The 104136-nt window shown below is 40.5% G+C and overlaps 6 protein-coding genes across 8 annotated transcripts; 3 read left to right on the forward strand and 3 right to left on the reverse strand.

Annotated features, from left to right (window-relative positions):
* The first annotated feature begins 1022 nt into the window (after positions 1-1022).
* Positions 1023-19910, forward strand: glra2 (glycine receptor alpha 2). Of its 3 annotated transcripts, XM_020713044.2 has the most exons (10): positions 1027-2550; positions 3096-3214; positions 6738-6805; positions 6884-6951; positions 8081-8304; positions 10285-10367; positions 10451-10588; positions 10662-10876; positions 15400-15549; positions 17949-19910. In XM_020713044.2, exons 3-10 carry the CDS (start codon positions 6757-6759, stop codon positions 18225-18227), a joined length of 1206 nt encoding a protein of 401 aa, XP_020568703.1. In that variant the 5' UTR covers positions 1027-2550; positions 3096-3214; positions 6738-6756; the 3' UTR covers positions 18228-19910. The 3 variants fall into 3 exon arrangements, with proteins under 3 accessions (XP_004081837.1, XP_020568703.1, XP_023806495.1); XM_004081789.4 differs by lacking the exon at positions 6738-6805 and having other exon boundaries at positions 1023-2550; XM_023950727.1 differs by having other exon boundaries at positions 1028-2550; positions 3096-6805.
* Positions 19911-23008: 3098 nt separating this feature from the next.
* Positions 23009-36282, reverse strand: fancb (Fanconi anemia complementation group B). The gene is made up of 8 exons (XM_011489858.3): positions 35188-36282; positions 34952-35107; positions 34772-34861; positions 33945-34073; positions 32240-32412; positions 28929-29344; positions 28612-28852; positions 23009-25775 (listed from the first exon to the last, which is right to left on the reverse strand). Exons 1-8 carry the CDS (start codon positions 36142-36144, stop codon positions 25385-25387), a joined length of 2553 nt encoding a protein of 850 aa, XP_011488160.1. The 5' UTR covers positions 36145-36282; the 3' UTR covers positions 23009-25384.
* A 69-nt stretch (positions 36283-36351) lies between these two features.
* On the forward strand, positions 36352-55491 carry mospd2 (motile sperm domain containing 2). The gene is made up of 15 exons (XM_011489859.3): positions 36352-36645; positions 36726-36783; positions 37137-37292; positions 37883-37969; positions 38071-38225; positions 38807-38867; positions 38951-38989; positions 39096-39220; positions 41111-41284; positions 45776-45894; positions 50158-50251; positions 50337-50433; positions 50926-51046; positions 51170-51272; positions 54176-55491. The coding sequence occupies exons 1-15, from the start codon at positions 36616-36618 to the stop codon at positions 54326-54328; spliced, it is 1572 nt and encodes a 523-aa protein (XP_011488161.1). The 5' UTR covers positions 36352-36615; the 3' UTR covers positions 54329-55491.
* A 4718-nt stretch (positions 55492-60209) lies between these two features.
* LOC101170477 (ankyrin repeat and SOCS box protein 9) lies at positions 60210-66094 on the reverse strand. Its single transcript, XM_004081956.4, has 7 exons — positions 65932-66094; positions 65776-65855; positions 65465-65572; positions 65127-65277; positions 64765-64899; positions 60691-60882; positions 60210-60584 (listed from the first exon to the last, which is right to left on the reverse strand). Exons 1-7 carry the CDS (start codon positions 65996-65998, stop codon positions 60415-60417), a joined length of 903 nt encoding a protein of 300 aa, XP_004082004.1. The 5' UTR covers positions 65999-66094; the 3' UTR covers positions 60210-60414.
* Positions 66095-69713: 3619 nt separating this feature from the next.
* On the forward strand, positions 69714-75818 carry gpr143 (G protein-coupled receptor 143). Its single transcript, XM_023950508.1, has 9 exons — positions 69714-70426; positions 71003-71112; positions 71276-71370; positions 71535-71627; positions 71722-71831; positions 71918-72026; positions 73010-73127; positions 73204-73459; positions 74839-75818. The coding sequence occupies exons 1-9, from the start codon at positions 70171-70173 to the stop codon at positions 74940-74942; spliced, it is 1251 nt and encodes a 416-aa protein (XP_023806276.1). The 5' UTR covers positions 69714-70170; the 3' UTR covers positions 74943-75818.
* Positions 75819-75870: 52 nt separating this feature from the next.
* Positions 75871-103663, reverse strand: LOC101170720 (F-box-like/WD repeat-containing protein TBL1X). The gene is made up of 15 exons (XM_023950507.1): positions 102892-103663; positions 83705-83809; positions 83206-83351; positions 82825-83044; positions 82003-82135; positions 81659-81800; positions 81508-81571; positions 81280-81377; positions 80991-81051; positions 80124-80245; positions 79917-79991; positions 79715-79842; positions 78165-78330; positions 77984-78085; positions 75871-77877 (listed from the first exon to the last, which is right to left on the reverse strand). The coding sequence occupies exons 2-15, from the start codon at positions 83760-83762 to the stop codon at positions 77851-77853; spliced, it is 1542 nt and encodes a 513-aa protein (XP_023806275.1). The 5' UTR covers positions 83763-83809; positions 102892-103663; the 3' UTR covers positions 75871-77850.
* Positions 103664-104136: the final 473 nt, after the last annotated feature.

The raw sequence follows: 104136 nt of genomic DNA on the forward strand, positions 1-104136 counted from the left end.
CGCCCATGTCTATATCTGGCCTTGCCTCCACATGTCCCTGGCAGGCCTGAATCCAGCTCCACAAGTTGAATTATGGAGTAAAAAAGTCATTAGGCAGGATAAAGACTGGGAATCGATGGAGCAACGGCTACATCGCTGCTCTCGATTGTCTCCAGCCCAGCGCACACGAGCTCCAGCGCGGTGAAGCTGATTTGTTGCTGCTTCCAGGTGAGCTGTCCAGTCATCAAATCCTGATGGGGATCAGTAACAACCACCTGTGCGCTGGTGGCAGACCAACCGCTTTAACCTGCTTCCCACAGCCAAAACAAGAGTCTTTGGTTTCATTTCTTAGCTACAAATCGAGCAGCAAATCCTTTCAGATGACTTAATAAACCAGATCATATAAATCCCATAATTCCCAGCTCACAATCAGGCAGCACAGATCTCTGTTGTGTGTGGGCAGCTGTGAAATGGCCCGCTGACCCGCCTTCAGACTGTCATTTTAATAGCTTTGTGTAAAGGGACAGGCACTTGTTGTCAAAAGGATTGTTATGTTTTTATCTCTCTGCTCAAAGTGAAGGGGGGCTGGGCACACCTCCATCTCTCCCCTCATTACTGTGAAGGTTTGACCTTTTCTACTATAATTACATGACACCCCCCCCCCCCCCCCCCGATTTAAAGTTCTTCCTCGTGGAAACCAAGGGCCAAATGAAGCTCCTGCAAATTGTCATTATAGAGAAAGGCCAACTGCAGCTGTCTTAGAGATGAGAAATAATGGATTTGAGCTACTTTGAGGTCTTAGCAGCTGTATTCATTAAAGAAGAGAGCTGCTCTTATTATTCTGTTATTTTTACCCAGAGCCTTAACTTTCTGCATATGCACATGCTCCCTTGTAGCCACGAAAAGAAAAAAGTTTACTTTTAGTTTTATTTTTAAAGCAAATGATCTAATGAATAATAAACAAAGACATGAACAATTTATGCTTAAGAACATGTAGAAAATAAAAAACATGCATTCAACTTGTGTTTGTGATGTTAAATCCCCTTAGGAGCAGGTCTTAGGTGGCATTCCTGAGCAGCAGATACAATGTGACACCTTTCATTGGACAAAAAGTAATGAGGAGGAGGAGGAGGAGGACGATGACTCTTCCTGAGGCTGAGCTGAGATGTAGAATCCGACTGAAATGTTAGCTGTGGGTAACGGTGAAGCATGTGATCCGGTTGGACTCGAATGAATGAAACTGTAAGTTTAGCTGCTTCCTCCTCTGCACGTACAAGCTTGTTCATGTGAGATGAGTCACTCAGGCTTGCGTTCCATGAACCCACCCACACTGTTAAACTATCAGCTCCCCATCCAACCTCTGCACCAAGACTGAGGGATTCTTCAAACGGAATAAATGAATTAGTGTGCATGGTGGCCCAGTAAACCTCAGAGACTTCACCCTGAAGCTTCTGCCAGACCTGTAGTTTATTTTCCCTTCCTTCTGCGTCTTCCAGTCGGCTCTCCCTGGTCTCGCTTTAGGAGGCCAACCTTTCAGCATCTCCGTTGAATTGCCTCGGAAATCTGTTTCCACGGCAACCAGGGTACCAAATACTCTCCCAGCGGCGACTTGCCGGTGCGTCCTTTGTTTACACTTTTCATATCCATGATGACTTACAGTTGCAATGAGCTGATATTTCAGGGGCTCAAGGACAGAGCCAGTCAATCGTGCGCTTTGACACCTACAGCATCTAGATGTATATTTCAGATGACATGCGTCTTTGGAAAAAAATGTCCTGATTGTAAATGTAATTTTTATCTAAGCTCATGTTGAATTCCTTCAACCCGAAACACCTGAAAAAACTGTGAATCCCAATGCGCATCTGCGCGCGCTGGGAGTTTCCCTGTTGCGCGCTCTCGTAAGACAACATTCAAATGTGACCACGGCTGATGTAACAGTAACCAGAGGCAACGTTTGGATACCCTTCTAGTGATTACATTTTTCATTTATCAGACGTATTCAAACCCAACACACGCCCTCCACCTTTTTTTCCAAAAAAAAAAAAAAATCTTGCGCTTGCGCGTAACGGAACCGGGAGCTGTCCTGGTGCTGAACTGAGAAAAAGGCGTTCCTCTTCCATTCCTTGACGGTCCCCCACCTGAGCAGAGATTTCTCTCTCCCAAGCCAAGGATGGGGTTCTAACAGAACAAGTCCTTAGCTCTCCAACGACGCCAGATGAGAGCAACCAGCCGACGCGTCAGAGAGTTGCGTCTCCTCCACGCGTGAACGGTGGACTCTTGTTCCTTCATCCCTCTGCCATGCGCTTCGGGGAGTCAGAGTTTCATGGAAGTAAACTATGATCTGTGGCTGCATCGAGGAATGTCTCCTGTATTTTTGTGTGACACAAGGCAGCCGAAACAACGTGGTCCGGAGAAAAGCGGCGCCCCTGTTTGGATTATGTGCTTGACTAATGTAAACATATGGGAGAAATAAAAAAGTGAACAGATGGGGAAACCATCGGGAATGAATCACTCCTTCGTTAAGGTCTTGGCAGCTTTATTTACATACTTGATGGAGACAAGAAATTGCGGGTAAGCTCATGTATTCACTAATCATTTCTTTCATTCAAATCCTTTCCATAAATAACACAACATTTTTTTCAAAAACCTTTAATTTTTCTCAAGCTGTTTTATGGAAAAATAAAAGAAGTTCCGACAAACGTTAAAAGTTAGCCCCAGCTTTCATTATTTTTAATTTAAATTAGTCATTTTTTATGTTATTTCATACGTAAGAATGTTTGTCCTGATGAATATCGCATTGTCCATCCCGGTGGCATTTGACGTGTTTTTGATATAACGAACCTGTAGCTGCATGCGCACTTAATGCTAATCATCTTTTTATCTTTGGCCTGAACTATGTTGCTGCGATTCCACCTTCACAATTAACAAAAACCCTTTGCTTTTTGTGTAAGAGATAAATTATAGGCAAAATGATCCAGTTCTGCTTTGACGCGTTTCTTGGCTCTCCAGTGCGCACCCATCCCTCCCAGGCAGCTGTTAGGCAAGAGATATGGTTTATCTTCTAGCTTCTGAGCTGTTTCTCTCCTCCTCCTCCTGTCGTTCATGCATTTTTCCAGACTTGTGAATGCAAAGGAGCACGATTCCAGATCATCCAACATGTCGCCATCAGACTTTCTGGACTCGCTCATGGGTCGTACGTCCGGGTACGATGCACGCATAAGACCCAATTTTAAAGGTTTGTCTGTTACCTTATTGTTGTCTCAGGAAAAATGCACACACTTCACTTCCCACGTGTTAGCATAAACGTATATAGGCACAAAGCTGGCACTGAAAGTGTGGACACAAATGTACTTTTAAGACTGTGAGAGAACACTAAGAATTATTAGTCCTCTCACTTTAAATATGTTTTTAAATCATAAACCATCTCCAAATCTGTTTTCAGATTGTTTGAGATGGATGGGTTACACTTTAAAAATAGAAAAGAAGACAGAGCTTGTAGATAAAACTGCCACACTCCCAAAGGCTGGTTCTGACATCAGGGAGAACCCCCATGACATCCCACATTATGGATGGAGGCCTGGTGGGAAGGCTGCAGGCGACTCTGTCCCTCTGTTGTTGTTGCTGACATGCAGAGGACACACGCAGCTTCTTTTGAGTGTGAAGAGCCTAGAGCTTTTTCTCACTCCAGATTGGGTCAGGTGGGGTGGGACTTGGGGACTCCAGCTGGCAAAACAACCTGAGTGTGGGATTCAAAAAACACAAGATCCTTTCCTTCCATTTAGCATGACAAGTAAAGGCTGAGGTGGACCTCAGATGAAAGGAGATGTTATTAAGAGACACACACACATACACACACACACACACACTCCTAGATGTTTGTGCTTCGATCTGTGCCATATTCTTGGACTCCAGAAGTCTTGAACACACAGAAAACAAACAGATCCTGATGGAGCGGCTGCGGTGTAAACAGATGGTTTTGGGTTGGGAACCTGCGAGTCAATCTTTGAAGAGTTTTGAACGCTGCTTTTGAAGTCTGACCCAGATTTTCTTGCTGAGTTTGTTGTGAGAAGGAGCTGCCTTCCTTCTTTCCTTCTGCTGTTAAAATGTTGCAACCTGACAACAAACTCAAGCAAATATTAATACTGAGAGTCATGCAATATTGATGAGAAAAACACAGGGGGAAGGGCACCGGGAAGGACTTACAACTCCACATCTGTGCTGGAGGGGAGAACATTTTTTTTACTGTGACTGTACGAGGAAAGCGAGCCACGGAGATGAAACTCCAGACCGTTCTGTGGTGGAAAATTATTTATAACAGCTTGTTAAGCCCATTCAACGGTGCTGAAAAAAGAAATGACCTGACTTTATTGGTATTTCAAAAACAAACATGTAAAAATTGATAATTTTTTAAGTATAAATTGAAGAAAATTATGAAAGGCAGTGTTTTATTTTTGAACTAATTCAAAATGAAACATATTTAGAGTTTCTTGTGGCTAAACGAGTGCTGTATTTTCCAGAGTATGAGTCACAGGAGCCAAAAAGTGCACTATAAAAAAGAAAAAAATCATGTACATGGCACTCTGGAGCATCGGTCGCACTTTCGGGAGAAAAGTGCAACACTTTTGAACTAATCTGCCAAGCTCAGTGTGATGCTGCGTTCATTCTGAACGTGATTCACACGTCAAATTCGCGTCTGATGCCTCTCTATCAATTTGCATCAAATCTGATGCTAAACGCTTGTCTAAAAATGTGTTTATAAACTTAACACTCCCGTCGAGGGTGGGAGAAGCTACTGTCAAGTTTATAGCCTCATCGCTACATGGAAGCATTGACTGTATCATTTACAATGAACAGAAGACACGGATGATGTTGAGAGAGCAGGTTTATTTATCTTTAAAAGTTCTACAGAATTATCTGTGAACACGTCTCCATGTTGGGTTTGGTCTTTTAATGGTGATCTACCTGCTACTGCAGGAGCTGCATCTAAAGGACGGCGCTTCCAGCGGTACTTTCATCTCTCTGTTACCCAGCTTGATGACTTGCTGTCCCGCGGTAGTACGAGGATGGAAACAATAAAATTGAGACGAATAATAATGTCTCAACGTAAATACGAAAAATATCATAAAGTTCAGGAGGAGAATGATCAGATTCTCTTCCATGTTTGATTTAGACGACGTTTCTTCTTTTGCGTTTCTGTCAGTAGCAAATACTGACTCACTTACCCACAAATCCCTCTGGCGGTTGCTACACTCAAAAAAATAACTAATTGGATGAACTCAATTTAATTGTGGGCAGGATTTCCATCCAATAAATATGAGAAACCCCAACTCAAAGAAAATTCTTCCATGTAATGAAATATGATTGAGTTACTTGAGCTCAATTTTATCACAAAAGCCAAACAGAAAGAAATCCATTAACTTAATGAAACATACTTACTGCAAAAGAAGGCAAAGCAAAAAAACATTGTGTGACATCAGTCTCGCACCTAGAACCTCAGCATGTAGATGCAACTGACTGATCCACTGATCTAACTCTTCTGTGGCTACTTAAACTCGCCAGTATAATGACATATAATCATTTTTCTATAAATGAGGTTCATCGCGTATAACCTTATTGTGAGAAACCGAGTTGAAATGATTCCAAGCCACAGTACGTTTTTTTACGTGGAAAAACACAAACGACAGTTTTCTCTCTTCAAAAAGTCGAAGGATTCGAAGGACTAATAGTCATAGCAGGCAATAGACGAAAGAGCTGAACATTTTAATAGTTGAATGGTTAAAAAAGGGGAAAAATTGTGCCCGCAAAATGGCGGAAGATACTATAAAAAGAATAAACAAAGAGAAACAGGAAAACGGCATTCAACCAATAAAAGAATAATCATCGGAGAATGATTTTGCACGTGTAAAAGGGAGTGCCTCAATTCCGTTGCAGCCACAGCACATGTGCACAGCATGCCCCCTTGATTGAACCCATTTATTTTGGATAACTGGAGTTTATAGGTGAAATTATTAATACATTTTATGTTAGGCCTATTAAATGTAGATACATATTTTAAAAATAAATATATTTAAATAAAACAAACAGCATTTACTTGTGTTACATGAAAGAGGGGCTTGAATCATTTTTTTGAGTGTAGCAGGAAACAACTGCTAAAGCGCTACCAGTTGTTAGCGGGAAAACAAAAAATCTATGAGGCAATATTGATTTTTCAAACATCAAATATAAGTCCTGCACCCAATCTATGCAACAAAAAAAACCCTCTTGACTTATACTCTGAAAAATACAATACTTGTCAACAATAGTTGTCCGACTTGCTGACGTGATTTTTTTCTGATCAAGTGAATAAATTATCTGTTACCTTGCCTTTTCTTTGGTTGCATGGCTTTGTGTGTGTGTGCATGTGTTTTCAACCTACCTGTTAAACAACAAGACAACTGGGAAGGACGACAGCAGACGTCATTACAAAATCTCCCCCCTGACAATCATGAAATCACCTTCACTTCATCAGGAATGTAGGAAAACCTGGCAAACATTGTCACCATTTAACCAACACCTGCTGCTCGTTGTATTGATGCATGTTTGAATACATGTTGAAGCAGCTTTTTTCTTTTTTTTTTTTTACCCAGCAGTCCCAATTTTCCTTATAACCCCCCTCCCCTCCCCTCCCTTTCCCCCTTCCATGTCTATTCCAGCTATCCTTGCTGATACATCTGGCTTAAGGCTTTCTCCTGTCATGTCACTTTCATTCCATTTCACAGGTCCCCCTGTAAACGTTACATGCAATATTTTTATCAACAGTTTCGGCTCTGTCACAGAGACCACCATGGTGAGTTGTTTTGGCATTTTGCTTGATTTCCTCACTGTACGATGTGTCAATGTATTATTTATATCCCTCAACCTGCAGGTCCACCAGTTAATGTTACCTGCAACATATTTATCAACAGCTTTGGTTCAATAGCAGAAACTACAATGGTGAGTGGAGTGTCGTGAAGTCCTGAGCCTTTTCTCTGCAGGTGTTTTTAATCAACCTGCTGTCCCTTCGCTCTTTTTTTAAATTTCATCCACCTTTTACTTTTTAACTCATTTTTTCTTTTCACGATCAATTTAGAGACCAACTTTCCAAACTACCGGTAGTCCTCTGTGTGCTCTGGTGGAATAATTTATCCAACAAATCCAAACAAGATATTCAGAGTTTAGTGGAGCTAATAAGTGGTGTTGGGGGGAGTTTTTAAACAAGTACAATGTGTGAATTATGGAGGCATCCAGCCCCCAAAACATAAAACCTAGGAGGCTGAATTAAAACTAATCAGGATAAATAAGGAGCCATAATAACTAAATGGTTGATAGATGTGAGATATTTTATGTTTAAAGAGCTGTTAGACTGCCAGGGAATTAAACAGTTTCAGTACAAATAGTCGGAGCCGCCAATATGCCGATTAAACGTCAAACAACACACAGGCTTCTCACCATCATCATGACACATCAATTACGCCTCACAATTGAGCGTTTTGACACACAGTTTAAGCGGCTAACAGTGGATTAAAACATTCTCTCATCAGGCACGTCTAATTAATCCGTCACTTTTTTTTAAACTTCATTAAACAGCTCTTGTGAAATTCAGGACAGAATAAAAGACGTAAAATTTAAAGTTTTTTAAAATGCAAATTCCAAAATCATGCAGGTGATAGCATGGCAGGAAGCATTTCCACTCATCATTCATTTCCTTATGACAGCAATGAATGCAACACAGTTTTATGTCAAAAATAGATGCAAAAATAATTTTAATTTAAATACCAAGTACGTTTTGTTGATCAAACATTTGAATATTGTTAGATAAAGTATTCCTTTTTGCTTCTATTTGTATTATTTATCAAATTAACCAGCTACTTCAGTAAATATATATTTTATTAGACTAATCTACTGTGATTATGTTATTTTTAGTCATTTCTAACCTCTTTTCCTAATTTTTTTACTTAGAGGAAGAAGTCATATGATATAAAACTGGATGCATGTGGCTGACTCCATGTCTTCAGCACACGTTCTCACACAGCTGAAGCCTCTGCAAAAACAAAATATGCAAAGCCGCTTTGGTTCTCCGCAGGATTACAGAGTGAACATCTTCCTGCGGCAGAAGTGGAATGACCCTCGGCTGGCGTACAGTAAATACCCAGATTCTTCCCTCGACCTGGACCCGTCCATGTTGGACTCCATATGGAAGCCCGACCTCTTCTTTGCCAATGAGAAGGGAGCCAATTTCCATGATGTCACCACAGACAACAAGCTGCTGCGCATCTTCAAGGATGGAACTGTGCTCTACAGTATCAGGTGAAGCACCGGGTTGTAAGGGTTAATCTGTCATATTAAGCAACCAAAGCATTCATAAATTGAGGTTCTGCCCATTGACATGTTGGTGGTACAGTGGACAATAAATATGAGGCAACACAAAATGCAAGATACAGAATATTAAAAAGTAGCTTCACTTTTAACAGGGATCATTAAGAGGTGTTGGACGAAACATATTTGGAATTTACTTACCATGTTTTCCACACTGTACAGAGGCTGGATGGCTCAGTTGTAGGACTAGCACAAGGGAAATCAGGATTCCCAGGGGGCATGATAAGCTTCACCTAGTGGGGGTCCTTGGGCAAGACCTTTTGTGCTACTGCCCAACTATGTAGCCACAAGGGGGGCTGGTCCCTAGCCCGGATAAAATACAGGGTTGTGTAAAAAAAAAAGCATCTGTGCAAATCAGTAAAACGTATGAACTTATATCATATATAAGATACATCAAACTATAACGGGTATTTAGGGAGACAAAAAAGTCAGATAGATATGTCAGTCAGATTTTATTAACAGTAACTCTAGAACATGTTTGTTACATGCTACACGGTAGCTGTGTTAGAGTATTTACCTGTTACTCTCTACCTTGTTGACAACAAGTAAATTGATTGATTGATTGATTGATTGATTGATTGATTGATTGATTGATTGATTGATTGATTGATTGATTGATTGATTGATTGATTGATTGATTGATTGATTGATTGATTGATTGGCGAGCGATATTGAAGCTATTATGACGTACAGTTATAAGCCACCCGGACAAAGAAAAAGACATACAGTGCAGGGATCCATTTGTCTTCAAGTGTATGCATCAGAATGGAACAGAGCAGGCTGCATGTGGCCCGTCTAGTATATTGTCGGGGGTCACAAATAAGCTCTTTTTCAAACAGCTTTTTTCCCCTCTGCTCCTTATTCACAATCTATAAATAAAGAAATACTCAGAAAAGCAATTTTAAGCTTAAATTTCTTTATGTCCTTCATCATCCATAAAACGCTACAAGAACATTTTCAAAACATCTTTTTCATTGAAGTGCTAAACTTTGAAAACTGACAGAAAGTCAGTTCTTAGTTAAAATAATTTTTGAGTGTATCTGCAGTGCGGAATATTAAGTATTGCGTTTTAACCGGGGGAGTACAGAGAAGAAACGTTAAGCTTTGATGCAAAGGTTTCTCAAGGTGGCCTTCACTCAATTCTTTCCTTGCATTCATACATCAAAGAGTCCAAAGCATGCAGTTTTAAATTGATTTTATCTGTTACAATCACTCTTTCGAAAAAGCATAATATGCTGAACATCAGTGGACTCTAAAGTGCGATCGTTTTTTTTTCAATGGTAAAGGAACAGGTTTAAAAGGAGAAACTAATCTCACAGGCTTTGGTTGAAAATCCAAAGCAAAGAGAGAAGTGAGTATTTTCCTTCATAGCCTCTCTAAACATGGAATCGAGTGAATACTGAAGAGTCAGGGTTGAGTAAAACCACCACACACTTGCATTCAGAACAAGGTGGTGTTTCAATCCCCTGCCAGACCTTCATTAAAGCAAGATTCAGCTTGGAAAATGCCTTGTCTTTCAGTTCCATGCATCTCGTATAGCATGGAGCCTTCAATTTTCTCTGCAATGATGGGATGCGACAAAGATCAATTTTAGGTCCGTGTGGGGAGCAGCTGATGGTGCACAGGTGTGCAGGTAGAGCTGGCGGACAGGAGAAATGAAAAGTGGTTAACCGTGCTCTCCCTGCATTGGAGAAACAACTGAGTGGGCAGACTGTCCCCCTCAAATTGCATCACTGAGACTATAAGTTTTGGTGATGAAGGTGTGATTGAATCCTGTATGAGATGCTGGAAGAGACAGAAAAGAAATTACATATGTAATTAAATTCTTTTTTTTTCAATCTGTAACTCAAAATCTATGCATAATAAATCCATTTCTTACAAACCCCCCCCTGATATTGTCTCACATCACAGGTTGACTCTCATTCTGTCATGCCCGATGGATCTGAAGAACTTTCCGATGGATGTTCAGACTTGCACGATGCAGCTGGAAAGTTGTAAGCAAGGATTCACTTAAATATGTCGTCCCTGAAGGCCAAGTCAGCCCCATTTCTGACGGATGTGCTTTTGTCATCATTAGTCGGCTACACCATGAATGACTTGGTCTTTGAGTGGTTGGAGTACGGCGCGGTGCAGGTCTCAGAAGGTCTCACTCTGCCTCAGTTCATCATGAAGGAGGAGAAGGAGCTGGGCTACTGCACCAAACACTACAACACCGGTGAGATGGATGCTCATTTTCAGCTTTCTTCCATCTGAACTTAACGCCTCACTTGCATCCTGTGGTTCAACAGGTAAATTCACCTGCATTGAAGTTAAATTCCACCTGGAGCGCCAGATGGGCTACTACCTGATCCAGATGTACATTCCGTCTCTTCTCATTGTCATCCTCTCGTGGGTTTCATTCTGGATCAACATGGATGCTGCTCCTGCCAGAGTGGCGCTGGGCATCACCACCGTGCTCACCATGACCACTCAGAGCTCTGGATCCAGAGCTTCTCTTCCAAAGGTGAATTCTCCTCTCTTTTTGGCTTCATCATCATGGCGTACGTAAGCGTACGTAAGGGATAATGCCGCCAAGGTGTCCATTATCAAAAATTAACCTGTCATGAAGCAGAGAAACAGTTGCTTTCATGAAGTCTGTTAGTTTCCCTGATAATGGATACTTAGAAAGGCATCCTCCCACTTATACCATGATCACTTAGAAGAGAAATAAGTATTCAATGTTTTGTACTTTGTTTTTAGTACTCTATTCTTGTTACTTTTTTTATGTTTAAATCACTTTTAAGCGATATATACTCTGATCTGATTGTCACGATGGGTTTAATAAAGCATCAATTCAGGGAGAAAGTTCACCTCCTACTGTGTGTTTTAGTCCAGATGAGGAGGCAAAAGTTTATTTCAAAGATGGCAGCAAAAAATGTAGAAAATGTAATCTATGTTACCGGAACTCCATTTTTAGGTGTACGTTATTACTGTTCATTATCGCTTTCTCAATCCACACGTAGCAGCCAATCAGAATCAAGCATTCACCCTGACTATGGTATAAAGTACTGATAATGTATGGGACATTTATTCAGTACACCACATAAGAGGAGGGATGTCACAGGTGGTTCTGAAGCGAAAATGGCAGAAAAACCCAAACCCTGACAAATTTTAGGTTTATTGTTTTTTTTTTCATTTAAATTTTCAGTATTTCTTTCAATTTCTTCAAATTTTCCATATTTCTGTCAAGCTTAAAACTGTTTGTCTGGTTAATATAACTAATACTTCCTCAACAAAGGAAGAACCAAACAGGAGGTTGGCAACATCATGACAAACACATAAAGAAAGAGACACAGGTCATGCCTATGAAATGGACACAGTGGGACTTTTCTACGTTTGTTTAAAGCTCCTCTAATTGTTTTAATTAGCAGATGAGGTTGGTGCCCATCATGTTTTTTAGTTTGTAATTTTCTTTTTTTGATTTTGTTTTAGTGATATATGCAATATGCCTCCTTAGCTTTGGGATCAAATTTGGCAAATAATAAAAAAAAATTCATGTTGTCATTTGGGAGTTGAAGTTCAACAATCAAATAAGGTTAGTGGTGGAAACCAGTTTTATTACCCTCAAACGCTGTCATTGGTGAAAGCTAAACCACCAAGAGATGACTAGGATTTATCACAGCACATTGAGACGCCTTCATCTCCGTCTATGTTGCTGTCTGTCATCTTTAAGATGCCCTCAAACTGTCCAAAGTACAACTGCTGCCTTAAAACAAACCCAGTGTTGTTCCTTTCATTCTCACCCTGCCTTTTTTTCGAATGCAGTTAAAAATAAAACATAAAAATGCTTCAAATGTTTCAAAGGTTTAGTAGCTTCCTGTTTATCTGAGCTTTCACGGACTCATTCGACAGCTGGAACATTCAGGGTTTCAAATCGGTTCCTTCTGGCTGTTCTTGGGTCTCAGATCAAAACTCAAGGGGATAAATCTTCTTCAATGGCGGCCCCAAAACTGTGAAACAGCATACCTGATGAAAGCAAAAGCACTTTAAAACCTTGAAGTTACAGCTTAGTTCCGTAATGTGAATATATTTAGCTGTTATATTCCCTTATTTTAAACTTTTATATATAAATGGATATTTCAACTTGTGTTTTCTGAAATTTATGTTTTATATTTTGTATTTTTTGGAGGTTTTCTGTACTTGATTACCACACATGAAGTATGATTTTGATTTTTATTCATAGTAAAGAAGAAAACCTATTTCTTATCATATACGGTTATAGTGTACATGGCTTTTGATCATTCTAAAACAAAAAGAGAAGCAGCAATTATATGGATTTGTGTTCAGTTTTTCTCAAAATAAAACCCTTTAAAGCATTGGTTTCCAGAACGATCAGCATAAACACCAACATTGAAGTATCATCTGTTAGATCTATCACTCAAGGCTCCCAAGAAAAATATGTATGTGCCTAATCGTCAGGACCATACTAAATAGTTTTCCCATGGTTGAATGGTGTTGGAGCTAATTTTGTTGTATTGTTGCAGTCTTGAATTATTTAACACCAGTGCCTTGATATTTATTATGTAGCTTGATACATAATTGTGGAGAGATTTTCATTCTGCCCTGTTTACTTGAAAAAAATAGTGGCATCATCATTTAATGATGTGTAATTCAAACAAATTTGATGCTTTTAACCTGAAGTTATGGCAAAAATCTGCTCTCATCCATAACTAGGGACGTGTTGTCCTCATGAACTGTTAATAATAAAGAGAGCAGCTCTCTTTCCTTCACTTTAGCTTTTCGTTGTGCTCCACACCTCCTCCAAAGAACATTGTTTTGGGTCTGGGCCGAAAGCATCCTCACCACTTCTTGCACATGCAGTGATGCCCTCTGCTAGACGAGGTATTTCAGACTCTATTAGTCAGATTAGCCATCCTAACTCCTTGTGCAGGGGTTCATCATCTCCCAGCTTGATTTTGTTATGCTCTTCAACAAAGGCTCCCACTCTATCGCGCCTAGGTGATCTAAAATGTTGCTGCACCTTTTAAGCAGCCCAAAAAAGACACTTCAGACCACAGTTCAGATCTCTGCTTTGGCTTCTGTGGATCCCCAGGCCAGATTCAATTGACACTCAGCATCTTCATACTTGAACACCACCCTCACCAGGTCCATGACCCCACCTGCTCGCTGTGCTCTACCAATTCCCAGCAGATGATGAAATCTCGCCACAGCACAGTAAAAGATCATAAATCTGTGATGATGCTAGAACCATCTATCGGACTCCGCACACGCAGCAGCATCAACCCCCAATATAGAAAAATATTGAGCACTTGCCTTTTAAAAAAGAGAATGATTTTCCTTTAAGGGTTTTTTTGCAATGTATTTTTCTGTTTATTTATGAGTAAAATCAATTTCAATAAAAACAAGTCTAAGAAAAACTTCACTTCAAACGGATCTTTTTCACATAGCTTTTGATGACCAACTCCAACGAAAATGGTGGTTTTGGTCTTTTTGACATGTCATTTTTGGCATTTTTCTGATGAAAGCGGATATATATTAAGGAAATGAAGTTTAAAATTGCCTTTCTGACTAGTTTTTTGGTCAGATTATTGTGAATGAGAAAAAAATGTGGTTGCAAAAAGCCTGTAGCTGTGATGCAGGTGTTACGGTAGGTGGGCCACAAGATTCCAGCTCCACTCGATTCTGATGCATCCACTTGTAGAAAAATATATTAATGTGCATCTCTGTTTTCCTACTCTCAGCTGGCATCTGGCTCTAAACTGTACAGCTGGATAACTCCAATGTGGCTCACCATTTTTGTTGCACCGGTAATGTTAGCTTGGGGTTGTGAGGGGCTGTGAGCTATGAGGAGAGAGTGTAAACAAAAGGATGATGGGAAATCGGGACGGGGCTGGACAACTCAGAGGCGAACTTCTGATCAACTCCTGCCTCTCTGCAGAAACTAGGTTATTTTTGATTTTTGATTTTTGATTTTGGCAACATCAACAAAACAAACTACATAACCGTAGTTAAACAACCACGGGAAACGATTATAAAATAGATCAAGATATCAGAACTGAAGTTTTCTGAGAAAACTTGAGAATTTGAACCCAGAAAAAGCCCTCGCTTATTTCACAAAGACATTAAACACATGCATTTAAAAAGTATTTGAAGTTTTGACGTTAACTTCTAAGTAGGGCAACTGAAAGTTCACTAAAAACCCTTGACTTTTTGGTCTTTGACTAATCCTTCCATGAAATGTCTGCCCTTAGTTTTTTAACTCAAACTAATCATATTTGACTTTAGCAGCGTCAGACTCAAATGTCAGTCAATCATCCTTTTTTTTTCCAACTAACCAAATGCAGAGCCAAGCAGCTCCTTCAATATCATGTCCACATCCCATGATCTTTAGCAGTTGTGTCAGAGCAAACGAGATGCTTTCATTCAAATGATGTTTAACATGAAAGCACTACCTCCAGTCTGCAGAAGGTTATTATTGTCAGTCATGAAGCATATTGACAGCAAAGCCAATCTGAAGAAGCACTGCCGTCACTGTCTTAAGCAGCATCAGCTGCATCATGAAAAACATAAAAGACGTGTACACTGATAAATATTTCAAAAGAAGCCTTTGAGACCTGCAAATCATGAAAATGATTACTTGACGTGTTCTCAAAGAGCTGAGATGTTTTTCTGAAAGAAGCAAATCCAGTCCAGCACTGTCGTAATAATTCATTTTTCCGTCTAGTAGATGCTGAAAGATTTCCCACCGGTTTATTCTCTGCTGTACCTGACACTGCAGGCAACACAGATACGTTTTATCCAAGCACAGATATTGCTGCACAAATGCAATCATTTAAATGTCACAGTTCATTGGAGGAGTGAACAGAATATGAGGAAAATGAATTTAAATCAGGGACGCTGCACAAGAAGACTTATTTTAAATGCAAAAAAAGAAAGTTTGATGGAAATAAAGACTTTTTTAAGTCAAATTTTTATCTGTTCTTTATGTTATGTGGTCAATCATAATATCTCTGTTTTCTCCCTCAGGTTTCGTACGTAAAAGCCATTGATATCTGGATGGCCGTGTGTCTGCTCTTTGTGTTTGCCGCATTACTGGAGTACGCCGGGGTTAATTTTGTCTCCAGGCAACAGAAAGAGTTTCTCCGACTGAGGCGAAGACAAAGACGGAATCAGAAGGTTGGTTTCCAAAAACTGTTTGCAAGTATCCTGTCTGCAGACTAGACTTTGTTTGGCACAGCAGCATATTGAAATGCCTAAGCCACGATCAACAGTCCGTCACACATTCTCTGCATTAGTTCTAAGATGAATCATCATGGAGCTTATGGCATTCTCATCCGGCTCAAACGTCAACCTCAAACTCCATTCTGATATTTTTGACCTAACATTTTGATGACATTTTTGAGTTTTCATATACATTTTTCAACAATCAGACAGAAACCAGACAAATTATGATGATTAAATGCAGAAATCTGATGTGGAAATTAGCAAAAACAATACAGCAGCTTAAGCACAAAATGTGTTGTGGATAAATAATCGCACAAAAGCAATTTTTCAATAAAAGACACTTAAGTTTGGTGAACAATATAATCCAGTGCCTGAAACACCACAAAGAAACAAAATGATGAGATTGAACAGTTTGAATGTTTTAAGTTCATGTCTAAACAGTATTAAATCACAAAATGTCACCAAATGCAGTTTCTGCCCTGGACGTCACCTCTTTAACCTGTTGCCCTCTGGGTGACACCACGAACAAGAACAAACAGATAAGATAGTTTTTACCCCAGAGCTGTCTCAGCCCTAGATGTGGACAGAAATTATCACTTTCATTTTACTTTTTTACAAGTCTTGTTCTTGCAGTCTTTTTGCACAAGGGAGATGCTGCTGCATTTAATTTTCTCTTTCATTATTAAATTATATTATTATTATTATATATCATATTATATTCTAACAGCTCCAAGATCAAAGAGTCTAGCATGGTTGTGGCAGCATCATGATGTAGGTTTGTTGCAGGGAAGGTGAGATTTTTACAATTCAGAAGAGAGTGATTAATTTATTTTTCCAAAAGGAGTTTAGTTCAAATTTATGCAACAAACTTGATTTAAGACAATTTTCATTTTCTTGTTGAGTCATTTGACCTTGAATGAATATAATCCTAAGCGAATGTTTAATCAAGCTTTTATTTTTTTTTAAAACAACGACAACAATGTTTTAAAACAGAAGTTGGATTTGGAAAGGATCAGCAGTTAAGGACAATAAGAAGTTTTATGTGACTCCTAACACTGTACAAATGTATTTAACAACACCAGGATAGAAGTTTAATTTTTGACCATGGGCGAGACATAGGGAATGTGGGACTTATGCAGTGATTGAAATTTTAGAGTATATTTAGGGACAAAAGTGTTTAAGAGACCTACTTTATAGATAAAAAAAAAATCTCTTTTTTGAGCAATACACATTTTAGACATAATATTTCCAATTATCTGAGCAATAAACCTAAATATGAGTGTTTTATGGCTAATTTCCAAATGTATTTGTATTAAAACAGCAGGACATCACTGCTTATTTAAGGAATCTCCCTAGGACAAATTATTTTAGTTTTTTGGCAGATTCTTTCACTTATAACAAGGAAAAAACATCTAGTATTCTATATTTTTAGCCTTTTTGAGAAAGGCTTAACTTTCCAGTGTGGTTTGGAGAATATTACAAAGTTGTTGCTTTTTTTCATTGGAGCCACATATTCAAAGAAAAACTTCACAAACAGATCAAAAGTCTTGTAAAATACACATAACTGAATGGACTGTATTACCAGGCATACAGTTAATTTTTAGTAACTATTCTTCTCAAATATAGAACACATGACATACAAGCAAAGATAAAAGGAAAACATTTTAGATCAACTTTCTTCTTTACTTTCTAGTTCCCAAAAAGGAAGCTACACTTTTAAGTTGTATAGTATTGGAATCTCAAAGTATACGAAGATGTTTAGGAATTTCTTGAATCTTGCAGACCATTCGTTGCTAAATCAAATGAAGAACCTGCATGAATCTAAATCATTTTGATTTATATCATCAGTCATGAAATGATAGTGAAGCTAAATTTCAAAAATGCTTCATCTAAGTCAAACTCTGGCCTGTCAGACTCATAACCGTGCGCTTAAAATTTTCAGTTCTTCCTTCTGTTATTTTCTTTGCTGAATAATTCAGGTGCAGCCGTGTAGGGATCAATCTTCAGAAGTGTTAACCATGAAGTGAACGTTGTGTGAATAACTGAAACTATTTACCGGTCCCTGAGTCTCCTTTCTGCTTTGTTACTTTGCTGACAGCTGCAGGTGTTTTCATGACTGAAGTGTAGTCTTATTTTTGTTTGGCTGGAATTGGGATTTGTCCCCCGAAGCAGTCGTTCTAGAGCCGTTTCATTAAATTGCATCCAGTTATCCCCTGACTTTTAATTAACTCAGAGGTGTTTGGAGTATCTCACGGTTAATTGTCATGTAAAAAATAAATAAAATAAAATAACTGTTCTGGACGCCTCTGGTCATTCGGAGGAAAACTGTATAATTTTTCTGTGTTTCTCAGGAGGAGGACATGCGTGACGGCCGCTTTAACTACGCGAGCTACAACATAAGTCAGTGTCTGAGCACCAAGAACAGCTCAGCTGTCAAGAACACGACTCCCGCTCCAAACCCTCAACCACCAACTCCCAAGGACATTGACGCCATGAGGAAAAAATTTGTGGACAGAGCCAAGAGGATAGACACGATCTCAAGGGCGGCTTTCCCTCTGGCTTTCCTCATCTTCAACGTCTTCTACTGGATCACCTACAAGATCATCCGCAATGAAGACATCAACAAGTAGTGAAGGGTTTTCTCCCAGTCAATGCGACTCCTCCCTTCTCCGACTGAGAAACGATGGAGTGAGAGGAACCGTGGTGAAGGTGTTCCTTCAGGGATATTGTACAGTGCATCACACAGCAAAGCTCTTGTTCAGATAATGTGAAGATTCCTGAGATCCAGATGCTTTATTCCCTCTGCTGCAGAAAAGTTTTATAGTCGGTTTTATCAAGTAGAGAAGACGGAGCAGAATGTTTCTAAATCACACTGCTTTGGCGTCCGAGGTCCAAGGACAGCTTAGGATTTTGGGGTTTTTTTCTTGTGAGAAGAGGACTTCTTACCCAGGTTGTTAATCTGTTTTATAACATTGGACAGTCAGGAAATATCCTCTCCTTTTGTGAAAACTTCACACGCAGAGCACAGGCATCAATCTGTCAGCCAGAAGCAAAGCAGATAAAAAACAATACAAGAATCGGGAGCTGGAGGATGCATTTTTATGAAATACCCGAGGCCTTAGATATCAGAGACTTGGTGAGACAAAGTGTTGTGCTCTTCTATTTTTTCAAGCATCTTCTCTCGTGGTCTCATCCAACCCTTTGAAATTCTCTGTGGCCAAAGTCCTCCTTTTCTCTAGTATTCATGGATATCTGATGTCACATATAAAGTCAGTGTTTCCTTTATTACTGCTTTTATTCAATTACTTCTGTCATGAGCAAGTGTACAGGTGAGCCCACAATATCTGAACCACATTGTTGAGTGTCGTTACCTGTATTTATTTACTCCATATTTATCCAGTTATCTTAAGAGGGGTTTAGCATCCAAGAAGTGTTTTTTTTTTTTTGTAGCTTTAGTCAAAGAAATATTTATTGTGTTTGAGTGGGAGGTTCCATTTATGAAACTATATATTTCTGTTAAGTTCTTCAGACTGTTCTCCTTCACTTGTGTGTTTGGGCATGGACTCCGTAAAGAAGAAGTCTACAAAACATTTGTGGCACAGAGCAGCTAAATGCAATTGCACTCCTAAAAAAACTGTGGTGAAGAACTCTTTTTTTTTTTTTTTTTTTTTCTGGAATGAAAATAGATCATTTACATGTACATCAATAAAACTGAGTGTGCACCATGTTTACTTCACCTCGTGTCATTTAGAATAAAGTAATTTTCTTGTATTGTTCTGCATTTCGTGTTCAACAAATGGTTTCAATTTTTTGTTTGTTTTGTTTTTCATTTACTCGACTGCGATCAGGATCAAGGAAAGTGACAAAGACTCCGTGGTTGGAGGTGACACCAACTGAGGGTGTCTGGGTGGCCTGGGGTGACACAGATTCAATCTGACAGAGGGGCTTCTATGAATGGAGGATAATGGACTTTGAATTGCAGTTCAGAGATCCTGTCACTTGGTGTTTGCCCACTAGTTGTCTGAAAAACACATTGCGTCAGTTGTTCATCAGCTGTGCCCCGTTTGATTGCATTTGACGCTTGTTTGCAAGACCTCAAGATGTTGCACCTTGCAGGTAACATGATAAACACACCTCGTCTGCCTCTCTTGATTGATTCAGATGAGATACTGATGATCTGATCATTTTGTTTAACAGCCACAGAAAAGTACTGGTAAATACATTTTATTTAACAACAGAAATACGTTAAAAAAAAGAGTTTCAAGCCAGAAGCTGTATTACAAAGGTGCAAATAAATCCAAAAAAAGAAAGAACAGTGATATATCAGCACGCTTGTCCCACAGTGAGAAATTCCTGGTTTGAATCCCTGTTGGAACCTTTGTGTGTTTGCATGTTCTCCTCGTGCATCAGTGGGTTTTCTCCAGGCACTATGGATTCCAGTCCAAAAAAATGTATAGGTTATAGGTTAATCGATGGCTTTGGCTTGTTGTTAGCTTGTTGTCCCTAGGTGTACATGTGAATGTGTGGCCCTGAAACAGACCTCTCCAGGCTATCTTGCCTTCATCCAAGAGTAGCTAGGATAGGCCCCAGCAACCTCAAGGCCTCACAAAGGGTTCAATGGGTTTGAAAGAGATGGATTGTTAAACCTTTGCTTGTAAATAATTAGCTAGTCTGGTTCATTTATTCTTTACTGGTTCCACTCAGAGGTTTTAGGGTGTCTTAGAAAAAGATTTACATAGCAAATGTATAAAAATACTTAATCTTCAAGAGAAAAATTATTTCAAGTTTGGAGAGACTGATGCATTACTTTGTTTCTGTAGGCCAAGTCACACTTTTTACACCTTCATTCTCTTTTTCATAATTTAAAAAGAGAAATGGAACCACTTCTTTAGGAGTCATAATCATATCTGGAAGGTAAAAATCTACATCAAGTTAATTTTACTGTATTGTAAGTCTGGGGTTCAGCATGTAAAACTGAAACACAACTTATTTTTATTGTATAGTATAGAGCTTTGTTCATTATCAGCATTTGTTTTATATAGAAAAACTCAACCAACCTTTAATTAAGCTATTCTAAATAACAACATTCCCAAATAAATAGAAAAATAATGAAAACAATTGTTTACCAAAACAGTATTTTTTATATAACGGTTCAGGATTCAAAATTCATTTTATTTGTCATTGTCATTAAAACAACGAAATTGCATCTGGAGCATCAACAATCACCCTTATTATTTCAAAGCTGGAAAAAAAAAGATTCACCAAATAAATTACCAAAGTGCAACATCAGTACACAAAGAAACACAGCAACGACTAAACAAAAATAAGATATTCAGTACATACAATTGTTGAGTCAATAGCAGCTTGATGTTAATATAGCCCCAAATTGCAGATATCTAAACGGGTTTCACTAATTGTGCAAAAATTTAAATAAGTTTTAAAATACAATCGCTGATTGCTAAATTGAACTAAACTGCATTGGCATCTCTGCGCTTCGACCCTCCTTCTCAGTAAGGAAAAACTCCTAAAAAAAAAGATGAAACCTCAGGGATGTCCACATGAAGGAGGGATCCTCTCCCAGGACGGACAGGCGATGTACCAGAACTGTTAAAAAGGAATTGGCTTATCTAACTCTACAACTACCGGTATATTTGAATAGTGTAGCAGCTTCATTCAGATGGAACTGGGGTGATGGGGCAGTTATACAAGTTTTCTTCCTTCTGCTCCTTTTCATTTATGAACTATTTTGTAATGTATCGATGTTTGTATTGCTATTGAATGAAATACATGTTTAAAAAAATACATGAACTCTGCTAATCTTTCGTTTTGTAAACACACCACAGAGCAGGACTGCATATTAAATGTTTAATGTCTCATGCTGAACGCCGCTTTCCAAGCGTCTAGAAGCCATAAACGCGTTTGCTTTATTTCTGAGGGCAACAAGAACAACAAGCTGAACTCATTTATTCTCAAAAGTCCTGCAAAAGCTAAAGAAATATTTACAAAATGTAATTTCATGATCAGTTTACCTTTTGAAATCTCTAAAAGAAATGATATATAGAACAAAAATTTGGGACAATTTAGTTCTCCTTTTCTCGGGTAATAATAAATCATGCAGATCTTCTTTTACAAATGTTTGATTATAAAACACTACGCAGCAAAAGTGACATATTTATAATTTATTTGTTGAATAAAGGATATTTTTTGTGTCACAAATATGTACCAATTTTCAAAAGTATCTGTATTTATATTTGAAGGAAACTCCTGACTCTCAACAGTTGGATTCTTCTGATCACAGGCATGCTGTACCCAAAAAGACAATACTGTATATTCTTTACATGATGATGCTTCCTTCTCTCCATCACTCGCTCTTTTCTGGACCTTCACACCAATCACTTAAAGCTCTGACGCAATCGTGCCTTTTTTTTTTAACAGTACAAAGGGAAGCTTATGCCCAGCTGTTTAAGGGGGGGAAACTACTTCTCATTGTTCATAAGCTTTATTGAGCAGCTTTGTAAGGTCTGGGAGTAAAATGAGGGTTGCCATAGCAACTGCACAGTTGCCTATAGGGCCCGTGTGAGAGAAAAGCAGGGATTTAATGAAGTTAAGACCATTCATTCTTGGTTTTTGCAACACTAACACGTGTGTTTCACCCCAAATATAGCGATCGTGGTTTCTATGCTACAATAATGAATTTCTGCAAGAAATTGTGTGTTAATAGCATTTGTAGTTTATTTCAGTGTTATATATATTATGTACTCCAAGATATATGTGAAGAACGTGTGCTTTTAGAGGATTTTTCTATTTTATTTTGATTGAAAATGTTTTTTCTCAACACACAAATACACTCACCATAGATAAGAGTTCTTATTCTACATTTTTTTTAAATGAAACGTATATTACAGCTACGTTGATAAATAAATGATGTGTCCATTGCACATGCATGCATTAGGTTGTAGATATAATCAATAGGCCTGACCCCTTCTGACCTCAGCCAGTGACAGTCGATTTCAGGCTAAGATCAGAGGTAATGTGCTGCTCAGGAACCTTAAAGTAAAAACATTGACTCCTCTGCTTTTCCCTCATAGTGTAAAAATAAATGCTTATTATTCAAAGCTTAATTCCTTTGAACTTCACCTTTACTTGGTTTAATTCTTACAGTTAGGCTCAAATCCCATAAACTCCAGGATGCTGTAAAACCAGCCGGGCCAGTAAAATCCATATTTCATTATTGCTAGTTGGACATTTATTTTTAATGCCCACTAAAAAAAATAAAACCTCTTTGTGGAAATTAGGCCTAGTTAGGGTGCATTACACTACAAATAAAACAATTGGCTTCAACATCATGTATCTCTTAGAAGACAGTTTAACAGTTTTAGAGAATGATTTTAAAAAAATTGGAAAAGCTTCACCATGTAGCTCTGCTTTATTCATTTTATTTTTTACAAATGTTACCTTTATGAGACAAAATACTGACTCTCTCAAATTTCAGGCTGAAATTTGTATCTGAATTGAATGACAAAGTAATCCACATGCATGGGTTTTTATTGAGCTCAAATGCAAATGCAGGCAATCATGGAGATTTGCTGTTGATGGTTAAAGCATAAAGCTGTTATTCACCACAGTGTGTTTTAGAAATGGTGGATGGTCTGCTTTGTCCAGTGGAAGACTCTGCTATTGGTTGAGTCTTATTTATTATGTTATTTCTGTCCTCTTCCCAATATATCTACATCAGCCCCGGGAGCCATTGGCTTTGTTCTCAGGATTTATTCTTGCTCTGGGGCCAAATACACATTCAGATAGGAAGACATTTTAACGTCTGATTGCATATCATCAGGTTTGAAAAGAAAAGTAAATCACTGAATGCATTTGTAACAACTTTACATAATCAAACCTTTTTAAGATGCACAGGTGTGAAAGATTCATTATGTAATATACAGATTTTTAAATTGAGGTAAGAATAAATATAGAGGCTAAACTTGGTTATAAGTATCATTTTATGAATTCTCTTGTCTCTATTACAAGTAATGTCATATTTGATACACGCATTTCTGAGACCCCTATCTGATTAACTTCCAAACTGTCCTTACAAACCCGTTGTAAACAACTTTGTCCGTTTTCTGCCCTGCAGTTCATCATCCTTCCACTAGAGGCAGTAGAAGAGCTTTTCCTGCTCATTTCAAAACGGCTGCTTCCACGACATCTCGAACACTTTTTGCTCATTTACAAAACTTTACGGTGAAGATAACTCACTTAGTAGTTTACAATTTTTTTAAATGACTTCTTACTGCATTGAAAGAATGCAATTTTTTAAAAATTAATTATTTATAATACAGTTGCACCACGGTAACAATGTGTTTCAAAGTGAGACAGTAAATTTTGTTTTATAAGTTGTTTTTTCCTGAAGACTCAAGTCAATATTTTTGCATCTTAGACTAATATTAGCAAAAACATAGCATATTTTATGCTATGTTTTTGCTTCTCAACAAGTTGGACAGATGATGAATACGCAACAACAGAAATGTACATACAAATAAAAAATAATTCAAATCTATGAAGAAAAGATTAAATTAATATCAATTAATATTCAATATGACTGCAATCTAAAAACAAGTATGAATGCTACCAAACAAAAAGACCAGTTTTTGATCTCTTATCAACCTCCCCTCTCAGTGGGAACACTAAAAATGTCTGGGTTTCTAAAATTACTTACAACGCAAAATAACCAGTGGACTTATTTTAAATTAAAAGCACAACATAGACCCTCTGATTGCCTCAAAGTTTGATAAATGCATTTAAATTTCTGGTTTTACCTCATAGTGGAGGCCCCTAACAAGCACTGAAAAGAAGTTAACAGATAAGTAATCGGATTACAAACAACACATTTATTTAGGAAATGTCAAAAACAATGTTGAACATTTTTCCACGGCCATTTGCTCACTTCATCCGTTAAATAAAGAAAATGTTCATGTCGCAGGCGTTCAAGAACCAAGAAAACCACCTTTGCAGAACTCGTTAGTTCAACAGTGTGACTACTGTTAATTAGCACTTGTCAGCATCATCCATTGTTTTGTGTATTTTTTTGGATACTTGATCATTTTTTGGGCAATAAGACCAGCAGGTACTGGCACAGATGAGAATGAAACAGATGGAGTTGTTACTAAAACAAAAGAAACTTGGTTCCTCTCTGTGAAAATAGAAATGAAAACGATAGTCTTATCTTTTGGATGGAAAATTGGTCATTACAAACTTAGGTGGGTCCAACAAAAACGGCCATTTTCTATTAATAAACATTAATAAAATGTGACGTTGTGTTAAACTAACACTGCGCTGCAGATTGAGGCTGTTTTTTGAACCCTTCCACATAAGAAAGGGTGAATTCTGTAGAAGTAGCATTTAAGTTTTCCTTTGGTAGTGAATCCTTTTAGGTTTAAGCTTCCATCACCTTTAACTTTCTGGAGAACAGCCTGGAAGAGGAAACAGACAGATATTAAAGAGGTTTCTTATAACTGAAAGGGGCCGCTGGGAATAAGCCGAGAGGTATCACAAGGATTAAAGCGGTGAAACTAAGGAAGGATGAGGCTTTCTCCAAAACATTTGACAACTTAAACCCCACGACACTTCTAGGAGTGGACACACACACTGAAATGCAGGCAGAACCCATATGAGCTGGAAATTCTCAGGGGAAAAAATGGGCTGGAACACGTTGAAGATTTTTCCTGTCTCAATAGAGGAGTTGATGCATTGCTGTTTGTTGTCTTTGCGGTCTTATCGACGGGATTTCTTATTAGCTGAGGAGATTTTTCTGAGTGTAGAGAACAGCTGCCAAATCTGAACCCATCTGGACCTGAGAGAGACTTCGCATCACGTTACGATACCGCCCCACGTCCACCAGGGGGCTCAACCTCCTCCTGCTCCTCTCCCTGTCCAGCTGCCACTGCTCTCTGCGCCCCTGCAGCGCCTCCGCAGGACCCGAGCTCACCAAATGTCCAGCCTGCTCATCTTCTTCACACAGCAGCTCTGACAGGCCCTCTTTCAGAGCCAGCACCTCCTTTTCCAAAGCCATGGCAAACATTTGAGCCGTCCTCTGACCTCTTGTGCATTTGGCAGGCCGGATGAGGCAGGACGCAGGCAGGAACGCCAACAGCAAATCCAAAAACTGCAGCATTTGTAGGTGGCTGCAAAGGAACAGATTTAGCAGGTGATTAAAACAAAATGCTGGCTTAAAGAAAGCTCATTTTCAGGATGTTTAACATTTCTTTTTAAAAGTCAGCCAATTCCACAACCACATGTGAAGATGTGCACGGTGTATTTGCAGAACTTGTAATTTTAAGTGCTGTGCTCGGCAGAGCAGCATTACCTCTTTGATATTCAGGTGAATTTCGGGACACATCTCTCAGTCAGCTTCAAAGCCTCGTCAACGCTGCTAATGTAAATTCAGCGGCACCTACTCCTGTGTGAAGAGCTACCTTTTTGCCCTATTTAATTAAAACTGTACAATGCACTGCGCGGAGGGGAGATGTAAAAGTAGATAATTTAACAGCAAATCCCTTTTTTGGGGGGGTTATGGAGCTTTGCACGACTCAAAATGAACACGGACTACGCGGAAAAAGGAAGTTCTTGAACAAAAAGGAGAAAACTTTAAAAAGGAAGCTTAAGCCAAATGTGAAGGCTTATTAAATTAAAGTGCACACTTGGGAGGGTCACGGTTTTGTAGGTTAATTTGAACAGTGAGAGATAGAAAATCACAAAGAAAATCAGGATGTTAAAGATGTTATATACAATTATTTGCATTTCACTGAGGGAAATAAGTATCTGAACCCTCTTGTTGGGAAAAACTTACTACTTTGTGGTCAAATCCTTATTAGCACAGAGATCAGACATTTCTTGTAGTTGATGAGCAGGTTTCTGCACATATCTGGAGTAATTCTGGTCCCCTCTTCTTCACAAATAACTACTGAATCTTAAAGATTTGGTGGCTGTTGCTTAGCAACTCTGAGCTTCAGCTCTCTCCATAGGTTTTTCTATAGGACTGAGGTACAGAAACTTGCTTCTTCCTCTGCCATTCCTTGGTTGACTGGCTGTTAGATTTGGGTCATTATCCTGTTGGAAGAACCCTCCATGACAAATTTTTTGGAGGGAAGGAAGTTCTCATTCAGGATTTGATGGTACATTGTCCCGTTCATCCTCCCATCCACACGGTGAAGTTGCCCTGTGCAGAAAAACACCCCCTAGAGCATAATGCTTCCTCCTCCATGCTTGACAGTGGGGATGGTTTTCTTGGGGATCATAGGGAGCATTTCTCTGCCTCCAAACAAGACGTGTTGACTTCATGCCAAAGAGGTCAATTTTGGTCAACTCTGACCGTGGCATCTTCTCCCAACCACCCTCCAAATCAGGCATGTCCAAGTCCCTGCCTGTGGGCCGAATTCCCACCAGCCTGTAGGCTCCTGTCATAAAATCTGTCATTTATGGCCCTCAGCATTTTCTAAAAACTGTGTGTACAATATCTTGATGTTGTGATTAAAAAAAAATTGTTACAAGCCATTTTAAACCTGTGGCAACACCATTGCGCGACCCTTCAGTTCTGAAATATCGACTGTAAACTTAAAAATAGTAAAGTTCACAGCAAGAGCCGCCGCTTTCAGGGCAAGTGAAAATTGGAGACTTTGAAGTAAAAATACAAAACATATGTGCCCGCCTAAAATACAAAGAGATCAGGTGTTTCTTTAAGGAGTCCAGTATAAAGAGGCACTTCGAGACGAGACATGCTAACTACGCCAAGCTAACTGGGAAAGAACCATGAACGGTCTTTAAATATAAGATTCAGAGTCATTTTGATAAAAAAATATATTTTGCTGTTTTTCTGTTGTACGTGAAGGAATAAGTATACCATTGTATTCATATGTCCATTGAATAGTTCATTTGCATTTAATGTTGAAGATTCAAATAATGCAGGCTGAATGCCTCACAGATATTTACCTCATCAAATCTGGCCCTTTTTGCAGAAAGGTTTGGACACCCCCGCTCTAAATCATGACAGTGTTCATTGGCAAACTTCAGGCAGGCCTGCACGTGTGTCTTCTTAGGGAGGGGAGACTTTGCCAGCACTGCAAGATGTTAAACCCTTCCAGTTTAAAGTACTACCAATGATTTTTTTGGGGAGGGTGGTCCCAGCTGCTTTGAGATCATCAACTAACTCCTGCATGTTGATTTTATTTCTCACTGTTCTCATGATTATGGAAACCCAACCAGGTAAGATATGGTTTGGAGTCCCAGACCTACAGGTGGAATGATGGTCATATTCTTGTATTTTGGCTCCAACAGTTGTCACGGTAACCCCCAGCTTCTTTCTGGTGTTTTTTTTTACTCTATTCTGGTCTTGTGCAGGTCTACAATCTTCTCCTTACAGAGATGTCCAAATCCAGGCCTCGAAGGCCAGCGTCCTACATGTATTCCAACCAACCAACCATTGAAGCTCCCCATTGGCTAAACACACCTGATCCAGGTAATCAGCAGCGAATAAGGTAAAATTTCTGCAGGTTTGCTCTTTCCCATGATGGAGAGCTTGGAGTCTGACTGAGTCTGTGGACAGGTTTATTTTCTACAAGTGATCAGTTCAAACAGGTGTCTTCAATTCAGGTGGCGGGTTGATTAGGAGAGAAACTGGACCCAGAATTCTTAATGGTTACTTGGGGATCAAATACTTACTTCCTTTATTAAAATGCAAATAAGTCTATATAAATAATTTAAAGTAGATGTATTGATTTTCTTTGTGATTTTTTATTTCTCACTGTTCCAATAAACCCACCATTAAGATGACAGATAATCAATTTCTTTTTAAGTGGGCTAACAAAGAAAGTCATCAAATACTTATTTCCTTCATTTTATATTCCCCAAAAAACCTTCAACTACATTTGTTGTTATTACTCTTCTGTCTTTTTTTGTTGTATTTAAAACTGACCAAAAAAGATGGTTTGAAATTAGTGGCTTCAACCAAATAGAAGGATTTACCAGGAATGGATGATGAGTTGACCCTGGAAAGGAGTGATCTGATTCCAGCAAAGCAGCATGGGGGTGGCTGGTTGTTGACCCTCTAACAGAAAGTACTGGGAGAACGCTTCTATCTTCTTGCAACTCAACTTCTTCTGAAGCCAGCCGTCTAAATCTCCCAAGCTGTAGTCTGGAGAGTCGATGTGCAAGACCCAGCGATCCAGCACCACCATCAGACTCAGCAAATCCTCCTTAACCTCATCTAGAAACGGCAAAAAAAGCACAGATTGAACTTCAGATTTCTGTAGCGTGAAGGTGTGAGTTTGTGTGCCGTTTACCTGTTTGCTGCTGGGGGATTTTCAGCAGCTGGCTTGGAAAAACATCCCGAATGTCTACAATAACTTGACCACAGTGCAGGAACACTGATGTTGAGTTGCTCACAAGGCAGGAAGCATCTGTTTTCTGCGAGTAATGGAGCGTGACGCCGCACTTGACACAGCCAGAGTTCAGCAGATTCGCCAGCCTGGTCACTGCGGTCACAGCCAGTCTGCATGTGTTGAGATCATTGCTGGCAACGTGCTGCTTACATCTTTTGGCTGGAGGCTCCGAAAACGTGGAGGCAGATGAGGAGGTGGATGGTGTCGGGGGGCAGGGCGCGGTGAGCCAGAACGCTTGGCTCCGAGTCTGGATTACTGCAGGCGTTGAGCTCTGGCCCGTCTCTGACAGAAGGGATAAGCTCACGGTGCTCAGTGGTCTGAAACACACACGCACAAAAACACACACACACACATCCATATCAATTAGTTTTCACACGTGTAGCAGAAAAATTGGCCTCGACGTGGAATAGCAAACTGAAGTGAGCCCTGAATATAATTCTGCACAGCTTGTGTGTTAATGAACAGGTGTATCCAGGTGGCTAAGTTACATCAGCTGAGCAGGAGCAACAATCCAAACAGCAGCGACTCCTGAGGCTGTCATGTCAGGAGTACTTCTCCTCCACATGTTCTCAGATGCAAAAAAATAAAAGGCACGAACAATTGGTTGGGAAAAAAAACAGACAGCCTCTTTTTCCCCACATAAGGGGTTTGGAGAGTTTCTAAAAACCTGTTACTATGGTGACCATTCTGGATCTGCCTTGAATATGAAGGGTGGTATTTCTTTTCATAACTAAACCATTCGCAAACTTCACGTTTCACCTTGGTTAAATCAAACCAGACTGAAATTTTAATCCATGGATAATTTCATTTTCCTTGTGACTCATTTTGATTGTAAAGATTATGAGCTCTTCACCCAAACATGTACCCGCCCCCTTTTGACCCGCCCTCACTGACCAAGCGGCTGCTACATACCCCTCACTCTCCCCGCCATCCTTGTCAGAGCTGCACAGGACAAATTCATAACAGAATTACATTAAATAAAAACTTTTGAAATGTACATTTTTTCCCAAAATGTTGGTTTTATCAATCTCCATAGAAACCATTTTATATTTTAGTCGCCTGGGGGGTAACAAACAGGTCTATGTCACTTTAAGAAGAATTGACAGAAGTAGGTTTAGGATTTTGTTGATAACAGAGGTTTTGCTCGTAACCACGCCCACGTTCCTAAAATCTTCAAATCTTATGTCATATTGTTTCGTTCAGCTTGAGCCAACCATTCATATGTTACATTTTCACAATATATAGATAAAGCGTATGTGGGCAAAATAGAAACGCCACGTCTGCAAGCTTACCATGCCAACACCGTTCAAAATCTACAAACTTTAAAATCAGCATTTTTTTCCCAAGTAGCTTCCCAATAATGGAGTTAGGACGCGATAGATTGAACTAAACTAGGAGGGGTTTAAAGTTGTAACTGGCACTAAATGTAATCTTTGGTTGTGTCCGAATTCCCACCCTCACCCCTAACTACTAAAAAACGATATAGAGCGCCACTATAAAGTGCCCGGAATTTTAAAAGCAATTCGGACATTATGGTCACTACTTTTTTTTTTTTTTAACGGCGGACGTCATCGATTTGATGAAGTGAAAATCTAATTAATATGGGCCATTATTTATGAGTCCACTGTCTTCTGAAGATAAAAACGTTGATGATTTATTTAAAAAAAACAGATTTAACTACATTTTTTGGGCAAAAACTGTTCCGACGCAATGCATTGTGGTCTATATTCATCAATCTAGTCAGCATTGATGCACACTGGTTTTCCGCAGAGACTTCTGGGAAATTTCTAGGGCAATTGGAATTGTAGATTCGGACAGCACTACAAAATGGCAAACACACTATATAGTGCATTAGATATATTTTTATGTATATATATATATATATTTCAAGATGGCAGCCTATCACTGAGGTCAAAGGTCAATGAAACGGTTGTAGACCTAACCTGGCAGTATGTGGGTGGAATTATTTAAAGATCGCTCATACAAAAGAGTTCTTCTCCCATTTTGTGGGAAAATTGCTAAATTTCACACTTTATGGTGTGAAATAGCCACACTACAAAATAGCCACCAAGCCGTAGGTCCTGTGGCCATCCCATAATAATTTCAAAACCTCTTTCCGATATTACTGACACGTGTGTTGTGATTTTTTTAGTCAGTTTGTAAAATATTACGTATTTTTGATTCTTATATGAGATTTTGACCCCATTGTTTTTTTTCTTGTTTTTTTTTTTGCTGTTTTCCCGCGCTGTGATGTCATGATTTTTTGGGGCGGGGTTGTTCACTATGCTCAAAATTCATTTTCACCAGGTCCAGTGATCCCTTGCTATAACGCGGTTTGCTTTTCACGGTTTCGCTACTTCACGGATTTGCATCGTGCATTGTGTTCTGCATTCTGATTGGCTAAAAAGTCATTCCGCTTCTTCTCTACCTGTGCGTCAATAACGTTGCAGTTTAATATGTACAAGTACGTACAACAGCTTGCCAAATTTTCATTACTACGTGCAAATTCTCTTGATGGTGGCATGTCGGAGTATAAGGATCTTTTTGCAAAGCAGAAAAAAGAGCGACAACAACTGCCTATCACTATGTTCTTCTCCCGAACAAACACAGCTGCACCGCGGGCTTCAAAAGAAGAAAACACTGCAGAGGAGTCAGGATGCAGCGGCTCAGTCTGTAGAGCAGTGAAATACACCTGAGTCACTATTTGTCCCACTGTACTTTGTATTTTTTTCATAATCATTTTAAATTTTCTCCCGTTTAATCCAATACTCGGGACGCGGTGGGCGGGGCTAATCTCCGCGATTTGAAGCCTTCTGTTCACATTCATTAAAATTATTATTTGACAGTACAGTACAGAGTTATTTGTTGAAAAAAAGGTTTCTAAAGTACTTTTATTTGTGAAACAAATGCTTGAGCCTGTAAATTGGTTTGTTCTTTCTTTTCAATGTATAATAGAGTATTTAATTGTATAATAATAGTTTAAAAAAATAAAGGTTTCTACTTCACGGATTTTGCCTATCACGGGGTCTTTTTGGAACGCAACCCCCGCGAAAAACAAGGGTTTACTGTACTAGATGCTTGGTGAGTTTGTGAGTACCTGGCGGGGGCCAACAATTCTGCTTAAAGGCGCAGCAAGAAGTAAGAGTTGCAAAAACCATCTGGTCCTTGCAGTCCAGGACCACTGCAGGGCATAATGAAAAAGCCATATTTACACAGTGTAGTCAGCGGTCAGCGTCACTCCCACAACCATCTGCTCTCCGGTGATCCGATGCCAGAGCTTCTCAATCCGGGGTTTTGCAGACACTGCTGGCCTTTCCGTCCGATCATCAGTGGAGGTCTGCTCCTTTGACTCCTCGTCACAGTCCCACAGAGGAATAAGACCTTCCTAAAAAGAGGAGGTGAAAACCAAAATCAGCGAGTTTACCGTCCATCTCAGCTCATAAAATCAGTTCCCGTTACGTGAAACAGGAGTTTTTGCTGCTGCTTGTGAACGAAACGTTCAAAGTCAGTCAGTGCTGCAGATTCAGCCGACGAAGACAGCAGACTGAGAGAAGGGGGAGCACACATTACAAACTAACATTACAATCATGAAATGATTCAAATAACACACAGTTTTGAGCTTCAATGTCCATTTCAGGTTAAGTATTCAAAGTGAAATTACACTGAAGGGTGCTCAAAGGTCCTCACAGTCAGAATTATGGTCTACAGTTCAAGAGCATTTTAATTTGGGCTAAATTTTTGAAGTTTAAAGTTGTACAAAAGTAATATTAAATAATGTTTTTTGATCTCACGTGTGCTGTATGCGATTGAGATGTCAATTTCCATGCGGGAACCTCCCAAAGGGATAAAATAAAGTTGTCTATCCTATCCTATCCTCAGTATAGTGCAATAACATACCCCGAGAGGGTATTTTCATAAGAAACAACTTGAATTTCTCTCTTCAAAATGTAAACTATACCTAAAACAATAACAGAAATATATTTTCAGGATGTGCTTTTACAAGATTCAATGAAGAACAAAATACCACATATTTTATTGTTTGTTTGTTTTTTTAAAACAGGATTTGAATCTTTAGTTTTCCAACATCCTAAAGACCCACTCTGATCATCTTTTGATGCACTGCCAATGGTCATTTAATTATGATTATGTCATTTCTTGGCGAGTTCAAAAAACCTGTGTCGTTTTCTAGGACATAGTTTCTGCAGAGCGGCAGGAGTTTATTCGAAATCAACCTCTGAGTTGTCAGCAGGACTGTTAGCGCAGCGTGAACTCACCCCTGCTTCCCGACATCCATCTGTTCAAATGCTCTACCGCTAGCTTACAGCCCCTCACACCTCCATCCTAACATTAACGGCGCAACAAAAATGTTGCTATCCAGATGTACAGTTTTGATCCAGAGGAGGAAAACAGAAACAGACATGGATCTATTTGTCTGCAAGTGGATGCATCAGAATGGAGCGGAGCAGGGAGCTTTTGGGCCGCCCAGTATATTTTCTACGTCACAAATAAGCTCTTTTTCAAACTTCTTTATTTTATTTTTTTTTTTTTTGCTCCTGATTCACAACATTCTGATTACATAAATTAAATAAATACTCAGAAATATAATTTTAGGACAATTATCTTTATATGCGTCCTCCATCATGAGAAAAATGCCCAAAAACACAATTTTTATCTGAATGGGTTTTCAAAATCTGTGAACTGTAAATTAAAAAATTTAAATTAAATTAAATTAAATCAAATAAAAAATATTTTGAATCAAACTAACAGTTTTGAATCTGCATTGTTGTTTTTTTCTGATAAGTATCGTCAATTGGCATAGAATAAAAACACAACAAATAGAAAGAACTGATCTTATGGAAACTAAGACCAAATAAGGTATTTTTAAAATGACTGTTTATCCAGTTAGATGAAGAATACCTGCTCATGCTGGGTGATAAGGGTCTTCCTTTCTGAGGCCAAATCAGTGAGGACTTGGAGTGCTTGATGAATGACTCTGTTCTTGACTCTCTCTTCTTTCTGGAGATCTTGAAGAACAATCAGTCCGCTCTAAATGTAAAAGCAAACATTGTGTTTGACACATATGTGAGCGGTCGGCCTCTGATCGGAAGATTGCAGGTCTGATTCCCACCTTGCCCACCCAAGTGACACTGAACCCCACCTTGCCCCCGGCGGTGGGTTGGCACCAGTGTTCGCCATCAGTGTGTGAATGTGTGTGTGAATGAGTTTGTGACTGTGAAGCGCTTTGGGCCTTCAAGGAAGTTAGAAAAGCGCTATCTAAGTATACGCCATTTACCATATCATATCTGTTATTTTAAAAACAAACATTGTGTTTAATACACAGAACATATCATATCACTTAACACGTGTAAACTTGAACATCTTCAGTGTGGAAAGAAAAAGTGGCGCAGAAAACTTATATATTCTTGTTTACTTTGAAAGTCTACAAATATTATTTATTCAATCAAATTCGTTTTTAGGAAATGTTCATAAAAAACGTAGTATTTACTGCTACTGTTGCTAATCTATAAATGGGAGCCACTTCTCTACGTTTCTAATGAGCGTGTTTTTTTGAGGAACCCGAGTCCCCGGAGAAAAGCCATGCAAGCACGGGGAGAACATGCAAACTCCACACAGAAAGAACCCAACCAGGATTTAAACCAGGCGTGAACACAACTGCTGTGAAGCGAGCTAACCACCGCACCACTGTGAAGCCAATGTCACCACACAGGAGCCAGTAATCCCACCTGTAATCTGGATTCTAAAGCTTGAAGAGTAAGACGGGAGTTCTCTGGAGATGGTAACGTTTTCTTTGGCACGTCAGGGTCCTGACCACCCTGAAACATGGACACATCTTTAATTAATAGCACTGCTTGAAAAAAAACTATTAAAAGATATATACATTGTGTTAAGAAAAAGGGCCTTACAGCGTAGAAAATGCCACAAATGTCAGTGATTAGAAAATGTTTCTTTAGCTCCTCTGATACTCCTTGATCATCAAAAACTAGCAGCAATTGATCGGTTCCACATTGAAGAAAGTCACCGATGTGGACGGAGCTGACACATGACCACTGGGAGGCTACCTGGAGAGGGAAAAAAAACAGTTTTTAGAAAACACAGACACTACAGACTACCCTCAAATATTTAAACCAGTCTTACATGCCTGAAAGGTGTCCTTCCAAACGGCGCAAACGTTCCCCCGGCGGAAGGATAACACAAAAAGGGTGCCGTTTCTTCCCAAGTCAGCCACTTGAATGTCTTCTGCTTGCTCAAAGGGCAGTGGGCAGGCATCCTTTGCAATTCCATTCTCAAAATAAACAAGTTGTTTACTTGAAGTTGCTGCAACCAGATTGCATTTTAACACAGCATCTGCTCGGTCAGCTTGGAGCACCAGGATGCTCTCTGTGATACCCACATAGGGATGTGGTAAAATCATGGTGCCATCAAACACTTGTCCATCACCAACCAAATAGGCCAGGGTTGAGCTCGTGGGCTGGTTGTTTGCACCCCCCTCCGGCTGTCCAATAATAAAGGCCTGGGGTTTACAGAGGGGAAGCTCTCCAAAAACGCAGGAAGACATGGAAATGGGAATCTGTCTAACCCCTTCTGCCTGCAGTGATGTATAAAAGATACAGCTGTCGTGGATCCACATCACCGTGGGGCCCTGAAGGATGCTCACCCTGTCAGTCATCTGGTAGGAGAGTTTAAACTCAACGCGTGGCTCCAGCTGATCAGAGGAGCTCACTGTGAGAAGACTGTACTTAAAGGCGTCTGCTTTCCCGGTCCTCCTTGTTACCAGAACACAGGCAGTTCTGACTCTCCTCTGAACGTCCACGGCACATGTGCACTTCACGATGTTGACGCACGCGGAGGCTTTCCTGCCGATGACAGCTGATCCCTGTGCTGCGTTCACGAACCTGTTGCGATCCGGCTCAAAAACTAGTTTTCGGAGAAGCAGCTCGGTTCTTTCGCCCCAGGTTTCAGATCTACTTCGCTTACAGATGAAACCCATTAAATGACCACCGTGTGAAACGCGACAGGCGATCGAATCGTCAAATATATCCATAATAAAACAGACAGAACGTAATAACTTAGTTTCTGCGTGATTCACCCTATGCATATGACAGTCATTAATGTCATATTTGCAACATTCACTACAAACGACTTGCACTTAAATTAATAGATAGTCGTAAAATTTCATTTAGTACAAAAAAGAACAGCTAACCTATAATAGTTTTAATGCCGGTTTGTCGTAAAGTCAAAATAGCGCGCGCCAACTAAAATCTTTACTTCCTGTTAGCCCAGATGCATTGTGGGTTATGATTTGTAAACAAAACCCTCAAGTGTGATTTGCTATATCGTTTCAGACGTAAATGCTAGATAAATTCTCCGATCAAGTATTTTAGTCACACATAAATAATAACATGCCACCCCGTCCACGTGTTAAATAATATTCAATAAAAAATGAGGAGAGGTGTGGCCACCGTTAGAGCCAAAATGCCAATACCGGGACAACAGTTTCACATTTAGCACTTCCTCGGACCGACAAGTTAGCTAACAGTAACGTGGAACCGCCAGAGACAGCCTCAACATGGCACAGAGTGAGCCAAACGAAGAACAGGTAACCTGACGGAGGTTAAAAGACCTTCCTCAAGTCATATGGCGGTACTTATTTAACCTTTTAGCACTTTGTTCTGACAGGACCTAGCAAAGAAAATCGAAGAAACCAGGCAGAGATTCAAGAATGAGTTGCTTCAAGGTAACTTTACTAACTTATTTATGGAACGCCATTATATAACTTTGTGTTGGGTTTTATTTGCTCGGAGGTAGATATTTTACTGATGTTTTGATTCTGTAACTTTCGGTAGCTGTTAACTTACTTTAAGACGCATTTGTAGCACGTAAGTGCTTAAGAGCTAAATCGAGCTTTGTTAGCTTTGCTACAGGAAGCTGTTTACATAATAACATGTTAAGACTGACATCAGTTTATCTCCAATTGAACTTTAAAAAAAAAATTATGAATTTCTGGATATCTATTACAATAAAAAAAAGCATAAAAATGAGTGGATTCTCGTAGCCAAACTAAAAGTCACGTGATTTTCTGTGTTGCAGAATCAACAGAAAAGTATGATCAGAGGGATGTGGAGAGGCTTCTAAATGATGATGCTCTGGTGGAGGGCTACCTGGAATGGAGGCAACAAGTTGTTGATGATGCCCTGAAAATGATAGATGACAGCCTCCAGTGGAGGAAAGAGTTCGGTGTGAACGGTAAGTGTAGAAGTTAGTCAAACGGAGTCCAAATTTTAAAAATCTGAAAACATTTAACTCCAATTTGCACTGAATTTAGTAGCTGTCTTTAGTTTAATGACATTTTAAAACTTTGATGCTCAATTCGTCAGGCTGCTAACATTCCTTTTCCTTTTTTCAGTTTTATTTTTTCAAGTTCTGATCTATCCACGTTTGACTTGCAGCCCTTATCAGTGGCTGCCTTGTCTGTAGAGAACAGACAGAGCATCATTGTGTTTTCCTAATCATTCATGTCTCTGTAATCTGTTAGAACAGTCCATTGTGTGTTATCTGAAATCTGTGTTTCTTTTCTTTCTATCTGACTTATTCTTTATGTTGGTCACTTTAGCTTTTTCTTGTTTTTTATTGAAAAGTATTATGTTGTTTGTGATCTCGGGAAGTTGATTTACTGAGTTTTCCTTCTGTTCGTTGTGTATGTCTTGATTTGTGCCTAAGTTTGTTTCTGATGATCATTTGTAAACTGAATTGTGTACTTTTACCAGCTTGTTATGGTATCTATACTTATGCTCTGGAGGAGAGCCTTATAACATGAACTTTTGTCTTTCTCTCAGATCTTAGTGAGAGCACTATTCCCAGGTGGATGTTTGAGACCGGTGCCGTCTTCCTCCATGGCTACGACAAAGAGGGCAACAAGCTCTGTATGCTCATCATGCATGTTACCCATCCCGATTCAACTTTTGAGTTCTACATGTGCCTCTGAGCTGGCCCTGTTTTTGCTGAATTCTGTTTTGTTTTTAAGTCTGGTTTAAGGTGAAGCTGCACATTAAGGATGCAAAAACGGCCATGGACAAGAAGAAGTACGTGGCTTTCTGGCTCGAGCGATACGCCAAGAAGGAGCCTGGAATGCCGCTCACTGTTGTGTTTGACATGGCGGAATCTGGAATCAGCAATATAGTAAACAACCTTCCTCGTATATTAACTTTAACATATGCAGCATTTACGTATGTATTTATTCATTTATATTTAAAGTAACATCTGATAGATACAGTGTGGGTGCCCCGAATTAACTATGTGAAGCTTAACGTTAAGACATCTTAATTATAATGACACTTGAGGCCAATTATGAAGCCAGATTTAATGGCTCAGGCTTTCTAATTGTTTGTTTTAAATCAGCGTTTAATACAACAGTAAAATATTTAAAACAATAGGCCAAAAGAACATTTCCAATAGTGACAAGGCTTTACTTGTTTGAACCTTTACATGTCCTTACATTTTGAAAAGCAAACAATGGAATAAGAATAATGTATGTTAAAGTGAAGACGAACATTATTATATAATGTAATATTTCACCAAAATCCAAAATTAAGTCTAAAATCAATTCAGTTTGCGTCACGGGAAAAAGGAAAAGAATTATTTTGTTCATTTGGAGATTAAATACAGTTTACATCAATTCAGTTTTCCTGAAGGAACAGAAATTTTCTGCCTTTTTTTTTAATTGTTCCAAATTAAAAACAGTTTTTGTTTTTGTGTTTCAGGACATGGACTTTGTAAAGTATGTTGTGAATTGCTTCAAAGTGTATTATCCCAAGTTTTTATGTAAGTAATATGTTATTTTATAGCCCTTTCTATATGTTACAATTACTCTCGTGATAAAAATTGTATGCTTTTGTTCCTTTTAGCCAAAATGGTGATAGTGGATATGCCTTGGATTATGAATGGTGAGTTTGATTTTGTTCATATCAGCATTTCTATTTCAGTCTTTGTCCGTGAATTATCTTGTAATAGCTAGGATTCTTTTCAGCATGAAATGTCTGTTCCTTGCAGCTGCATGGAAGATTGTTAAGAGCTGGTTGGGGCCAGAAGCAATCAGTAAGCTGAAGTTTGCCTCCAAAGCTGAAGTCCTGAACTACATTGATCCCGAGTACCTCCCGCCTCACATGGGCGGAACGGTAAAAGCTCCTGCCTTTAAGTACTTCCTTTCATTCACACAATACTCAGTTACATTTCTTTTTCCAGAGATATCTCATTGGAATTTACTCTTTTTGATAACTATTTCTTAATTTATCCTCAAGGATGTGTGAGCAGGAATTCCCAAGAGAGTTTCCTTTATTTCATCTATCCACTTCAGTGAATTATTTCACAAAAGATGTTTATTTCGTGTTTGAAAGTCTTTTCAATTTAATAAGCTTTATTAGTCCCCAAAACACAGCAAGACATAGTTCAACTTTCTTTCATTTCATTCATTCGGTCATTTTACTCCTTCCACCAATATTCAAGTTGGCCCAAAATGCTGTACAGAATCAATAAATAATACATTGATTGAACATAAAAAATGGATAAAAACAGTTAAAAAGGAGTTAAAATCATAATTAAAGGTCAGCGGGGCAGATACTAAGAAATCCTAATAGAAAATAGAATTTTTCTAGTCTTTTCATCCACATGTTGGATCTGAAATGGCTGTTCTTTACTTTATAGTTCCTTTTTTTTAACATAAGCAGCATAAATCCAAATGAAACTTGTTTATAATTCTACTTTTAAAATAGATTTAAAGATGTTAAATATTAAAAAAAAAACATTCTTTTATCAAATCAACATAAACAAATGAGTAAATAAAACTGTCTTGATCCAATTATAATCCACTAAGTTTTGAATCTACCTGATGGATGTTTTACCTTTAAAACCGTGTCGTGTTATTATACAAAGCAGCAAATGTTAAACTCTGAATTAGTAGCCAGTTAATTTCCTTCCCTGCTTTTATAATCAATATTGGTGTCATGAAAACCCAGCTGAGAAAGGTGGCAGTTGTTGGCAGTTTCGCTCAGGCGGTAGAGCAGGTCGTCGAATAACCGAAAGGTTGGAGGATCGATCCCCGCTCTCCCCGGGGGCCAGTTGTCGGCCCCCGAGCGCGGCGAGTCTGCAGCTCACCGCTCCCCCTAGGGCAGAGGTGGGCACTGAGGGCCGCATTCCTGCATGTTTTCCAGCATACCCTGCTCTGGCATGTTCTGATTGGCTGGACACACCTGAACCAGGTAATCAGCCATCAGTAGGGCAAGATTATTGGCTGGACACACCTGAACCAGGTAATCAGCCATCAGTAGGGCAAGACTATCTGGAAATCATGCAGACACACCGGCCCTCGAGGCCTGGAATTGCCCACCCCTGCCCTAGGGGATGGGTTAAAGTGCGGTGACCTATTTCCCCATTGTGGGATAAATAAAAGTAAATTAAATTAAAAAAAAAAAGTCTTCTTTTCTATTTGAGTCGCTGCTCTCAGCAACAACAGATGCTAATGAATTTAGGAAGGCAGAGCAACTTGACTTATAATTGCACCGTATGGACACACGGGCAATTTAAATTCACTTACATTTAAAGAGCTACAGCAAGGTTGAAGAAAAGATAAATAAAATCCAATTCAAAATAAGAAAAGTACAATCAATGAAGCTGTAGCTGTGCAGCATCTTAAACAAAGGCTGCGGAAAAGAGCAACAGCTGTGTCCCTCAGTGTGAATCGTAGAAGCTGAAAGCAGCCTCACCCCGTTTGGTTCTTCAGGTTCTACCAGCTAATTGCGTTCTGCAGATCTCAGAGCCCTGCTGGGTTTGTTTACCACCAATCGATGTGATGGCTTTTATAAACCAGCAGCAAAATGAATCTACATGTGACAGGTAGATACTGCAAGGACTTGAGAACCAGAGGGATGTGGTCAATTGTGGTTCTGTTTGACTGATTTAGTTGCGGCCGTAGTGGGAGACTAAAACTCGGCTGACAGTCACAGTAACTTAACCAGATCTGACTAAAAGACTGAATACCTGGTTTTAATGAAACTTTATCTATATTCTAGGATCCTTTCAAGTACAATTACCCGCCCCTTCCCGATGATGACTTCCAAACGCCCATCTACGACAACGGACCCTCCATCACCGAGGACGAGACGGAGAGCAAAGAGGCAGAACAGGAAAGCAAAGACACTCTGGAGTCGAGCTTCAGCTCGGACGTTGTCCCAAAGTCCAAGAAGGTACGGCTTTCTGTTCAGCAAACGGTCTCTCTAATGGCAGTACTGAGGTCAATTTAGTCCAGTCCTTTAGTTTCAAACAAAGCCAAAAAAAATAAAACAGTTTACCATTGTAAAAAGCTTCATTCCAACTTGATTCACATTTTTAAGCCTTTTCTGTTAAATTAATTTTTGGGTATATAGGTGACAGACAGAATAATTAATGAGGGTGCAGTTTGATGACTAGAGAAGAAAACTCTCACTAAATGAAAGAAAACCTCCAACAGAACCAGACTCTGTACTGACTTGTGACTGTTTGGGCTCGGAGAACAGAAAGGGGACAAAAACTCTGGAACATCTGTTGTAGGATAAAAATCACCAAACATCTGCTCACATTTGATCAAGATCAAATCCTTCATTGCAATAAAAAAAACCTGACGGCTAATGTTGGCACTAGTACAGTCAGAGGGAACTTTTCTTTTGAGCACGTCTGCATGTTTCCAAACGGAGGACTTCCTTCTTTTTCTTCCATATTTAACCTCAAATCAGTTTTTAATGGAGCTCTTTTCGCAGTGGATCCTCACTGACATGATTGTGAGGCCTTCACTCGTTGAAGGCGACTCCTGATCCTCGTGGCTTTTCTCTGATCCTCGCACTTGTTGCATGTCACGCACAGCTTCTCTCTGGGTTCCTCCTGTCCGCAGAGAAACCCACGTTTTTTTTTTCAGGTCTGTTTCTGGATTCCTGTTTCCCAGCAGCGTACCGCTCCATCACAGCCAGCCGCCGCGGGGGTGGGGGTCATTTTTCACGCCGCCGTCGCCACCCTCTCACTCTGCTGTCACTGTACTGGCCGCCTGCAGCTCATGTCACCGAATCGACTCGTTTTCTCTCCGCTTCCTCCTGCTTTCCTTTTAGAGCAAACTTTATGAGAAATCAAGTTGTGATTCGTCACTAGGAATAAAGTTTTGCCTGCCCTTTAATTTACAGCTGAGCGAAACAAGGTCCGCCTTCATGTTCCTGCTGTCTTTAAGGAAGAAATCAGATTACAAAGGAGACCAAAGCTACTCCCATGAACCTCCTAAGCTCCTCTGAGCAAAGAATACTCCCATTGTTAGTAAAGCCACAAGTTATGCACAAATGCTTATAGATTATCAAAGCAGATGCAGATCAGGTTTTAATAAGCCTCACCGTAATCTGCATACATTGAAAACAAACACACACGTTCTGCTTGAAATGACTCACTTTTAGAGAGATTTAACGGGCTGCACATCAAAAAGGAAAGTTATTTTTATATCTTTTATATATTTATCTTGGCAAAACGGATTACACAATCCCTTTTGGGTGACACTTCACACACAGATGAGGTTTGCTGTAATGGAGCGAAGTCGATGTCTGCCAGATCAGCAGCTTCTGCAGAGACTCACAGCTTTGCTGTTGGTTGTACACTGCAGAAACAGACCCCTTAGAAATGAGTCAAAAACTCTTAACTCATTGGCAGATTTCCTTTAAAAAGCAACAAAAAAAAATCTGCCAGTGGGAATTTGTATTTTAAGAATGAAACTCTAATAATCACTAAGACGTGTTTCTCACACAATATAATTTTGCAATTGGAAAAACTTTCTTGATTCAATTATTTTCTTAGAAGACAGAAAATAAGAACTTTTTTTCACCTAAAACATCTTTGGACATTTGGTTTTATCTCTTAGATAAGGCCGCCTACCCAAGAACGTCCCGTTTTAAGTTTATGGACTTTTTTTCTTCTTCAATTTTATTAGAAAACTTTGACGAAACATTAGAATAAACTGATTTATATCAGCTTCATTCTTATAGCTGTAGAGCACATGTGTCAAACTCAAGGCCCGCGGGTCAAATGTGGCCCTCCATGTCATTTTATGTGGCCCGCGAGAGCATACAAGTTTTTAATTTCCCAAAATAAAAAATAAAAATTGGTCTGTATTTATTGATATCTAGGGGGACTCTGACTTGCAATATCGGATTGGGCCACTATACATTAGGACTTAAACACTGTCCATATAACATAACCTGGAAAAACAAAGTTTATAATTTATAATAGAGTAATAAGCAAACATGTTTTCTATGCAACTGTAATTGTCACTTTAAAAAGTTATAATAAATAAATAAATGAGTTATTTAACATTAAGGAGTAGTTTTATTTTATTTTTACATTTAGTTACATGTATGAGTCATAACTGGCCCTTTGAGGACAGCCACTATGCTGATGTGGCCCTCTGTAGAAATGAGTTTGACCCCCCTGCTGTAGGGTAAATATTTATGGTGCAGTACTTCATGGTTCTGCTCCTCCTCCTTCTGGTTTTTCCTGTTTCCTCTGACAAACACCCCCCCCTCCGTCTGTGTTGTTTGTTCAAATTTGAAGTTCTTCTCAGGAAGATCCCAAAGGCTCCAGGAAGCTAACACAATTTTTCTTTCTTTCTTTTTTCCTTTTTTCTTTTGTCTTTTTGCTTTTTCTTTTTGGAAAAAAGGGCTGGATGTGGTAAAGCTGTGTAAGACTCACAGCTGCTCGGGATGACCTCCGCAGGCTGAGAAAGGCAGGTGTGCTCATGTGACCGCAGCTGTGAGCACACCTTCCTCCTGGTCAACCGTCTCGGCGGCGAGACTCACTCCTCCTTTGACCTGTCCTGGACCTTAACGTTTCAGCACTTTGGTTTCCAAACACTTCTTTTTTTATTGTTCATTTTGATCTTTGCCTTAAAGGGATTGAACCTTAATGACTTTTAAACAATGTCCTTTAATTTTAAGACATTTCAGACTTTAATTAAGTTGACTTGAGTAGGGCGGCTCGCCCATAATAATAACCTCACACTACTTGAAGTGTCCAACTACAAATGAAGAAACTAATTACTGTAATGTCACAGTAGAGCAAGTTCTTAACCTTCAGCACTTCCTCTTAAGGCGAGCTGAGTTTCTGTGCCTTGTCCTCTAGATCAGTGTTTTTCAACCAGTGTGCCATGAGTGAAGGCCCTGTGTGTCATGGGAAATTATTCATCTACTTGGTCTAAAAATCATTACCAGGTCATCAGCTCTGCGTTCATCCAAACAGGCCCAGGTTTCACACTGAGACCCAGCAATTCAGCCAAAAAAATACATCTTCTGATTTTTTTTTTTTTTTTTCACATAAATTCGATTTCCAGTTTGAATCCATGTTTTTCTACCTCCCTTCACTTTCTTTAACAAAAATGACATCGTTTGTAAAACGCAGGTGTCTTGTGAGCTGCCGCTAGTTTGAGCATCTCGTCAAGAGAAACAACTATTCAGGTGTTGAAACAAAATTGTAACTTTCCCATTTTTTAGTAGCCTTGAAACAGATTTTGCAGCGAGACAAGACAAGACAGAACCAGCTCCATAACTGAAGTTCTATTTAACTCAAACTAAAATGAAATAGCCCCCAAAAAAAGAAATAAAACATTTTTGTTAAACTTACAGTTTTATTTGGACAACATAAACCGAATAAAACTATTACAAAAATGCACTTGAGATCCTGGAGTGACTGGTACAGCATTAATCATTAATACAGACTACATTTACATTTGGTATTGCTGCTGTACCATGTGATTTTTGTCCAAGTAAACGTATGTAGTGACTCAAAAAAGGTGGAGAAACACTGAGCTAGAGGGTCTTTAATGAAGTCTGTGACTTGTTTGTGCTGATCACCGTGTTTGTGCCTTCCCGTGTCATTTCAACATTTCATCACGTGCTTCTCAAGTGTGACTCATGTCTTTGTCCTTAACATTTCCTTTTGCACCCAATATGAAGGAATCATTCGTTTATGCCATGAAAACCTGTTTTTATTCTTTTATTTGATCAAAAAAAGAATTGAATGAATGAATTTTGTATTTCATTAACCTGTAATGTCCTTATACTTGATTCATTTTGGTAGATTGTCATTTTACCTGCTTCTGACGCTGCAATCCTTTTCAAGTGTTTTGCATTTGATTTACCTCTATTGCTACTTAACTGTGTTAATTGCTCTGAAAATGAATAAATAGAGACCTTTATTAATAAACCAACTATCTCCTGATGTCTTTTTTTGTGACTGTTGAATCAAACAGCAGTATGTTGAAACACACACAACAGTCAGATGTTTCTGCCATCACTTCCCCTCCAGTCCACACCGCTTTTGCCTCCGTCGACAGTTGTGTGGTCCGTTTGTGCAAAATGTGGGTCAAAGTTTGAGCAGATTCACCGCCTGAACCACTTTGGCTTTTAGTTTTAGTCGGAAGTCATGAGTTTGAGGTTTCTTGGTTCTGTTTTTTTTTTGGCGCTGTAACAAAGGTCAGAAGTCATGAGAGGAGAAACAACCGCTGTTTATAAAAAGATTCCCAGTTTGCAGCTGCTTTTGTTTACTCAGCTTTCTTTGTGTGTGTGAAGGGCAAAGTTCAAACGTTTCTCTGTGGAGGAGCAACAAGATAAGGGTCACCTGATGACGGTAGCAGCATGTCTGGGTGTGTCTTAATTGAGCGGTCTTTGCTGTTTCAGGTGACTATCCAGGAAGACCTTCCCAGGGCAGAGGACAAAGATAGAGCAGAATCAAGTGTCAGGGCAAACGGAGCCAGGAAGCCACTGACCACCTTCAAAGGCCCCCTGATGGATGTCAGGTAGGTCGTGGGGCTGCAGCTCCTCTGCAGCATGTCAGTCTTAAAAATATTTGCACCGAAGCTCATTGAGATGTGAATAAAGGTTCATATGGGATTTCTTTTGACACATTGATGGACGGAAACTGCTGTTAAACCATCCATCCATCCATCCATCCATCCACCCACTTCTGCTTCTCAGCATAGACTCCCTAACCTGTGTCTGCACAGAAACCTCTTTTGGAAAAAAAGACGTCCTTTCTCATAACCATCCCGCAGAAGAAATTCATTTCTGCTGCCTGTATTTGGGATCTTACCCTCTCAGATCTCCTGACCATTGGTACGGTGGCCCTGAAGTCCAAATCACGCCAACAAATCACTCCACACAAAAACTTGTTAAAGATCACAGGAAAAAAACCAAAACGAAGTTAAAAAAAAACAATGTCACATTTTAGAAATCGAAATACAATTCCAAAAAACGGAAACTTGATAATAAGGAAACAATTCAGAAAACAAAAGTAATTTCTAGAAATTAAGATGAAATGTTAAAAAAAGCGAAACACGATAAGAAAGGAGAAAAGGTTGGTACTTTGGGATATCACTGATCGAATGATGATGCTTGAGTTTTATGTACAACCACATTCTATTTTATTTTTTTTAACGTGAATTTTTATTTAGATTTCAAATTAATAACAATAAGAAAATACCTTTTAAATATTTCAAGCATTTAAAATGAACATTGACAGATTATTGGCATTCATATACAGGGGGGTATTCCAGAAAGCAGGTTATGCTAGCTCCCACGATAAGTTTGAGGCTAAGAAAGTTGATAACCTCAGCTTTCGGTTCCAGAAATGGAGGTATGTTTCAGGGTAGGTCAAGTTACCATGGCAACTCATTCTCTGAACATAACCTGGTCCGGAGCAGGTTTAGTTGAAGCTTAGTTTGTTTACAGAGAGGTGAAGCAGCATGGCGTGTCCATTTGAAGATGATTTAGTGGATGAAAAAGCTCAGATAATACTTTTTCCATCATGAGAGGGTGATAAAACCACATATGGACGTTGGAAAGATAAACTTTTTTACTTTGATCTAACGTAATTATTTGCTTCAGTTAAGATAAATCATTTTTTTTGTTAGAAATTTTTTTGTTAAAAATTACACGTAGTTTTCAGACAGTTATTTTCCTTTCGTTCAAATTAATTCAATTAAGTAGGTGTAACTTTGATGCTGCTGTTAGATCGGCACCGCAAGGGATTCTGGGATATCATTCCCTTTGCCTGTCTGGACGGATTTGGGTTTAAGTGTGGGTTTTTTACAAAATGTGTTTAGTTGTATAGCTGTTTTACTGTGTTTCACCGTGTTTGGCAGAGCTATTTTGTCCTACTATGCTTACGTCTCTGCACCATGAGTGACAGTAAAGGATAGGATGATGAGTTTATATAGCACCCCTACCGCATAGTACTGTTATGACAGTGACGGGAAATTCTTTAGTGAGTTTTTGCACTCGGTGCATTTTTTTCCGTTCTTTTTATTGTTGTAAAAATGAGCATATCTGCCGGTTCAAACTTAGACATATGAAAGTTCAAGAAATATAAGTAATTAAGATGGAAAAAAGATTAATGGAGTAATGTGACATTTAGTTAGATAAATACGTAAATTTGAGTTGTATAAACAATTATTGAGTTTGAATAAATTTAACTAAATTATTTAAATTATTTTTCAGCCGTGTTACTTTTTTGATGGACTTATAATTTTTAACCGCCGTCATTAAAATCTCAGACTCCGTCTCACTTCCGTCTCAAGTGTCGCGCTTTCTTTTTTTTTTCTCCACGCGTTTCCATGGTGACTCCAGAAATCGGCGATCTATTGAGAATGTCTTTATGTACCGTGCGTTAACCCAGGGGTACCAAGTCGAGCGTAATTACGCCAACTCATATCCGGTCTTTTGGAACCGACATACCCAGAGTAAGCAAGTTCAGGCGGATTTCAGCCAGAGTTCAGGCTCAAAGTCAGGCTAGTTTAAACATGCTTCCTGGAATACCCCCCTGGTCTATATGTCTGGTTAATAAACAAACAAAAAGGTTAACAAATACATTCAAATACATGTGTCTCTAGAAAAATGTCTGCTTACTAATAATAAAAGTTTTATGATTATTACGAATCATATCCAGTATCCCTCCATTTTTTTTCTTCTTTACAGAAATTCGAAAAAATTCCTTTTTTTTTTAATTTTAGGGGCATTAAAGGGTGGAAAGTTTTATTACGAGATACACAAGAGGATGTGCCGAAAGGAAGTCAATAATAAAGACATCATTTAAAACAAAAACAAAAAAAGGGGAGAAACATTCCATCCGAGCCTTAGGAGACACATGAAAGGAGCGTCTGATCCATCAGTGGACCTCAAAGACAGCACCCTCTGCAGAGGAACATCCTTCCACAAAGCAGCACTGTTGGACCTGCAGGCTTTTCTGTGACGGTTACCCTCCATGGTATAGGAGAACTCCAAGTATTAAGATTTAAGGATGCTCATTCAAGCGTAAGCCAATTTATGTCTACCTTTTGGTTATTTATAAAAGCTGTTTTAATACCTAAACATACATTCAATGAGAAAGCAGTGTATTTAACACCATCTATACGAACACTGAAGTCCTCCTACAGGACTTCCTGGAGGAACTGAAACGGCAAAATGCAGTTTTAGGTTGGGATTAAGAATTAATCTGCCTTTTTGTCTATAAATCTGTGCCTCTCTCAGATAGAGCCTCAAAATTCTCGTCGTATGTATGCTCGCTTTAAGGGTTGCTGGTTTTCTGATGCCTCATACGGATGTTTCTTCTGGCACGTCATCCATTATTCAAACCCGTGTTTACAGCAACATCCTAAAATCCTCCTGTGGCGTGACGCTGGAGACGGCTTTGGAGGTTTTTGAGGCAGAAAACTGCAAACTGAGACTCTCAAGCTCTTCTTCACTGCAACAATCTTGAGTATTTACTGATGGACCTTTGTCCCGTGAGCATGAGGTCATTTTTTTCTGCTGACAACGTGACATTATCAGCGGTTTTGAGACGTGAATTACAGTGATAAGCGGGTTAAATTGAACCTTAAATGTGGTTGTTCTTCACAGTTGATTGAGCTTTAGCTCCGGATTTTAAGGGTTTTAATAATGTTTGTAGAAATCTGTTTGATGTGAGGAGATAAAACGGGGCAGAGAGAAGTTTCTGTAGTCAGAGAAGCTCATTCAGTTAACAGGAAGTCCTTTTTAAAGCTATTATAATGTTTGCAAATCAGCTGAGCAAGTTAATCCAACCACAATAATATTTTTTTATCTATTTTTAAAGCATTTCCAGTGGTCTTTTAATTAGGATTATGCCGTTTTTAGCTGTTGGGGTAGAGCAACCCCGCCCCCCCTTCTTCTCCCCATTGCTGAGAGCTCAGAACGAGATTGAGCGTCGCCCAGCCCATTTTCTAAATCACAAATAAGCTGTCTTTCAAGATTTGATAAGAATAAAGAAAGAAAAAAAATGCAATTTTAACCTTAATTTTCTTAATATATGTCCTCCATCATGAAAAAAACTACAAAAAATGTTGAAAACATCAAAAACACATCGGAGTTCTTTAGCATTCTAGCTCAACCAAAAAACAACAAAATAAATAAAACGACTGGTCATAGCTTGATATGAAATCAATAAAACTATGAGGGATTTTTAGAAATTTAGAGTAAAACCTTATTAAAGGTCATTAAAAAGTCCCTTTCTTGAGAATATTTGTACTTTTACCATGAAAGATCAACTTGATCTGCTTTTACAATGAAGGTCTATGAGGATCCATCAGATGACGATCATTTATGATCATTTGGAGCCTGATCACAAACTACTTTTCTCACTAAAAGTGTTAAAAAAGTCAATTAAATCAGCACTTTTCATGTCATGCTACTCTCCGGTAGCTGAAGTCTTTCATTTGTTCACCATAATGGAAGTGTCCTTTTATATATACATTTGATAAGAGAATTATTCATGAGCTGTAGCAAAAGACTTGAAAGAAAATGTTTCTCCTGTGGGACCCAGGATACAGGTAAAGCTACAAACTCTCGGCCTGCTTAACGGAACCGACATCAAAGAGCAGGAAGTGATGCGGCCGTGACTGTGGAAGGAACGATAAGTGTGGGGAAAGTCAACAGTGATTAAAAAACGAATGGAAACACGTCTAAACGTTGCGTTTCTTTTTAAACGCAGTCATTTCCTGCTGCAGTGAATTTTATTCAGATGTTTACGTTTGTTTTCCTGTTCTTAGCCCCGCAGAGGAGCTCAGCTTTGGGTCTGGGGAGACAGAAAGGAAATGCCTCATCGTCTTGACCAACGTGACCAAAAATGTGGTGGCCTTTAAGGTGAGCAAACCCTGCTTATGTTTTAAGCTTTACATGAAGCTCATAATTCCCACTTTTTGAAAGTTCATCCTCTGGATCTGTGTAGGTACGGACCACAGCGCCTGAGAAGTACAGAGTGAAGCCCAGCAGCAGCAGCTGTGAACCAGGAGCTTCAGTGGACATTGTTGTCTCCTTGCATGGAGGTAAAGCACTCAGCTCTGTGCTCACAGCAGCGGATGTTCTCAACCCACAGAATAATCAAGTGGTTCCCTGTATTAGCCTCCCAAAGTGCAGGCAGGCACTTTTTTGTGTTTTACATGCATATTTCAGGAGTGATAAAAAAAACAAACCCTCCTCCAAGCAGAAGCTGATGATGTGCTTAGACTAATCTGTCACTTTTATGGTGATCTTTTGTTTTGGAGTTTGATTTTTAACCCAGGAGAACCTACAGTTTCAAATTTGGCCACAGTTTTTTTTATATATTAATGTTAAAATTGTTTATATTTTTTTAATTTATTTTTTTATTTACTTCTTTTTGGCTGTTATTAATTGCTGCTACCTAAAATGAAAAACAAACAAAAAATAGTCAAATTAACTATAAATAAACCAGAAAAAAATGTGTTCCTAGATCCTCCGGGATTAAGATGGTTCCTCCCAATGTTCCCGCGTTAAAACTGTTTTTGGGTTATGCGCAGGCTTCCAGGCGTCTCCGCAGGACAGGTTCCTGGTCATGGCGGCTGAGATGGACGGCGCCGGGTCACAGGAACTGGCTCAGTTCTGGAAAGAAGTACCAAAAAACAAAATCATGGAGCACAGGTGCGTTACAGCTTCACAGTATGGTACAGGGGTCTTTCCCAGGCTTGATGATGACCTTCTGCTGCTCTTCATCAGGAGAACACATGGTTTGACTTCTCCTCTGCTGACTTTGTTACGCTGCAGGTTACGCTGTCATTGTGTGAGTAGCTCCAAACCGGCATCAGACCTTCTGAAAGAGAGCCCTGTGGACACGCAGAGCAGCAGGCAGCTAGATTTAAGCTCATCGGTGAGACGGTCTTTCTTCTCTCGTTTCTTTTCAAGAAGTTCTTGCAGCAAAGGGGGACATGTTCAAAAACATAAACTGGCACTTCTGTTTTAATCTAACAAAACCGCCGTCTGTGATCTTATTCTCATTATAGTTTCTGTTTCTCCTCTGCTGTCACATCATCACTTTCATTTCTCCTCTGCTCCTCTGTTTGTTTGTGAAACAGAGGAGCAGATTTGAGAGCATCCGCCCGAGCTGCCAGCTTACAGGAGGCTCCACAGCAATGAGGGATTTGCTGTTCATGTCACGGGACATAATTGCTGGAGCTCACTAATGCTCTCCACAAAAGAAGATGAAATCGCTTCCTCCTAATAGCTTCGTCTCCATCATCATTAGTCTCACTGGGTGAACATCAGAAGATGTTATTCGTTCACTTCACTGATGTGCGTTTTTGTCCTTCTGCACAAATATATATATCTATTAAAAAAAGAGAGAGATTTTTAAACAGCACAAAATACAAACAGGTGTGACTCCTCTACAAAGGTGGAAAAAGATCCAATAAAATGTGTTTTGAGAAACTAAAAAGCACTAACTGGAACGGCAGCAACAAGTTCGTCTTTAACAGTCGGGCTTTAAATGTGAAAAGAAGCATTTCAACCAGACTGACTGATAGAAACTCTGCTAAAGACCTAGTTTCTGCATAGCAGCCGGAGTTCATTGGAAATTTACCTCTGAGTTGTGGATGGGACTGTTGACGCGGAGCAACTCTGCCCCTATTTCCCGTCATCCATCTGTTTACACTCTCTTCTGCTAGCTTACAGCCCCTCACACCCCAAAACTAATAATAGCCCTTCAACAACAATGGTGATTACATTATATATATTATGTAGTAGGAATGTACAATAAATCACACATTTATTGTTATCGCAATATCAAGCTGTGCAATGTGCACATCACAGAGGATGGCAAAAACTACATTAAATGCTCACTTTAAATGTGTTAAAACAATCTTATGATGGCTTGAAGTATTTAACGAATCAAATAAATCCATTTATGCATTTGACCAATCAGATGGAGCCCTCTCATGTTAGATGTTTGCCTCCTATGTAGATGAGGGTCATTTGGAGTGAAATTTAAGTTACAGTCACTCTTATTTAAATAAGTGCAGTGAAATGGAAATACTATATATTGGTTGTTTTGCTATTTGTTCGTGGATCACAAGTTATCTCGTCATCGCAATATTGATCACTAATATCGCTAATTGCAACTTTTAGTTAGTATAGTATATTTTGAGCCAGATGTCGGCTCAGACCAGAAAAACAATCTGGATCTTTGTCTACAAGCATCAGAATGGAGCAGAGCAGGGAGCTTCTGGCTTGCCGTAGTAGCTTTTTCAAACAGTATTTTTTTCATCTGCTCCCAATTCACCCCGATTTGACTAAAGAAATACTCAGACGTTTAAATGAGAGAAAAGCCAGAAGAGCATGTTCAAAATGCTAAAAACACATTTTTCATCAGAGTGAGTCTCAAACATGAGTTCTCACATCGCATCTCATCTTTGAGTTTATTTCAACAACAAAAAGAAAAAGCATCACATTTAACATCCTAAACAGAAAATTAACTGCATGGTAGGAGTATCTAGCTTACAAAATAACAAAAAACTTAAAGACTTGTGCCAATGTAAATTGTTTTTTGTCTTTTTGTGCCATTTTTCTCATAATGATGGACATATAAAAGGGAAATTATGCTTAAAATGTCATTTCTGGAGATTGATTCATTCAAATTGATGTGAATCAGGAGCAGACGAAAAAATGCTGTTTGAAAAAGAGCTCATGTGTGACGTAGGAACTACGCTGGGCGGCTAAAAGCTTCCTGCTTCACTTTAGGAGGTGAATGGGGGCGGGGCTTCTCTCCATGAAAGATCCTGCCCACAACTCTGAGACAAATTTCTAATGAACTCCTGCCAGTCTGCAGAAATTAGGTCCTAGAAAGTGACCCAGGTTTTTTTATTTTGCCTAAAATCGGGCATAACCATGATTAAAAAGACCGCTAGGAACGCTTTTACAACAGATCAAAAGCGGATCTTTGAAAACAGTGAAGCAGAGTGGTGTGAGTGTGATGATCTGTTGCTGCTGCTGTAAGGGTAAAGAAACAACATTTTGTTGTTGAATTCCTCTTGATCTATATAAAAAATCATTTTTTTTAAGTCTGCAAAGGTTTGGCTGACAAATCATCGATGCGTGACGAGATAAAAATAACAGCATCTCAGGAGGAAACAGGGAAAACTGACGGAGTCGCCTCTTTAGTGCAGCTTTTACAGCACTGCTGTCTCCATAGAAGTGACACGTATTTATAGGAATGGGTAATGTTTGGATCTAATCAGGTGCTTCAAAAGTAAAAAAAAAACATACAAATTTATTCCAAAAACATTGAAGTGTGATGAAGCAGGGGGAAGGAGAGCAATTGAATGTCCCTGAGATGCTCTATTTCCTTGTTTCTGTCAGGAAAGAAGGAAAGAATTTGTTTACACGCTAAAGTAAACAAATATTTCACATCTTGTCGCCACGGAAACTGTCTTTTTAAGAGCATTGTACACATCACTACTGTCCGTCAGGAAAGAAGGAAAGAATTTGTTTACACGCTGAAGTAAGCAAATATTGGGAATTACACAAATGCTGGGAATTACAACCAAACTTACTGGCTTTTCCTTCAGCATTTTGACTGTAGCTCCACCCATTCTTATATGAGCACGCCCACAATCACCGGACAGGTAAAACGACTAGAACTGGTTAGAACTGTAAAGCTAAACTGAATAGTTTATATGTATGTCAGGCCTTGTTACTAACTCCCATCCCCACTTATTTACTCCGTCGGTTCCATGTTGTATCAAACGGGTCATAACAGATTGTAGTTGTGTCTTCCAGCTCATGCGAGTGATGGCCTGCAACCACCGGCTGGAGCAGAAGCTGGACACGTGTCTGTGGGTCCAGAAGGTCCTGATTGGGTTGGTTCTGGTCCTGGTGGTGCTGAACCTGCAGTGTCTTTACCTGCTGGGTACAGCTCAGCGGCCCTCTTGACCCCGCCCCCCGCCACAGCGTCCTCCGTCTACATGTCTCAACCTCGGACACACTCGCGTCTCCACAGTCGACGGGTCCTGTTGGTCAGCCCCCAGCCGTCCCACCGGCTGCTGCCATGGAAACGAGCTGGCTATAAAGACTTGCAATCTCACTCAGAGTTCCTAAACGAAGAGACTTTATCCGTCTCTTTTGATTGGACAGATTCCGGTTAGCAGTTTTTGAAAGTAGAACTGTCCAGAAGTGATGTCTTTAAATTATTACAAATCACTGTTGTATTACATCAAACATGGCTAAAACAGTAGTTATTTTCAGCTTAATTTTTATATTATTTAAATCTAAAAAAAATCTCTATAAAGCTCATTAATATAAAAGAAACTTTTTGTCATCAACTGAATTAAACCTCATTTTTTTTGTGAAAGGAAACCCCCTTTCCCACTTTCCTCAGGTCTGAGCTGTAACCCCCCCCCCCATGAACACTCATTAGAGCACCCCTTTCTAATTGAAAACACAGCCACAAATGAGCTGCTGAAGCTCTCCAGCGCTCGGACTGGGCAGCAGCAGGAGATCTGCGCTTCCACTATCTCATTTGGTTTTAATTACCCCAACACCCAACTAAAAACTAAAAATACCAAAGCAATTACTGGCAGCACAACAGCGTGGCGCAACCCACTTGTAGCTTAGTGGGAAGCCCTGATATCTGGAAGTAGATCCAGCTCGGAGCGATCCGGAGCTGCAAGGACAGAGCCAGTTATTAGCCGAGCGAACACCAAAGGCTGTCTGGTGTCGGTAAGTGGGGTTTGTTTTTTTCCAGTGGGTGGTTTGCTCCCATCTGAGCCCGGGTTAGAATGATCCATGTGATCACGAGTCAACAGATCTCACTGAGGATTACAACTGTGTCCATCTTGGTTTGGCCAAAATACACGGTGTCCTTGAAACCACTAATCCTACCAGTGAGCGATAAAGGGAAAAACTCAAACAATGTTTGTTTCACTTCACCGATTGTCGGCAATGGGAGATAATCATGCCGGAGTGATAGACAAACCGAATAGCCTCACTGTGTTCAGTGTTCGGGGCCAAAACCAAAGAATTCTAAAAGAAAACCCTTTTCAATGTGGCATCAATGTCATCATTCTGTGGGTATAAAAAGCTGATTGTTCCAGTAAGTCATTCCAAGTTCATCATTCAAACAGACATGAACACATGACGGTGCTTAACGGATGAACAGCTCCACCTGGCCATAGCACGACTCCAGGTTGGTGGTAGGCCGTCAGATGTTGCAGTGAACTTTTCTCAGATTTTATCAGCAGACTTGCATCAAGACACAGACATGACCAGAACCTAAGAACCTCTGCACTCAGACATGGTTTAGCTAATGCCACACAGCTGCAGGTCCGTTTACCAGATGTGAGGGTTACTGGGGTTTCCAGACAAACTATTCACAACCAACTTCAACACTTTGACTTGAATGCCAGATGACTGATGCAGGGGAAAGTTTGCAGTGGATCCAGGACCATGTGACTTGGACAATTGACCGATGATCTACTGTCCTGTTCACGGATGAGTGTGGGTTCACTTTGCACAGAAATGATGGTCGTCGCCGTTGCTGGAGAAGGCGAGGAGAGCGATACGCCAAGGTCAACATGGTTCCCAGGGTTGTCTTTGGTGGAAGAGGAGCAACATTTTGGGAAGGAATGACCAGTCAGAATAAAACTGATTTGATTATTGTATATGGTCCAGGTAGTGCACGTTCTTACCTCAGAAACATCATAGAACCAACTCCACCAGCACAACGTTCTGTTCATGGACGATAATGCTCCACCACATGGCGCCAGAATTGTCACAGCTGGACTTCAGGAAGTCTGATTGCCTCATGTGGAACGGCCAACTGACCTGAACCCCATAGAGCAGGTCTGGGACCAGCTGAACAGAGACTGAATGATGGTACCCCCACCTCCAAGGGACCTGGCAGAACTGCATGTAACTCTTGTAGAAGAGTGGAACGCTTTAGAACATCATCGTGAGGCTAATGAGGAGCAGGAGACGCCACTGTGAAGCCGTCATTGCAACAAATGGTGGAAATATCTGCTATTGACACGTTCAATTTATGTTATATGGGGTTATTTTTACAATTGTCTCAATTTTGGGGGTAATAAATATTAAACTAATGCTGTTTATTTTCATTCATTATTAGTGATATCAAAGGGATCCCTCAAATTCAGACCAAATAGCTAAAACAATATCCCAAACTTAGTAGTGTCATTTTCTGCATCTTCACTTTTATCCTACACCAGTTTCTGGATGTAAACCTCGCGTGTCGCCTAAGTCCTCTCTATAAAATCCATTTTGTACTATTTTGGTGGAATGTGCCATTGCACTCAACAAACAAGACAAGATGGGCGAGGCGTCCTCCAGAGGATTCGAGTAAAAGCTTCGGTATCACACGCGTGCGGGTCCAGTTTAAGTGCATCCCCGCTTCCACTCTGGAAAAACACTTGGAGACGCAGCCCCTCCATCAGAAGCATTTACCCAGAGGTCAAAGAGGTCACACGACAGACGTACGCCGCTCTCACTCCGCCGTCTGCACTAATGAGTAGCGGCGGATGCTCCTATTGCAGCCGCGCGAGTCTGAGCTCCTCGGCAGGATTGATTTTGCATTAAACGGCGGTTAAATCGAAGCTGGCGGCCCTCTGGGCGCTAGTGGCATCGAAGGCGGGAGGGAGCAATGATTTAGTTCAGTGGACAAACTGGGATGGAGAAATCGATCCACGGAGGCCTAAGAGAGGCTGCATTTAATTAGGAGGGTGTGGTTAAGCTGAGGAACGACTGCTTTTGTCACCATGCCGGAGATGTTGCTCTCCACGAATGAATGAGCACAACACACACTTTTCATGGACTGTTGGTATAGAGACAGTAAAAGTGATGAGTGTTTAGCGTTTTATCCAAAGCTGCCGTCTGCCTGCCTGAGCTGCAAGCACAACACAGACTGATGGAGAGTTTCCAAAACCAAAAGGCTCAGAAATACTTGACTTGATTCAGATGTTTTCTCTGTCAGTAGGGGCGTAACGAGTCACCAATGATTCAATTTCCATTCCTACAATCCAACCAGATCAATACAAGCGTTTTATCGAATCGACCTATACCAATAGAAAATCTTTTCAAAATGAAATAAATCCATAACACACACACGATGGCAGCAAAAAAACGATTAAGCCATCATTCCAGTCCAATGTGTGAAAGGTTCTAATAATGGAATATTTTGATGTGAAAAAACAACAGTGGGCTGAACTTTAGGAAACTAAAATGTGAATGGATTTGTCAATAATTCTTGTTTACTTGTTTTTTTGTAAACATATTTCTAATACACTTGATTATCTTGCAAGAAATACAAGGAATCTGGAAAATTTCACCTTCACTTTTCAGTACTAGGTATTTATCTCTGAGTCACAATGGTTACATTTTTACCTAAAGATGTCCTGGATCCATTCAGATCATTCAAAATGAACCAATGTGGACTATGAATTAAATCAGCAATCACAAATGAGATACATGTGATAACAACCATCCATCTATCTTCAGGACCTGCTGGATCCCTTTTATAAGCGTCACAGGGCTGCTGGAGCCTATCCCCGCAATCGTCAGGCGAAGGGAGGGGGACAGCCTGAACAGGTCATTAGTCAGTTTTCAGGGCCATGCAATCACATTTACACCTCAGGGACATTTTTAATTACCAATTAAACTATGAAAGATGTTTTTGGACTGGGCGAGGAAGCCGGAGTGCCCAGAGAAAGCCATCGCATGCACGACGAGAAGATGCAAACTCCACACAGAAAGATTTGAACCAGGAGCTTCATGTGTGTGAGGCGAGAGCGCCATGCAGATCCACACTCACTCGTATTCTAAGGACAATGGATTAGGGGGCCTGTCCAGGCTATTCCTACTGTTGGATGAAGGTGGCGTGACCCCCACATCCAAGAGTAGGGATAGGCTCCAGCAACAGTGTGACCCGCTAAAGGGATTAAGCCGTTTTAGAAAATTGACGGATGAATATATGGCCGGATGTTGCTAGCAAGAGAGGTGGCTGTAACATTCAAAATTGTACACCAGAAGCGTCCATTCAAAATAAAATGACTTGGAAAGCAGGTAAAAAAAAAAGCCTCAGTAAGAGAGTAAATACGTAAGTACGAACTTTAGAAGTATCAAGTAACAAATTCAACATCTAAACAGAGATGCAGTTTTCTAGAGTTTTGCTGATACTCCATCCATTTTCTACATTTAATTATTTCCTTTTAGGGTCATATTTGATGGACACTAACCAGCCACTGCTGGGCAAAGGTTGGGTACGCCATGAATGGTTCTCCAGACCACTGCAGGGGAACACAGAGACAAACTCCAAACAGAAAAAAGGACCCAGCTGGGATTTAAACCAGGGCCTTCTTGCTCTTAGGTGAGCCTGCTAACCACTACACCACCATGTGGCCCTATGCTGACACTGATATCCCATATTTAAACATTTAATCACATTTATTTAAACTCACACCAAGTCTCTGATATTTACAAGTTAAGAAATAAAAATGTGTTAAATAAATGTTCTTTTTGCCCGTCACGTTTGTCCTTCTGACTTTTGTTTCAGTCTCTGATATTTCAAAATAAACCTGTACAACCACAACATGATGAGCTTTGTCGCTCCTGTGGCTCATTCATAACAATATTTTCTTTTCTAGTAATGTTTGGTTTTTGATGCTGCTTTCTCTGGGAAACGTTTGTGCATGAAAGCTGATGTTACATTTTACATAATTATGTGTTGGTAATAATGTTGGACCAATGTTATTATGTTTCCAATGAAGAAACGGAACACAATAAAGTAACTTTATCTGTTTTTTTTGGTAGTATGAGTACTTTTTTTAATCAAAGTATGCAGTAAAACTAATTGCCTTTTTGAAAAAAATTGTGTCATATCATAAATGTACAGTAACTGAGTAAAAGTATCTCATTACTTCTTCACCTGGCTCCACTCCACTTAACAAACAAATCCTTTCTTTTGCAGACTGTGATGACATTTGTTATCAAAATGCTTTGAGGTTTTTTTCTTTGTTCCTTCTGCTAAATGTATCAGCGCTCAAGAAGTTTTTTTTTCTTGGTTCTTTTTCCACCTTATCACAGCAAAAGCATTTTCTGCTAAATGTCAACGCCTCCTGTTTCCAGATCTCAAATGCTCTGTTAGAGTTTACAGGACGGTGGATCATATTCAGACGCCATACTGTGTGTTCATCTTTACCAGCCGTGCATGCAGGGCTTCAGATCAGTATCTGGTCATATTGGTAGTGGAAGAAAAAAAAAAAAAAGATGGACAGGAAAGATGAGAGGAAGACTCCCACAGCAGCATTCACCTGCACAAGCACTGACCCATGAAGCAAAATGTAGCTGCTTGTTTCCGCGGAAACAACCATGTTTTAATGAAAGCATTTATTACAATTGTTTCACATAGAATTTCCTGACATAAAACTAAAATACAGTGTTTTTACATGAGAAAATAGACAAATATATAATCTAATATCTTTATAGTGCTTAATCTATACATTCATTTATTTTATATTTATAAAAGTTAAAAGAATAATTCTGAGTTTTCCAATTAATGTTTTTTATAAAAAGTTTATAGCATATTTTTGCTTATGAATCTTTTATGTTTGCATTTTAACCACATGGGGCCACGGAAATATTTTAGTTCAAATTGATAAAGGGGTTTTTGCGTGTGTGTGCGTGCGTGTGTGTGTGTGTGCGTGTGTGTGTGAAGTGGATTTGCTTGAACCCTTCCTTGTGCTATCCAAGGCACTTTAACATTGGGAGTTGGGTCATCCAGACCCCACAAGACAGTGCACTAAACTTTTTATCTTCAATGATTTGTGATCTTCATTGGTGTCCATGGAGTACATGACATCACCTTCACCTTTATTCACCTTTGTCATGGTAGGGAGAACATGTCAATCTAAGGCTCGGGTCATCTCGACCCCATAAGGGATAAACACAAGGGATAAACAAACTGTACAAGCTTGCCCCCTAGTGGGCAAAGGGTGTAACACACCTGTCTGTTAAAAGGTTGAAGGATTTGACTCCATTAAACCTTCCCTGGGGCCTGATAAGTAGAGGAGATACTGTCGTATCTGTGCAGGGAGGTGAAGGTCATGAATCCCAGCCAGCCTCCGCCTCCCCACAGTCCTCCTGATGCACAGCCGGCACAGCTGCTTCAGAAGAGGCACTCCTGAGGACAGGCAGCATCCATTCATGAGAGACATTCTGATCTTCTGTCTCCTCCTACCTAAAGGCCATGAAGCCCTCATGAGTGCGAGTCGACATGGCTCCACTACCTCCTGCTGCTTCCAGCAGCCTCCCTGCTGGGCTGTTCTGGGGGACCAGGTCTACCGGCCGTTTGCCTTCTGAGTTTGTGAGGCGGGGATCTGCCCCATGATCCAGCAGGACAAACACCAGCTCCGGGCTGGACAGGCGAGCAGCAACGTGCAAAGGTGAGTCATCAAGTCTGCTTTGGTTCACATTTGCACCTGAAGGGGAAAAAAAGGTCTCAAAAAAAGAAAACGATCAAACCTGAGAAATTAAAAAACCAAAATGTAAAAAAAAATAAAAAAAACATCTTCACTACTTCTTTTGATCAGTTTGATTTGAAAATGTGCACAACTTGAATAAGGCCCTTCTATTCCTCTAAATAAATGACCATAGGCATGGCTACAAAAAGAGAAAATGTCTGTTTGATGAGAAAACCCATAAATTCATCTCAAATAATGCAAGCTTCAGTTACCAGCAAAAAAACATACAATCAAATCTAAACAGAGAAAGTATCCTTTCTAAACAGCAAAATTCCTTAAATTTACTTTTGAAGGTTGCACTGGATCTTTTATTGTATTGCATTTATGTGAGTTTTTAGGATTGTTTGCTCTACAAGTCTGGAATAAATTTTATCCGACCGTTCGTTTATGTTTCTATCCAGATGTTTGGATAAAACACACAGCGTTGTATCAAATCCGCTGTCAAGCACGTTGGTGGTGAGTAATGGTTTGGGTTTGTTTTGGCAGTCATTGGACTGACTTTAGAATCCCATTACAATCATCTTTTGTAAAAGCATTCCCAGTGGTGTTTTTATTCCTGAGTATCCTGTGTTTAATCAAAGTGCAGGACGTAGTTTCTGCAGAGCAGCAGGAGATCATTGGAAATTCCCCTCTTAGTTGTGGACCGGACAGTTGACATGGAGTCAGCCTTCCCTCGTGTTCCATCCTCTCTTTGTTTACACTCTCTCCCACTAGCTTACAGCCCCTCACACCCCCAAGCTCACATTAGCGATAGAACAAAAATGGCGAGCAAGATTGGAGTTATGCTGCCGAACAGTTTTGATCCAGATTCCAGCTCAGACGAGAAAAACAAAGACGAACACGGATCAAGTCGTCTGCAAGTAGATGCATCAGAGTGGAGCAGAGCAGGGAGCTTGTGGCCTGTCGTCGGTTCTACGTCACATCTGCAAGCTTTTGTAAACAGCATTTTTTTCGTCTGCTCCTGATTCATTATGATTTTAATAAAGAAATGCTCAAAAAATGCCTTTTTTAAGTGTAATCATCTTTATAGATCTGTTCCATTATAAGAAATACCAAAAGAACACGTTTAAAATGCCAAAACCTTGATTTTTATGAGAGTGGGTCTTTAAAGGATGTGAGGCTCCACATCAAACAGCCAAAGGTGACAAACAGCAGAAAAACCGATGAGCAAATCCACCAAATTAGCACAGAGGAAGTCAAATTAAAGGAAGTGTTGCAGCAGCAAAGACTAAACACTGAGGTGACAGAAGAACCAGCAGCTGTTCATCTCCAACAGCAATGGATCAGAGTTTTTATTTCATTCTATTTTACTTCAAAAATCAGGTCCAGTTTCTGTCTTCACCTGGCATGAGGAGCAGGACTCTGTGACAGCTCGCTGAAAGCGTCTGAGAAGTTTACACCTATTGAGAAACGTGTGGAGGCGGAAGCTCAGTTTGGTCCTCTCACATTTGTGAAACTTTTGCACCTCCCTGTTCCACACTTTCCATGTAGCAGAGCCAGACTCACAAAAATAAGACGTATTTCACCTCACAATGCAGGAAACCAAATAAAAAAGCTGCTCCTACGGGGCATTTATCTGATGACACGCTTGAAGAAAATGACCCTCAAAATTGCTTTTCTGAGTGTTTCTTTACTCAAATCATTGTGAATCAGGAGCAGACAAAAAAACGCACATCTTTTGGATATTTTTTAGGCTTTAAAAAGTAAACTTCGACCGCTGAGATTATCCTTTGTTTGTTCTTTTTTTTTTTTAAGTATTTGTCACTTCAGCAACACCTACAGAAGCAAATAGGTTTAGAGTGATAAGAAAACTCGGCACCAGCATTTAAACACATCATCCTCGCACAAATCTGGAGAAGTGAAAAGAGTCTCAAAACCCCTCGAGCACTGACTTGTGCGTAAATGTGGTTTTGTGTGTGAGTGTGTGTGTGTATCAGGCAATTGGTAGATGTGTACGCATGGGAGCCGTTCTGAATTTAAGCTGTTGTAATTTCAAGTTGTGCGTGTGTAAATTGTGTTAAGTATTTGTACATTTTTGATGTTGAAGTGAACTTGTTACACAGTTACGCAAAAAATACATGGAGTGAGTCACAGTCTATGGGGTGAGGAATCTGTCAATCCTACAAACTCTTACATAGAATCTATCCCACTTATAAGAAGACAATTGACCCCAACTGTTTGCTTTGTAAAGAACACCCAGAAACAATATTACAAAAAGATTTGGAAAGATTGTGCACGTTTTATAAATTACAAATTAGACTCACAATTTCAGATGAAATTTGAATTTATCATATTTGGCCTACACCAAAATAAAATAAAATCAAACATAATATTGGCAATTAATATAATTATAATATTTAGTAAGTTTCATTTTCACAAATCAAAATTTTCTTCATCACAACTATTTTACCCTGTAATAATTAAAGAATTAGAATCTTATTTGCACACTTTTTCTAATCGCTTAAACAAAAAAGTCATACGTATTTATGAAAACTGTCTGTCTCTGAACATTTCCAATGCATAGTAATCTATTTTTGTAATAATTATTTGGTAATACATGTACCATCCCCTGGCATTCTTATTGTTATGACTTTTGTTCTTGTCATACATATTTGTTCATATTGTTTTGAATAATAAAGTTTAAAAAAAGGAATCTGTCTAAAAGAAACATATTCATAAAGACAAAGTTGTGCACAAATTAATACTATAAAAAAATGCAACTTTTAGTTTTACGTATAACGTGTTGTAAATAACATTGTCTTTGTTTTGAACACATCTTGAATACAAAATTTCCCCTCAAAAGTAGGTCATGGGGTCACAGAGTCAGGGAGCATGGATTGTTCAAATATGCGTCTGGACATTTATTTATTAAACTAAAATGAAGTCGAACTTTTTATAATGTTATTGATCCCACAACAGGGACATTATCTTGTTACTATGACTCTGTTGAAAATGGAATAAAACAGGTCGGAATACAGGCCAAACACTTTTGGTGCCTACACCTGGCTTAAACAGAAATAATGCACCAGCAGATAGTTTCACACCCAGACCTGGCAGAAAGCGGCTGCAGACATGCCACTCCACTTATTAGATATGCATGTCTGCATGTCTGTCAAAACTAGCTGATATTAAGAGGATAACGAAACAAAAACAGCAAAACTAACTCAGAGATAAAGTAGGCTAACTGGCAGACGTGTCAAACGTAAAACTAAATGTTGTATTTATAGATTTGATTTTAAGTTGTGCACAAAGTAGAAGTTTTTGGACAGTTTTGTATTTATGCATACATTTTTTATTGACAGTTATCTAACCCCATAGTTACAATCAAATAATACGCACACACAAATCCAAAGTTACACACAAACAGGCAGACAAAGGTTACAAATAAATTATTATGCACACACAATGGTTTGGGACTATTTTTTCTCCCTAATATTAGGTTCAGGGTGTGAGAAGCTGTAAGTTAGCCGGATAGCGGGTAAACAGCTCACAGTTCTGGGTGACGGGAATGGGGGTTTGCTACTCACTAACAGTGAATTTTAGCTGTGAATTTTGGCTCAAAGCAGCACAATCATAATTATAAAAAAAACCCACTGGAAACACTTTGAAAACTCCACAAAAGATGATCAGAGTGGAAAAAGCAAAATCTTGCAAAAGTTTATTTTAAACCAAAAATGTGAGTTTAAGATGGGAGGGGTTGTTGTTGTTTTTTCTATTCTCTGACTACAGATCCTGGCTGACAGCAGCTTTACAGAACCTGTTTGACCTAAAACAAAAATGGATGTGGCTAAAAGAGTTTTCAAAACCTGCGTTTGCAACCCAAAGATGAAGATCCCCTACCAAGTTGAAGAAGTTTCTCCACAGAACTGAGATGCAGATTAGAGCAGGCAGCATGGAGAGGGGTTCCCACAACATCAATGTGCTGATCCACATCTGCACCGTGCAGGACCAGAGCTTCAATGCACTCAGGCCGACCTGGGGAGAGTCGCCAGAGGGCTCGTAACCAGAAGCGCTGCACTCAAAGGGTTCAGCTTTGAAATTGGCCCGACATCCCAGGAGAGAACGTGCTTCTGTTTTACTTTCAAGTCTCAGTCAGCAGGCTGTCTTTTCTTTAAAACTTAATACACGTTAGGGTTTTTTTTTTTTTTTGTTAGTATTAACTAAGATCATCCATGCACATGTCCTGGAATGTGACCTCTGACCTGCAGCAGCAGCCAAGTGGATCGGAGAGCTGGGTTGGCTGGTGCCCAGGGGAGCCGCTCCACGCTGCAGAAGCAGCGATACGCAGGTCACATGACCCCGAGCACAAGCTTCTGTGAGGGCTGTCCTGCCGTCCACAGTCGAGCGGTTTACCTAGCGTCAAAGGTCACTTTTAAAACAGAAATTCAGTCAGCAAAAAAAAAACACACAAAGATGCGACAAACAAAAAGCAGCAAAATTAGACTGGGAACATGAAAAATCCCATTATTTCCATTCTTTGGGCCCAAAGTTGAAATGTTTCACCGACAAAGTGAACTCAGATGATAGATACTTCACTGACATCTGCCCCGTTTTCCAGCAGAAGCTCGGCACATGCTGTGTGGCCTTGCATGCACGCTCCATGAAGGGGCGAGACCCGGTCCAAAGTGCTCAGGTTTACACAGACTCCCTGTGAGCAAAAGAACATACATGTGGATTCTCAGAAACTCTATAGCCACACATAGGGAGTCCTGAAAATGAAATTCACCACAGCAGCATGTGTAACTCAAGATCAAACGTGAGTTTTTTTGGGGGGCTCTGGACCCAGAAGCTGTGAGTTGCAATACTTTATTACAATGTAACTCTACTCCCCAAGGGTCTACTAAACATTACCTGAGCCACGAGCCTCTGCAGGGTGAGGAGCTGTCCGTTAAAGGCTGCAGCGTGAACTGGAGACCAGTCGGATTCCACATCTCCATGTGGAGGGAAATGCATTGAAAGGAGCCGTTTGAAGGTGAAAACACGCCTGAACTGTCAGATACTACTCACCACTCATCAAAGGGCTGGAGAAAAACACAGTGCTGGCCCGCTGGGTCTCTTTGTGTCCAGCAGACATGGCTCATCGTGTTGTTGTTTTTTTCATTCCCAGAGCCTGATTGTTGAGTAGAGCAGACTGTGTTTGGTCTTGTTTTGTGGGCAGATCTCAGTCAGTTGATGTCATTTCCTTCCTGCAGGAAGAGAGGCCTCCTGAACGCAACAAACTAGAGGGCCAATGAGGACGCAGAGGTGCAGAAGCGCCGGAGCAGGTCTGTGCTCACCCATGCACACCCTTCCTTTACAGCAGGAAAGAGCTGAACACAAGAGAAACCCAACGCAGTGGGACAAAACCCGGACTCTCCCGTCACAAACAGCCACGTTTGTTTCTGCTGCTGCACAGAATTTCTCTGTTTTTAGGGTGAAATTATCTTTTATTTAAACTTGGACTTATAGCAGCAATGAAAATCTCCTTTTATGAGAGCTTTCTCACAACACACCTGCAACATGACCAGCTAGAAGCAGTTTTTGATCCTGGTGCTCGATGCATTCAGAATATCGGATTTTAAAGGGGCAGCCACTGGATTTTTACACCCCAACGTTTAACTTGCACTGACAAAAACCCCAGTTTGTTTCAAGAGTTGCAGTTACACGAGAGTCCAGCAGAGGGCGACGAGAGAGCAGAATGTGGACAAAGCCTTTCAGCATCTGCTGGTAAATGCTGAGCAGAAGGCCACACACAATTGACTTAGTGCCGTGCCAGGAGAGTGGATTAGAATAGCATTGTAGAAGCTGAATGAATGGCCTCTCTGTTGTGCTGAACACTAAAGGTCCTTGATGCTTTGTTTCAAATGTCCAGACTGCTTTCAGGTCTGAGGCTCAGAGAGCATGTGCAGCAACGGCTGATGCATTCAGGGACTCATGCATACATGACTCCGCTATTTTTGGCGTCCAAACTTTATGATTTTCTGTTCTTGTGTGAACGAAAGCTTAATAAAATACACATTTGATTATTAATTATTCTTTATTAAGGACCACTTTCTGCTTTGACTTCTCACTTTTAGGTGAAAAGCCATGTGCGTCTTTTGGCCAAACATGTTAAAATGTTTATTTCTTTATTTGTTTTAAACAACAATAATTATGCTTAACACCCTCAACTGATACCACTGTAAAATGGACAAAACTGTGCACAAAACTGCACTTTAATCCTTTTTTTTGTTATTATTATTATTGTGTTTCCAGTGTTTTATTGCTGTCTCTCTTGTGTTTTTTTAAATTTCCTTATGGCTTGTGCTTTTTCTTTTAATATTATTATTTCTTTCTTACTCACTTTTGCCCTGTGCACTGCTGCTGTTGGAACCACCCACAATTTAACTACTGCTGCCAGTTATAATAAAGTCTATTCTATTCTATTCTAACTTAAAAATATTTTTAAAATCTTCTATACATTTAATTTATCCATAAGTTGAATAGTTTTTTTAGATAAACTATCCTATATGACAACATGTGTCCGTATGAATATTTGTTCATTTCTGTTTTTAAATAACCAGAAATTGAAAATCTGTACAAAAACCATTTGAAAAAACTGGAAAATTAGATTAATCTTCTCTTCTGCTAGTGGTTCTTTAACAAATCTAATTTCGTCTCATTTTGAAAAATATTTTTGGGGTTTTGTCTTTGGTCACCTGATTCCACAAATCAGCTCCTTTACATTTTTTTTTAATAATTTTTACCCTGAATCTTGATTTTATTGAATAAGTCAAGCTAGGATGACCTGTACTGATCCTAGGGAGGGGAATTCAATTGTTGCAGCAGCTCTGTGGATCAGGGATCAACAATAAAACGTGCAAAACAATTGAAGATAAGGTAAAAACAACATAAAAATAAAATAAAGCTATACAACTAACTATAAAATTCACTGTACATGCAAACAAATATCTGCACCTTTTCAATGTTTCACGTTTTTTTAACTCTTTCATTTTTTTAGAGGAAATAAAAACATGAACATTTGTTTCAGCCTTTCAGTAGAAATTCCTCCACATGCCTTGCGGTTTGTTGAAAGGTTTGCAAATCCTGTTAACTCTTCCAACCAAAGCACCTCAAGAATTTTAACATGTAGAGTTAAAAACTGTAGAGTCTGAAACCTCCACTGAAATTCACACACCAATGAAGTTCTTTTTAGTTCTTTGGTACACTCTGTCTTTCTTTTCATTCATGCATCATAAATGTTGCAGCCGGTCACCCGGCCTCATATTTGAAAGGGGCTGGATTCTCACATGACTCCAGGAATGCAAATATGTGAAGCTGTCAAAAGGGGCTGCAGGCGGCTTGATGAGAGGATGGAACTGTGTGCATGAGCTGGATTTGGCCTTCCAGACTCCAGCTGCTCTGAATCCATGAATCCATTGTAAATGTCCTGACCTTCTTAATTCAGTGCTTTTATGGAAGACTTTAATGAAGCGAAAAACTCCTCTCAATGCAAAGATCCTGTTTATTAATCTGAGGAGAGACGATCATGTCTGCACTTTAGGCTCTATTAAGTTTAAAGGTATTAAACGCTCAAACATTAAGTCACTTTTCCCTTAAAACACTTATTTTTATGGCCAAAAGTTTTTGCTCACCCATCCAATTAATTAAAAGTTGGTGTTCTCTTCCCTTCCATGACTATAAAATTACTCCACAGCTTCTACAAACATCTAGGAAGGAGCAGGCGCTTCATTAACTACTGAGATGATGTGAGATGTGGAACCAGTCCAGAAATTTCCACTCAGATCATGTTTGATCCATTTTAAAAGCTTTCCCGGCTGTCTTTTACTCACTATTATATGGTTTTTAGCCTACTGTTGTTTTCTAGGACATAGTTTCTGCAGTGTGGCAGGAGTTTGTTAGAAATTCACCTGGGTTGTGGGCGGGACCGGTGGCTCAGCCCCTCACACTCCAACCTAACGTTAATGGTGCAATAAAAAGGGGCAAATCGGAGCAGTTTTGATCCAGATTCCAGCTCAAAAGAGGAAAACAAAGACGTTCGTGGATCTATTTGTCTGCAAGTGGATGCATCAGAATGGAGCAGAGCAGGGAGCTTGTGGCCTGCCAATTGTAAGCTTTTTAACCCTTGTGCTATCTTAGATGACCCCACCTTTACATTGACGTGATCCCCCTACCATGACAAAGGTGGATAAAGGTGGAAAGATTTCATGTAATCCATGGACACCAGTGAAGATCAAAAGTGAAGAAAAAAGGTTCAGAGCACTGTCTAGTGGGTCTAGATGACCCAACTCCCAATGTTATAGTACCTAGGATAGCACAGGGTTACACACTTTTTTGTCTGCTGCTTATTCACAATTTCAAAGAAATACATAAATGCAATTTTAAGCTTTTTTTATGTTTTTATTTTGATTTTTATAAGTCCTCCATTGTCAGCAGGAACATGCTAAAAAAAACACCACACACAAAAAACACCATTTTCCTTGGAGGGGGTCTATAAAGACACAAATGAGCCGGTTTGGTGACTTTACCCATGCATAAAGTCCGGACCTCAACCTGACAAAAACATTTGGCATTTAGAGCCTCTCATCTAACATCAGTGACTGACGACTGGAATGGTAGAACATTCCCATCGACAGTCTCCGAAACGTGGAAACCCTTCCAGAGGAGATGAAACTGGTAAAAACTGCAAACCCGTCCATCCATCCATCCATCCATCCATCCATCCATCCATCCATCCATCCATCCATCCATCCATCCATCCATCCATGCATCCATCCTCTGAACCCGCTGAATCCTTTTCAGGGTCTCTGGGTTGCTGGAGCCAGCCCAGCTAGTTGGGCGTAGGCAGGGTTCACCCTGATCATGTCACCAGGGCAGTAGACACACTCACATGCACACCTAGGGGCAACTAAGAGATGAACTGCAAACCCCAATGGGGCAAATAAGCAATAAAGACCACATTTAACAAGTTTGAACTGAAAAGTTTTGAACAGCCCTCGAGGATTGATTTAAGGTCTTCTTTAATTGATTGTGAATCCGCTAATTGGACCAACGCTACAGGATCACATCCCCTTTTCGGCCAACAGAGGATTTCTTGTATTGTGCGTTAAGCTACAACTTCAGGGATTAAATGGAAGCACATGATGGTTCAACCCCGTGACTTGTCAGGGAGCCTGCTCATGGACTCATTTCCTCTCCCCTCTTTTCTTCTTTCCCTCCTCTCCTGACGCACGCGGCGCAGCGCTCTGCCTCCCCGCGGCGCGCGCCATGGCCTCCCCGCGCCTGGAGACGTTCTGCTGCCCGAACCGAGACGCCGCCACGGGGTTCGTGGTGAACTTCCAGTCGGTCCTGTTCGGTGCTTTGAGTCTGGGGAGCGCCGCTCTGAGTCTCATCTTCGCCGTTGTGCAAATTCTGCCGAAACGGAAAGGGTACCGCAGGCTCGGGCAGTATCCTCTGCCGCGACCCGCCTCCTCATCACGGATCCTCTTCATCATCAGCGTCTGCGACATTCTGGGATGCGCAGGTAAACAAAGCTGCAGCCCACTTTTATTTACTTGTTTATTCACCAGGCGGAATCATAAACACTTCCAGTTAACCTCTTTGTTGCATTAATTAAAAAAAACAACTTCATTAAACCAAACTTTTGAAACAAACTTTAAATCCAGCTGTCCATGTGTTGCAACAGACGATCTTTGAATAAATCGTCTATTCTTAACGAGGCATCACTTTGACATTTTTTTCTGACAACAGGTGAAGTCACGTGTTTCTACAGTTGGAGGCACATTTGTGAATGAAAGACTGCACCAGCAGTGGGGGGGCATCCTACCTTTTTACTAGTTTTGTGGAGGAAATGGAAACACCCCTGTAAATATTTTCCTAAAAAGCACTCTCAACAGCTGGAAGCTCCTATTTCCGTGATGTAAATGCATCATTAAAAGGACTCCCTAGCTGAAAATAATGAAGTTCTTAATATAGAGGCTACAAAAACATTCCACGTGTTAATAAAAGCCAGAATCCTCCGTAGATGTTCCCCCCCTTTTTTTCCCCTCCATCTATAAAAACAAAAATACTGGAGGGTTTTTTTGTTTTGTTTTTCCAGGCATCATCATCAGATCAGCTGTGTGGCTGGGACTCCCCAACTTCATCAGCAGCATCTCTGTGGCCAACAACACGGACGTGCTGCCGGAAGTCTTCTGCGTTGGCAGTGCAGTACGTACCTCCTTTGCTCCTCTCCTTTTCAGCCGCATCACGCCTCTGCATCACGACACGCGATGACCTCCTGCAGCCGTGCAGGGTTCCCGTCTGGAGGAGGTCATTGCGCTCCGATAACCTCGATGAACCGTGAACTTAAGCGCGATGATCTGCCTTACAGATGTGGATCCAGCTGTTTTTCAGCGCCTCCTTCTGGTGGACGTTCTGCTACGCCGTGGATGTCTTCCTGGTGGTGAAAACGTCTGCAGGGATCAGGTTCTCTTCCTCTTCGTCAAGATGAAGCACAAAACCGACATATTTTGTACAAAATCATTCACTGAAACTATATTACTAATATCTAATTATGCTGTGAGTTAAAAGAGCAGCAGCATGAGCGGAGAGCCCCGGTCTCATGACTTTTACCCCCCTCCCTCCATCAGCACCATTGTCCTTTACCACATGATTACATGGGGCCTGGCTGTGCTGCTGTGCGTGGAGGGCGTGGCCATGCTCTACTACCCGTCCATTTCAGAGTGAGACACTTTCCTTGAAACGTGTAGGCATTTGGTTTGATGCGAGTTTGAGCATCAGCAGATCTAAACTCTTGTCTCGCTCTCTTGTGTGCAGTTGCGAACAAGGCCTCCAGCACGCCATTCCTCACTACGTCACCACGTACGCGCCGATGCTGCTCGTCCTCACGGCTAACCCCGTCTTCTTCAGCAGGACCGTCTCTGCAGGTCCGTCCGGAACGTTTCAGTCCTGGCGACACCGGTGACACTCGCGCAGAGACTTGTGAAGATGTGCATCCTTCTTGTTTCCATAGTAACGTCCTTACTGAAGGGACGACAAGGAATCTACACGGAAAATGAGAGGCGGCTGGCCAATGAGATAAAGATCCGCTTCTTTAAAATCATGCTGGTGTTCTTTGTTTGGTAAGTTGGTGGCTGAACTCCCTCACTACCCCTAAAAGACTATTTAGTGTTAGTCACCCACCTTCTGAAGTCAAAACTTAATTCATACGAACATTTTACAAAGACTATTTATGAATCTACTGGGTTCTGATGAAGAAAACTTGGATGATGAATAACAAATTTGATTTAAATGCATTTTTTTTAAATGGCAAATTGTTAATATGCAATGCATTGTGGTTTATATTTGCAAAATTTGTTGAGCATGCATGCACACTGGTTTTTTCACAGAGACTTCCAAGAAATGTTCAGGGCTTCAGAATTTGAAAAAGTAAATTTGGACCAACCAGTGTCTTTTGCAGCCTCAGGCTAAAGCCCAGCTCTTCTCCAAAACGAACCCCTCCCCAAAGTGAATGCAGTGAATGCACATCCGCATGGATGGCTGCAATGAAATGAACAAAAACAAGACCAATGTGGTGACACGCATCCTGTGTGTCTACACAAAAGGAAGCATCACTCCAAATTGGTTTCAATCTCTACTTTGCAATTAATAAATAAGCAAAAAATGTATTCTTATTCAGTTTTTGTACTTTTTTAAGCTATCTTTATGTTTCATTGTCCCACTCCGATCATCTTTGATCTATTTTAAAAGCGTTCCCATTGTCTTTTGATTATACTGTTTATCGCCCAAATCCTTTTTTGTCGCAGTAGGAAGTTTTTTTTTTGTTTTTTTAGAAATTCACCTTTGAGTTGGGGGCCAAACCCTGAACCCGCCTGCTCGCCCTGCCTTCCCCCCCATGTTGCTCTTTTTCGAATACCATTTTTTTCATCCACTCCCGATTCACCACAATTTAAATTAAGTCAGAAAACGCAATTCTAATCCTAATTTTCTTTATACATGTCCTCCATCATCATACCAAAAGCACAACTTTTATTCTGAGGGGCCTCAAGTGTTTATATTTCAAAAAGAAATGATTAGAAATGTTGGTTCTTCTGCCGTTTGTCAGCTGGGCGCCAAACATCATCAACGAGAGCCTCCTCTTCTACCTGGAGATGCAGGTGGACATCAACGACAGCAGCTTGAGGGACATCAGGAACGCGGCCCTCACCACCTGGTTTATCATGGTGGGTTAATAGAGCGGCGTGTGCGTCCGTCCAAAAGCAAAAACCTCATCCTTGTCACCCCGTTCCCCTCCTCCAGGGCATCCTGAACCCCATGCAGGCGTTCCTCAACACGCTGGCGTTCCACGGCTGGACGGGCCTGGACGTGGACCTGAGCCTGCAGCAGAGCAGGGAGCTGGCCTGGGACTCTGGCTCCACCTCCGTACCGAACACAGCCGGCCAGCACCCCACGGCGGGAACGACTCTGCTCTACCAGAGCCACGTTCAGGAAGCCCAGAAAGGCATGATGGGAAATGGACAGCAGCACTCCGACGCCATCAGCGTGCTCTCAGAAGGTAACTGGCTTTCCAATGGTGGCAGCAGTTCTCCGGTCTATCAGGGGTGGTGACGTTAAGCACCAGCGACCAATCACTCTGTCGGACACTCCCACAACGTTACAAGAGGTTGATCAGAACAGACAAACATCTGGGAAGCATTTTATGTTTACAAAGATTTTCCAAACATCTGTTTTTACGTAACGCCGCTCAGATCCTTTGATCCGGGATCCATGTATTTTCCAAAAGAAACCAACTAAACGGATGATCGCTGCTGCTGCCACTCTGATGAGCGTCTGACCCCCACAATCCTCAGATATGCTAATGATCGTGTGATCTAATTAACGATGCAGCTAACCGCGTTTGCACCCCGTGACCTTTCGTTCAGGGCGCCGAGTCATTACACAAAGCTGTTAGTGTCATCATTTACAGATAATCAGATGGTAATGAGAGCAGAGGGAAAGCATTAATTATGCACGACAACCAGGGGAGGGACTCCAGCATGAAAAAGGAGAAGAAAACAGGCTCTTTCAGATGGAAGGAAAACATTCCAGCATCAATTTAGATCATTTTCTCTGTGCAAAAAAACCCCAAGAAGATCTTAGAATTGGTGGGGCAGTGGTTCAAATCCCTGCTGGGTCTTCTGTGTGGGAAGTTTTCATGTTCTCCTCGTCTTCTTCGGCGTCCTCCAAAAACATGCTTCATAGGATCATTGGTGTCTCTAAACAGTGGTGGACTTGGCATTTTAGGGGCCCCGGGCGAACAATCACACGGGGCCCTCTTCAATTGGCTGTATTAATCTTTTTTTTTTTTTTTTAATCCTACCTACGGTAAAACATTTGTCAAATAATGTCTCCCCCTGTCCACTTTTAGACAGCCTCCGTGTGAAAAAACATTTTGTTTTGATATACATTTAAAAAAGTAAAATCACATTTAAATGTATTTTATTTACATTATTTCTACTTGGATAAAATGTGTTGAATGTGCCTATTTGTTACACACTCGTTGTCTAGTAGGGACACTTTTGTGCGACATCAGGGGACACGCGCCTTCGCCCAACTGGCTCCAGTGGATTTGTGGATTTAAAAAATGCAAGGATCTCTCCGTTTTGGTCTCATTTCAGACACGTGGCCTCTTTATTTTCTGCTTAAACATGTAACTTATTTTTATATGAAACTGGTTCAGACATGGGTTCTTGTTCTTTTTTTTTCCCATCAATGAAACTGACAATAAAAGTTATTCCTTTTAAGGACTAATGGTGTTTATTTACCTTTTTTTGTGGTAATTTTGAGGGATAAAAATGCTTTATCGCATGCATCTTTATAACAAATATTCTAGATTTGTAGTAAAGATGTGCAGCGACTCTCAGTAATCTACCCCCCTATTTTGTGTCTTGCTAGGTTCAGACTCTAGTACAGTTGAAATCCACATTTCCAGCGAGCTGCGAGACAGTGGGGATGTAGACGCAGACGGGGAGTCCTTGGGAAACTCTGTAAGGCGCTAGCCGGGCTCGCCAACAAGCCGCCGTCCTCCACCTCAGCCTCACAGCCTTTAAAAAAAAAAAGAGTCACTTTCCTGGGATTTCTGAGCTGCGTTTACAGTATGGAGCCCCAACAGTTCCACTAAGGAACTTTAGAAAACAAAAACATTTAGATTACAGATAAATACCTGCTGCAAATTATTGATTGTATTTGAAAACTGGACTGAGTGACCCCCCCTCCTCCATCGCTGGCTCCAAGAAACCAAAATCCCATAGACTTTTATTGTGAAATAATCATCAGATAGTCATTCTTTTTGTCAGATTAACCAGTTAATAGTACAAAATAAGTTTTTTTTTAATCAAAAATGTTAGCCAAATTTTTTTTTACTATTTATACAAAAATACTTTGCATAGAAACAGTTTAAAAACAATCTCTTGTGCATTTAAGATGGCTGATCTTTGTCTTTTATTTTGTAAGCACTTGGTTTTTCCATCTTGTGTAAACATAATAGCATGTGGGCACAAATAAGTGACTTTTTTCCCACTTTGTGCACAGAAAACAGTTGATCTTTAGTACCAGATAAACCTTCTAAAAAGCAGATCCTTTTCAAAATGACACCAGATTTAAACAAATTAAATAAAAGGGGACTCCGTGCTACCATACTGTGTTTTAAATGTCAACTATTTGACAGAATAGGCGCAGAAAGAAAGCGTGACATCGTCCTTCGTTTCTGACATTTACGTTTTCCTGTCAATGAGATCCATTTGTTTTGGAAAATGCACTTTTGCTCTTCACCTTGTAAACACTAGTTTTGTTTGTTGAACTGAGGTGATGTTTTTGTCCCATCTTGTATTCTTGTATTAAACCTTTTGTGTCAAAATAAAAGCCTTGTAAATTTGCTGTTGAGTGCAAAAATAATAATCCAGAAATCAAAAGGCAGCAGCTCTCTGATATAAAAATAGAGTCATTTATTTGAGACACTGAATGACTTCAAAGTTTTGCCTGGAAACAGGTGACAGCGGGGGCGGGTGTCACTGCCACAGCACCCGTCCCATAACCGGGCTTCTCCGCTCGCTGGGAAAGTCCCACCGACCCGCAGCCCAATTATCAGTCTGACACAGACAATAAAGGCCTTCAGCAAATGAAAAATACAAAATGTGAGAAATCGATGAACACCAATTAGAACGCCATCATTTGAGATGGAGAGGAGGGGCGGGGCGGGGGGAAAAAAGGCAAAGTTTAAACATTGGACCTTCACTTTCATTGAAAATTTGCAGCATCCACTAATACAAAAAGTGCACTTCATGTTGCTCTGGCAGAAGATGAGGGACCTAGAAAAAGGCAAATGAAGTGGAGGTGGTTTATAGTGTCTGCAGAGCTGCACCCGCAGGCCTGAGCTGCGAAGCCGAGTCTGCGCAGACGCTTTCCTCTGGAGCTTCAGTGGAGGCCGTTCTTTTGTTTACAATCATGAATCCTGAGCTGCGTTTCTCTAACTACATGTTGGGGCTGCTGCAGCTGCAGAATGTGGACGCCGTTGAAGTGAAGATTTGAAGACGAAGTTTTCCTCATCATCCTGATGCTCAGAGGACAGGAAGACGGCTTAGACTGGCGGTGATGGAACATCAGGCTTGAACCTGAGGTCTTCTGGCTTCGCAGTTCAGGCCTTCCGATCAGCTAAAACCCATAAAGTCAACTTTTATCTTTTTTTTTTTTTTTTGCATAAACGCCACTTTCTGGCTGCGATGGAATCTAACAGCTCAGCAGCCTGACGAGGAAAAAGTGCCAAACAGGAAACACAGTGATGCAGATTAAGCTGCAAGAACTCTCTGGGGGTTGGGGGTTTGATCGCTCCGCGGTGTTCCGTCTGCACACAAACTTTAAAGCCATTAAAAGTTTTAAAAAAACATCATCTCCTGCACCGTTTACGCCATGGATGCAGGTGTTGTGTGGGCCGACTGCATGATACCATTTCTAACTGATTCTACAGAAAACGTAACAGCTGATAGGATGGCAGAGTTCAGAAAGACTGCACTGACAGAAACTGAGACATGCACTTTGATAAAAAAAAGATGCGACAGCTTCAGCCGTAAAGACCCCCTATAGATGGCAATAAAGTGTACTGTATATAAACATATATATACACAGTATATAAGTCTGTGTATTAATCTAATTTACATTTTTTTCTTTACATTCTTGAAATTTACATCCAAAAAAAAGGGAGTTAGACTCTTTAAGCCACACTGTTCACACCTTTTCCACGTCTTTTTTTTTTTCCATCTCAGGTCACATGATGAAGCTAAGAACCACCAGGCAGCGGCGACATTCAAGAACATCCCAAAACACCGGCAGCAGCCATTCTGATGACGGACTCCTCCACGCAGGAGTCGTCGAGCACCTCGTCAGGGGACAGCAGCGCCGCCTGGGAGCCGGGCGTCAGCCACGCCCACCCCGTTGGTGGTTAATTCACGTCGACGTTTAAGTAACGCCTCCTCGGAGGAATCGTAAACCCCGCAGCCTTCCTTCCGCACAGTCCCGACACCTGGCTCTTGTTACCACTCCTTCCTTCAGAAAACCCGCCTCATCTTTGCGTTTCCACCCTCGCAGCTCCACAACAGCTGGACCCGCAGCGAGCGCCGCACGTCGTCATCAGGAACCTGTTAATACTCGGACGCACCCGGGGAGCCAAGGCCACTTTTTGGGGATTTCTGAGCCAGTTTCCATCTTGCCTCAGACTTATTAGAAAACAAGCGTTAACAAGCTGCATTGAACTCAGCTGCTGTTCAAGCCGCTGGCAGCATCTGGGTCTACACCTGTGAGGGTTTCATTGGAGTCCACCTTTACGGCCCTTCCAGACAAAGGAGGGGGTGTTTGTTGACGTCAGGAGAAGGCAATTTTCTGCACATTCGAGGATCCGTTTAAGTCTCAGGTCAGCTATTTTCGCAGGTCAAGAACACAAACCTGAAATTGAAAAAGATAATGGTTGCAATAACTGTATATTTTAGGCCACTGAGGCAACAAATACCCACTTAAGAGACTATAATCAGGGTCAACAGGAATGGCTTACCGAGCCGTCTGAAGCACTGGCACCCACTTTATCTCCAGTGCTGTTCCAGCACACCTCGAAGATGCCCCCGGTCCCCCTGTAGCTGTGCACCAGAGCTCCCGTCTGCAGAGGCGCAAACAAACTCCCTGAACAACCTGAAGAAGTGTCCGCTAAACGAATGAAACCACAGGGGGCCCCTTACCATGGTGTTCCAGATATGAACACACTTGTCGAAGGAGCCGCTGGCCAGGTGCTTGCCGTCGGGGCTGAACGCCACGCTGTAAACGGGCTCGCGGTGTTTGGTCAGCGTGTGGATGCACACGCCGCGCTCCACGTCCCACAGCCGCACCGTGGAGTCAAAGGACGCGCTGTGTGGGGGGAGGTGTCAATGAGATCACAGCGTCTTCCTCCTATTTCAGCCTCACTCAATAAGTTCAACCATATATTTATTGGGCTGCACGGTGGCACAGTGGGTTAGCACTCTTGCCTCACCCCCCGTGAATGCGTGGGTTCTCTCCGGGGTCTTCCTCCCACCATCCAAAAACATGCTTCATAGGTTAATTGGTTACTGTAAATTGCGAGTGTGCATGCGCGTGTGATTTGTGTGACCCTGCGACAGACTGGCAACCTGTCCAGGGTGTCCCCTGCCTTCGCCCAAAAGTGGCTGGGATAGGCTCCAGCAGCCCCGTGACCCCAAAAGGGATAAAACAGCAGAAGATGAATGAATGAATGATATATTTAACTTCTGTGTTGAAGCTCTTTCAGTACAGGGCAGGGCAGTTCACTCTGTGACCACTAGGGGGCTTGATCTGCACATTTACAATCAACTTTTGTTCCAGTGAGAAACAAAAGCAAACAATGTTTAAGAACAGGTTTGAAAATTGTTTTCCACCCTTTGTGAAAAATCTTGTATCCATGACAACAGCACAATGGTTGATTATTTATTAACCCATTTTAGCTTTAATTGAACGATGGGTTTTGACAGACATTCTCAGCTTTCCAAACACCTTACTTTGCCTTTTTCCAGGCTTGTTTTCACCTTTTTTTCCATTTTCAACAAAAGTCTCAAGTTGGAGTACAAAGATGGCAGCAACCAAAAGGGCTGAATTTCACCACCAGTAAACCCAAACCAACCAAAAAGTCACATGACCACACCTTCTGTTCATCGTTTATAACCATAAGCTTTATCAGTAACCCTCTCTCACATTTGGAGGGGTAAAAAACTATTAGTCAGTCACCGATTCTGCCAAAAATAACCCTATTTAAAGATGAGAGGTCTGTAATATTTCATCAAAAAAAAGAATCCAGGAACTCTCTTTGTAATTTTGAAGACTTTAAAGTTCTTCTTCAGAACAGTTTCTTCACCACTAAGAAATAAAATGGGTTCAAAATCTCAGCGGAACAACAAATCAAAGCTAAAAGGAAAAAGCTCTACTTTGGAAAAGCCCTCACTGAAGGAATTCTAGAAGCGTTTCAACACATTGTTGATTTCTGCTCGAGCAAAGACACTTTTCCCTCCGCATGAAATGCAGTCAGGCATGCTGGGTTGTTGGGATGGGCGGTAAAACCTTATGGCATTTGCATTGGATCGCTGACATGTGTGAGCACATCTGGGTCAAGATGCGGGCCAAGCAGTAAATCTGGGGTTTCAGTCCAAACACATTAACATGCGCCTCAGCACAGTCTGCTCCGACAGCAGAACCCAGACTACCAAAAGCTGAGTAACTCTGCATTACAGGTCAGGTTTCCTACCTGGCGAGCATGATGTTGGAGTTGGGATTATTTGTGCTGGGCCCTGTGGGACTCCACTTAATAGTGTAGATTTCTTTACTGTGAGCCTGGAGGTCGTGGACGCAGGAATCCTGTTTCATGCTCCAAATCTGCGTGCGACATTATGAAAATAAGCCGCCGTATTCAACTTTCAGCGCCTCACATCCGTGTGGACCCCTCTCACCTTTAAGGTCATGTCGTCTGAGCAGGAGGCCAGCAGCATACCCGATGGATCCCACTTGATGGCGTTGACTTCATTCTGAAAAACGCGGCGGCACTGGTTAGGTGAGGGGCTGCGGCAGCCTGGACTGAAACGAGGTCAGGGTGTGTGTGTGTGTGTGTGTGTGTGGGGGGGGGGGGGGGGGGGGGGGGGGGCGGAGGACGCGCTCACCGTGTGGCCCTGGAAGGTCTTGAGGGGCCGGTCGCTGCCCAGGCGGCACACGTGGATGCACATGTCTGTGCTGCAGGAGGCAAAGGTGGTGTTGTTCTGCCAGTCCACATCCAGCGCCGGAGCTGCGGAAGCATTCACACGCCGTCAGGACTCACGACAACACCCAACTAAACAAAGGCTTTTATTCTGGTAAATGATGCTAACAGGAAATAGACTGAAAGCAGAGCAGAGGCTAAAACTTTACTCCTTTAGATGAGTTTTTCCAGCTTGGTTTTTAAGGTTTTAATAAGGAGCCACTGTTTCAGACTCAGGCCGACTCATTCAAGAAATATTAAGTCTCATATTCTTAGAAAACTCTCATATTAGCTTTTGAGAAACCTTCTATTTCTAAATTACACCAGGAACCAAAGCAGAGAAAGTAAGCGTAAAGGGGAAAGCCTTACATTTAATTCTAATGAATGGATTACATTCATTAATCCCACAGCCCTAATTACAATCACTGTATTTTCTTAAATAAAAACATAATTTTAGGTTTTTCTTTTCTTAATTTGCAAATACTGTAATAGGTTTGACTTTTTAAAAAATATATATTTCTACTAATCCAAACAGGTATACTTTTAATAGTATTAAAACATAATGTAAAATGCAATACAAATGTATTTTAAAATAAGGTTTTTTTGTTTTTTCTACAGGACTCATATGTGACATTTGGGACCATTTGTGTCACAACAAAAACACAAAAAAAACTTTTTTCTTCCTCAGCGGGTCAAAAAGTGCCATTAGAACCTGGTTTTATCTTTTAGAGTGGAAAGCTACAGCGATGGAGGTAACGGGTTTTATTTTCTACCAGGGAGTAGTCTCACTCACCTGAGTGAAAAGGAAACTGCTGCTTGGCTTCCCCGGTGTGTGCATCCCAAATGATTGTCGTCTGGAAGATTGGAAAAAAAAAAAGGTCATTTCAACAACATTTCCCAGCATTCACTGTCAGTTTTAAACAGAACTCTGATGCCTGCATAACTTATTGAGGTGAGATTCTTAGTTTTAGTCTTTAACGAAAGACTTGATAGTAGAATTTGCTCTGCAGTTTATGGATAACATTTTTAGATTTAACAACAAAAAAGTCAAATTATTTAAGAACACAGCATAAAAGAAGTACCTTATCCACACCAGCGCTGAGGATGGAGTTTCCCTTCTTGTTCCACTTCAGTGCAAATATGGGTCCTTTGTGTTGCCCCAGAGTGCTGGCCAGATTTCCTGATGAATTAAATTTAAATTAATGAACTTTCTTAAACATTTTCTAAAACTAAACCAATATTGTTTGGGTTTTTCACAAAAAGAAGGATGACCAGGGAAGGAGAGAGTGTGACAGCGATGGATGGCATACCGTCCTTGGTCCATATCCTGGCAAATCCATCATATGAACCTGTAGCCAGCAGGGTCCCGTCGCTCTGTCGGATGGAAGCAAAACATCTCTGTTACTCGTCTGTCCTCAGCTGAGGAAAAAAGACGAGAGATGAGCGGATGCCAAAGCTCACATTCCAGTCCAGTGAGGTGACGTCTTTGTTGCTGGGGACATCCTGGCCGCCCTCTCTGATGCAGTGGCGCAGCACCAGCTGGGTGGAGTTGGAGTTGGTGTTCTCATTGAGGTTCCAGATGCGGGCGGTGGAGTCGCCCGAGCTGAACAGCAAACACAGGGAGGTCAGGATGCAGAATGAAGAAAACCTGCACTTCTTGTCTGACAGACCTTTTATTTTTGTTACAGTAAAAATGTTCTTGAATAAGTGAAAACGTTGATAATCTCATCAGGTAAAACATTGACTCTTGCACACAAAAAAGGCTCAGAAAAATAAAAACAGGTAATCTGGAGCAGGGGACCCACCCAGAGGCCAACAAGTCGCTGACGGGGTTCCAGGCACAGATAAAGACTTCAGACTCGTGGCCTCGCAGCACTGTGGCTTTACTGGCTGGTATCTCAATGTCAACATCCGTCTCCATGGGCTCCCTGTGGTTATCTGAGGAGAGTGTACGCCATTAGAGCTGCACCATAAATCGCCAAAACCACACCTCCAGGTTGCAATGTCCATATGATCTAGTAAATATGAACAAGTACATCAGTTACTGGGATTTCAGTGTGCTGCTTCTACAGAATTACAACAGTAAATATGTATTTTATTTTTTAAAATAGCTTTCTTGTATTTCTGTTTTTCCTACTAAATTGCATACTTAAGCTTCAGTTTCTTTGTTGTGAGTTTCTAAATAAACTTTGAAGTAAAAACGGGGGAAAAATGTCCTATTTGAGTTTTGGAATCATGTCTGCAAATTCTACACATTTCCTTTGACCTTAACATTCTCCTCCTGCTGCCATCTGGTGACCGTAAATTCTTATAAAGAATGGAAAAAAAACAAAAAACATCTACTCCTTGTTCTCTTTGTCTGTTCCTCCACCTGATCTGCTCCTCTCTGATTTCAGCCACAAAAGAAATGGACAGCGCCTTGTTATCACGTATGATTAATGACAGGGCGGCTGTAGGTCTAAAGAGTTAAACCGCACAAGAATTTTGAATTTAAGTTTAAGTACAGCCACTGGTGTGAAAAAGAAAAAAGTTTTTTTTTACACGAAAGCTTTTACACGAGAAGTCTGCTCTCCGATTCCCTCCTCTTCCGGCCCTGCTGCGAGGTGATGGGAGAAAACTGGACCTACTCATGGCGTGAGTGCCGTTCTCCTCTCCGTTTACGGTGGCTTCTCCGTTCTTTGGTGCATTTGGCTGGTTCCCAGAAGTTGAAGCTGCAGTGGTGCATGCAGCCTGCTGCTGGGCGAGTTTGTCGCGGAAAGCCTGCTGCCGCGTTTGCACCACGTCTGGCATCACTGCGTCGATGAGCGACAGCGACTCGATGGGTCGACCGTCGAAGACCGTACCGTCCTGGAACGAGTCGCTACAATTAGTGACACTGTGGAACGGCTTATAAGAGGCAAACAACGTTTTTAAAAGCTTCCTCCAGGTCTCTGACACGTGAAAACAGTTTAATGTTAAAATACATCCAAGTTTGTCTTGAATGATGTAGCAAAAGCAGCAAACTTTACCTCATTAATGCTGATCTCTGCCTCCACATACTGGAGGCCTTTCTGCAGGATGGATATGAGGGCTGCAGGGGGCACTAGTGTTCCGTTGATGTTAGACTGGCTGATGTGGCTCTCGATGCCAAATGTGAACGCTGAGTGGGAGAAACCTGAAGACAAAACAGCAGATGTGCACAAACAGAAACACAAATGTTCAGAAGAACAAGCTTCGTCTGACCCAAATAAGGCTCAACACCACGTTGCATAACAAGAATGACATTTCCCACTTTCAAAGAGGATGCCAGAGCCAGTGTGAAGGACAGTCTGTCACGTTTTATAAACAATAATAAAGCAGCACTGAGGATTTGTTGAAACTCAAATGCAGCATTTAGGGGAGTTTCTATTCTATCAAAGGAAACAAACGTTTCTATTCTTTTTTTATTTTAACATTTACCATGAAGGTTACTCCAACAATTCCGCATAATAAATATAATTAATGAGCAATAAATGAAAGCAAACAAACCTGATTCTTGGAGGTATCTGTAAACCAGGAAATTCACTTCGTCACTGGTTATACTCATCTTAGCCCAATGAAGGGGGGGGGTCTGCTGGAAGGATGAGCTCACTCCTGAAACAACAATGTTTTAATTACAGTTCAGGTTTGCAGGCTGGCATCGAGCTCACATACAGCTTTATTTTTGACTGGCATGGCATTTAAAAAGGAAAAGGCAGCAGACGACACTGGCTTTCCTGCAATGTCAGTTCTGCAGCCCAACAGACTCCTTGTTTGGGCTCGTTTTGTGATGTCTGCTGCTAATTAACCGAACCGTTGGATCCACTGTTGTTACCAAAACCTCCAGCTTTCAGAAAGTCCTCTGGCTTAATGAGGCCGTCTGTGTTAATCCAGCCTCTCCTGTGAACTCCGATGAGCTTCCTCATAATGACCCAGTTACCACTTTTAGTTAGGTTTCTGATGAAGCGGGACTGGGATGAAATGCAGCTTTAAAAGAAGAGACTACATCCCAAAACGCTGTTGACAGAACCCGACAGGAGAACGCAGAAGAACTGCACATGCAAACGTGTCCCTCTCCCTCCAGAAAGTTAAAGAGCTGGCATTTGCAGGCGTGGTGTCAGGTATGAAGGCTGCATAACTGTCCAGGCCCACGCAACATTCTCTCTGGTGCCATAGAAACAAGAGAAACGGAGTAAAAAAGACAGAGAATAGCACTTTCCCAATTACAAACTGGCGTTCGGCCAAGGAGGCTGAACACGTTACTCAGCATGAATTATTCACTCTTTCACTCTCTGGTTGATTCGATCAAAGGGAATCCACCTCGACTGCACCGTAGCACACACGGCGGACCTACGCGACACCCACACCAGCATGAAAAGTCCAGACACTTCTCTTCAGTTTCGACTGATTATCAGTCAGATTTTGAATTTCCGTTCCACCACAGACGAGCCTCTGAGAGCCGTTTCCACCACAGTCAGCATGTTTCTCTTTGGCTAATTGGCGTCCATGTGGGACTAGGAAGGGCTTACCACATCAAAGCGGGACAGCCGCGGCTCGCAGGACAGTTACAGCTACATACCAAACGACTGGAAATGGAATCAACAGGCAGCCTGGAGGGATTCAGCTACAATCCACGAGGACAGCAGCAGTCATTCCTCTTATCTACCAGGACACCATCAACGACACAACTCCCCCTCTTATGAACAAACAATGGAAACCAAATAGTTAGCCAAGTGCTGCCACACTTCTAGTTTACTCAGTGAAGTGATGAGCAGATTCAGATTATTCCAGCTTCCCAAACTCCAGAAACATGATCCCATTTAACCAGAAAACAGATGTTAAAATGACGGGGAAAGTGGGATTTTAAACGGGACTAATTCAATTTGGTCCATTTCTAAAACAAACGTTTGAAAAGGACAACATCATCTCGAAAACTAGCAGATAAAATCCTGACAGACACTGTAAGAGCAATTATTTCACAGTGAGAAAATAGAAGGCAATTTTGCAGGCGACCTGCATGCCCCACAAAGCATGTCATCCTCATGGCTCAGGTTGCTATAGTAATGGGAATCATGTCACAGTCTAAAGGTAAACAAGGTCCACAGCTTGAAATCCACAAACGGCTTTACTGCAACTCAACAAAATGCCAGAAACAGAGCCGCTCCTGTAATCCAAAAACCAGAAACCAGGATTTTTTACTCAAAATAGGCATAAAGCACTTTAACTGTTTAACACATTTTATACAATAAACAGAGACTTTCAAAAATAAATTTAATTGGTATTGCAATGGGTTCAGCATTCACAGGAAAATACTATAGCATTATCAAAAACTACTGTTTAACAGCAGCTTGCCAAATGCAAACACAACAGCAGAAAAGAAAGGCATTAGTTAAGACTAATCCAAAGACATAATGGGTCAATGATGAGAATCCCTGCAGGGAATATGGCTCTCATTAAGACTTTACTGCACTTTTGGGACAATTACTTAACAATAGCTGCAGCACACAGCAGGAACACGGGGCAGACTTAACCTTAAGGCCTGTTCACACCGGGACGAATTTCGCCGGCGATTTTCGCCGACGTTTAACGCCTCGTGACTAAACAAAGGGCCCCAATGAGAGTGTGCACACCGACGCGAAAAAACGCCAGGCGTTAAAGCGTCAAAAAAAAAAAACGCCTCGGGTTCGTTTTTTTTTTTCGACGCGTCGCGTCGAAATCTACTCGACCAATGAGAACGGCGCTTTTGCTCACGTGTCTGGAGCTTCTGAAGTTACAGTAAAACACAACTTGGGGGCGCTCAAACACAAAACTGCCTTGCTGAGCACACATACCAGCGAAGAAGATAGACGCCAAGTAGCGTCTACACAGCCGCGAAGCAATAATGACGGACATTCTAAAACATCCCCGAACCAAGCACCAGTTGGAGCTACTGGTGCTTGAAATATTCATGTTTTCTTTGTTTGATTCTGACAAGCGCGTAAATACTTGCTCTCTTCTTCTGAGTGAAAAGCGACTTTAAGAAGCGTAAAGTTGCGCAGCGCCACCTTGTGTACAGGAGTATTTCGGTTTTACATTAAGCGCCATCTAATGTCAGGGAATGAAATTGCATGTTCACTCCACTCATCGTCAGCGAAAATCGCCTGGGTGTGAACACAAAAAACGTGGCGAAAAACGCTGGCGAATAACGCCTGGCGAATATTCGTCCCGGTGTGTACGGGCCTTTAACGTGAACAGACCTTTTAACTGATTTAACTGAGGATCCACCACACATTCAAGGTGGAATGAAGGCGCATATACGTTTAAAAATAAAGGTTTTGAATGTGGACTGGACCCTACTGCTGGCAGGACAAACAGCTGGGCCCATCAGAGACAAGAACCAACAAGAAAGGACAAGCACATTAAATACACAAAACTGGTCCTAATCGTCTCATTTCATCAATTTACCAAAAAATAAACTTCTTTGTCCTAATTTCCCTTTTTTTAAGGTTTGCCCTATTGCTCTCTGAGCTTGTTTACATGCAACTCATAACGGATTGTAACCAGATATGCGCTAATAAACTGTGGAATTGGAATCATTACAAAATCCAGTTTCTCGTCGTAGGTTTAGGACTTATTTCTAATAACTATGTTTGCAGTGAGGTGATTTTCTCACTTTTATACGTTTGTCATCTTTTTCAACTTCAGAGTCGATAGTTGAAGTGTTGGCTCTGCTAATGTTGGAACAAATATGTCTGACAAATAAACACTGTACTATGGTTGTTCTCCCAGAGAAAGAAAGAGCTGTTGCCTTAAATACAGAACGCAACAGTTTCTTCCATCTCCTGTGTTTTGTTTGGGCTAATATGTAAACTACTAAATGTATTGGTTTAAGGTTAATCTATGCTATATGTGCATATAAACTGACTCGATATATTCTCCTTTTCCTTGTTTTGCATTTCCTGAAGTTTGCACCTCCTACTCTGTTTTTTTTACTTCAAGCCCTTCGTGTTAGATTGAACAGAGATGTAGTCCAATGCCGCTTCGATGAACCCGTAGACAGAAAAGGTTCCTGCATATTTTTTTCCTACGGGCATGCTAAAGGCGACAGGTCGGAGCAAACACTTATACAACATGCAAGGATAAGTAATGGTGGAGTAGGTGTGATAGAAATTTGTTGTACGGATTTTTCCAACCCCCTACAAAACCTGCACACTTCATAAGAGGCAACTTAGTGTTGTTCAAGTAATTAGAGAACGTTTCTTTCACCCAAGCCGACTGTCTATTTTCTAAATTCTAACAATAAGAGCGTAGTTTGTGTGGGGTCCCGCGCGCACTTACATTTCACCTGCACATCAAATGCGTGCAGAATCAGTAAGGAGCCAATACAACTTACTAACAGCTAGAGTGCAGCGTAAGGGCACCGTACACCACTATCACTCCTATGTCATATATGAGTGTGCAACTTACGTTATACTTACAAATACTTCACCATACACTTACCAAACACACAACAATGGTATGTTTCATGGCAACCCTTGAGGTGTTAACGTGTCTCAAAGGAAATGCAAGACACACCTCCCATTGAGATGCAACTGCTCCCATCTACAACCCTATGCACGCCGGACGACCCAAAGGTCTGCAGCGCCCCTACAGATCAACCCCCTGTACGAGTGGGTGCATGTAACTAAAGGCCTGTACACACACGAATATTTGCCAGGCGTTTTTCGCCACGTTTTTTGTGTTCACACCCAGGCGATTTTCGCTGACGATGAGCCGAGTGAACATGCAATTTCATTCCCTGACATTAGATGGCGCTTAATGTAAAACAGAAATACTCCCGTACACAAGGTGGCGCTGCGCAACTTTACGCTTCTTAAAGTCGCTTTTCACTCAGAAGAAGAGAGCAAATATTTACGCGTTTGTCAGAATCATACAAAGAAAACATGAACATTTCAAGCACCAGTTGCTCCAACTGGTGCTTGGTTCGGGGATATTTTAGAATGTCTGTCATTGTTTCTTCGCGGCAGTGTAGACGCTACTTGGCGTCTATCTTCTTCGCTGGTATATGTCCTCAGAAAGGCAATTTTGTATTTGAGCGCCCCCAAGTTGTGTTTTACTGTAACTTCAGAAGCTCCAGACACGTGTGCAAAAGCGCCATTCTCATTGGTCGTATAGTTTTCGACGCGGCGCATCAAACCAAAAAAAACCGAACCCGAGGCGTTTTTCAAAAAGTGACGCGTGGTGTTTTTTCGCGTCGGTGTGCACACTCACATTGGTGCCCTTTGTTTAGTCACGAGGCGTTAAACGTCGGCGAATATCGCGGGCGAAATTCATCCCGGTGTGTACGGGCCTTAAGGCTGCCAAAAATGACGAAAACTAAGAATTGAAGACAATGAAGAGCTCCTACAATCTCACTCTTTTGGTGCTTGTTTTCATAGAGTTTAGCGTAGTGCAAACTCCAGGGAGCTCATACAAACTCTATTTCATTCTATTACAAATACATAAAACCAGTTTTTTTTTTTTGTCAATCCATTTCAATGAGCAAAATCACCAGACCAAGTAACAAAGATAAAAAAACAAAAAAGACATGGTCAGAACTGGTATGTAGGCAATGATGGGGGAGGGGGTGAAACAATAAAAGAAACAACATGAAATCTTTTTCTGATCGAGCCATAAAGGAAATAAATATCCGTTTAAAAGCACATCTCATAACAAAGAACTCGATCTTATCACCAGTACTGGATATGGAGATTTAATCTGTGCCATAGGAACTCCCATCACTGCCAGTTTAAAGCAGCTCAAAACGTAAACGTCTTGTAAATCAGGTAAAATCCATTCAGATCTCAAAACCTTTAACGCATCAACAAAAGGACCAAACAGCTCAACAAGCGGTCGCCTCCTACACATGTAGGCTTGAAAACAATGCTGTTAAAAAACCGGCATACCACAGCCCCCATTTTCTCCTGAACGGTCACCCCCCCTAACAGATGTGCAAACAAGACTTGGAAACAGCAGCCATTTTCTCTTGAACTGCACTGCTGAGTAAAACCCGCCTTTGAAGCTTCTGGCTGCAGACTGGGGGGGTGCAAAAGAGAGAGAGAGGGGGGGGGGTTGAAGAAGAGATTATAATAATTTCAACATAGGTAATCCCAACATTTCTGGATATTTCTATGCACTTGGTTTCCTGATCTTCATGTTTCCATGAGCAGGCAGGGGCGATCTGTCGCTGCTTGCCTCAGATCCAGTGAGTCAATGAGAGCCAATGTAGGTCAGAAAACTGTGGGGGAGGCTCGCACTCAGTTGAGGAAACACTCCTCATACAGTTTCTTTCGGGTGGCAGCCCTCGGTTCTGAAACAGGGGCGAAGAGCTGCACCCAGATGACAGAGTGGCGGGTTTCTGCTGCAACCCACACCCGCTCATTAACATCCCTTTAAAGGATAATAACTCGCATGAGAAAATATCTGCTGATGTAATCCGCTGGAATGAAAACCTGGCAGATGCCAGCTCCCCACAGCCAATAGTCAGACACTTGGGGACAAAGCAGGAATGCTGTGCAATCTTTGTATAGTTTACAAAAGCTCATCTTAAATTCAAGTTATCAGTTACTCAGTCCCAAAATTTGGTTATTATTATTATTATTATTATCTAATAAAATGCTGTCTGACCTTCATGACAAAACATTTGAAAATTCCGTGTTTGGCATCTTTAACATGTTTTTGTGGCATTTTCTGGTGGAGGACATATATATACAAAATTCAGATCAACTTATAATCATTGTGAATCAGGGAAAAATAAACATGAATTTGGAAAAAGAGCATATTTGGTGGTGTAGAAGATACGCTTGGCGCACCACAAGCTCCCCGTTCCGCTCCATTCTGATGCATCCACTTGTAGACAAATAGACTCAAATCGAATCTGGCCCAAAACTGTACACAGAAAATGTGCATTTTTGAACACATAAATGTGTAGAGTTTCAGGGTTTCATTCATCACTTTGACCCGTTCAGTGTATTTTTAGGCAATGCAACAGTTGTTAGTTTCAATAGTGACTTGTTTTGCAAAAAGGGGAAATGCAGAAAAATGTTTGCTTGTTTTCACACTGTACTTTTCTAAAGAGGATTGTCTGCCTGAATGTCAGACATACAAATATTTGCTCATTTGAGAACAGAATTGTTAGACAAACATTAATAATGAGGAAAGAAAATGTTGCAAAAAAAAAAGAAGAAACCTTTATCTGTTGTGATGACAGAGACACAAACTAAAACATGTAACTAGAATAAGCTCTTCCACTTCAAGCCCCACCCCTACAAACCCTGTCAACTAGATACTTGATTCATATTTGTGGTTTGTTTTACCGCCAACCACCTACTCCCTAAGTTGCAATGAAAAAGCTCATTTTTAAACATTGGAATTTATATAAACTGCTTTCTTCTGAAACCAGCTTCCAGTGGTCATTTGAAGAACTGCAGCATTTGGTAGAGTTGAGTTGACTTTCAAAAAGAAAAAGGGACTTTCAAAGGTCAAGAATTGTGCTCAGGACCAACAATCCCAGGAGGAAATATGGCAGAAAAAAAACGACTTTCTGGGATTCAAATAAAAAGCATCTTATATCCCTTTAAACCTACACTCACACAGCATCACATGATTTTAAACATTAAAAATTTCATTTTTATTAAGGAAAAACCCAAAACCAAATAGCTGGTTTTATAACATAATATTTTGATTTTTGCATGATATAGGTCCTTTAAATAAGCAAAAACGTAGCTGTTAAAATGTTCGGAGTTAACCATTTTAAAACAGGCAGAGCACTGAGATCAAACTGTATTATCTCATTAAAAGCTGCATTCATAGTAAGTCCTGTAATGGTGTGTGTTGGTTTCACTATGGCTTACCAACCAAGTCCCATATGCTACGCTATCAAACAAATATCTTTTTGTAGTACTGGCCAAGCTCTTTTGTGTTTGCAGTCGAGTGTGTCTAGAAACTCCCTAGAAACAAGTCACACACTAATGTCAAAATGTCAAACCTCTAACAGGTCTAATTGGCTCTGCGAGTCTACACCGGCAGCGTAGAAGAGAACAACAATATCCCCTCTTTCCTTGTGCAACTGTGCAGAAAGGCAGACTGAAACTGCAGCACTCCCACCTTGAAAAAGCTGTTCATATGACTAATGGACAAAAAGGATCTCTTACTTCCAACCTTACTGCCTTCATCCATCAGTTAAAGGAATAAGAGTTGCAGGTTATTTACCTTCCTTTTGTTCTACTTAAAACATACCTACAAACGTGAAAGAACATTTATACAGATGGAAAATCATCTCATGTCACAGCTAACACATGAATGCAGCTTTCTCTCGACAATCTTAAAAGTTTCAACCTTTACCTGCAGGAAATCCTGTGAGGTTGCTCACTGGGTTAGTCAACCTTTCACCAATTTGTTGGCTGATTGTTCAGATAATTTTGAGAGACATAATGCCCTTGGGCAAGACACTTCCCTCCACAGGAAATCCTGTCAATCACTTTGGATAAACGGGCCTACTTAATAAATAAATGTAAACAAAAACTGCAACTTAGTACAGGTAGGGGGTCAACTACAGTCATTTTTGGACTAAGTTGCTACGGAGTACAAATTGCAAATGCAAAAAATGCGCAATAGAGAAGAAAATAAAAATACAAGTTGCACTCAAGTATAAGTTGCACTTCTAGGAGAAATTTGTTTAACAAAACTTGGTACCAAGAACGGATATTTAATGTTGAAAGGCAAATCGTAATAACGTAATAGACAACAATAATAGATGCTTTACGCTTCACTATCGTAACTGTATTTAGCTTCATGAAACATTGAAGGAATTGAAGTTTCTTGTATATTAGCCTAACATATGAGCAATTATTCAGATAACCATGGCAAGAAGTCAACCTAACTATCACTTTAAAGCACAAAAGTTCCTTTCATCCATTAAATTCTTCCTTTTGCGCAGGGCAGTCAGTAGCAAATACTGACACACAAACCTACAATGCCCTCTAGCAGTTGTTAGCGGGACAATTACCAAACACAAGCCTATTAATTATGAAATCAATTTAATAAATTTAATTATTTATAAAATCCAATACAAGTCGCTCCTAAGTAAAAACTATGCAGAAAGTATGTTTTTTACTACAAAAACTATAGCACTTAAAAAAATCAAACCATTGTTTGATTTCGTCAGCTTTACACCAGCTGACCACCAACAATTGGAACAGCTGACTGTCTGGAGGTGATACTTCCCAAAATACACACACAAAAAAATCAATAAAAAACTTTCACTCTGGTGCATCTGCACTGTAGTAAACCACATCTGGGTTCACATGCAAGCAAACCCAAACCTAAATTATCAGTTGATGATGGATCACTGGTTTGGTCCGCACCAGAGTTTAGATAAGCTTTTGCACCTGCCAAACAAAAGAGACTATTTGAAGAAACAAGCTCTGGAGTAGACCAAACATCTCTGGTCAAGAAGAACCCCAAGTTTAATCAAGGAAACCTTGAACCGACTTGTTTTGTGACAAACTGCAACCCGCTGTTAACATCAAATGAAAATGACTGCTGTTAGTACTTTCTACACAGCGTAATTCCGACTTCAGCCAGTAATGATGTGGTCTGAATGTTAGATGATCCTAAATGTGAATATGATACACTATAGTACATTTATGTAATCAAAAAGACTGACTGCCTTTGTTAATTCAGACAGAAAGCCTAAAAAGAATGTCACATTATTGCAAATTTGAATAACCTGTTTGACCCAGAATCAAAACGTTTCACAATTGTTACACAGGCAGCAACTCCTCTGTATTATTACTGTGTTGTGTATATGAAATAAGTCAAACTAGCCTTAAAACAGCAAACCTGTGTTTAATCTCCGTAAATAATGGAAATGACTAGAAAAATAAACACAATAGAAAATACATCTCTCAAAAAAACACTTCAGCTGGAGGCCGTGTCTTATTTTAGATTTTATGAGGTAAGAAACAAAACAAAACAAAATTCTGTGCCGAAGGAACTGTGTGTTCTTGACATTGCAAGTTAAGACAAATTTTCTCCTAGGTGAGAATTGCACAAATAAGCTGTAATCACCGAGACACCGGAGTGGACAAGTGTTGCCATGGCAACCAGAACATCTTGCTTTTTCTTTTTTTCCTGTCAACAGCTGCTCATGCCACCTTGAATACCCCTCTGTTCCTGTAATGCTTTCCTACAGCCGGCATCGGGGCAGGTTAGAAACCCTGGTCTTCATCTCTCCTCCATTTCTATACGCTGCATTTACACTATGTGACACTTATGCCACGCACTGAAGGGTTTCCTGTCACGGACTGTGCATGTCCTCCACACTGGCCGTTTAACAGCCGAGTGCGCACAAATGGGAAAACGTTTAGGGTCGTTTCCTTTTTTCCCCTCTCTCAACCAGATTTGAGCAGCCGCTGCTGCACAGTTGGCTGATCAGGAGTTCAATCCCCAGCTCTGCCACACACTGAACTCTCCTTGGGAAAGACTAAAACCCACACTAACCCTGAGGTGTGACTGCAGAGACAAAGAGCTGCATATTGTATCCAGCATGCAGATCTGCATGCATACTGTAAGAAAATATTTTGAAAATTCACACAACACAAAGGACCTAATAAAGTCTTTATTTGTATAATTGTTTGAATATTTTGAGGGGCGGCAGAGGCTCAGGTGGTTGAGTAGGTCGGCCAATGATTGAAGGGTTCGATCCCCGCTTCTCCAGCTAACCGTCATCGTCTTCTTGGACAAGACACATCACCCTCTCTGCCTCTAGGGTGGCTCCACTGGTGTGTGAACCCATATGAATGTCTTGGTGATGGTCAGAGGGGCTGTAGGTGTGTACTGGCAGCCACGCCTCTGTCAGTCTAGTATAAATGAGGAGTAAATGAATAATGGACACACATTGTAAGCGCTTTTAGCGTCTGGAAACCACAGAAAAATCCAATCCATTATTATTATTTTTATTTTAAAAAAAAGGTCCTATTCATGCCATTTTTAAATTTTAAATATGGATTAACATAAAAGTAAAAACAGATCTAAATTTCCATCACTACAGTCATTTAGCAGTTATGCAAAAAAACAAAAACAAAAAAGAAGCAACCCAATACGGTTCTAAAATAAATATAAGTAAAAGCAATTTCCTTGCTATTCTTGCTGTCTTATTAGAAAAATGCTTTTTTCTGCTCCTTTTAAATTATTCTCTTACTGACTTTGGCTCCAGAATCCTTTCAAGGCACAAAATAAGTGGAAAGAAAATAGAAAGTGAGGCTTGTATACATTTGCGATTTAAATTTTTCTAAAAACTACGACTAGAACCTGCTTCAAAATGATGTCAATGCAGCTTTATCTTTTTTTCCCTTATATGAAACAAAGGCACACATGAAAACAGGAAAAACATGCTTTTGAAAAGCCCCTTGCTTTAAAAAAACATAAAAAAAAAATTAAATTTAAATGTATATCATCACTTCTGCGAAATAAAAACAAAAAGGCTAAACATTAACCCGACCTGTACAAATTTCCGACAGATTCCATACATCAAGACAGAGTTTTAAAACTGAAAAAATACAAGAGCCGTAAAGCAAGAATCCCGTAGAAACATGCTGACTTTTATCATGTGTTCTGAAACATCTAAGCTCAAATATGAAGAAATCAAAATCTGAATATGAGAAGCCACCAGCTTTCCATACGGTGATGTACTTTACCTAGAGTCACCAAATACTTTGATCATTTCTCAGACATAATTAGTATTTCATGAGAAGTCAGAAAAAGCTTTTTCTCTGTGTTATTATGTTAACATGATTAAAAGCATACATGCTTAACTGAAAATACAACCGTCGGGAATGCAGCTACACTTCAGCAGAAATTACAGTTATACATAAATAATAAGCTAATAAAGCCTCTATGTGTTTCATTGTAAGGCTATTTATAGAGAAAATGTAAAAGATTTATGCTGTGTGCATTAAAGTTTCAATAAAATCACTGACATAGTAAAGCATTTCTACCCTATGTGACTGCATTGATCTGAGTGTGCACATTAAGAAGGAAGGAAAACTGTATGAATGTATGAATGAGAAGAGCCAGGAGATCTGATGTCTACTTTTGATAGTTTTCCAGGTGCATTTGGACAGACATTGGCTACGTTCACACTGCAGGCTGAAACGACCCAATTCCTATTTTTTTTGCCCCTATGCGACCTCTATATGATCTTTTCATGACAGTCTGAACGACACCCATCCGATCTGTTCAAATGTAACCCAGGCCACTTGGGTATGTGGTCCTGAATCTGATACTTATCCGATCTTTTGAAATGCGACCTCCGTCTGAACAGCCAGGCAACATGTATCCGACCCGTACGTCATTGATACGCTACAAACGTCATCATTCCGCGTTGAAGTGGGCAGGAACGAGAGCGTAAACATCAACCGACGATGCTGCTGAGACCAGTCAGCGGAAGGGAAACGACGTCACCGATTTGATTAATATTTGGGGTGGCAGCTCTATTCAGGCCAAACTCCAGGGCTCTTATTGCAACCGGGTGGATTTTGAAAACATTTTTAGTGAAATGGGCGAGCGTAGGACGATCCTGGCTCCAATGCAAGCAAAACATAAAAAGCCTCCAAGCCAAATACAAGGAGGTTAAAGACTGGAACAAACGAAGAGCTGGACCGCATTTTGGGGGATAAACCCAACAACGAGTGACGTTGTTCACCATTGAGTACTCTTCTGCGCATGCGGGTCACTTCTGGGTCATTCCACGTTCACACAGGCGATGACAAAAGTTCGCATTTAATTGGAAATGTGAACGGCCTTGCAAAAAAATATTGAATTATTTAAAAAAAAAAATCGGAATTAAGCATTAAGGCCTGCACTGTGAACGTAGCCATTGATATGCCTGACGTCGAGTAGGAAACCTTGGTAACACAGGTGGAAAAAAAACAAAAAAAAGGCAGAGGCTGCTGACCATCTGCTCCTCTAGCTTTAGGTTGAGCCCGTCAGCCTTATTTGGCCAAGACTGAGCATGCTTAGAGGGTCGATGCACTTTTAACCTTTGGATTAAACGTATAGTGCCAAACATTTTTAACAGCCTCCAAACAGATTATTTGATTTTCATTTAGGCCTCCATATTTGCCATCTTTGTGTGCTTACATGTTAGCCAATGGGACAGGGAGACACATGATGGGTCTCAATAAATGTAACCAAACAGTGGCTTTTCTGTGCAACATAAATTCACTGCCCATCAAAAACAAAGATTTCTCTGTCCGACCCATGGTTTTATTAAACAGTCTTCTATGTAATCTGGAGGTCTGTTTCCCACCAAACCAACATTCAGAAAAGAAAAGCAGACGGATTGTGAATCTATACATGCATGCACGTGCAGATATATGCGTGCACGTGCAACAGCATTGTTTGCAAGCCCCAGCCTGGGCTAGTTCCATTTAAACACCTGAGCCGTGGAGGACATTATGATCGACCACGGCTGACAAACGCACAGGAAAGGGAAGAACACGGCTGCACCAAGAGTGAATGAGATGGGTAACAAAAGGACCTTCACTAAACACGGCTAAACTCAACTGATAACAGCTCTGCAGCTCTTTGTGCTTTCAAAATAAAAAAAGCTTCTACCATCCTGTTTTTTGGAACCTCAATTTTTTATGAACAAGTAAGAATTGTAAAAAACCAAAGAGATGTTACTCCATAACTCAAATAAAAGGTTTGAACAAAGATTTTAAAATGTGGTTTTGTATTTTGTCACAAGATAAGCCTCAGCAGCGCACGTTCAAGCAACTACTTCAAATCAAAAGTCTACGTAAACGAGCATAAATGCATATTTTAGGCCTCCGTTTTCAAAACTCTCGTGTTCACGCGTAGCTACGCATATTTTCGGGCTTTACATACAAAACGTGCAGCCAATGAACGCACGTTGAAAGTTAAAGCAGTTGAACTTTGACCAATCAAGGAGTCATATTTGGTAGTGACATATAGATAGCATCCTTTTTAATTCACAGAAGTGTCAACTGTTTGAAAATTGATTATGAAGGAGAAATTATTCATTGCAGTTTGTGGCCGGCCAAGTCTTTCATGTACTGGAATAGAGTTGTGACAGAAAAAGCCTGGAGCAAGATTTGCACCGCTTCAATATTTTGCACCAAACCTCTCTCAACTGTAGGTAACGGACATAAGCTAGTCATCAGCAGAAAAAGATTAAGAAGAAGAAACCTCTCCCTGCTTGGCCAGGGAAAACCGTTCAAGAACCCACGTATAACATATTCTTGAACACGCGTCATATGCCCGGTGTGTACATGTTCTGGGCCTGCCTCTTCTTCCCAGACGTCAAAGGAGTTCTGGTGTAGGGGGGACTCATCATCAGTCAATCACAAGCAACAAAGACAAACATGTGAAAAGGCTTTTATAAAACATATTCAAAGAATCAATCCATCAGAAATTTCTGAGAGAACACTGAAGCCCCAGAGAAAACCTTTGCAGATTAAAACCACTTGAAAATATCACTTTAAAACTACAGTAAAGCCTTTAAGCCAAACTCCACATAATTCTAATACTTTTTAACAGTTGCCTAAAAAGAAAGTTCAGTTTTGCTTCCCTGTATCAGAAAGAGTATATAAAATTCTTCACCATCTGCTAGAAAATCAGGAGGACCAGTAAAGAATCTTCATAACCCACTTGACATTTGGACCAGGCTATGGGATCTCTCATTTGCGTTGACATGTAGACAACAAGTTACTAATAATATTTTGCCCTTAATTTATACTGTATGAGCAGAGAACAAAGGACCCGCAACAAAGCTAAAGCACGCACCAATAAAAAACAGGTTCACATTTCAAAGCTGTGACTGATAACCTGAGATCCATTCAGAAATTTTAGTTTCTTGCTCTTAGAACAAAGAAAATGAAAGTGTTGAATTATTTAGAGTTAGAGCATCAACTCTGCTCTGTAACAAACTACATATTCCTGAATAAAAAGCAGCCCTTCTCTGCTTGTTGGTCGGAGGAGATCACGTCTTGTGGTGTAGGTCCTATTCAGCATCAAAAGGGGACTACTTGAAGCAAGCTGCCACATTAGCACAGTCACTGGCGATAAGGACCGGGGAGGTTGGTTGGTAGTCATTCCCTCTAAATAAATGCACAAAAAGACAATAAAACCGGGGACAGTCCAATCAATCAGAGCCGACAAATATCCTCGTTGTAGTCTCCAAGCATTCCAAGAGGTAAACGTGAATCTTCCAGAATACTTCATCATTTTGCATCATTATCCACGGGGTTTCTTTAAACAAAAGCTCTTCAAATGGATGCTTGACAAACATTTAAGATTGATTTACCACAAAACACATCGATATATATAAATATATTTCAACAGAATAATTCCCAGAACAATTATAGATCCTTCTTTAGGAGTTAAAATCCTAAAGATTGGGGGGGTGGGGGGTTTATGAAATCCTTCTGCAACCATCTCAGTGCCTCACGAGAGCCAGCACAAAAGTGCAGGAACTGGGTTAAGCAGATGCAACCAGCAGGTGTGTGAATGAGGCCAGTGGTTGTTCCTGCACGCCATTAGAAATTCCGTCCGCTTAACTCAGGTGTGTTAGATTAAGGAGGATAAAGAAGAACTCGTCTAACCTTCTACTCTAAACAACGTGAGCTCATAACAATCAGCAGAAATAGCACACCTTAACATCACTGCCAGCAGATTCTGTGTCTCATAGTCATGCATTATAAAGATAAGGCGTGTTCTCACACAACAGGTTCACATACTTTCCAGCCACGCCTTGCTAACCTGAGGCCACATGAGAAAATGATATTCTATACTATGGAATATTTTCTATCAGTTGAATCAGACGAGCTCTACGCCAAGTTAATCAACCAATACGTGAATATTATAGCTGTTCTGTTGGGAACGAATGACTATGATATATGAAAAGAAGGTATAGGAGCTCAAACAGAACAGGATTTTCACAGTTTCATGCTGGACAGCTTCACAGATTTAGTAAATTTACATCATTTTTTCTAAAAGAACTAACAAAAAATGACTTGTCATTTGTGTTAAATATTTGACCTCGACTTCCAATTCTGACCAGATCCTCACAGAAATCTGTCACCATGCCAACAGCTGAATAACTGATAGTTTTTCATCTGTACAGTAATATTTTCTTTAAATAGAGTAATTTAGTTTTCACTGTGTTCACCATTACAAAACTAACTTAAATAGATTGTTATTTTGATTCAGTTTAGCCTTTAACTGTAAAATGATCCATCTTTGATGATTTTGTTTATGTATGGAGTGATATGATTTCTTACAGCCATTTATAGCCAACAATGAGAGTGGAAACCTGCCACAGCGTAAAATTAAAATTGTGTCCCATAGAAACACATCCCAAACATGTGGGAATAATAAATCTAAAATACTGTATAAACATCTCAGAAAAGTATGTCATCTATCTGGCTATTTACCAGTATTTTTATTTTTATCTAAAAGTTAAGGAAAGTCTGATTGGGGATTTTTTTTTACCAGAGAACTCTTTCCTCAAACAATCCTTGAAAGCTTTTCTTCCAGTTCACATTTTTACGGGTAATATTTGTGTCTTATGTTGCATAATATTAGGGCCTAAGCTACATTGACACTAATGTTGACAAAAATCAAGTCTTCAAATCTCACAAAAATGGATTTCACTGCCTTCTCTGTGAATGTTAAAGCTCAGCCCCAAAACAGTACAAGGGAGAAAGAGAAAAAAAATGGCCCAGAGAACACAGAAACTTCAGAGGTTTCCCCACTTTGGCACACATTACTTGTTGCACAACTTCCTTAACTGTCATCTGCCTGCAATCTCCATGTAACTTCCTTCTAAACGCGCATATAGAACAATTTCGCCAAACAGATGTCTTTTTCGACATAATCTTGCCAACAGATGCTGGAAGCGGGTACCAGCAGCCATTGGTGACAAACAAAATTTTAGGAACCCAAACAAAACTGTGCATAAAAACAGATTTTTAACCTCATGACTGATAACTGATGCGTTTTTTCACATGCAATGACAGGAACCTGAGAAACTGCTTTAAACGATAAACAGCGTGCCCCAAATTTAGATTGTAATCAAATGCATTACTACAACCTCCAAACAGGCAGTACTAGTATGGGTGTAATTTCAGAGTAGTTGGTATTATGCCAAGGGGGCTGGTAGCTCAAGAACGCAGCACGTCTCCTCTGGAGGAACGCCTCACCTCTCCCATTGCCTATCATAAATAAATACCGCTGCAGAAATATTTGCTGCACCACAAGCCTGATAAAGGTTTTCTCATGGACTTTCATGGCCTACTTAAGAGCGGCTGGTGCATGAAACAAAACACTGCATTTTCTTCCATTCGAGTCCGCAGTGTGGGTTTGGAAGAAATCAATACAAAGCGAAGAAGCTAAGCTGTCACTTGAATGGCTTCTGAGTATTTAAACATTGCGGGTCATTCAGTTTTCTTTTGTGTTCAGAAATCATACAAAAGAGGGAAACTGAATGTTGGGAGTTTGAATCGGCTTGCTAAAAAAAAAAAAAAAAATTTTTTTTAAACTATTTTTTAAATTAAAAAAAAGGACACTAAAGCAACAAAATCGTATACAGCCTGCAAGTCTGAATTGTAGTAAATTGCACAAGCAAAGCAATAAATGCTAGCCATTAACTCGTCCTTTAACAACAGCATTCGTTTGAGCAGGAGACCATAGTCCAGTCAGAAATACCTTAAGTTTATAGTCTAATTCATTGACTGTATATGAGAACTGGACTCAGTGACCCCTTTACGTACCAAATAAGAAGTAACCACTGGTCTGCAAAAAGCTGAAATCCCAAAGTATTCTATCGAGGAAAAAAACAGCTATTACTTTGTCATAGTTGTAAAATAACAATTTTCTTGCTCTGCTACCTTTTTTAAACATGTTCTTGCTAATCCTAAAAAAAAAATTTATGTTGTGCAAGTTATTCAATTTATAAGCAGACCAATCAGATGCATTGATAAAAATATGTGGTCTTGAATTGAAACTTCGAAACGTTTGACCGATTCTCCTGAGCCCGCTTTCAAGTGGAGGAGGTGTGGCCTTCCATTATGGTTACTCCGGTCTGGCGAGAGTGGCTGCCATAGAAATTCTGATCCGGACTCGAACCAATCACGGCTTACTGACGATTTTTGGTTCTAACATGGCAACATCCGAATCACGAAAAAAAGGGCAATGGAATTAACTTAATGTCATTGGGATCTAAAGTAAGACATTTTCTCTGGGTGTTTAAGTCACTCGGTCCAGATCTCCTATACAGTCAGTCTGATTATAGGTCAATCCAAAAAAGTTACTACAATTTCTTCAAGATATTCAATGGTTGGAATACAACTCTTGACTGACCGAGACAAATTCAATTGACCAATCGTTATTCCTAACCAACATATAAACATATAAAAATGCTGTAAAAAATAATTAGTGTTGAACCAGAACATGAAGGCCCAATCTGATCATCTTTTGTACTATTGTAAAGGCCTTCCCAGTGGTCTTTTATTTATGATTTTTTAGCCAATTTTTTTTAAATCCGTCATTTTTCAGTGCAAAGCTTCTGCAGAGCGGCAGTAGTCCATTAGAAATCCACCTCAGAGTTGTGGGAAGGGACTGTTAGCGCTGAGTAAGCCCGCCACCATTTTTCTGTCATCCTATTTTTCTACACTTTCTCCCGTAAGCTTATTTTCCTTGGAGTGGGTCTGTAAGTGTAACGAAAAGGATCACGTTGGTCCAAAACAAGTATTTCAACAAGTGAGATTATTGGAAAAACAAATACTAGAGGCAAAAATCAAAAGATAAAAATAGAAGTAGAGTAGGTTAAATCAGCCATAGTGGCTTTTTTAACTTGATTATGCTTCCTTAAGTAGTTACAACGTGTTGTTGCCTTAAGACAATCTCACTACTAAATGTTGTAAATCATCAGTTAAGTAGCTCACTTCTCATCTCCAGACACACAAACAAAAAAACTCAATAAAAACACAAATGTTCAATAACTTTGCTTAAACTGGTGTTTTCTTTAAAACCAAGCAATGGTAAGCTGAGTCAAAACACCTTAGATGCTTTAATATAAACCATTTCCGGTCTGAGGTCTTTCAGTGCTTTGTAATAAATGGGATTTCCTACGCATGTGTCCATAGTTACAGCCTAGCATTGTGGTTATACAATAACATCAAGTGCCCACTGGAACTGTATGTTTCCCCTCCCCCACGCATGCGCCTCAGAACTCTGTAAATATGAAGAATATCACTCACTTAAAACAACTCAGATGTAGATTTAACGGTGCAACGTTGTTTATTTAATGATTTTAGAGTGTTACTGAGTACAAAATGAAGGCAGAATTTCCCCAACACAAGTCAAAGAAAGTAAATGCATTTTAAAATTAAATAAGACCTCCCAAACTTTGTGTTTTTGTAGCTAGCTTACCACAGAACACGATTTCTTGTGAGAAATTGCATTAAAAACACGTAAAATGGAGCTTTCTGGGGGGGGGGGATTTCAGCACACGTGGAGTGAGCTGCCATTGAATCAGCGCCGTCATTTCTCAAAGTCATTATCCTCTTTGACTGAATCCAAAAGACCCCCCCTCCCCAAATATAATAATAATAATACAGGAGTGCACCGCCGGGAGCCTCCGTGGGGCTTACCTTTTTACCGTGAGGGTGAACTCGTGGTGTCCGCCACCTCTCTTCCTCTCTTCCACGGGGGTGTTGGTGGGGGGAGAACCTCCAACTTCAGCACGCCAGCAAAGACTTTCCTCCCATTTTGATGATCGTCATATTTTCAAGTTTCTACCGCGGACCGTGTGACTCACCGCCGGCTAAATTCACCCCGCCGCCCGGAAAAAAAATAAAAAAGTGTTAGCCCGGCCGGACGCGCGGGGGGGCACGGTGAAGTTTGGTGGTGTCGGGCTGAAGTTTCAGCGTTCACTGAGCAGCAGATAGTAGACGCGGCAGCACAGATGCAGACTCGAGCACAGGGGAGGTGGGGGGGTGAAGGTTGGCTGACCTTAAACCTGAATATTGAAGTGAGGACTCACCAAATACAGGTTAATTAGAGAGTTAATTACGCCGTTTGTTGCTAGCTGCCCTAATTAGCTTAACCGGGAGCTAAATGTCAGCCGTTAAAATCACCCAAATACACAAGATGCAGTGTTTTGGGGCGCTTTAAGTTAACAGCTTTCCACCTCAGTTTAATTCTAATTAAAAAAATTATAAGATGTAATTTACGCTAAAGCTAATTGTAAACAAATGTATCAATTGAAACGCAGTGTGTGATGGTTTCCTTCAGTCTAAGTAGCCCTTAGTGCTGCGTACAGTTCAGCATGTTGCTCTAAAGAGCCTCCCCTCCCCCACGCGCCACTCTTTTTCGCCTGCCTGGTCACACAGTGGTTGATTAATTCTCCTTTCGCCTTGCTCAGTCATTCAGATTTGGAAAGTAAATAACAAGTTGACATCAGTGTGACACATTCCTTTGCTACCGTAAAGGCTCAACCATGTGCGCAGGACATGTCCATGGTGTTGCTGCTGCAAGTGCTGGTTAATGATTGAATAAGCCTTGCAGGGCAAAGCTCAAAGTCATCCAATAGTCCTTCATTCCTGTAATAAATATTCTATTTTATACATTTTTTGCTCATTGAATTGAATTTGTACTCAAATTGAGATGCATATTCAGTGGAATATGTTGAAAACATTTGTTACTCAAATCATCTTTCGATCTGTTTTAAAAGCGTTAGACCACTGGGAACGCTTTTAAATCTATTTATGATTATGCCGATTATTTTGTTTTCCCGAGCATAGTTTCTGCAGAGCAACAGCCTGCTCCCATTTCCCATCACCCCTTTGTTTACACTCTCTTCCGCTAGCTTACAGCCACTCACAACCCCACGCTAT

This window comes from Oryzias latipes, chromosome 21 (assembly GCF_002234675.1).
Source record: "Oryzias latipes chromosome 21, ASM223467v1".
Classification (NCBI taxonomy): Eukaryota; Metazoa; Chordata; class Actinopteri; order Beloniformes; family Adrianichthyidae; genus Oryzias; species Oryzias latipes.

Bases quoted from the DNA above. Each gene is read 5' to 3' on its own strand.
- glra2 (XM_004081789.4), top strand. From the start codon at position 2,465: ATGGGGAAACCATCGGGAATGAATCACTCCTTCGTTAAGGTCTTGGCA. The intron at 2,551-3,095 runs GTAAGCTCATGT...GCATTTTTCCAG, and splicing joins ATGGAGACAAGAAATTGCGG to ACTTGTGAATGCAAAGGAGC. The intron at 3,215-6,883 runs GTTTGTCTGTTA...CTCAACCTGCAG, and splicing joins CATAAGACCCAATTTTAAAG to GTCCACCAGTTAATGTTACC.
- fancb (XM_011489858.3), bottom strand. From the start codon at position 36,144: ATGCATAGGGTGAATCACGCAGAAACTAAGTTATTACGTTCTGTCTGT. The intron at 35,108-35,187 runs GCATGTAAGACT...TTCCCTCTCCAG, and splicing joins TTTGGAAGGACACCTTTCAG to GTAGCCTCCCAGTGGTCATG. The intron at 25,776-28,611 runs GTAAATCCTTCT...GTTCCTTTGCAG, and splicing joins CAACTCATCATCCATTCCTG to CCACCTACAAATGCTGCAGT.
- mospd2 (XM_011489859.3), top strand. From the start codon at position 36,616: ATGGCACAGAGTGAGCCAAACGAAGAACAG. The intron at 38,990-39,095 runs GTGAGTTTGATT...TGTTCCTTGCAG, and splicing joins TATGCCTTGGATTATGAATG to CTGCATGGAAGATTGTTAAG. The intron at 39,221-41,110 runs GTAAAAGCTCCT...TCTATATTCTAG, and splicing joins CGCCTCACATGGGCGGAACG to GATCCTTTCAAGTACAATTA.
- LOC101170477 (XM_004081956.4), bottom strand. From the start codon at position 65,998: ATGTCTGCTGGACACAAAGAGACCCAGCGGGCCAGCACTGTGTTTTTC. The intron at 65,856-65,931 runs GTGAGTAGTATC...CTCCACATGGAG, and splicing joins CTCCAGCCCTTTGATGAGTG to ATGTGGAATCCGACTGGTCT. The intron at 65,573-65,775 runs GTAATGTTTAGT...TTTTGCTCACAG, and splicing joins TGCAGAGGCTCGTGGCTCAG to GGAGTCTGTGTAAACCTGAG.
- gpr143 (XM_023950508.1), top strand. From the start codon at position 70,171: ATGGCCTCCCCGCGCCTGGAGACGTTCTGCTGCCCGAACCGAGACGCC. The intron at 72,027-73,009 runs GTAAGTTGGTGG...GCCGTTTGTCAG, and splicing joins ATGCTGGTGTTCTTTGTTTG to CTGGGCGCCAAACATCATCA. The intron at 73,128-73,203 runs GTGGGTTAATAG...CCCCTCCTCCAG, and splicing joins TCACCACCTGGTTTATCATG to GGCATCCTGAACCCCATGCA.
- LOC101170720 (XM_023950507.1), bottom strand. From the start codon at position 83,762: ATGAGTATAACCAGTGACGAAGTGAATTTCCTGGTTTACAGATACCTC. The intron at 81,052-81,279 runs GTACTTCTTTTA...CCAATCTTCCAG, and splicing joins TCAGCGCTGGTGTGGATAAG to ACGACAATCATTTGGGATGC. The intron at 79,992-80,123 runs GTGAGCGCGTCC...CGCGTTTTTCAG, and splicing joins AGACCTTCCAGGGCCACACG to AATGAAGTCAACGCCATCAA.